The 110,395-nt window shown below is 45.8% G+C and overlaps 6 protein-coding genes across 8 annotated transcripts; 4 read left to right on the forward strand and 2 right to left on the reverse strand.

The window, feature by feature from the left end:
• Nucleotides 1-5,588: 5,588 nt before the first annotated feature.
• Nucleotides 5,589-13,897, reverse strand: REM1 (RRAD and GEM like GTPase 1). Of its 2 annotated transcripts, none has more exons than XM_007073536.2 (5): nucleotides 13,820-13,897; nucleotides 12,391-12,797; nucleotides 11,232-11,314; nucleotides 8,568-8,769; nucleotides 5,589-7,375 (listed from the first exon to the last, which is right to left on the reverse strand). In XM_007073536.2, exons 2-5 carry the CDS (start codon nucleotides 12,728-12,730, stop codon nucleotides 7,107-7,109), a joined length of 894 nt encoding a protein of 297 aa, XP_007073598.2. In that variant the 5' UTR covers nucleotides 12,731-12,797; nucleotides 13,820-13,897; the 3' UTR covers nucleotides 5,589-7,106. The 2 variants fall into 2 exon arrangements, with proteins under 2 accessions (XP_007073598.2, XP_042836625.1); XM_042980691.1 differs by having other exon boundaries at nucleotides 12,391-12,897.
• On the forward strand, nucleotides 8,727-19,014 carry DEFB124 (defensin beta 124). Of its 2 annotated transcripts, none has more exons than XR_006215536.1 (2): nucleotides 8,727-8,809; nucleotides 18,802-18,888. XR_006215536.1 is itself a non-coding variant. In XM_042980692.1 (2 exons), exons 1-2 carry the CDS (start codon nucleotides 16,547-16,549, stop codon nucleotides 18,936-18,938), a joined length of 195 nt encoding a protein of 64 aa, XP_042836626.1. In that variant the 3' UTR covers nucleotides 18,939-19,014. The 2 variants fall into 2 exon arrangements, 1 of the variants encoding a protein (XP_042836626.1); XM_042980692.1 differs by lacking the exon at nucleotides 8,727-8,809 and adding an exon at nucleotides 16,547-16,604 and having other exon boundaries at nucleotides 18,802-19,014.
• Nucleotides 19,015-30,943: 11,929 nt separating this feature from the next.
• DEFB123 (defensin beta 123) lies at nucleotides 30,944-40,229 on the reverse strand. Its single transcript, XM_007073535.2, has 3 exons — nucleotides 40,170-40,229; nucleotides 39,701-39,848; nucleotides 30,944-31,181 (listed from the first exon to the last, which is right to left on the reverse strand). The coding sequence occupies exons 2-3, from the start codon at nucleotides 39,756-39,758 to the stop codon at nucleotides 30,988-30,990; spliced, it is 252 nt and encodes an 83-aa protein (XP_007073597.1). The 5' UTR covers nucleotides 39,759-39,848; nucleotides 40,170-40,229; the 3' UTR covers nucleotides 30,944-30,987.
• Nucleotides 40,230-46,006: 5,777 nt separating this feature from the next.
• Nucleotides 46,007-54,199, forward strand: LOC122237107 (beta-defensin 25-like). Its single transcript, XM_042979828.1, has 4 exons — nucleotides 46,007-46,201; nucleotides 48,194-48,332; nucleotides 52,901-52,968; nucleotides 54,093-54,199. The coding sequence occupies exons 1-4, from the start codon at nucleotides 46,144-46,146 to the stop codon at nucleotides 54,197-54,199; spliced, it is 372 nt and encodes a 123-aa protein (XP_042835762.1). The 5' UTR covers nucleotides 46,007-46,143.
• A 9,541-nt stretch (nucleotides 54,200-63,740) lies between these two features.
• DEFB121 (defensin beta 121) lies at nucleotides 63,741-64,899 on the forward strand. The gene is made up of 2 exons (XM_007073662.2): nucleotides 63,741-63,798; nucleotides 64,718-64,899. Exons 1-2 carry the CDS (start codon nucleotides 63,741-63,743, stop codon nucleotides 64,873-64,875), a joined length of 216 nt encoding a protein of 71 aa, XP_007073724.1. The 3' UTR covers nucleotides 64,876-64,899.
• Nucleotides 64,900-73,287: 8,388 nt separating this feature from the next.
• Nucleotides 73,288-82,836, forward strand: LOC102948662 (beta-defensin 119). Its single transcript, XM_007073534.2, has 2 exons — nucleotides 73,288-73,511; nucleotides 82,581-82,836. Exons 1-2 carry the CDS (start codon nucleotides 73,457-73,459, stop codon nucleotides 82,772-82,774), a joined length of 249 nt encoding a protein of 82 aa, XP_007073596.1. The 5' UTR covers nucleotides 73,288-73,456; the 3' UTR covers nucleotides 82,775-82,836.
• The last annotated feature ends 27,559 nt before the right edge of the window (nucleotides 82,837-110,395 follow it).

Here is a 110,395-nt window from a genome sequence, read left to right on the forward strand (position 1 = left end):
ACAAACTGTCGGCCTCTGGTCAGAATTTGGTTGGACATGTTTTGCTTATCTTGTCCAGGCTTTTTATTATTTACTGATTTATTGATTTAGTTATTCAATATAATTTATTGTCAAATTGGTTTCCATACAACACCCGGTGCTCATCCCAACAGGTGCCCTCCTCAATGCCCATCACCCACTTTCCCCTCTCCCCCAGGGTTTTTAATAATTAAAATTAGCAAGGGCGTCTGGGTGGCTCAGTTGGTTAAGACTCCACCTCTTGATTTCGGCTCAGGTTATGATATAGAGGTTTGCGCGATCGAGCCCCGCGTCCAGCTCTGGGTTGACGGGCTCTGTGCTGACGGCATGAAGCCTGTTTGGGATTCTCTCTCTCCTTCTCTCTCTGCCCCTCCCCTGCTCGTTCTCTCCCTCTCTCTCTCTCTCTCTCTCTCTCTCAAAATAAATAAGCATTTAAAAAAATAAAAATAAAAATTAGCAACTAGTATTTAAGAATTGGGATACTTTGGGGCGCCTGGATGGTTCAGTCGGTTAAGCGATCAACTTTGGCTCAGGTCATGATCTCACAGTTCGTGAGTTCGAGCCCTGCGTCGAGCTCTGTGCTGACAGCTGGAGCCTGCTTCGGATTCTGTGTCTCCCTCTCTCTCTGCCCCTCCCCTGCTTGCACTCTGTGTCTCTCTCTCTCTCAAAAATAAATAAACAGTCAACACCATTTGTTGAAAAAAAAAAAACAAGAATTGGGATACTTCACATAAATATCTGCCTTGCTGGCTTTCTTGGAAAAACCTAAATTCAGGCAACACTGGATTCATTTCCTAACAGCAGTAATAGGCAGCTCTGATCTGTTGCTCCCCGTACACAAGGCAGGTGCTTCCAGTTGGCTGCAGACCTTGGTGCTCCCTAATGTCCTCCATTCAGTCTACTTCATGATTTATGTTACCTATCTGACTCTATGAGCATCTGTTAGTGACCCCTGGGTTTGGGGTTTAGAATTAATGCACATGCGGGTATGTAAGATTCAATGATCGCTTCCTAGACAATTGGCCGTCTACAAGGCATCTATCCTCATTCACACAGGTGGGCAGATCTCTCGAAGAACACTGGGTTTGGCGTGGGCTGTTCTCTAGGCTGTTCTGTAAGACCAGAAGAGCTCTAGCACCCTTGACTGCCCTGCTGGAGCAGCTGGGGGTCTTGATCCAGTCCCCATAACCCACTTCTGAGGATGCATTACTGCTGGGGGAGAGGGGTGATCCGGAAGCAAGACCTACATCTGTGGGTGAGGAGTAAGGTTTTCTGAAAGGTGGGTGGTGGGTATATTTGTCCAGTGGAGGTCTGAAGAAGCTGATGTTCCTGGAGAGAAACAGGAACCTGAGGAAGGCAGGCAAGGTCAGATTCTAGGAACAGTGTTCCAGTGCCTCTGACATTCCACTAGGAGGGAAGGCCTTCAGTTTAGGGTTTTCTCTAGTCATTAGAACAAGACTGTGTGTGTGTGTGTGTGTGTGTGTGTGTGCGTGTGCGCGTGTGTGTGTGTTGGGGGGAAAGTGAAGACCCAGTCACCACTTTCCCACACCCTTCATCCTACCCTGCTGTGGTAGGCAGAAAAACAGTTCCCCAAAATGTCCACGTCCCAATCCCTGGAACCTGTGAATATGTTACGTTACATGGCAACGTGGAATTAAGGTCACAGACGGCATTGTTTGCTAATCTGCTGACTTGAAAACGGGGAAGTTATCCTGGATTATCCGGTGTGCTGCACATAATCACAGGGGTGCAGAGGGAGGCAAAAGAGGGAGAACCAGAGCGATGGAGGCATGAGATGGACTTGGCCTGATGTTGTTGGCTTTGACGATGGAGGCAGGCAGGGGTCATGAGCCAAGGGAAGCGCTTGGCCCCTAGAAGCTGGGAAAGGCCGGAAACAGATTCTCCTCTAGAGCCTCCAGAAAAGAATTCAGCTTTGCTGACACCTTGATTTTAGCCCAGTGAGACCCACGTCGGACTTCTATACAGAACTGTGAGATAACAGACTTGCGCTGTTTTAAGCCCCTATGTTTGTGGTAACTCATTACAGTAAAAACAGGAAATAAAGACACCAGGCCACGTGTAAGTGAGATCCCTACACTGCCAGCTTCAACCTCCAGACTCATGAGATGATTCCAGTCACTCGAGTCTTCAAGTTTCCCAGCCGAGGCCCTAGAGAGGAGTTGTATCCACTCTGCCCTGCCTGAATTCCTGACTCACAAAGTCTAGAAGCATAATAAAATGCTTGTTTTTATGCCACTAAGCTTTGGGGTGGTTCCTTATGCAGCCTAGAAACCAGAACGGTGACCCATCCTAGCCTTGAACTTGAACCAGATGGAACTGGAGAAAATTGCACACATTGCTGAACCCAGAGCTCCCATCCCATCATCAGTATTATTTTTAACTGAACCCTGATGCGAACAGAAGGGAACGCTGCTGAAATTGAAACTGAACTTGTGTATTTTTTCAAGCTAAGGTACTAGAATATTCCAATATTCTTGAGTCAGAGACAACCACATAGAGAATTTTACCCTAACGCCTTCACTCTGTATGTTTTGATTTGCCTAAGGTTTTATGGTCGTGGCAGAACTGAGAGATTCTTGGTCTTTATGAAGCAGACAGCTGTGACGCTCTTTACCCTTCTTGCCCTCCTTCAGAACACACACCCTTGTCCAAGTTTGCTGAGTAAAGGGAGGCTTCAGCCACCCCTAGGGGACGGGAATTTCCCACCATCCGGGGACAGGCAGTTTCAGCCTGAACCTGATAACTCGGGAGGGGGGCTCCCTGAGTGGAAGCCTTGTGCCCTTGGCTGAGAAATTGTAACTTTCCATCGAGGCCAGTGATCCTCAGTATTCAGGGAGCCTGGCTGGGGTGTGTCAAGTTCCAGGTGGCCTTCGTCTCATCTGGATCAGGACGGCACAGTTTGTGGCCGTCTCCTACTAAGGAGGCTGGGGGGGACTGTGAAGAGACTTGGGGCCCTTTGGGAGACATTCATCTTTCCAGAGCTTTATCATTTTTTCCATAACAGTACTCTCCCTTCAAGGTGGAAAGTCCCAGCTGGCGGCTTAGAATACACTCAGTGTGCTTTTGTTTTCTGCCCCACCCCCCCCCCCCCCCGCCCCCAGTCCGGGAAGCAGGGTGCTGGTGCCCCTTCATTTACACCAGCCTGCTCTGGACTTGCCATACTGACAGATGGTGTAACAGAGGCAAGCCCTTAACAAACCGCAGGACTACACGTCCCTGGTTCGAATCTTAGCTCTGCTATTTGCTAATTGTGCAGACCTGGCAGGGCAGTGAACCTTTCTTTCTGTGATACAGTGTCTCTATCTGCAAACTGGCATGGGTGATAATATGACCGGTGTTGAGGACTGAATATACGCAAAGTACTTAGAACAGTGCCTGATACATAGTAAGAGTGATGTAGTTGCTTGCTATTATTATTACATGACTTTGGACAATTTGTCTCCTTTCTCTGGGCCTCGGTTTCCCCAACTCTACAATAAAGAAAGCAGCTCCTACCTGACCTGAGTGCAAATCCTGACTACGCTTTCTTGGACAAATTTCTTGGGTTTTCTTAGCCTCACTCTGCTAAATCTGCTCATCTGTTAAATGGTACTTATTAAGTAGATGGGTGTGGTGATAATTAGATAAGAAAATGCGTATCAAGCATATAACATGGGGCCTAGCACACAGAAAGAGCTAAAACAAAGTTAGCTTTTTTTTTTTTAATGGGTGAGAAAGACTTTTCTAAACTATCACGGGTCATGTCCCTGGGAGGAGTATTGTGGTTTTGTCACACGCTTTCCCAGCTATGCTTTATTCACAGACTCCTAGAGTTAGAGGGGTCAGGATTGGAAGGGCCATTTTGCAGATCAGTTAATCACTCCCTTCAACAGGTATTTATTGATCACCTATTATGAGCCAGGCACTGTTGTAGGTGGCTGGGGAAAGAGAAGTACTGGGGGCCCTAACCTCATGGGGCATTTATTCCCGGGGGGGGGTGGGCAGACAGTAAATGGGTTCGCACATGAATATATGGTACAAGTTCACATTCAATCTCTTTATTTTACAGATGGGAGAACTGAAGCCCAAGAGGGGAAGAGATTTTCCTAAAGTCCTCCAGTGTCACAGCAGGGCAAAGACTCCCAAGCAAATCTTTACAGTCCCAGAGTATCCCACCCTTAACAAGCCCTGGTCAGGGCGCCTGAGTGGCTCAGTCTGTTAGGTGACTGACTCTTGATTTCGGCTCAGGTCATGATCTCAGGGTTCCTGAGTTCGAGCCCTGCATTGGGCTCTGCACTGACAGCACGGTGCCTGCTTGGGATTCTCTCTCTTTCTTTCTCTGCTCCTTCCCCGCTCGCAATCTCTCTCTCCCCAAATAAATAAACATTTAAAGAAGATTTAAAAAAAAAAACAACAAGACCTGGTTTCCCCAAGGTCTTAAGATATGCTAGTGGGAACCAACAGTCACTGAATCTTCCCTGACACAGGGACTGTTTTTTTTTTTAATTTTTTTTTTTTTAACATTTTATTTATTTTTGAGACAGGGAGAGACAGAGCATGAACAGGGGAGGGTCAGAGAGAGGGAGACACAGAATCGGAAGCAGGCTCCAGGCTCCGAGCGGTCAGCACAGAGCCCGAGGCGGGGCTCGAACTCACGGACTGTGAGATCATGACCTGAGCTGAGGTTGGACGCTCAACCGACTGAGCCTCCCAGGCGCCCCAAGAAATTTACACATCTTAGGTCATTGAATCCTCACATCAATCCTGAGGAGGGAATTGTCGTGAATCCTATTTTATAGATGGGGAAACTGAGAAACAGAGAGATAGAGGATTGAACACAGACCCTCTGGTTCAGGACCTATGACCCACCTCAACCACTGCGCTGCCATGTTGGCCGCATAATTTTCCCCTTGACCCTGGTCTGCTCTTCCTCCCTCCCTCCCTCCCTCCCTCCTTCCCTCCCTCCCTTCCTTTCCTCCCCTTCCATCCCTAATCCTGGTCTCAATGACTTCTTCCACACTCTGAGTAGCCTGGGGTAAGCCCGCCCCCTCTCTCCGGTTCTCAGTTTCCCCATCTGTAAATTGGCAGGATTGCACTGGATTATCCTCAGGGCCTTCCACGAACACCCTCATTAGTCCCTTATCTGTTTGTAACCATTTTATTCACTTACTTGTGTTCTAGTTTGCTTTCCCCACCAGACGGGGGCTCCAGGGAGCAGCATCCTACTGCTTCGGTTTGCCTCTACCTCCCCAGAGCCTGGCACTGTGCCCCGCACTTAGTAGGCCCTCAATAAATATTTGTGGATGAAGAAAGGAAGAAATGACAGTGATTACCTTCAGTGTTCTCAAAACCAGCTCCTGTGCTCTCCCCCTGGCCCCTCTTCCTTTCTCAGCCTGTGGGGCCCCCTCCCTCCCTCCCTCCCTCCCTCTCACCTCCCAGGGCCGACTCAGGCCCTCCATCCGGCCTGCGTTTTTCCGGGTTTGATATCATTTTTTCCACTCTCCGGCTGCTGCCGGCTGCCTCTGCCAACTTTCCACAACTGGAGCCCCTCCCCCACAACCGCAGGCCAGAGACAGCTTGGGGTGGGGGAAGACCCCCCTCCTCCTCCCTTAACCCGAGCTGGAGTTAGGATGAGGAAATAAGTGCCATCAGTGCCCTGCTGGCAAGACTGGGGGCTTGAAGACGGAGAATATGGGGCTCGTCTGCCCCAAGCTCCAGCCTTCTTTGGCACCATGTTCCTGGTGGCCAAGGCATCTGGGCGGGCAGCTGGTTGGGGGCAGGGGTGTCAGGCGTCAGGGACATGATGGTCCCAACCATTTGCATCTTGTTCTCCTCTCAAAGTAGTGACACCCTTTCCCCTTCGGCTGGAAACTCCTGACCTGACCCCTAAGGTCCAGCCTCAGCCCCACAGCCCCAGCCAGGCTGGATGCCTCACTACCTCCTACTTCCTGTGCAGACATGAGAGGAGGCTGGGTCCTGGGGTCCAGTCCTCACCCTCCCTAGCTGGGTGACGCTGGGATGCTCACTTCCTCTCTCTGGACTTCAGTTCCCACACTCAGAAAAATGAATGAGTTGAACTAATCCTGGGGATTAATGGATGGGTTTCATGGAGGCAAGGATACCCCTCCAGGTTAAGTCATATGCAAACTTGTGTTTGAAAGTCCCCTTCCCCAGGACTCTATAGCTCTTTGTCACATTCTCCAAGAGGACTGCAGAAAAGGGCACAAACCCTAGCCTGACAAGCCTGGATTGGAATTTTGACAAGTTCACTTATAGTAGCTAAATGATCTTGACCGCGGACCTTCACCGTCTATTGGTCTATTTTCCTAATTAGTAAACAGGGTTTGTGAAGATCAATTCCTAGTTGTGACAGCTTAGAACACAGCTCCTAACAAACGATAGCTATTACATCGTGAGGATGAATGCTGAGATCCCTTCCAGATAAGATTTTATGAACCTACAATCTAAAACATGGGTTTATGAGAAAATAGGAGGTCAGCACACTGAACTGTGGTTGTTTATGCTCCACGGGGTCTCCCTCGAAGATGGGGGAGGGGGCGCGAGGGGTGCCGCACAGGGGCCATGCCCAGTGGTTCGGAGAAGGGGAGAAGGGCCTGAACACACAATTGATCCAATGATTTGACTGACTGACCTTGACCCAAGTCAGCAGGTTAACCCAATCTGCAACCAGTGTAGATGGGAGAGTGGGAGGTGGAGATGCCTGGAAGATTCCAAAAGAGGTCTGGGCATGCAGACAGGACATCCTTCTGGTCTGGTTTATTGTGAGTTGGCCAGAGCCAAGGGACAAGGAAGATTTTTACAAAAAGACACGCACCGCGTAAAAAAACAAAAACAAAACCCTACTCTGTGCCCAACTTGAGGCTTCGGTCCCATAGTCTGTCCACCCCTTCCTGGAGCGGAGGGGGTCCCTGAAGCTGCAGCTCTGGGAGATGCTGCGGCCCTCGGGGCAGCGGACAGGCACAGCCCAGTGTGCCGAGTCCAGGCAACTGCGTCGAGGACCCTCGGTGGCATCGGTGGAGCTCAGAATGCAGCCCAGTGTTCTGCCACCCCCAGGAGGCAGGGCGGCCTCAGAGCACCGCCAGGTTGTGGCAAGACTTAGAGCGGGCCTTGAGGGCCCGGCGGGCGCTGCGGGCCGTCAGCCGTGCCAGGAAGCGACGAGCCCGCTGACCCAGGCTGGCGCGCCGTCGGGGCGCGGGAGGCGCCGGGGCCGAGCTGTCCCGGCGGCGCAAGCGCAGTTGGCGCACCACGCCCTCGAAGAGCTCGGCCACGTTGTGCTGCAGCGTGGCCGACGTCTCGATGAACTTGCAGTCGAACACCACCGCGCAGGCGCGGCCCTCTGAGGGGCGGGGTCAGACGGGCCGGGTGGAGGGGGACATAAAGGTAGGAAGAGGTGCGTTGAGTCTCAAGCTGAGTCACTTTTTTCTTTGTGCCCTAACTTGCGTTGGGTGCCAGGGGATTCCGAGGACAACGAGACCCGGCTCTGAGGAGTTAGTGCCCAGGCTAGTGACTGATACTGATGCAAAGCGAGGCTGGGAAGGGTCTTGAATGCCAGGTAAAGGGTCTAAGCTGTGCATTAGAATTACCTGGGGGAGCTTGTTAAAATGCAGATTCCTGAAACCACCAGCCAAGAATCTGATTTGGGAGGTTTGGGATGAGATCTGGGACAGCATTTTCACAAAATCGCCTGGGGGTTTTGCTGCGGAATTTGGGGATGTTTGCTCACAAGGCATATATCGTCTTCCATCTCCAGGAAGCCACTGGGCTGGGAGACAGGGGCCTGGGTTCTAGCCCCCAGTGGCTGGTGACCCCGTGGAGCTGGCTTACCTTCTCTGGCTCTCAGTTTCCATATTTTTTAGATTTTTCCCCGTGAGGAAAGCCATTTTGAGATCTTTATGGGTCCCACATGTTATCACATGTATTGAAATTAATTCCCCATCCCACTTTAAATACAACTTATATATAACTAAACGTTTTGGTTTGCAGTTGTTGGCTGTCACAATATGAAGTTTTGTAGATGATTAAAGCTTTGTGAAATTGGAATTTACAAATTTCTCACTGTATTTGTTTTGGAGCTCATAATTGTTTCAGGTCTCGGGTATAAGCCCCTGAAAAGATTGTAGGCAGTGGACCTATCCCGTCCGGTGGATAAAGTGTCTCTGATTAAGGGCATGGGGGAGCCATAGGGGGATTTTTTACGCAAAGTAGTGACAAGGTCTGATCTGGTTTTGGAAAACTCTGGCAGCTGGCGAGGAGAACTGATTGAACGGGGAGAGAGAAGTAGGGGGGCTGGTCCAGACTAAGGTGGAGATGCCAGGATGGGGCAGAGGTTGTGGGCACGGGGGGGAAGGGAACGTGGGGTTAAGGGAGGTGGGCCTCACAGGATTTGGGGGACTGGTTTCCGGAAGTGAGAGAGGAGGCGAGAACAGTTCCTAGCTTTCAGGCTGAGGCAAGTAGATGCAAGATGGGGCCGGGGTTAGGGTTAGCGGCAGAGAGAAAGCTGGAGGAGGAGGGTGGAGTAGACGGCTCACCTTCCACGGAGACTTCCCGGCAGCGTGCCAGGTCAGCCTTGTTGCCCACCAGGATGATGGGCACGTGGTCGGCCTGATGCGTGCGCCGCAGCTGAATGCGGAGCTCAGAGGCACTCTCGAAGCTGCCTCTGTCTGCGATGGAATACACGATGACATAGGCGCTGCCCACCTGCAGGCATGAATCCTGGCTCCAGCTTTCATCCTGCAACAGAGGGATCCCAGGCCTGTCCTCAAACCGTAAGGTACCTACCTCTCTGCCAGAGGGGCGTCGCTGCGAAAGGTGGGGCTGGGATGGTCTGATGGGTGGACCCGGGCTGAGGCTGGGATGGATGGTCTGATGGGTGGACCGGGGCTGAGGCTTACAATCTAGACAGGTTTGAGGAACAAATTCTGCCGTTGTTCTCTGTATCGTCGCCGTGGGCAAACCACCAACCCTGTCTGAGCCCCAGTTTCTCTTTGCAAAATTGGGCTAGTGAACCCACCTGACTATATTTTCTCATTCCTGGATTCCTAGTGTGGGCTGGACACTGGAGACCAAAGATTTGTTTGGTTTCTCTTCCTGCTGAGAAGGGTTCAGCTCTTGTGTCTGGTTTCTGAGGAGGGCTTAGTCTTGCTAGACTGACAGCAAGGAGCCTGCTTAAGATTCCCTCCCTCCCTCTCAAATAAATAAGTAAGTAAGTAAATAAATACTCAATCCAATGACACTGCTACTGTGGACGCTTTTTGGAAATTGCCTCGACCCTCCACCGTCACCAACTGGTTCAAACTGAACCAGTTTCCCCATTTTACTTGTAGGAAAACCAAGGGCCAGAGGAGAGAGAAAACGTTCTCAAGGCCATACAGCCAGCCAGCTGGGCACAGAATTCCAGTTCCAGTACTCCTCCCCCCGCCTGCCTCCCAAATGGGACTTCCAGGCTGATCCTTTTTCTTAATTCACTGGACTCTGCCCCATAGGATTTTCAACTGCATTCAAAAGTAGCCCCTCCCTCACCAGCCTGTGAGCTCCATAAGGCCAGGGGACGCATCTATCTTATACGCTTCTGGGTCTCCAGTGTCCTGGCCCGTGATACATATCCCACTAGTGTTTTTTAATGAATGGGTAAAGGGGTGAAACCCCAGCTGAAGGCTCAGAAAGTGGTGTTCCCAGTGGCGATGGAGAGGGACAGTCCTCGTGCAGAAGAGTACAGACTCGGAGGGCACCTGAGTGGCTCAGTTGGTTAAGCAGCTGAATCTTGATTTTGGTTCGGGTCATGATCTCACAGTTCGTGAGTTTGAGCCCCACATTGGGCTCTGCGCTGACAGCACGGAGCCTGCTTGGGATTCTCTCTCTCTCCACCCCTCCCCTGCTCTCTCACTCTCTCTCTCTCAAAAAACAAAACAAAACAAAACAAAACAAAAAAACTTAAAAAAAAAAAGAATACAGGATCAGAGTCTTATAGATCTGGGTTTGAATTCCACTTGCTCTCTGACAACTTTGGACCCATTACTGAACCTCTCTGAGCTTTGGTTTACTCATCAGTAGAATGGGAATCAGAATACTCACTCACAGATTTTGCTTTGCCTGAACATCATAATATATATACAGAGCTTAGCATAGGGGCTGACACTTGGGAAAAGGGTGGGCTTCCACCCAGCTGCATAAATGCCAGCTGCAGTTAGGAAGACCGTCATCATCCTCATCACGCTCATTTGGACTTGGGTGTTCTTTTATTCTGCCGGAAAAGAATTGGCCACTTAGCTCCTTCGTCCCCATCCTTTCTGCCTATCGCTAGGGCTGTCAGCCATTCTGGCCAATCACCCAACCCTCCTAAGCCCCACCCCATGGGTGAGGCCTCTCTGCATGTTAGGGGCGGGGCCTACCCCTTACTGAGATAGGCTCCCGGTGATTTTTACATCCTTCTCTCTGGTTGTATTTCTTCAAAGTTCTACAGTGAGCATGTATTATCTGTATAGCAAGAAAAAAGAAAACTCAGACAAGGTGAGACAAGCATAACAGGGACATATCCCTGTCTGCTTTCTTCCCGCTCTGGAAGGGGGTAGGGAAGGACTTCCTTTGGTTTCTTTCTTTACTAGCTACCAAGTTACGAGTCATTAGAATGATCATTATTTACATCTCTTCACCTATTTTCAGCATTGTCTCATGCTGCACACCGCTTGCTCACCACTGTGAAATTGCATAAGAACTTAAAAAAACCAGCTGGTAAGGAAGGCAGGAACGATCAACCCATCTATCAGTTGAGAAAACTGAAGCTCAGGGTGACTGGTGAGTCACCTGCACAAAGCCACACAGCTGGTAGGCAAGAGAAAGGGGGTCGTTTACCCTCAGACATTTTGGTGCTAAATGCAGTGTTCCTCCTTCTGCACAGTGTGTGGGGGGTTGTGTGTGGGATGAGGGTGCTGAGGACAAGGTGGGGGGCGGCAGGGGAGAAGCACATCCTGGGACGGCTGTAGAGGGCATCAATGGAGTGAGAAAGGACTCACGGTCATGAGGTTCTTCAGTCTTTGGTTCCAAAGGCTGCTTGGGAGTTGTTGGCCTTGGGGGTTGCCGAGGATGGCCTCTGCCATGTCCCTGTTGTGTAGTGTCCGAGGAGGGGACAGGGGTCTGGTCCTAGGCTCAGCACCTCCCCCCCCCCGCCCCCCCAAGTCCTGCCTGCTGTGCCATACCCGTTTCTCAGCCTCCCAGGTGTCCATGACCACCAGCGTGGTATCCTCTCCATCCACCGTGAGGGTCCTCTCGTACACATCTTCTGCAACCAAGGGAAGAGCCAGATCTCAGGGAGGAGGAGCAGGCCTGGGGAGGGTGTGGCCTCCCCTAGTCCCCTTTCTGATCACAGCGCCCCCTCCACTTGTGTTGGAAGTGCTCCCGCACTTGCTTGATGTCTTGTCTCTCTTGACAGGTCAGGAAGCTCCATGAGGAGCCCATGTCTCCCCAGCTGCCAGCAAGATAGCTGACACATAGTAGGTGCTGAGAAAACTTTTGCTACTTTGGTTGGTTGTTGGTTGATGCGTGTGGGATGGTGGGGTTAAAGTTGGCTGGGAATTCTCTCATTCCTGTTCTGTCCCTGGCTTAGTGCATGCTTCAGGCAAGTCGTATGAACCCTCTTTGGGCCTCAATCTCCGCATTGGTCACGCCTATAGGTACACGTATGTACATGCCTCATATGGGTTCTCACACTCAGAGGGGTCAAGGCTAGAGAAGGGGCCTGGCCAGAGTGTCCCCACTTTCTCCTTGCTTTTAACCAACCTCCCTCTCCACTCATCCTGTGGACTCTCAGCTAGTCCTGTAAGGACCCCTCTTCATTTCCTCTGTCCTGTCCCTTCTCCCTTCATCCTGGGGCCCCCGGCTCTCTCTGCTCACTGCATCACTTGAGGATAAGGGAACCTGGGAAGTCTCCATGTGGGTCAAGATCTTAATTTTGCTGCTGGTCATGGTGGGCGTGGATGGTTGTCTGTGGAGGTAGGAGGATCTGAGAGGTGGAAGTTGGGGCTGGGAGTTTCTGAGCTGGCTGGAAGCCTACTTATTTCTTTCCCTTTGAGACTCATGGAGCTCAGAATTGCTTCCCTTATGACATGGAAATTAATCATCCTTGAGAAACTGGCAAAATTCTCACAATTCAACAAATTTCCCTCCTCTAGACCATTGTGTGGGCTGTGCCCTGCACAACTGTCAGGGGGCATCATTCACTTCACAGTCTATGTGAATGATGCCCTTTAGAGTTGAGCAGTGTGTGAGTTGCACAACTGTTCTTGGCAGCCTTGTGCCCCTGACTACAGGGCTTTTACTCCTGTGGCCACAACCCAGCCCAGCCCACAGAGTCCCTACCTCCAAGCTGTTCATGGAGGTCTCGCTCTTGCTTCCCTGCAAAGAGGCTGGCCAGGCTGGTCTTCCCTACGCCAGGATCTCCAAGCAGTACCACGCGGTAGAGGGCCTCCCAGGAGCCTTCAGAGTCGCTGGATTCAGAGGACCAACCATTGGGGGCAGGTGAAGGTTGCCGGGGGGGAGGATTGAGGGAGGCTGACTGGCCCAGCCGGGGATGCTGGGATTTTGTGGAAGGTGCTGTACACAGGAGGCCAGGTTGGTGGCCCCGGGCAGACAAGGGCAGTGGAGTGCTGGCTCGCCGACGCAGGGGGGTCTTTGCTTCTTGCTGGGTGTTTAGTGTCATCCTTGGGTGGGAGGGGCTTTGCGCCTTCCTTCCTTCCTTCCTTCCTTCCTTCCTTCCTTCCTTCCCTCTGTGAGCAAGAAGCAGGAATGGGCAGTGAGCCAGGTGCTGTCACCCCCTTCTGCAGGGTCCAGATGAGCTTCTGAGATGACTTCCTCCCAAACCTTCTCCTGTTCAAATGACAGGAGGAGGCACCTCAGCTCTTTGGGGTGGGGGCTTCCTGGCTTCAGGGCCAGAGTAAGCCTAGAGCGGGCTGGGAGGGGTGAGCGTGCAGGCTGTGAGCACACGCATGCACACCCAGAGGTCACTTCCTATGCCTTGAGGATGACCGAATACCCCAGGACACACAGGCAGAGACAGGCAGAGGGGGAGCAGGGAGGTGGGATCCATACAAGCATGCACACACCCTGTCCACAGACGTGTCCCTCCCATTCGGAACATGGGACCTACGTTCTGAAAGGCACCCGAATTGCCCCGGCCCTCCCCTACCCCACAGCTCACTTCCCCAAGGTTCAGATCGGGGTTGGGGGATACGGAGGAGGGTTGAGGGCCCCTGGGGGATTCACTTCCGCTGAGGGCTAAGAGGCAGCACGGGGTGGGTTGGTATTCCGAAGGGCGATGGGAATCTGGGGGTTCCCTGGGCTGTAACTCGAGAGCCCTGGTGCCATGGGAACGGCGTGTCCGGCCCGCCCCCTACGTGAAAAATTCAGGAGATGCTGGCGCGACAGCCTCCAGCGGCTGCTGGGGGGCAGGGGTTGCGAGGCAGCCGGGCCCCAGGTTTGGTGACAGGACAGGGTCCTGGCAGGGGGCGGGGAGGAGACCTCCAGGGCCCTGGGGCGCATGTGCCATTCCCGGGGTCTGAGTCCAGGCCTCCCCCGCCCAGGGTCCTGGATGTAAGTCCCCTGATTCCGGGAGGGTTCCTTGTCCGAGGCTATCCAACCCTCCGGGCCCCAGGTCGGAGGACCCTCACCCCGGGGACGCGGGTTCGAGGCCTCCCTCGCCCCTGCCTGCGCCGCAGAGCCCCCCGTGCAGGCGCCTGGCGAACTCCGCTCCAACTTGACTAAGTTGGCGGCGGGCTGCGCGGGCGTTTACCTCGCTTGAGGAGGGGTCCAGGGTCCCCGGCCGCCGCGGCTGCCGGGTGCTCCAGGCTGCACCACCGCCTCGGCGCGCAGCCCCTCGGGCCAGTCCCGCCCCGCCGCCCGGGCCGGGGGAGGAGCCGAGACCCCGCCCCGTCAGCCCCGCCCCATCAGGGCAGCCCCGGGGTCCCCGCCCCGAGGCCTCGGTCGCGGAACGACTTTTCACCGAGCTCAGTTGACCCACTGCCCCAAGTCCTTCGCCTGGGGTGGTAGTGGCGGTGTCAGGGTTGGGGGGGGGGGGGAGGGCGGGCAGCGAGAGAGGAAAGATGTGGTTTCTGAATTCCTGGGTCTGGATCCTCTTCTGCATTCACGCCAGCAACCGGGTGCACCAACTTTATTTCGCCCTCGCAGAAACCACCTGCGGAACTGGTTGAATGTTGATTCCCAGGGCCCACCCTCCAAGAGAGGCGGATTCAGCGGTTCTGGGAGAGGGGGTTGGGAATCTGCCTTTCAAACAAGTGCCCAAAGTGACCTTTATGCTGAGTTCATGGGCCCCCACTTTGAGAAACTCTCCTCTGGATGGTGAATGAATTTTGGAGGTGGGTCCAGGGGAGGAGGGAGCTTAGGTCTGCACTGAAGACTTCTGATACCTGATTTTGGCATCCCATTCATTCATTCACCAAATTCTGGGTTAAGCACTCTTTATGCAGGGGTCTGTCCCGTGTCTGGAAGAATGGCTGTTCCCTCTTTGATGAATATTTACTGAGCATTTGGGCTGTGGCTAGTATGATTTGAGCGCGTTGCCTAGATTATTAGCTCATTTAATCCCGACACAACACTGAAAGGATGTTTAACTGAAGCTTACCTGGCCCCGGGACTCAGGTTTCTGCCTCGCAACCCACTGTCCCTTTCTTTCACCGCCGTGGCTTAGAAAAAAAAATTCTTCCTAGGCACTTGAAGGAGAGAGACACTGTGATGCTGGTAGAGTAGAGCTATTGGCTATAGGGAACTGGTGATTTGGGCCATCCAGGGGGCTAGGATCCAGGCTCTTTGGGCAGGGTGCTTCCTTTGAGATCATGAGGGACTGGGGAGGGCAGGTTTGTGTGTGGGGCCATGCAGACCAGGCTGTACTTGTGGGTGGAGCTCATTGTCATGGCTGAGGGGGTCCAGGTGTCCAGCTCAGAGCAACTCCCACAGCAGCCTGTAGATTAGCTCAGCCCCGCAGGGCTCTGGGCAGGCGCTGAGCCCCCTCATGTCTGTGCTCTGTGCTCTGGCCTTCTGAGAGTCCCTTTCCCTACCTACAAGATGGGCTGTGACTGATGTCATGTCGCACATTGTCTGGGAGTGAGGCAACTTGGTTTCCAGTCCCAGCTCTGTGGCTCAATTGCTGTACGGCCTTGAGCAACACACCTCCTTTCTTGAGGTTTCAGTTTCTTTATTTCACAGTGATATCTGGACAGGTTACACAACGCTTACAGCCTGAGCTTGGCATTCAAGGCCCCTCATGCTCTGGCTCCTATCCTCTGCAGGGCCGTTTCCAGTCTCTCCTCCTAATGAACCCTTCTCTGGCCATGCCCCACTCTTTCAGGTACATTCTGTTCCTTCTGCCTGGAATTCTGTTTCTGCTATTCCTCTCTCAAGAGGCAACTCAGATGCCCGGGTAGGACACTGTTCTAAGCTATTTGCACATATGGTCCCAGTGGTCCTCAAATTTTAGCTGTGCGTTAGAATCATTTGGAGGCTTGTTAAACCACAGCTTGCTGGGACCTGCACCCAGAGCTTTTGATGCAGCAGGTTTGGGCAGAGCGCGAGGATTTGCATTTCTTTTTTTTTTTTTTCTTTAGAAATGTTTTTATTTGTTTTTGAGACAGAGAGAGACAGAGCGTGAGCAGGGGAGGGGCAGAGAGAGAGGGAGACACAGAATCCGAAGCGGGCTCCAGGCTCTGAGCTGTCAGCACAGAGCCCGACGCGGGGCTCGAACTCATGGAGTGTGAGATCATCGGAGTGTGAGATCATGACCTGAGCTGAAGTTGGCCACTCAACCGACTGAGCCACCCAGGTGCCCCAAGGATTTGCATTTCTAATAAGCCCAGGTATTGCTGCTGTATGCTGGTGTGGGTATCACACTTCGAGAACCGTTGTACTATTTTGTTTAATCTTCTAAATGAGCTAGGTAGCCATTCGTCTCTGTGAGGTAAGTACTGTTACTCTTTCCATTTTCCAAGTGGTCTAAATACATGCTTGTTTGAACAGGTTAGTGAGTTCTGGCCCCCTCTCCTTGGCATCAGGAAGGGAAATGTCCGTGTATTTAGCCTTGCATGGGGGGGCCTGTCATCATTTCCTTGATGACCGCCTGAGGCTCAGAGAGGTTGCATGATTTGTCCAAGGTAGCACAGCGATTAGAGGGAGACGCTGGCGTTGAACCAGGTTTCTCTGAAGCCCCACCTTTCCCCACCCTCTCAGGTGGAGAGGATGTCTAGTTTCTGACCTCAGACATCGCTTCAGGAAATCCTGTCCGTAGCTTCAGAGCTCAGCAATCTCTGGCAGGTATGGCTGACCAGGTTCCCACATAGCTGGCTGACATCCAGTTATATTCTCAGGACCACAGAGCCCCGGCCTCCCACTTGGGTCTCCTGCTGCCCACGCTCCTGCCTTGATCTGCAGCCTGATAAAGCCTGGGCCGCAGGCAGCAGGGCTCAGTAAGCCTGGCTCCTTTGGTGGCCTCCCCAGAAGCCCTGTGGCCATGACACAGCTGCTTCTGCTGATTGTGGCCCTCCTGGTCCTGGGTCATGTGCCACCAGGTAACATCACCTGTGTGTGTGTGTGTGTGTGTGTGTGTGTGTGCAGAAATGAGGGAGAGCCTCCCAGATTCTGGGGGACAGAGGAGGCCTAGACCAGCGATTGAGTTCTGGCCCCCCCCACTGAGTTGCTGGGCACCTTAGGGAAACTTTCTAAATCAGTCTGCACCTCAGTTTCCTAATCTTTAAAATGGGACTCGCTCGACAAATATGTATTTGAAAAACATTTACTGTGTCCCAGCACTATGACAACCGCTGGGGAGAGGAAAAAAACGTCCTTGCTTTCATGGGGCTGATAATTTTAGGCAGAAAAGAACCAAATAAACACATCATGTGTCAGGCGGTGGTAAGTGCTAAGCAGAATAGAAGCAGGACGAGGGGTTAGGGAGGTGTGTGCATGTTGGGGAGGATGGGAGAGCTGATGGGGAGGGTCATGGGAGGCCCCGCGTGGTTGTTTGTTTTTGTTTTTTGAAAAACTTGAAATTTACATGAAAGTAGAGAGACCAACACAAGAAACAAGGTGAGTTAACGAAAAACCATTTTATTACGGAAAAATGTAAACGTATGCAAAAATAGAGACTAATGTAATGACGTAAGTTTTCAAAAGAAACCTTATTTTAGAAAATGCCAAACACAAATAAAAGATAGTGTAAAAACCCTCTGTGTATCATCACCCAACCTCAGCAATTTATTTGTTTTTCTTTATTTGTTTTTTAATGTTTATTTATTTTTGAGAGAGAGAGAGAGAGCGAGAGGGCAGGGGAGGGGCAGAGAGAGAGGGAGACACAGAATCCGAAGCAGGCTCCAGGCTCTGAGCTGTCAGCACAGAGCCTGATATGGGGCTCGAACTCATGAGCCGTGAGATCATGACCTGAGCCGAAGTCGGACACTTAACCGACTGAGCCACCCAGACGCCCCTTTAACGATTTTGTATATAAGGTCGGCTTGAGTGGAGATCTGACTACAGTGAGAATATAAAGAAGATCTTTACAAGCAGCAGGAGACAGAAGAATGACAGGGGTGTCTGGAGAGCAGTGAGGGGGCCAGCGTGGCTGGAGTGGGGGGTACCAGGAGAGAAGTGGAGCAAGGGTGGCGGGGAATACAGACCATGTAGGAGGAAAGAGCACCTCTGGGTCTCAGGGTCACCGGAAGGTCAAGATGTGATGATGTGTCAAGAGTAGTTGCAGGAACCGCCCTCACCTGGGAGTCAGGGTCTCAGGTTCCTGTTCCAGACCCACCACTTACTGGCTGGGAAAAGTTGGGTGAGTCCCTTTCTTGGTCCATAAAATGAGAGGGTTGGCCTCCAATGAGTCCTGGTTGCGCCCCCCCCTCCCCCCCGCCGGAAGCTGTCATTCTGATAATCTCCCTTTCCATTTATTGAGTATTTACCGTGTGCCAGGCACTGTGCTAAAATGATTAAATCCCCTATAACTGCCCCCCTGAAAGGGAGTTATACTGCTGAGGAACCTGAGGCCTCCTAGAGGACCTTAGAGGGGGCACAGGACGCATTCCTCCAAAGCCCTACCTTTTCCATAGCCCATGGGTAGAAATTCCTCCACTAACATTAAATGGATCCATATGTGTGAGGCAGTTTGTGCTATGGTTATAAGCGGACTCTAGAGCCTTATTACCTGGGTTTGAATCTTGGCCCTGCTCCTTAATGACTCTCTAAACTTGGGCAAGGTTGTTAATCTTTCTGTGCCTCAGTTTCCCTACCCTGTATCAAAGGGATCATAATAAGACCAACCATAATTGTACAGTGTTGTCATGAAAAGCGCTTAGAGTGTACCTGGGGTGTGGGTTAACCTGGACAAGAAATTAGTTTCTAACTTGTAACCAGTGGTCTAACTTGTGATCTATAGGCTAACCTGGACTGAAATCTGTGGGCTCATTTGTAACTGGTTGTCTCATCCGTGACTAGTGGTCTGGTCTGTTGCCTCTAGTCTAACCTGTGGTCAGAGTTCATGTCCTGTGGCCTCAGTTATGACCTGTGGGATGTCGTATGACCAGTCACCTAACACAACGACCAGAGAGCTAAACGGTGACTTGTGATCTAACCTGGGTCCTGTGGCCTAACTCGTGGACAGTGGTCTGATCTGTGACCTGTGGCCGAACCCTTGATCTGTGGTCAAATCTGTGAACAGTGGTCTAACCTGCAACCCATGGGCTGCTCTGTGACCTGTGGTCTTCCTCTGCTTAGGGAGAAGTGAATTCAAGCGGTGCTGGAAAGGCCAAGGGGCCTGCGGAACTTACTGTACGAGGCATGAAACCTACATGCACATGTGCCCAGATGCCTCCCTGTGCTGTGTCGCCTATGGAATCAGGCCTCTGCCCTGACTGAATCTGAATCTGAAGACTGAATCTGTGTAGCTGGTTCTGGGCTGACACCCTTGCTCTCCAATAAACACCTGCTGCTGCCCGTCTCCTCTTGCTTGCTCACCACCCTGCCACCCTCATGCTGGGGATGTGGGGGTGGGCGAGGTCCCGTATGGGAGGGATAGAGGGTTGGTTGGTGGAGGGAGGGGAGGTGCCCGGGGAGAGTGGGCATTAATGACTGTTGTAAATGGTTCCGGTCCTGCCTGTATCCCTTCCACTCTGTCCAACTCGGGAAAGATTACTCAATCTCCGTAAGCCTCCTGGGTCTCCTCATCCATGAAATGGGGATAAATTATAATATCATGAGATTTGGAATTTATAGAAGGAATGCAAAAAAAAAGTAGAGTTAACAGTAATAATGTCAGCTAATAATAATAATGAGTTAATTATAGTAAGGATTAATAATGGTAGAGTTAATACACTTTGGCATTCACAGTGAGATGGTGCATTTGGCTTGAAAGGCAGGCCCCCCGAGAGAGCAAAAGAATTTTTCTACGTTCCTTGATCTCCTATTTTAGCACCTCAAGGGCCTGCCCAGGTGAAAAAGACCACGGATTTTATGAAAGCAGTTTTTGCATACACAGGGAAAGCTGAGCGAGGAGAAGTCAACCTCGGCCAGGCCCGGGGACCGGTGAGCACGGAAGGCAGGTAGAAAACAGGAGCAGAGGCAGGGCGGTGGTCCAGCAGACTTCGCCCTGCATCAGGATTGCCTCTGGCTGAAAAAACAGAGAGCTCAACTTGCATGGGCTTATCTGCCGTTAGGCAGCAACCACATCAGGGCAAGCATCTTGGGATCCTCTCTGGTCACATAAGGCTACCAAAACTTGAGGCACAACATCCTTGTTTAAAGCAGGAAGCAGGGTTGGATTGGGCTAGTTTCTCTTCTTTACCAGGAGAGCAAAAACTGTCTCTGGTCCCCCTCCCCAGCAGACTTCTGCTTCCTTCTCATGAGCCAGACCTGGGTCACATGGCTACTCCTGGTGTAAGGGAGGCTGGGATTTGAGTGCTTCAGCCTCTATAGTAGACGTCCTGGGGGTGGGGAAAGGAAGATGGGAATGACCCCCAGTGGTGACCCACCTTCCCCTGGGGCAGAGCCCAGAAAGGGCAGGCACGTTCAATAAGTTGAGGGGAACGCCAGTGACGGAGGGGGGCTCTTATCCACTGTCCTTTGAGACTTTCCAGAGAAGTTCAGGTAGTCTTGGAGTAAGGAAAGGACCCTGCTTGCCCTGGCTAAGAACACTGGTGACATCCAGAATACTTAATGTCATCAGGAGGGATGCTGAGCCTCAGGGCTGGAGCAGTCTTGGAGACTACCTGCCATGTTAACCCTTTAGTTTTTGGTATGACAGGGACCTGGGAATGTGCCAGAGGCAGCTGGAGCAGAGGAGGGGATACTGAAGGGTCTTGGGCAACAGCTCTTTACCAACCAGGAGGGAAGCACTGAATTATTTTAATAGCAAAGCCTACCACCTGAGTATCAGTCTTACCTCTGTAGCCGCTTAGTTTCTGGGTGATCTAGACATTGAACCGATGGCCAGGGACCTGTTTTAGGACCCAATGTGGTAGGGACGAGGTGGGCCTGGTGTCAGCCTAGAAAGAGAACAAGAACCCCAGAGCTGGCCACAGAACCACAGAGAGCTACTGTGAGGCGACCTTAGCCAGTATGATGAGTCAGCGGGAGGCCAGACCAGTTCACCAGCAACCAGCTGTAGCTGGAAAGCCAGTGGATGCTTTCAGTGACATCCAGATCCCAGCAGATGCCCGCCGGCCCCCGACCACTGAATCTCCTCACCCTTAGCCCAACCGTCATATATGGGAGGAGCAGGGGAGGAAAGGAGGAATCTGAGAGCCTGAGCAATTACACCAGAGAGACTGAGTCTCTCCGAATTCAAGAAACCTCAAGAGACTATTTAACTTGTTGAATGAGACCAAGTTTTAAACTGGGTTGAGCTAAATTTAGTTCCCCACTCTGACCCCTCCCCTCTCCGTTGTTCTACAAAGTAAAGAAGCTATGTTGGTTGTTTTTTGGTTTGTTTGTTTGTTTTTTTTCACAGTCCCAGACACGGTGTGAGGGAATTTGTGACCTTGTTGCAGTGTAGACGGCGATGATTTGGGGGAGTGAGGAGTCAGACAGATTCAAGTTCATACCCCAGCTCTGTCACGGACAGGCCACGGGGGCCGTGTGATCAGGGCAGGTCACTTCCTGTGTCTGATGTCAGAATTCTTCTCTGCAAAATGGGCATAATCACTCTTAAGGGGGCGGCTGGTAGGGGGGTTCAGGTGAGATCATCCGGTACTTTGTAAGTGCTCAGTAAATAAAATACTGCCGTTGCCATCACATCTACCGAGCCAGAGGCATGCCGCTGACCTTCTTGTCCACGGTATTTCAGACTTCAGAAGATGTGCAGGAACAGCACAAAGGATTCCCATAGATCCTTCACCTGGTCTTTCCAAATATTAACATTTTATCTTATCATTTCCTCTCTCTCTCTCTGTGTATATAAAAATATGTAATATTTATATATATTATTAAATATATATATAAATATATACATTTATATTTATATAAATTTTTATATTTATATATTTATATTTATATAAATTTATATTTATATATAATTATATATATAAATATAAATTTATATATAAAATTATATATTTTATCAGACATGATCCCCTTTAGGCCTAAATACTTCAGAGGGTTCTTCCTAAAAACAAAGGCATTTTCTTATATGACCGCAGTACAGTTTTAAAAATCAGCACGTTAACATCGACAAAGTTCTACTGTCTAATCTTCAGATCTTATTCAGTTTTTACCAGCTATTCCAAAAAAGTCCTTTAGAGCAACACAGAACCCCTGGATCACACATTACATTCAGCTGTCAGGTTTCTTGGATCTCCTTTAACCTGGAACAGCGCTTCAGTCTTTCATGACATTGACGTTTTTGAGGAGTCCAGGCCAGTCACTTTGGGGAATGTCCCTCCATTGGAGTTTGTCCGATGTTTGCTCACGATTGGATTCAGCTTCTGCATTTTTGAATGTTTATTTATTTTTGAGAGAGAGAGAGACAGAGCGTGAGCAGGGGACGGGCAGAGAGAGAGGGAGACACCGAATCCGAAGCAGGCTCCAGGCTCCGAGCCATCAGCACAGAGCCCGACACGGGGCTCGAACCCACGGACCGCGAGATCGTGACCTGAGCTGAAGTCGGATGCTTAACCGACTGAGCCACCCAGGCGCCCCTGTTTTAATTTTTTTTTTAATGTTTATTTATTTTTGAGACAGAGAGAGACAGAGCATGAACGGGGGAGGGGCAGAGAGAGAGGGAGACACAGAATCAGAAGCAGGCTCCAGGCTCCGAGCCATCAGCACAGAGCCCGACGCGGGGCTCGAACCCACAGACCGTGAGATCATGACCTGAGCTGAAGTCGGACGCTTAACCGACTGAGCCACCCAGGCGCCCCTCAGCTCCTGCATTCTTGCCAGGACTACTACAGAAGGGATGCTGTGTCCCTCTCAGAGCGTCGTGTCGGAGGCAGCCATCATCTTTCTGAGGGCTGAAGCAAGACGAAACAGACTAGTTTTCTGGAGCTCACACCTCACAGGCACATGGCTGATCCCCACCCAGCACCCTAACAGACCATCATCGAAGCCTACATCCCACCTCCAAAGTCATATAGATGCCTCTAACAGGCCAAGGAGACAAGGCAATTCTAGGGTGGAAGGTTCCTCAAGATACTTCACGGATGAGGCTCCCAAGCTCAGAGAGGGAAAGTGACTTGTCCGAAGCTACACAGCTCCTGAGGCGCAGAGAGAGGACTTGGACTTAAATCTTCGGACTGTAGGTCAAGGCTCTCTCTGAGACAGAACAGTCGCTGCACTTCGGTAGGATAGGCCATTGTGAAGGAGAAGCTTTGTAAGGAAGAGAGCTCCCTGGCCCTGGAGGGGTGTAAGGTGAGCCAGGTGAGTGGAGGATGCTGGAGAAGGGATTTTTGTGATGCAGTGGCCTTCAGAAGTACTGTTTCAGGGCACTCCCCAAAGAGTTGTTGACACAGAATCTGAAACAGGCTCCAGGCTCTGAGCTGTCAGCACAGAGCCCGACACGGGGCTCGAATTCACGGACCGCGAGATCTTGACCTCAGCCAAAGTCGGATGCTCAACCGACTGAGCCACCCAGGCGCCCCTCTTTTTCTTTTTTTTAATGTTTATTTATTTTGAGAGAGAGAGAGAGAATGGTGGGGGGTGTGGAGAACAGAGAGAGGGAGAGAGAGAATCCCGATCAGGCTCAGCGCTGTTAGCGCAGAGCCCGACCCGGGGCTCAATGCCGCGAGCCGCGAGATCATGACCTGAGCCAAAATCAAGAGTCAGATGCTTCACCAACTGAGCCACCCAGGCGCCCCAATAACTTTTTCTAACTGTAAGAGTGACATATGTTCATTGGAGAAAAGTTAGAGAACAGAGAAGTGCAAATAAGACAGTAAAAATCATCAGTATTTTCACTGGGCACAACTACCCACAAATAAAAAAAGCATGTGAAATGTGACTTGCAAATAAAATGGAATCAAACTGCACATATTTTTTGGTGTCTTTTTTTTTTTTTTACTTACCGAATTTATCACAATATATCATGAGCATTTCCATATGTGCTTAGTCTTGCAAAACAAGATTTTTAGCACTAAAATGCCTCCCAAAATATCTTAAAAATTTTCCAACTTTTACCACTTGAGTAGAATGGTTAGAACACATTGTGGGAAAATAAAACATAGATGAGCTTCAAAATATTTACCACTCTCATAATCCCTGTTAGCTTTTGCTACATATATTCTCAGGATGGAGATACCTCCATATTTTTTAAAAGTTACAAACCTGTGTGTGTGTGTGTGTGTGTGTGTGCATATATCATATATAGTGTATATACTATTCGTATATATAATATATATTATGTTATATATAATATATATACAATATATAACATTAGCGTATATATTATATGTGTATGTAATATATATAATATAATATATAATATATATAATATAACATAATATATATATTATGTTTACATATATTCATATATATATATATATATATGCATTTTCACGGAGATTCTTCTATTAGAGATTAGAAGAATCTCTTGTTCCGCTGACAGGTGGATTCCTTTGGGCTTACAAGAAAGGAAAAAATAAGAGAGTTACAATGATAGGTACTATAGGGGGTTCAGGGTAAGATTTGGTGACTCCCCACTCCCTTCCCCACCTGGATTTTCAATGTCGAGTGGAACTGCTTATTGTGCCAGGGCTACCTCGAAGTGGGAGAGCCAGGCAACAATCACATATGGCCCAAATTATCCTTGACAATGGCTCAGGAGGGCACTGTTTTGAAGACTGATATACATTGTGAACTTTCTTCCATCAATGGAACACATCATGTTTCTCTGGTGATACACCAAAGGAAATTATTGGTTATGTTTGGGGGATATTTTCTTTAAAAAAAAAAAAAGAAAAATAGACTTTATTTTTTTTAATGTTTATTTATTTTTGAGAGAGAGAGGGGAGTGGAGGGATAGAGAGAAGAAGACATAGAATCCAAAGCGGGCTCCAGACTGAGCTGTCAGCATGGAGCGTGATGTGCAGCTTGAACTCATGAACGAACTCACGAACGGTGAGATCGTGACTTGAGCCAAAGTCAGATGTCAGATGCCCAACCAACTGAGCCAGCCAGGTGCCCCCCAAATTAGACTTTATTTTTTTAAATGTTCGTTTTATTTATGGATTTATGTATTTATTTAGATTTCTTTAATTTTTTTAGAGAGAGAGAGCGTGAGTGGGGGAGAGGGGCAGAGAAAGAGAAAGAGAGAGAACCTCAGTGTGGCGCCTGATGCAGGGGCTCTATCCCACGACCCTGGGATCACGACCTGAGCCCAAATCAAGAGTCGGTTGCTTAACCGACTGAGCTACCCAGGTGCCCTTATTTATCTATTTTTATAAGATTTAATTTTTTTTTACATTAATCTCTACCCCCAACATGGGGTTCAAACCCACAACCCTGAGATCAAGAGTCACATGCTCTACCCATTGGAACAGACAGGTGCCGCTTATAATTTATGTTTTAATTGAAGTACTGTTGATACACAATGTTACATTAGTTTCAGGTATACAGCATAGTGATTGGACACCTCTATACGTTATGATGTGCTCACACGACTACCATCTGTCACCATGCAGCGCTGTTACAATACCATTGTACTCTACACCCTATAGAGTACCTGTTATCAATGGGCCATTTCTTTCTGTTGAAAAGAAGTATCTCTTCACAGTGGAATCACACGACACAGCGCGATGCCTTCATTACCACATGCTTTTCCTGCATGGGAGTTGAGACAATTCCCATGTCTCATTCACACAGCCACTGGCTCAAGGAGGGATTCTTCCGGTTTGTTTGGGCTGCTATTGCTCATATTTGCAATACATGTATTTGACAAAGGACCCGTTTCCAGAATAGATGAAGCGCTCCTACCAACCAGCAGGAAAAAGGCAATCTCATTATATAGTGGGCAAATATTGAAACGGGCATTTTCCAAAAGAAGGTATACAAATGGCCAATAAGCCCATGAAAAGATGCTCAAAATCATTGGGCATCAGGGAAATGCAAATTAAAATCACAATGGGATGCCGTTATACGCTCACCAGAATGATTTAAAAAAACCAAACAATGGACTATAGTGGGTGTTGGTGAAGATATGGAGTAACCGGAATGCTAATACCTTACTGATGGGAATGTAACACAGACAACCCCTTTGGAAAAACAGTTGCAGAGTTACTTATAAAATTAAATAGAAATATGTATCTATAAAGACTTCTCTATTAATGTTTATAGCAGCTTTATTTATAATGTCTCATAACTGGAAACAATCCAAATGTCCAGTAAGTGGATGGATAAATTGAATTACAGTCATACAGTACTACACTAACAATAAACAAAAATAATAACAATATACTGATACAACATGAATTAGTCTCAAAAACATTATGTTAAGCAAAAGAAGCCACATGCAAAGATGTACATACTGAATGACTCTTTATACAACGTTCAGAAAGGCAAAACTAGGTTGATTTAGAAAGTAAGAAAAAAAAAAGTAAGAAAAAAATTAAAAAAACCCCGGAAACAACGTACTTCTTCCTCTCTTTTATTCTGAGCACACTCAGTTAAATTTCTGTAATTGATCTGGGCTTATGATGTAGCTCTGTCTCACAAAGAACACACTCCAGAAAGAACTGTTAATGGCAGATCGATGATTCTCAATGGGAAGATACTGCCCTCTAGGGGTTATTTTTGGAATTTTCTGTTTTTTTGTTTTTGTTTTTGTTTTTGTTTTTGTTTTTGTTTTTGTTTTTGTTTTTTGATTGTAAAAATTAATGGAGTCCTTAGTATCTTGGAGACCCGGGATGCAAGGGGGCATGCAATATGTGTGAAGGTCTTGGAAAACGAAGTATTGACCCATTTCCCAAACAAAATTCAAATGTTCCGCTAGACATTTATGCAGGTGAGAAACCCATTTATAATTCTCCGAGCCCAGACTCTAAGGCTGTTTCACAAGTGTTTTCTGCACATTGAATTTTCCTGGAATGAAACTACTGTGTAAATCAAGGAATGACTATACTTTGCTCTGGTTAGAACTTTATCCAAGTTGTTTACCGTTTTTGGAAAGTCAGGATACAGATAGCAAACACTTGGGGTAGTATCTGAATTGTGCATATGGAGGCTGCATTTGTAGCTTTTGCACTCAGGCTGTGTATAGGTACAAGATCTGACATATTTCATTATGTCTTCAAGGGTATTTATACATCAAAATACATATTACTATAAAATAGTCTCTTTTCCCCTTTATATTATAGTTACAGGGCTTCATTTGATTTTTTTCTTGAAATTATGTGAGCAGATAGGTTACAATATTTCAGTATTTTTTTAGGGGGCACTACAAAATATTTATTATAAAAAGAAGCATTGGGTCTAGGAGGACGCGGTGAACGGTGAGCCCTCACCAATAGGTTAGTGCGACCTCATGAGGGGATAGAGGGAGGGGGCCCCGGCCCTACCCTTCTTCAAGAATTCCTCCAGGAAGACACGCATTTCATTGGTGTCTATTTCCCCCTAAGGCTAGGGGCTGGCTGTGCTTCACAAAGGAAAAGCAGACTATTCCTCCCTATAGAAGTTTCTAGCAAGAATACATGGAAATGTGAATACATGGAACGCTGCATGACCCATCCATTTACACTCTTGTAACCCTGCTCACAGCCTGGATGAAGTGACAGTCCTGTGCAGAACCGGGAGACTCCTCTCCTCCATGCCCTGGACACAGCCGATTGGACAAGAGGTGGGCACCTTCCCAAACCAACCTAATCCCCTAGGCTGGCCAGTGACCCTACGGGGTGGATTGGTACAAAGGGATTAACTGCATCAGTGAGATTCTGTTCCAGGAATTTTGGAACAGAATTGGGAAATACAGAGAATAAGCAGTTTATAACTGGAGCGGAAGCTGAAAGGGAGTGGGTGGTGGGAAGGGGGTGGGTTAGGCATAATCCGGGGAAGCAGAAGCTAAGAGTAAATAAAAGCGATTGGAAGAAAGGCAGACAAATCCTCTCCTTTAACACATAAATTGTTCCTGAACTTGTGTGTACTGTGCGTTTTAAGTTTATTTATTTTGAGGGAGAGAGAGAGAGAGAGAGAGAGAGAATCCCAAGCATGGTCCCTGCTTGAAAGTGCAAGCCTCAAGCTCATGAACCTTGAGATCATGACCTGAGCCGAAATCAAGAGTTGGAAGCTTAACTGTCTGAGCCACCCAGGCGCCCCACGAATTTGTGTTTTAAACACGAACATCGAAATATTGTGTGGCCTATCACATTGCCTCCCAAATCTCCTCTGGTATCTCGCTTCCCTTGCACACCAGGCTTTAGCCACATGGTCATTCTTTCAGCCTCTGGAACAAGCCACCTGCTGGCACAAAGGCCTAGGCGCATGCTGTTCTACCTGGAATCTTCTTAGGCAAACCCGCTCCCCACTCTTTGCAAGCATGGCTTGTCATCCTGCAGATCCCAGGTTAAATGTCACCTCCTCAGAGAGAGTCACTCCGACAGCTCGTGGAGGTCCACCTCCCTCGTGAGCCCCCCACCCCTTGTTCTCAATCACTGCCCTCTTCATAGCCCTTACTACCACATGCAATTATGAATTTATTTCTTGTTTCATGCCTTTTCCCTCTGCAGGTTGTAGACTCCACGACAACAAAGTTCACGTTTGTTTTATTTACTACCGTGTAACTAGACTAACCTGGAGCCCGACGCAGGGCTCGAACTCACGAACCGTGAAGTGAAGTCGGATGCTCAACCGACTGAGCCACCCAGGCGCCCCAGCAAATATTTATTATATGACTGAATGAACAAGTGAATATATGCTTTATGGGAATTATGGTTCAGTAGATCTAACATATGGTAAACAAAAAAAAACACACCAAAACCTTAGTTTCACAACAATTTAGATGCAATTTTCAATGGTACATTTCCAGCATCGCGTGCATGTTCATTAGTTTTGCTCTGTTTCTTCCTAATTTGAACCCACAGTCCAGTGAGCATGTGGTTGAGGCTCAGGCTTCACTGATCTGGCGTGCCTCATGATTTCCATTGCCTTCTCAACTATCGTCAGCTCAGGTGCCCGCTTCACTTCCCTGGTATCAACACTCTGCTTCCATGAATTCAACTAATATTTATTGCATACCTACTGTGTGCCAGGCATTATTCTAACTATTGAGGATTCAGCAGCCGACAAAACAGATAAATTCCTGCCCTGGGGAAAAACCCTTTTGTTGAGATGCCTTAGTGGAAAGTCATGGCTTCTCATTTACATTCATAGACCCAAAGGCCCTTGACCGAAATGGAGGCTGGGTCCCTTTGAGGAAGGACTCTGTAACAATGCCACAAGCACATACTGAAAATCTTTCTTCAGGCCAAGGGCACCTGTGGCCATTGGCCAGAGTGATTATGTATCTGGGAAAGGCAGTACCGTTTCTGAATTGACCCTAATAACTAGGGACCCAAAATGCCATCCATCAAAATTGGAGGATGTATGGAGGTCAGATGGTAGACTTTTTCGATCCAAGAATACCTTGTGGTTTGTCTGGTTTCTTTCATTCGGCATAATTATTTGGAGAACATCCATGTTGTAGCATGTATCAATAGTTCGTTGCTTTTTATTGCTGAGTAGTATTCCATTGTATGGATATACCACAACTTGTTGATCCATTCACCTGTTGCTGGACATTTAGAGTGTTTCCGGTTTGGGACTATTACAAATAAAGCTGCTGTGAACAATGGCATACAAGTCTTTGTGTGGACATATGCTTTCTTTTCTCCTGGGTAAATACCTAGGTGTTGAATGGTTGGATCATATGGTACATTAACCTTTTTGAGAAACGGTCCAGTGTTTTCAAAGTGGTTGCACTATTTTACATTCCCATGATATAATTTTCACATATTTTCTTCTCTAGGTCTTCATGACTGATTTCTCTTTTCCTTTTTTTTCTGGTCTTAAAAAATTAAAAAAAATTTTTTTTAATGTTTATGTATTTACTTTTGAGAGGGAGAGACAGAATGGGAGTGGGGGAGGGGCAGAGAAAGAGGGAGACACAGAATCCTAAGCGGGCTCCAGCCTTTGAGCTGTCAGCACAGAGCCCAATGCGGGGCTTGAACCCACAAACCGTGAGATCCTGACCTGAGCCAAGGTCGGACACTTAACTGACTGAGCCACCCAGGTGCCCCTCTGGTCTTAAAAATTTTAAGGTACTTAATGTTCACAGATTTTATTTCCTTTTTTAAAAACTTGATTCTTATTTGAGACTCAGAAATCAAAAGAATATTAAAAAATATATAAAGATATTATAAAAATAATAAGACAACAAACATCTCTATACCTACCATCCAGATAAAATAGTAGACTATTAGTATTACCCCTTCCAATTCTGGTATTCTTAGGGTTAACCATTATCCTCAATTTGTGCTTTATTGATTGTTTTACTATCAGTGTCTATGCCCCTAGCAAAACATTTGCTAATATGTGCACAATTTTAATCAAGTTCTAGAAAACGTTTTGTTAAAATTTTTATCAGACAGGACATCTGGGTGGCTCAGTTGGTTGAGTGACTGACTTTTGATTTTGGCTTGGGTCGTGATCCCAGGGTGGTGGGATTGAGCCTCTCGTTAGGCTCTGCACTGATCGTGGAGGCTGCTTGGGATTCTCTCTCTCCCTCTGCCCCATTCTCCGCTCGTGCTCTAAAATTAAAAAAAATTTTTTTTAATGTTTATTTTGAGAGAGAGAGAGAAAGCGAGCTGGTGAGAGGCAGAGAGAGAGAATCCCCAGCAGGCTCTGCACTCTGTCAGCACAGAGCCTGGCATGGGGGTAGATCTTATGAACTGTGAGATCACGACCTGAACAAAAATCAAGTTGGATGCTTAACTGACTGAGCCACCCAGGCACCCCTAAACGTTTTATTTTTAAATAATCTCTACGCCCAACTTGGGGCTGAACTTGCAACCCTGAGATCAAGAGTCACATGCCCTACCGACTGAGCCAGCCAGGTGCCCCAACTATTTTTATTCTTGATGATGGGTCCTAGTTTCCTTCTTCTGTGAATGTCTTTTAATTGCGTTTTTAAACATTTAGTGTTTATTTTTGAGACACACAGTGTGGGTGGGGGAGGGGCAGAGAGAGAGGGAGACACAGAATCCGAAGCAGGCTCCAGGCTCTGAGCTGTCAGCACAGAGCCCGACGCGGGGTTTGAACCCACGGACTGCAAGATCGTGACCTGAGCCGAAGTCGGATGCTCAACCGACTGAGCCACCCAGGCATCCCAATGATGAAAATATTTTGACGTCCTGGGCCACCTGTAAGGGGACTCTTGCAAACTAACAGGCAGACACAGAGATCAGCCACACATATTTATTGACAGAATTTAGGAATCTCCTGGGGTCAGACTGAGGGCAGCTTCATCTGCGTTTTCATGGCTTCAGGCTTCGAAGAACTTGACCACAGCTTTTCTCTTGGCTGGTACTTGGGCTTCACACAGCACAGTTTATTGTTTGTGCAGTAAACATAGATCCTTTCTTTCCTGGAGCATTTCTGGCGGCATCTGCCGTGAAGATTCCAGCATTTTTGGGTGCTGCCTGACACAAAAAAGAAAGAAGAATTGGGAGACAGCGTTAGTCCTGAGAAGCGCTATTAAAGCAGACGTGATAGAAGGTCCTCAGTTTCCCTTGCCTTTGACTTTGGCCTCCTTTTTTCTTTTTCTTTCCTTTTTTAAAAATGGTGCGGGGGCGCCTGGGTGGCTTGGTCGGTTAAGCGTCCGACTTCGGCTCAGGTCATGATCTCCCGGTCCGTGAGTTCGAGCCCCACGTCGGGCTCTGTGCTGACAGCTCAGAGCCTGGAGCCTGTTTCAGATTCTGTGTCTCCCTCTCTCTCTGCTCCTCCCCTGTTCATGCTCTGTCTCTCTCTGTCTCAAAAATGAATAAACGTTAAAAAAAAAAATTTAAAAAAAATGGTGCGAAAATACAAAGAACATATAAAACTTGCCAGTTTAAGCATTTTATTTTTATTTTTTTAAAGTTTGTTTATTTCTTTACATAATCTCCACACCCAACATGGGCTCGAACCCACGACCTTGAGATCAAGAGTCCTTGATCTGGCTCCTCTGACTGAGCCAGTCAGGTGCACCCTCCCCACATCCCCAGCATTTTAAAGTGTACAGTTCCAGGGGCATTAAGTACATTCGCAATGTCGTGCAAACATGACCACCATCTAGTTCCAGAACTTTCTAATCATCTCAAAGAGAAACTCTGCACCCCTCTCCTCAGTCCCAGGCAACCAACAATTTGCCCTCCTCTCTATAGATTTGCCTACGGTGGATATTTTATGCCAATGGAATCATATACAATGTGGCCTTTTGTGTCTGGCTTCTTTCACTCAGCATCATGTTTTCAGGATTCATCCATATTGGCTGTTTTTTTTGTTTTTGTTTTTATTTTTGGCTAACATTCCATCCCTCTCTTCATAATTCCATTCTTATTTTGTTTTGTTTTTGCCAAGTCCTATCATTAAGAAGGCAGTTATACTTAGGTTTTTTTCTTTGATGTAGTCGAGTACACATCACATAAAATGTACCCTCTTAACCATTTTTAAGTGTACAAGCTGTTACAGTCACCCCGTGTGCAGTCATCCCCACCATCCACCCCCGTAACTTTCCATCTTGTGAGACTGCAACTCTTACACTCATTAAACAGTAACTCCCATTCTCTCCTCCCCCGGTGCCCCTGGCAGCAACCCATCCATATTGTTTTCGGTGCCTTTCCTGGCCCAGAATCTTGACCAACCAACAAACTGCAAGGCTTACGAACACAGCTCTCGAAGTGTTCTGACAGTTTGGGGGGTAGGATGGCACCAGCAGCCTCAACTTAGAGGCACAAAAATCTGGAACAACTTTGCTATTCCAACCACAAGTTTTTGTTTCTTTGTTTTTAAGTTTTTATTTATATATTTTGAGAGAGAGAGAGAGAGCAAGCAGGGGAGGGGCAGAGAGAAAGGGAGACAGGGAATCCTAAGCAGGCTCCACACATCAGCACAGAGCCCCACGCAGGGCTCGAATTCACGAGATCATGATCTGAGCAGAAAGCAAGAGTCGGATGCTTAACCCAGTGAGCCACCCAGGTGCTCCTTTAATTATCTTTTAAAATTTCTTTTGAACCTTGAACAAACCGCCACCACAAGAACCGGGTTCTGAAAAAGTCTATTGAGAGAAATCTGTCGTGTTATGGAGACCCGAAGATGGGTAACTGGTGTTTCTAGACTATCTGAAATGGAGCTTGGGGGAAAATGGGACCCATCACAGGAAAGAAAACTTATAAACTATTCTAAGACAACATGTGGAGAAGTTTTAACTGATTATGAGGGTAGCTTTAGTGTATGTCCTACCTGCCAGCTTCATAACCCTGGAAAAACAGGAAAAGTGGGTCATGAAAAGGACCCACTGTCTCAGGGACTCTTTATACAGCCCCCTAGATCTCAAGGATTTGAATATGGACTCACTATTCTCCGCCTTTTCTGTGAAGGACTAGATGCTTTTTCTTGCCAGGAGGCAACAGCATTTCCTGTGACTAAAAACACTTGTAGTTTGTCTTTTCCTATTTGAGAAGCCCTATTTGCCTGTCTAATGACCAGAGTGCTCTTTTTACTGGGACTTTAATTAAGGAATGGTAATTTTGCCAAAAATCATGCTGCCCTTATCATTTCTCAACCCTCATAAGAAATAGAAAGGACTCAACATAAATTAAAATGAAAACCTGCTAAACTGACAGAAGACTTCATAAGGTCTTGAAGAGCCTAAGAGACTCATAATTTGTTCGTGGGTCTAAGGTTTATTGTTTCTTCCCCCAGAGAATTGTAAAGGGCCACAATGTGTTGCCCAGCTCTTTTCCCTTTCCTTGCTGCACAGCTGGATTAAGTTGGAACAATTTATTGCCTTTTTAAATGTTTATTTATTTTTGAGAAAGAGAGAGAGGGAGAGAGACAGAGAGACAGAGCATGAGCAGGGGAGGGGCAGAGAGAGAGAGAGGGAGACACAGAATCCGAAGCAGGCTCCAGGCTCCGAGCTGTTAACACAGAGCCCGATGTGGGGCTTGAACCCATAAATCGTGAGATCATGACCTGAGCTGAAGTCGGACGCTTAACCGACTGAACCACCCAAGCGCCCCTGATTTATTGCCTTTTTATCAGGAGTCAAACTCTCGCTCTTGACCTCAGTGGTTGGGGATGAGTACACTTGTCTGTAACACATCCCTTCTCATGTGGTGATGAAGAGAGAGCTGGACCACTTGGAACCAAGCTAACTTGGCTCACCGGCACTGGGGGTAGGTTTCATGCTATGGCAATTTCTAGAGCAACAGTCTACTGGAGAAGTTCAGTGGAGTGCCTGAGTCTTCCACATGCTCATTCGTGAAGTCACTTGAGCCGCTGACAATGTCACTAAAAATAATTCCATAGTCACTTGATGATCCTAGGAATTCCAGAAAACTGTTGTCCGCCATCAGCTGGCATTAGACATCATCCTTCCATGTGAGGAAGCCACATGCACATTTCCCAGAAACGTTTCTAGTGTGTGTGTGTGTGCGTGTGTGTGTATGTGTGTGTGTGTGTGTGTGTGTGTGTGTGTGTGTAAATGCATCCACGGAGGCAACCGACCAAAGCTGAACAATATAGTGTGTGTGTGTGTGTGTGTGTGTGTGTGTGTGTGTAAATGCATCCACGGAGGCAACCAACCAAAGCTGAACAATATAGTGTGACCTCTGGGACCCATGAATTTGCTTCTGGTGGCTTTTCCTGGGTATTACCAATAAGACTCTGGTCCTGGGTGCACTCTTCTGTTAGTGATGCGTTTTCTCCTGATAGGAACACCACTCAGTAAGTGTGCCCTATCATGTCTAAGCAAGACCCCTTTGAATAGGCGCTATTAATATGAACTCATGAGGTATTTTATATGTATTCAGTGTGTTGATTTTCCCACTTGGCTCTGTCTACTGAAAAGATGTGAAATGAAGGACCAATTTAATAGCATTGAATACCTCTAGCAACTAGATCATGGTTCTGAAATACCATTTTCCTACTAAAAAAAAAAAAAAAAAAAGTCCGAGCTTCTCAAAAAAATGGAGAATTCAAGATCTGGGGCAAGAGTTGTACAAGATGAGCCTAGAATATCTTGTCACGCCAGATAACCAGTTATGAGCCAGTGAAACTGCTTTTTGTCACCTAACAAAAGGACAAAGTCTCAAATCACATCTGTCTGAAACTTTGTATTTGAAATCATATCGGCAAGACTGGAACATTCCATACTTTTCTGAGGAGCCAGTCTTTCAACACAGAAAAGTAGCCTTGATTTCAGAGCCAAGGGCAGAGTGTCAGAGAAAGGGTTTCAGGATATGAAATTCCACATCTCTCTTAATTTTGTATTTCCCATGGAAATGGGACCCTGAATCCATTTCTCAGCCTCGGCCTGATGTAAACTGCTTTGCACAAGAAGTCTATCAAACACTCCTTCACAGAGAAAGACAAATACCATATGATTTCGCTCATATGTGGAATTTAAGAAACAAAATAGATGAATATAGGGAAGGGGAAAAAAAAAGAGGGAGGCAAACCATAAGAGATTCTTAACTATAGAGAACAAACTGAGGGGAGATGGGGGGTGGGCTAAATGGGTGATGGGCATTAAGGAGGGCACTTGTCGGGATGAGCACTGGGTGTTATACGTAAGTGACGAATCACTAAATTCTACTCGTGAAACCAACATTACCCTGTATGCTAACCAACGAGAGTTTGAATAAAAACTTGAAACAAAACAAAAACACAACTTCATTGACATTTTACCTCAACTCTGTCTTTCTCCTTAATCTTTAGAAACCCTAAACCTTTAGAAACCCAGAAAAACCGCCAAGCATTTATTCTTTCTTATATAAGCTGTACCACTGAGTAACCAAATAGTAGAGGATGAGTATCTTTATTATTTCAGCATAATAAATTTCCAGCTAACTAGTGACAGTCACATAATAGAATGCCACCATGTTGCAATGCCCAAAAAATTAACGTAACTGGGCTTTGAGCATCAACTCAAAGTTACGAGCATCAGCTACCGTTTGCCCATTAACCGTAAATGTCATTAAAAGAGAGACAACCAAGATATCATGTGCCTCCTGATGAAAGAACCTTATTAGCATCAAAAGTTTGCCAAAAATGATAGAACCTGAGCCTGGTCAAACCTCTGGACCCACGTACCAATTTTCAGGAAATACAGAGGTCATAGGAATACACTGAACTTCACCTTGAGTATGCCATCAGCAAAATCTGTGCCGTGGGAAACCGTAGGTCAAATGACCCAACAGATAAGTTATAAAGACAAGAAAGGGATCTCAAGAAACATTGGATTTTCAAAGTGGGCGTGTCAAAAATAGGGTCTCTAGGGATGCATCCTTAGCAAGGGAAGTATACAGAAATGGCAAAGAATTGTTTTAACTATTTTTTATTTATCTGTGTTTTTGAGAGACAGCGTGCATGTGCGGGGGCGGCGAGGGGGGATAAGGTAGAGAGAGAGGGAAGGAGAGAGAGAATCCCAAGCAGGTTCCGTGCTGTCAGCACAGAGCCTGACGCGGGGCTCGATCTCACAAACTTGAGGTCATGACCTGAGTCGAAATCAAGAGTCGGTTGCTTCACTGGCTGAGTCACCCAGGTGCCTCTGGTCGTTACAACTCCTGGCAAGGGTGAGGGGAAAGACGGCCTCATACACTCTATTTTGGCCTCTCTGGAGGCTACTTAGCAAAAAACTCAACAACATCTTAAAACTGTGCACAGTTTTTACCCAGCCATCTCCTTTCTAGATGTCTGTCCTAGGGAAATACTCACAGGTACAGACTGAGAAGCCGATTCGCTCGAGATGCCACTCTAAACAAGTGAGAGATAGGTGCCTGCCCTCAGAGGACTTCCGGTTTAGCCACCAGATGTTTGATTGCCCAGGGTTGTAATGACAGTTATAAAGGAGGTGCTCTGGCTGCCGTGAGGAGAGATAACGTGGGTATCACAGAGGAAGTGTAGGCGACATGTCCCCCCCGCCCCCACCCAAACCTAATTTCTGCTGGGTTCTTGGGCTTTATAGGTATGTCCTGAATTTCCACTGAATTTCCAATCTCCTGAATTTCTTTATATATATGTCCTGAGCCTAACTTTACTATTTTGAACATATTAAAGTGGTATATATTTCATTCCCCTTTAATCATGAGACCCCCCCCCCCACCTTGGTTGCCAAAAAGCAGAATCGGGCTGCTTCTGGGCTTTCGGGGAACGGGATGCAACAGAGATAGAATGACAGTCCTTGTTTCGCTGACATGAGATGAGTTGTTTTAGTTCATGGCAAGACAATGATCTCTAAAACCCAAATGTATCAGAAAGGGTCAGGGGGTTCCAATTTCAAAGAGCTCCTTTAGATATTAGGTGACCTGGTGGAGTCAGATAAAACCACCTGACCGTAAGCCATGAGAGGTAAAGGCTGAGGGTCCAGCTAAAGAAACTTCTACCCAGTCTCTATTACCAGTGGGAAGTAGAGGGAAGTGCTCTCCCCAGGGGAAACTGGGTGCTTAAATCGACGTCGTGTGTCTCCCTTTGCTCTGTTGTGGCATAAAATAGATCCAGAAGACCCCCAAGTTTCCTTGTGTCTGTCTGGTGGAGATGAGAAAACGAGGCTGAGAGCCTGAGGGACCTGCCAAGAGTAGCCCCTGATGCAGAAGGTGGTGTGTGCGAGGGGCGAACAGTCTAAACCTGGGGACCAGATCGAAGACAGCTGAGGTGAAGGGCTCAGTCGGTGGGGCTCCCCACAGGACCGAGAGCTTCCGTCAGCCATGGGATCCAGTACACTGCAAGTGCCAGAACATTCCCTGGCCACTCAATGAGGGACCTTGTCACCGAAGTCAATGAAGTCCTAGCACAGGGTTGCCTTGGTTCTTCATGCTCCTGCCCCAGGGCCTTTGCACTTGATATTCCCTTCAGCTTGAATGTTGTCCCCCACAAATCCACATAGCTCACACCTTGTCCTCCCTCAGATCGCAGTGAGGCATTTCGTGGGCACCCCTTTGAGATGGCAAACCTCCCTCCCCCTGGTACTCACTATCCCCTCCCAGCCCATGCTGCTCATATACTTAGCAGCTGCCCTTACGTCTATTTCGCTTATGTCTTTAAACCTTTTCTGCCTCCCTCAATGGAATGTAAGCTCAAGAGGACCAGAAATTTTGCTCACCTTGTTTTGTTCTGATTTGCTCACTGCTCCCCGCCCCCCGTCCCCCTCCCCCAACCTATCACCGTGCCCAGGACATGAAATCCATTCAACCATGTTTACTGAATAAACCGATTAATTCCTTCATGACCTATCGCACCACCTTCTCCTAAACCCAGATGCTGTCCGAGGAAGGGGAGGGGGGAGGGCGGGAGAGAAGAAGGAAGAAATGCTGGCAGACCGAGTAGCTGCTCCAAAGAGACTGCACTGACTTGGAAAGCCGATTTCACCCTGAAAAGACGAGAACGAGTTGTAAGTGCTGACGTTCGGCGCAGCCCCTGATGATGGGTCCTGCTCTTCGTGACTGTTTTGCCGGCGGGATGGGGGTTCCCGGGAAAACTCAGATGGGTTGTGGAAAATAAAGAAGCTGCACTGTGTCGCACGCCGACGTTTCGGCGTGTTCCATGCGTGCCATTGTTGTAGCAGTTTGAGAGAGGAGGAGGTTGAAATGCCGAGCAACCCATCCGCTTGCCGGAGGTCAGGGGGTTAGAAAGCGGTGGGCATTCTCCCCCCCCCCCGGGGCATTTTCCCCCCTTACCCTCCCCCGGGGCATTCCCCCCCCAAGGGCATTCTCCCCCCCCCCCCAAGGGCATTCTCCCCCCCAACCCCGGTTCTGAGGCTTTCCTCTTTGCCCTGTGCCGCGTGGTGTGACAGACATTTGCCACCGGCAGATACAAGGACTGAGGTCAGCTTGGCTGAGGAAATTCACATATTCTGGCCCTGCAGAAAGGTTAGGAGAAAGCCTGGGTGTGGGTAGAAGCTTCCGCGGGCTGGGCGGGCTGGGCGGGAGGGGCCCCATAGCCAGGCTGGGGGTGGTCGAATGGGCACATCTGACCATGGCCCCCCTCCCGTTAGCCTCCCCATGGCTCCCTCACCTGGCAGTCAAGGCCGGACCTGGACCTTGAATGCTTCCTCCGCTTTCCCCCCGGCCGGGCCCCTAACCCACTCAACCGTGTGCCAGTTGCCTGAAGGCGCCACGCTCTCTCCCACGGCTGGACCTTCCGCATAAGCTGATTTCTGCCTGAGATGCCCTTTCTGCATCCTTCTCCTCGCCTTTCCCTTCTAATCTCCGCATACGTTTCGGGACACAGGGTACCCCTTCAGGAGGACTCTCCTGGCCCTCAGACTGGGCTGGCCCCCCCATGTGCACCTCAGACCCTTAGAGCCCCTCTGTCTCATGTCACTTCGGGTTGTCAATTCTCTTGTCTCTTGTCTCCCCTGGGGACTGTTTTGTAAAACGTTGCCTTCTCCTCCTTCTCTTGCCCACCCTTTCCTTTTTTTTTCCCCCTATATATGAAATTTATTGTCAAATTGGTTTCCATACAACACCCAGTGCTCATCCCAAAAGGTGCCCTCCTCAATACCCATCACCCACCCTCCCCTCCCTCCCACCCCCCATCAACCCTCAGTTTGTTCTCAGTTTTCAAGAGTCTCTTATGCTTTGGCTCTCTTCCACTCTAACCTCTTTTTTTTTTCCCTTCCCCTCCCCCATGGGTTTCGGTTAACTTTCTCAGGATCCACATAAGAGTGAAACCATATGGTATCTGTCTTTCTCTGTATTCTTGCCCCCCCCCCTTCCATTCTTTCTCACATGCCAGGCCACCTGCACCTGCTCCTGGGGAGAGAGAGCAGGGATGGATAGGGTGGCTGAGCAAGAAACTCTGGATGTCTGGTTGGTACCTAAGATCTGGCACCTGCTGCCGGCCAGGGAGCCTCCTCCATGTGGTTCCAAAAGGGAAGGTCTTGAGGCCAGGAGCCTGGGGACGCCATGAGCCGGCCTCAGTCTCCACACCCTGCCCCTCCCCAAGAGGCCCAGGTTACCTGGAGTGAGCTGGGACAGGAGCAGCAGGGCGGCCAGAGTCAGCGAGAGGAGCTTCATGGCTGGAAGTGGCCCAAGGTGAGGCTGCGGGTCCGATGCGACAGCAAAGCTAATGGGGCAGGGCTCCGGCCTCTCTGGCGGTCGGTCCCTCTGTTCAACCGGAAGGATGTCACCCGCACGTGCCCTCAGCCACCCACGGGTTCGGCCCCCGCGCTGCCCGAGCCCAGGGTGTGCAGCCATATACTACGGGCTGGCAAGGTCAGCGGGGCGGGGGCGGGGAGGGGGGCAGGCAATCAGGTCCAAGGTCCTTCCAAGGGGCTCTAAACACCCCCCCCCCCCGCACCGAGGGCCAGCCAGGGGGCGCCACGCACGTGGAGCCCAGAGGGGCCGGGAAGGCCTCACAGAGAAGGTGGTGGCACCTGCAGAGGGGTGCACCCGTGTCCCGGGCGGAGAAGTCCGCCCAGGGCTTACCCTGGTGTGGAAAATGAGAAACGCGACCCAGCTGGAACGAAACCCGGACGACCGTGGGGAGAGACGAAGCCCCAGCACCAGCCTGGCGGTGCTCTCAGCTAACCCAGCGCTAACCCTGCAGTGGACCTCACCCCCAGGGCCACGTCGTCTGCACCCGGGGCTGAGCCCCTCCTCCAGAGGCCCAAGGACCAGCTGTTGGGGTCCCTACTCTGAACTCCCGGATCTGGAAAGCCCATCGTCTCCCTTCAGTTCCTGTAGTCACTCTTGTCTGTTTTCAGGGTCCTCCTGTTCTTTCAGCCTTCCAGCAACGTGTGACCAGTTCCCTCCCTTGAAAATCCCGCGTGGTTTCCATTTCCTAACTGGAGGCTACTTGATGTAGACCTCAAGGGTGTAAGAGCGTAGATAGGGTTTACGAGACAAAAATGACCTGAGAACCATTGACAAAGGGGCCACATAGGAGGTTGAAGACTGAAAATAGGCAAAAGAGTGAGGTCAGTAAGTGTAAACGACCCCTTCTAGAACCTTGATGAGGAAGAGGAGACAGTGGGGAGGAAGGGTCTCGGTGCCTAAAGCCTGGAAATCCACCACGGGGGTGTTCATTTCTGTTAAGGAGGGTTATCTATCTATCTATCTATCATCTGTGTATCTGCATTATCTATGTATCTATGTATCTGTCTATATTTTTGAGAGAGAGAGAGGGAGGGAGGGGGGCAGAGAGAGAGAAATTTAAGCAAGCCTCATGGTCAGCGCTGAGCCCTACCTGGGGCTGGATCTCACCACCCTGGGATCATGACCTGAGTGGAAATCAAGAGTCTGACACTCAACCGACTGGGCCACCCAAGCGCCCCCAAGGAGGCTCATCTTTTTATTTTATGTATTTATGTATTTATTTATTTATTTTTAATTTTTTTTAACGTTTATTTATTTTTGAGACAGAGAGAGACAGAGCATGAACGGGGGAGGGGCAGAGAGAGAGGGAGACACAGAATCGGAAGCAAGCTCCAGGCTCTGAGCCGTCAGCCCAGAGCCCGACGCGGGGCTCGAACTCGCGGACCGTGAGATCGTGACCTGAGCTGAAGTCGGACGCTTAACCGACTGAGCCACCCAGGCGCCCCGGAGGCTCATCTTTTTAAACATGTGTCAGTTGAGGTTCAATCTGGGAAGCAGAGCTACGATCAGTATTATGGTCCAATTGTAAGAATTGGACTCTATTCAATTGCAGAAAGACCTAGGAAAGTAAAGATCTGTTCAGGACATTGGTGGGGTCGCTAAGGGAGCTGGTGTAGAAGTCGTGAAAAATCATGGACAAAAATACGAATAGACCATTCACAAAAAAGATTTAGAAGGCTCTTGAGCGTGTGAAAAGATACTCAATTTCACTCATAGTTGGAATTTAAAGAAAATCTGTTGTTTTTTGTTGAAATATGTTCAAATCCTAACCCCAAGTACCTGTGAGTGCGGCTTATCTGGACTTATCTGGACTTACAGGGTCTTTGCAGATGTAATCCAGTTAATAAAGTGAAGTTTTCCCGGATCAGACTGGGCCTTCGAAGAAGAGAGAAAGGAGGGAAAGTTGGGCAGAGACACTCAGGGAGAAACCGCGTGACAAAGGAAGCAGGGATTGGAGGGGACACTGCTGCAGGCCGAGGGACACCAGCAGCCAGAAGTTAGGAGAGAAGCGTAGGACAGACTTCTCCTCTGAGCCCCCAAGGAGGAAGTGACCCTGCCAACACTTTGGTTTTAAAATTCTAGTCTCCAGAACTGTGAGAGAAGAAAATTTCTGTTAAGTCCCCCGGGTTGTGGTTCTTTGTTATCACAATCCTGGGAAACGGATACATCATCCTACCCAGGCACCAATGTATCTTTAGGTGTTTGCCACAGTGAACAACGAACATTGCGGTCTCTGCCCAAATGGAAACATCGGTGCCCTTGTTCCTCCTCCTTTCCTAAAGAAAAAAAATCTGCTACAGGCCACGTAGGCGAGCAAACTCTTAACGTATTCACTTGCTTTCTTTTGGACATCGAATTCACCTCTGGAGAAAGAAAAAAGAAGAAAAATGTATTGCACGTCCCATAGCCCACCTGCCCCCGTCTCCAACTCCGGCCAAAGAAATTATTGAAAAGAAGACATTTCTGCTGCATCTTTATTTTTTAAATTTTATTTCTTAAATGTTTATTTATTTTTGGGAGAGAGAGAGAGAGTGTGTGTGTGAGCAAGGAAGGGGCAGAGAGAGAGGGAGACACAGCATCTGAAGCAGGCTCCAGGCTCTGAGCTGTCAGCACAGAGCCTGATGCGGGGCTGGAACTCACGGACCGCGAGATCATGACCTGAGCCGAAGTCAGCCACTCAACCGACTGAGCCACCCAGGCGCCCTCTGCTGCATCTTTAAAATCTTGAATAAATATTGAAGTCACATACACTAGATGTTAATGTTGAGTAATGCCAGAAGTGGGACCCCGGTGCCCTCTGGACAACACAGAAACCTCTAAAGCTGAATGTCATCGTGGTCTGGCCGCCATCAAGAGTCTATGAAGCCAACTGTGAGAAGAGATTGTGGGCTGGTGTTGGTAGCGGTAATGAAGGGCAATTTATAGCTTTCCCAGAAAGATACCCAGGCTGGGGTGCCTTCCTTAAAACGTTTACCTGGGTCTCCACAACCTTGTTGGGGGTGCTGATGTTGTCAAAGGCAGTATCTGCCAGGGGCCACGTGGGCACTGTGGCCTGGGAGCCCATGTGGCACCTTGAGATGACAAGGAAACCAAGAGAGTCATGGGCAGGCAGCCTGGTCTTTACCGCCAACCCGGGAGTTCCAGAACTCCTCAAAACAAGACCCCTCTTCCCTCTCAGGATTCCATCGACCACCCGTACCGCTTGTTCCAGGCAAAAGGGAAAAGACAGGACCAGATATCTGTTGCGAAGTTAGGTAGATGGTTCCCTTGGACAACCCTGGCGGCTTCAGGCTGAAGAGACTTGCTTTCAGAACGCCTGGGCGCTGCTGAGGCTGTTGCCGAGCCGGGCTAGAAGGCTGGAGTCGGAGGGTGTCTTCTGTCTGGACCAGAAGGGACTTGCATGGGCGTTCCCTCCAGGGCAGTGAGGAGTTGAGGCTGGTCAGTTGCTGTTCGCTCCATTCTCAACTGTGACATTGCCCCAGGACCTCCCAGTTCCCCAAGGACAGATGAGAAATTCCTTCTCAATAGTGGTGGACATCCAGTGCTGGCTTATTTGTGGGGCCCCTTTGTGGGTCCTTTGGAGGCATGCTGAGGGATGCATATACCAGACTGTTCCCAAAAGTGAGTGATGAACTCTCTGGCTGACTTCGCATGACCTCTCCCAGCTCCTGCTTCTGGGGACTTTTTTTTTTTGCCTTGGCAGGAAATCCTCTTTGGTCAAGGGTGTCCCATCAGGAGGGTTTGAGTGTGACTTGGTCACCGACTTGTTCCATCTCCCTAACAAAGCACTTCGTATGAACAATGGTAACTAAACTCAGGGACTATGTGTTGGAATTCGCTTTCCTCAGGAAATGTCACGAACTCCTCTTTTGGCCCGTCTGGTACCAGATGGCTGCATCGCAGTTTACTTACCCAGGCCTCTCTCTGTGTGGACACCGTGGTTGTTTCTGATTGTCTGCATTGTAGACACCGCTGTGATAAACATTACTGTAATTCTAATCCCATTATTACTTGTGACAGTCAAGGTTAATTCAGGAAAACAAACTATGCCAGATATTTCCACGAAGGGGACGGATAGAAAGAATTGGTTAAACAGGTATTTGCGAATTGACAAAGGGAAAGGGGATGTTGCAGCGACACAAATATAGCAATTGCTGGATGCAGCTTCGGCCCCGAAGGCTGAGGGAATAAAAGAAGGAGGTTGGATGGGGCGCTTGGGTGGCTCAGTTGGTTAAGCGTCTGACTCTGGATTTGGGCTCAGGTCCTGATCTCATGGTTCGTGGGTTCGAGCCCCACGTCGGGCTCTGAGCTGGCAGTGTGGAGCCTGCTCTTCATTCTCTCTCTTCCCACCTCTCTCTGCCCCTCCATGCTCACGTATGTTCTCTCTCAAAATAAATAAGTAAACAAACTTTATTTAAAAAGAAGGAGGTTGGGAGTATTAGCTCGGAAAACCCCACAGGGTTGGGACCTAGACATTGAGGGAAAGGAATTTCCTAGTTTCCAGAGCTCAGAGGAGATGTTTTGCAGATCAGGGACTCTGACCTATGAGTAAGGGCACTAGCCGGTGCCGTGCCTCTAAGAGAACCTAGAGAGGCCTGTGTTAGGAGTGCACGTCACAAAATATGGAAAACTCAATAACGAGAAAGCAAACAACTTGATTAAAAAATAGGCCAAAGATCTTAACGGACACCTGACCAGAGGAGACGGACAGATGGCAAAGAATCGTACGAAAAGAAAATGTTCCGCATCATACGTCACTGAGGAAACGCAAGTTAAAACAACGGCGGGATGCCACTGCACGCCTAGTAGAATGCCCCACATCTGGACCACTGATATCACCAAGTGCTGGCCAGGCCGTGGAGCAACAGAAATTCTTACACGTTGCTGGCGGGAATGCAAAATGGTACAGCCACTTTGGAAGACCCTTGGGCGGTTTCCTACAAAACTAAGTACACTCTTTCCGTAAGACCCAGCAAACACACTCTTTGGTATTGACCCAGAGGAGCTGAAAATTTACGTCCACACAAACACCCGCTCATGATATTCAAGGTAGCTTTATTCACAATTGCCACAACTCGGGAGCCACCAAGATACCCTTCAGTAGGCGAATGGATACCTTAACTGTGGTGCATCCAGACAATGGAATATTATTCCGGGCTAAAAGGAAATGAGTTTGAAAAGACAGGGAGAAATCTTACCTGCATATTGCTGGGGGAGAGAAGCCGGTGTGAGAAGGCTTAGAATCATACCGTGTGATTCTAACTGTACGACATAGGCTAAGCTTTGGAGACAATAAAAAAGAAATCAGTGATTGACAGGATGGAGGGAGGAGGAGAAAGATGAATAGGCAGAACACGGAGAATTTTTTTTAAGGCGGTGAAAATAACCTGTACGATCTCATCATGATGGATGTGTCATACGTTTGTCCAAACCCGTAGAATGTAGGAGTGAACCCTAATGCAAACTATGGACTTTGACTGATTATGATGTGTCAATGGAGGCTCATTGGTTGTAAAAAATGTCCCCCTTTGGTAGAGGATGTTGAGAACGGGGGAGGCTATTTCTGAGTGTGAGCAGGGGCATATGGGAAACTTCTGTATTCTCTTAATTTTATTGCAAAACTGCTCTACAAAAATGAAGCCTTTAAACAAATATAAAAAAGAGGGGCACCTGGGTGGCTCAGTCGGTTAAGCGTCCGACTTCGGCTCAGGTCATGATCTCGCGGCCCGTGAGTTCGAGCCCCGCGTCGGGCTCTGTGCTGACAGCTCGGAGCCTGGAGCCTGTTTCGGATTCTGTGTTTCCCTCTCCCACTCGCGCTCTGTCTCTCTCTCTCTCTCAAAAATAAATAAACACTTAAAAACATTAAAGAGAAGAAAAAAGGAGCTTACTTAACTTTCATTACCTTGTAGCACATAGAAAAGACGATGCCTTGTTTTCTGAGTATGACGTGGGGTCTTGGAGGGTATCAAGGTGAGTCATAAAAAGGGCTGACATATAGGAAAAAACAAACCTCTCTGGCTGTCGTGTGACTTCTTCCCGCTGGGCCCTAACAGGTGAAAGTGGATAAAGGCAGGTGTGTCAGCTCAGGGGTGCTGGTCCGGCTGTGGGCGGGCCGTAGTCAGGGCAGTGACCGAGAAGTCCGAGGCAGGCAGGCTGTTCCAGGGCTGCGTGTAACTGTGGGACGCTGAGGCACGTGTAAGTGACGTGTGCTCCATGTGATGAGAGGGGGCAGAGAGTCCAGACCTGTCCTCCTTTGCTTGTCACCTCCTCAGGCCAGACACCAGCCCGTGAGCCACCTGAAGTCATGAAGCGCTTTTTGCTAACTTTGGCTGTGCTGCTGCTCTTGTCCTGGGTCATTCCAGGTAACCTAGACCTCTTCGGGGGAGGGTCGGGGGTGGGTCTCAGCTGGGGACCCCCAGCGCCTGGGAGGACGGGCTGCTGGGCGGCAGAGCGGAACACCGCTCATCCGGGGAAGAGAGAGGAGCCCCCACATCCTGGGAGAGACCCTGCCCCACCACTTACCAGCTCTGTGACGTCCCCGGGGAACTACCTGGCCCCTCCGAGTTGCAATGTCTCGTTCTTCCGTTTAGAATAAATCAGGTTCGAGAGATCCACATGGAACACAAAGAAATTTTATGCAACCGATGTAGCTTTTTAAATTTATTTTTTATTTTTTAATGTTTATTGCTGAGAGAGAGAGACAGAGAGATGGGGCATGAGCAGGGGAGGAGCAGAGAGAGAGGGAGACACAGAACCCGAAGCGGGCTCCAGGCTCCCAGCTGTCAGCACGGAGCCCGACACGGCGCTCGAACCCACAAGCCGCGAGGTCATGACCTGAGCCGAAGTCGGACACTTAACCAACTGAGTGGCCCAGGCGCCCCCGAATGCAGCTTCTTTATTTTCTAAACCCACGTAAGAGGAGGGCTGGCGCTCAGCCAGTCTCCTTTTCCCGTGGCAGGTGCCAGTTCTTAGGCACCGAATGTCACCTGCCGATTTTTCTGCCGGCTCCCCCTGACCTCCACTCCTCGGTCAGCTCCAGGGGCCAAGGGCAGGAGGTCAGGTGTGGGAGGAGGAGTGGGGGAAGGCTGGGAAAGCAGGAAGGAGGCAAGGCAATAGTGACCTCTTCTCACACGAGTCCCTGAAATCACTTGGCTTTTGCCCCACTTACAGCTGCCCGAAGAGAGACAGAATCTCCTAACTCCCATTGCCCGTCTGTGCCAGGCCCTGTACTGGAGCCTTGGAAAGGTTTTAAGTAGAGAAGAGCCCATGGCAAACTTGCCCAGCCCAAGGTGCTAGTGCGGTCCCCTCTTTGTGATCTGACAGAAGCTTCTACCCCTGTCACCCTCGGCGTCTCTGACTTTCTATTTAATCATGTTCATTACTAGTCCTGTGTCGATAAATGTGGTTTATTTTGGAGAGAGAGAGACAGAGACAGAGAGTGGGGCTCGAACTCACGAACCAAAGGAGCGATCATGACCCGAGCCAAAGTCGAACGCTTAACTGACTGAGCCACCCGTATCTTCCTTTCTTTTTAAACACAGCCTCTTTTTCACTCTGTATTTCTCTTATGCCATTATCTGCTAATTACTTGATCATGTATTCCTTCTAGTTTAGTCTGTACTAATAAAGTGATTTTTTTAAATGTACAATTTTTGGGGCGCCTGGGTGGCTCAGTCGGTTGAGCGTCTGACTTCGGCTCAGGTCATGATCTCACGGTCCGTGAGTTCAAGCCCCGCATCAAGCTCTGTGCTGACAGCTCAGAGCCTGGAGCCTGTTTCAGAGTCTGTGTCTCCCTCTCTCTCTGCCCCTCCCCCACTCATGCTCTGTCTCAGAAATAAACATTAAAAAAAATTTTTTTAATGTACAATTCTTTCCGAGATACCACCGTGTCATATCTGAAGGTTTTTTCATGCTAATGGCTTTTATACGCTCTTCATTTGATCCCCACCACAACTGTCTGAGGCAGGTTCTGTATCTTCTTTTTAGAAAAGAGGAAATCGGTGCTCCGAGGAAGGAAGTAACCTGCTTGAGTTCTTCTAGTTGGCTGCGGTATAGACAGATTTCAAAACCCAGGTGGATGGGTTCCGAGAGTCCGTGTTCCTAAGTGTTATGACCGGACCCCACTGACCCTTAATTATTATGACCCGCTGTACCCATGAGACGGAACATTCAGGAAGAGCAGTGAGTGGCATGAGTGTCCAGAAAGGATGTGAGACTTTACCACCGCCCTATAAATCATGGGAGGTGACTCCATGTTCTAGGGTCTTCTGTGTGGCTATTAGCCCTCTCAAGCCAGGACCTAGCGCCCCTCAGGACTGATGTCGGCTTCTCTTCCTTTCTCCCCTTTGTATCAGGCAGCACTGAAAAATGCTGGAATCTTCGTGGCTCCTGCCGTGAGAAATGCATCAAGAATGAAAAGGTTTACGTTTTCTGCATGAGTGGTAAACTGTGCTGCGTGAAGCCCAAGTTTCAGCCAAAGTCGTTACAGTCGTGAATTAGTGCTCTGAGCCCGAGGGCACAGAAATGAAGAGAACCCTGCCCCGAGTCTGACCTCAGCAGATTCCTGAGCTTGATTAAAATACCTTTGGATGTTTTCTGTGTTCGTCTCTTGGCACACCTAATCAAAGTCGAGTAGAAGGAAGGCTTGGGTAAGGAAGTATATATAGGAGAGGAAACCAGATCTACTGTATGTTAGATGCATCTATGATCTCATTGTCCCTTTAGACCTACCTGAGAGGTAGTTACGGTTATCAGTTTTATTTTATGGATAGGGAACCTGAGGATCAGAGTAGTGAAGTGATTTACTCAGTGCCATTCACATTACTATCATGGGGAGATGCTGGGATTACATACCCGTCCGCGTACAGGCTTAGAAACAGCTCCTCGCCTCTTGGACCATGGCAAATATAAACAGAGATGCGTATCGTATTTATTTGAACCTCTGAGATAGGAAGCTGGGGCAGGCAGTGTTACAAGGGGTCTTATGTTCTGGGATTGCTGTAGAAGCTGAAGAGTTAAGCTGAAGTTATATTCACTCCCAGGCCTGATTCTTAATCCATTGTTTCTTTCTATGTGTATTAGTTTAATTTTTTATACTTAGTTTGGATTTTCATCAAAGCCAAACATAGTTTTAGGACTCAGCTTTGAATAAGGGGCTATAATAACATATAGCCCACACATCTCCCTTTCTCCATTTCTTGGGTTCCAAAGAGAACCACTTTCATATCTTTTAAATCTTTTATTTATTTTGAGAGAGAGAGAGAGTACAAGCAGGGGAAGTCCAGAGAGAGAGGGAGAGAAAGAGAGAATCCCAAGCAGGCTCCGCACTGACTGCACAGAGCCCGATGCGGGGCTCGAACCCATGAACCGTGAGATCATGACCTGAGCCAAAACCAAGAGTCGGACGCTTAACCGACCGAGCCACCCAGGTGCCCCTCATATCTTTTAGTTGTTTCTTTGGATTTCACTCCATATCTCTAAATAATATGCTTACTTACTATTGTTATTTCCTTTTTTTTTTCATTTTTACGTATTCCCCATTGAATTCCTGATATGAAAAATGAGAATTTAACTGTCTGTTATCTCCTCTGAATAAGGTCAGAACCATTAGGTAGCTTATCAATTTTATCTGCCTGGAGTTGGACTTGCTCCAGACTGAACTGGGTGCCTCCAGACCCGCTGCCATCCTGGGTCTCCGTTGACATCATTCTGGGGATTCTCTTTGATTTTCTCCTGTGATAAATGCCCTGCTTCCTGGATCCTAGACCTTTCTTGATCTGCCCCTTTACTTTTGGCAGAGTACCTCCTGATGGCCTCTGGAAAACATCTGGCCTCCGTGTAGTAACCTCACACTCGGTTAGTAGTTTGGTTGCTCGTTCCATATTGGAAATGATTTCCTCTCAACATTCTGAAGGCATTGTTGCATTGCCTTTCAACATCTAGTGTCACCATGGAGAAATCCGAGACCATTCCGAAACTCGTCTCGGTATTATAAACTGTTCTTTCTCTCTGAAAGCTTTTACGATTTTCTCTCTACTGCGGGGTGTTGAAATTTCATCATGATGTGCCTAAATTTTTTGTAGGATTATTTTACTCAATTCTACTCAGCACTCAATGGACCCCATCAGTTTGGAAATGCATGCCCTTCAATTCTAGAACATTTTTTTCCTTGACTTATTTCTTTGATGATTTCCTGCCTTTTGTGTTTCTTGCTTCCTATTTATGTAACTCTTTTCTTCCTTCCTTCCTTCCTACCTTCTTTCTCTCCTTCCTTCCTTCCTTTTCTAGAATTCTTATTTTGCAAATGTGGGATTCCCTAATTTTCTCATTTTCTTTTTTTTTTTTTTAATTGAGAGAGAGAGGGTGCAAGTATGGGAGGGCAGAGAGAGAGAGAGAGAGATTGAGAGAGAAGTGGGGCTCACCCGCAGCAGGGCTTAAGCTCATCTGATGTGGGTGGGACTCGAACTCACCAACTGTGAGATCGTGACCTGAGCTGAAGTCAGAAGCTTAGCTGACTGAACTATCCAGGCACCCTCATTTTCTCATTTTCTTATATTTTCTCTACTGCTTTTATCTCATTTAATCTAATTTCTAGAAATTTTATCTTTGTACTTTTATTCACTAAAATTTTTTTCTTATTCTTTTTTCTTTTTATTGATTTATTTTTTTAATGTTTGTTTTTTAAGAGAGAGAGAGAGAGAGAGCACAAATGGGGAAGGGGCAGAGAGGGAGGGAGACACAGAATCTGAAGCAGGCTCCAGGCTCTGAGCTGTCAGCACAGAGCCCGACCCGGGGCTCAAACTCATGAACTTCGAGATCATGACCTAAGCTGAAGTTGGATGCTTAACCGACTAAGACACCTAGGCGCCCCTTTTTCCTTTTGTAAATTAATTAATTACTTAATTTTTGAGAGGGAGAGAACTCGAGTGAGCAAGGGGCAGAGAGAGAGGGAGAGAGAGAGAGAGAGAGTATGGAGCCTGGGGCGGGGCTTGAACTCATGAACCGTGAGATCATGACCTGAGCTGAAGTCAGATGCTCAGTCGACTGTGCCACCCAGGTGTCCCTTTTTTCTTTCTTTTTAAAAATAATCCTGTCCTAGTTTCATGGTATTAATAGCTTCTCTCATTTTGATGATTTTTCCGATGACGATGACGTTGTCTCCTGCATAATCTACTTCTTTTCAGTTGCTGTTATTATTATTATTATTTTGTTGCCACCCATCCCTCTCTTCCTCCTCCTCCTCCTCCTCCTCCTTCTTTTTCCGGTATGTTAGAAGCTTTCCTCATCTGGTTAGTAGTTCTTGGTTATTTGCTTATATTGTGAGTGGGCCATGACCAACTGGCTTCATTTATCAAAGAACACACAGTACCCGTGTCTTCAAGTCTTTTTTTCCTCTTGGACTGGTCAAATCTCCCCTGGAAGAATCCTCTGCAATCTTTATGACCTGAAAGTGTGCGTTCCTCTTGAATTCGTATGCTGAAATCCCAACCCCCAGTGGGATGGCGTCAGGAGGTGGGGCCTTTGGGCGGTGCTTAGAGTCCTCATGAATGGGATTCATGTCTCTATAAGAAAAGACCCCAGAGAGCTGTCTCACCCTATCTGCCCTGTGAAGACAGTGAGAAGAGCCTATGAATAAACCAGGAGGCAGGGCCTCACCAGACACTGAATCTGCTGGTGCCTTGATCTTGGACTTGCCAGGATCCAGAACTGGGAGGAAAAAAAAAAAATGCTTATTGTGTAAGCCACCCAGTCAATGGTAGTCTGTTATAGCAGTTGAAACAGAAGCAAACACAGTGTCTGTATCTTCAGGGTTTTTTTCCTCTGGGATTGGTCAGATTTCCCTGGACACTGTCCTCCAAAATCCTGCTCAACATGTACAAATCTGCCTGTCAGCGTCTTCAAAGCGGAGATGGGAAAGAAGGCCAGATCTTACCCTTAAATAGGTAAAACTTCACTTAACTCTCTTCCTGTGTTCAATACGATCCCCCTGCTCTCAGAGGGCGCCTTGTTGCCTCCCCCCATCCAGAGACCACGTGTTAGCCTCTTCAGATAAGAAAGCTCTCGTTTTCTGCTCAGATAAGAGGAGGATTGTCAGTGTGACACGGGAGAGGAGATCTGGGCTGTGCAGATTTTCAGCAACTGGGCAAGGCTGTAGGGCAAGGATGTGGGCTGGTGTCCACCTCTGGGAAGTACCACAGGCCGGTTCTGAGGCTGCCCAGCACAGAGCCTAACGTGGGGCTCCGACTCACGAACCGCGAGATCATGACCTGAGTGGAAATCGAGAGTCAGACGCGTAACTGGCTTTGTTTTTTATAACACGGTCTGTATCACTTACAAACCTTCCCTCCTCCAGACAGTGGAAATCTGATTGCCATCCAATCAGGGCCCCCTGATGCCCTGAGTTCCTCGGGGGACTGAGAGGGGAAAGTGATGTTATCAAGATGGTGGCATAGGTTGTTCTAAACTTCAGTCCCCTTTACGGAAAGACCAACTAGCCACTATCCATAGACAGGACGGCACTGTGGAAATCTGAGAACTTGGGGGTAAGATTGAAGCACCCCCGGACCTCAGAAAAGGAGAAAAAACATACACTCTGATGGTACCCTGCCCCCCACCCCCCGCCCAAGGCCAGCACAGTGTTGCAACAAGAGGGATACCCGGGGTCTATGGTTTCTCCAGGGGGAGAAAGCGAACCTAAGCTGGGCATCCAGCTCGGCCTTGTGGGCTGCTTCCAGAGGGGCTCGCTAGGGTCTTGCTTCACGGGGATCTTTGGGAGGAATCTGTACGGCTTGAGTACTGGGGATCAGGTAGAGATGGAGAAGGGAGCAGGGCTTACAGCAGCCAGTACCCGCTCTCGGACTGCATTCCTGCTTGCAGCAGACCCAAGCAGAGATCTCAGCCAGCATTTCTGTCCCTCTGCAGAGCCAGTGATTCCAAACGGCTAGGGAGCTCAGCTGCCAGCTCCCTGGCCAATGATGCACACTCTATGGCCTGCTCCGGCCGGGAAGCAAATTTGCAGCCCTCGCCAACTGCTGAGTATAGCCTTCGGTCCTGCTGACCAGGAGCCTGGCCGGAGACCCTGGCAGCCTGCTGCAGCCCGGCCTGAACACGGAATCCAGCCAGCGGCACCGTGTGGCCCCAGGAGATAGCCTGAGATCCCAGCGGGGCTAATTATGGAGCCCCATTCCCCACCCCCAGCCTGTAGCTGGGCCCAAGTGTGGAGAACACTCAGTGGCACCACCCCGTCAGGAAACGCAGCCTGAGATCTCATCCAACCAGAGGGGACTGCAGAGCCCTTGTAGTGGTTCCTCTCGACCAGGGGCCACAGCCAGCAGCCCCACTCGACCACAGAGTCCAGCCGGCCACAGCATCCCTACCTCCTGACCTCAGAGAGGGTCATACTCAGCTGTGGAAGGTTGCAGGCTCTTCCTCTGAGGTCAGCAACAAGACAAAGGTGCCCGCTCTTGCTACTTACCTTTAATATAGTCCTACAAGTCTTCACCAGAGCAATCTGGCAAGAAAAAGAAATGAAACGTATCCAAACTGGAAAGGAAGAAATGAAGCTTTCTCTGCAGATGACATGATTGTGTATCTAAACACGTCCTTAAAGCCTCCACCAGAAAGCTTAGGACTAATCGACAAATTTAGCAAGGTTGTAGGACACAAAACCAACAGACAAAAATCAGTTGTGTTTCTGTACCCTCACAATGAATTATCTGAAAAGGAAAGAAAGAAAGACAATCCCATTTAGGGGCGCCTGGAGGGGGGCTCAGTCGGTTAAGCGTCTGACTTTGGCTCAGGTCATGATCCCACAGTTCGTGGGCTCGAGCCCCGTGTCGGGCTCTGTGCTGACAGCTCAGAGCCTGGGGCCTGCTTTGGATTCTGTGTCTCCCTCTCTCTCCGCCCCTCCGCTGCTCGCGCTCCGTCTCTCTCTCTCTCTCTCTCTCTCAAAAATATAAATAAAAACACTAAAAAAAAAAAACAAAACAAAACCCAATCCCATTTACAATAGCATCAAAAGCAATAAGATACTGCAGAAGAAATTTAACCAAGAAGGTGAAAGATCTGTATATGAAAGTCACAAGACTTTGATACAAGAAATTGAAGAAAATGCAAAGAAATGGAAAGGTATTCTCGTGTTCATGGATCAGAAGACTTAGTATCGTAACTGTGTCTATACTACCCAAAGCCACCTTGGATTCTGTGCAATCCCTATCAAGATTCCAACAACATTTTTTTTTTTTATAGGAACAGAAAAAAAAAAAAAAACCAGTCCTAAAATTTGCACGGAACCACAAAAGATCCTGAATATCCAGAGCAATCCTGAGAAAGAACAAAGCTGGAAGCATCATGCTTCCTGATTTCAAACTATATTGCAAAGCGATCTTTGGTCATCAAAATAGTATCATACTGGCCTACAGACATGTGCCAAACATGCTGCTCAGGGCTGCTGAGCCAGTCCCGGCAGAGAGCCTCCCCTGCTCGGCCCGGCCGTGAACCCCAGAGACCCCTGTGCACAGCAGCCTTCCCTGCAGAGACCCCAATCTTGCCTCTGCTTCTGTTCCTCATCAGGAAAAGGAGGAGCATAATCATCCCTATCTTGCAGGGTTGCAGGGAAGATGAAGTGAATTAACATGTATAAACCACTCAGAATAGTTTCTGGCATGAGGAAGGACACCGTAAGTGGTAACTCTTATTGTAAGTGCTTTTGGCCTGTGTACCTGGCTCTCTCTCCCTCTGAAGTTAAGTCTTCACAAACAGGGGCTGATCTCACTTTCTCGGCACCCCCAGCAGGATTGTTATTTTCTTGTATCTGCTATCGTGGAAGCTCTGGTTCTCTCGAGGCTGGCTTGTACGTTGTCAAAATTCAAAGACGCGGTCCTGAGTGTTTTTTTGTTTTGTTTTGGACTCATTCTCGGTAGCTGTTGGAGGGCAGAAATCAGGATGCTGGGTAAAGGTTACAGGAGGGTAAATTCTGGTTCGATAGAAATAGACTCCTAAAATGACAGGAGTCCAAGCATGGAATGTGCTATCTTGACATGTACTAATTTTTCCATCACTGAAAGTGTTTTAAAAGAAAGGGGGAGGATTGGTTAGAGTGAACTTTTGCTTTCGATAACATAAGACATAAGACAGCCTCTTAGTTCTGAATTCTAAGAATCTATGCTCAAAAACTAAAAAAAAAAAAAAAAAAAAAAAGCTCCATATTGTTGACACTAAGGATTTTCAAGCTTCTTTTTAAAGCAGCAGAACATATTTTTCAAAAGTTGATTTATTTTGATAGATAGAGAACGTGAGCAGGGGAGATGCAGAGAGAGAGGGAGAGAGACAGAATCCCAAGCAGGCTCCGCACTGTGAGTGCAGAGCCCAACGCGGGGTTTGATCTCAGGAGCTATGAGATCATGACCTCAACTAAAATCAAGAGTTGGACGCTTAACTGACTGAGCCATCCAGGTGCCCCAGCAGAAAACTTAAAAAACAAACCCTTAAATGGAAGTCAATATATCAAACAGATCAACAGAAAGATGCTCATGCTAAAATGGGAAGAGAGAAGGGAAGGACCAGATTCCTACCTTCTTAGTCTCCCTTGATTTTCTGATTTTGACCCCCAGAGCCAAGTCTAAGTTTCTTATATTTGCATTCAAGAATTTAAAGGTCTCATGGCTCTCCAATCCTGCAACATTATATGGTGCATGAACTCTCAGCTATAGCCATGCAGTATTTTCCTTGCTTCCAAATGGCTCACAAGCCTGGAAGCCACCATCGCTCTGTCCACACTGCTCCCTTACCTGGAATACCCCGTCACACCCTCCCCTCTGCCATTTCTCTGGAACCTGCCTCCCTTCAAGGCTCTGACAAGGCCCTCCATGAAACTTTGCTGACCTCCCTGGCCTTTGTTAATTGTCCCTTTTTTTGTGCTGTTCCACCCGAATATGTTTTTCTATTTTGATTCAGCACAGAGTACTTTGTATTGTTTTTATTCGTGTGGCCGTCCTGCCTGGCCACGATGATGATACGTGTGGCTGTTGACGCTATTCAAATACTTCCGGCTCTCGGCATTCTAGGCGTGCAGTGGAGTGCATTTCTTGGCCCTCTGGTGCTTGGCCGGGGCCGTGTCGCTGTTGTAGCCAGTGAGTTAGATCATACACATTATTTCCAAGGTCAGGGCATGTAAAAGGCAGTTCTTTTTTTTTTTTTTTTTTTTAATTTTTTTTTTAACGTTTATTTATTTTTGAGACAGAGAGAGACAGAGCATGAACGGGGGAGGGGCAGAGAGAGGGAGACACAGAATCGGAAGCAGGCTCCAGGCTCTGGGCCATCAGCCCAGAGCCCGGCACGGGGCTCGAACTCACAGACCGTGAGATCGTGACCTGAGCTGAAGTCGGACGTTTAACCGACTGAGCCACCCAGGCACCCCGTAAAAGGCAGTTCTAAGACCCACCAGGGCTCTCTTTTTCCTCTGCCATGGTGATCAGCAGCGGTTGAGTGGCTACCAATCGGTTTGGGTTCCCAAGTGAGAAGACAGAGCAGTGTCTCCGGCCAACCCGCAAAGAACGTGCAGCGTGAGCGAAAAGTAAACCTTTGTTCTCACAAGCCACCAAGAGTCTTTTGATGTTGTTGTTGTTGTTACTACATTGTAATCTAGTTTATCCTAATACAGTTGGTTATTAGGGGCCACGATCCTAAACTGTTTTGTATTTCTGGTGCCCAACAGAGTTGAACTGTTCATAGCAGCTGCTTCATCAAGGTTTGATTTATTTAGCAAACATTTCTTAAGCGTCTTTGGAAGTTCGTTTAAAAATGCTTGCTTTCCATTTTCCTGAAGAAGCTGTAAGCATTTTAGGGACCAGAACCCTCTTAGTTCCTCTGCCACTATGTCCAGAGGACCTTAGACTTTGGTCCATAGGAACCTTAAAATGACCTGCGTAGGGGGGCAGGGAGGGGGGCAGTTAGAGAAAGACATTCTAGGAGGGATGAAAACACCACCTGACACAGAGACAGCAGTGGTTGGTGCCTGGGAAAGAAGACAAAATTATATGACGCCTTGAGAGAAAGAGCAACTTCTGGAAAGGTTTGGGCAACACTAAGAAGTCATCCCGAGGGGCCCAAGAGAGCTAGAAACAGGGATAAACTTGGCAACATGCTCTGATATGTCTTTCATCAGAGCTCGAACAGAGATACATTGTATACACTCCAGACACAGAAGAGAGATCTGGCCTTGAGCCTGGATTCTGGGTAAACACTCTGGATCTTAGACCCAGACCCAAAGTTTTGAAACTTACAACCTTGATTTGAAAAACCACAGTGGGCAGAGAGGTCTCTGAATCACTGACAATCTGCTGAATACTGACTAGGTTAATGACGGAGGGGAGCCAGGAGAGCTTCAGGGAGGAAAGAGGTCATGAGTCAAATGCTCCAAGAAGGCAAGGTAGGTGAGAATTCACGGTAAATAACAACAGCTACCAGTCACCAGGGCTTTCCTGTGTGTCAGACATTGCTCTATGTGCTTCGCAAGTAGTACCTTATTTAATCTTCCCAGCTAACCTCTGAGGTCCGCGGTGTTGTCTCCATATGAGAAATGCCAAACTGAGGTTCAAAGCCACTAATGGGCTTGTTCAAAGCCACGTGGCTGGTGGTGTCTATAAACAACGGACTATTACTCAGCCATCAAAAAGAACAAAATCTTGCCATTTCCAACCACATGGATGGAGCTGGAAGAGTACAATGCTAAGTGAAATAAATCAGTCCGAGAATGACAAATACCATGAGATTTCACGCGTAGGTGGAATTTAAGAGACAAAACAAATGAGCAAAGGAGAAAAAAGCGAGAGAGAGAGAGAGACAAACCAAGAGACAGACTCTTAACTCTAGAGAACAAATTGATGGTTACCAGAGGGGAGGTGGGGAGGGGATGGGTAAAATAGGTGATGGGGATTAAGAGTACACTTACCACGATGAGCACCGTGTGTTGTATGGACGTGTTGAATCACTGTATCGTATACCTGAGCCTGATCTGACACTGTATGTTAACTAACTGGAATTTAAATAAAAACTTCAAAGTCCCGTGGATGATAAATGGTAAAGTGAGGATTTACACCTGGATTTGTTTGGTTCCAAAGCTTTTTTTTTTTTTTTTTTTTAATTCCCCCACACTGGCCCTACATCCTTTCAAGTAACTTGAAGAAGAAATACCAGCATATCCACTGCCATTGCTAATTACACACGGCACCAGGAGCCAGAGAGCTGGAATGTAATAGAAAGAAAGCCAGAAAGTCTCCAAGCCTCCTGTGGCCAGTAGCTTCATCCTCTTTCCCCACCTCCCTCCAATGTCCCCACCCCCAGAGACTGCAAAGAAGCAAAAATGTGGAGGGGACGCAGTCTTTCATGAGAGTCTCCTTGACTGCTGAAAACCAGTGCTGACTCTGCTCAATAATTCGTATAATAGGTTCCGGTCATTCCTTTTTAGGCCACTTATTCTGCGAATCGGCATCCACGAGAACAAACATGCAGGGTTATGGTGAAGTTCTTAATTTACATCCAAGTTGGTTAGCATACAGGGCAAGAATGATTTCAGGAATAGAATGTAGTGATTCATCCCCTACGTCTAACGCCCAGGGCTCATCCCAACAACTGTCTTAATGCCCCTTGCCCATTTAGCCCATTCCCCCCCCACCCTCAGTTTGTTCTCTATATTTAAGAGTCTCTTATGTTCTGTCCCCCTCCCCGTTTTTTATATTACTTTTGCTTCCCTTCCCTTATGTTCATCTGTTTTGTATCTTAAATTCCTCATATGAGTGAAGACATATGATATTCGTCTTTTTCTGAGTAATTTTGCTTAGCATAATACACTCTAGTTCCATCCATGTTGTTGCAAATGACAAGATTTCATTCTTTTTTTTTTTTTTAACGTTTATTTATTTTTGAGACCGAGAGAGACAGAGCATGAACGGGGGAGGGGCAGAGAGAGAGGGAGACACAGAATCGGAAGCAGGCTCCAGGCTCTGGGCCATCAGCCCAGAGCCCGACGCGGGGCTCGAACTCGCGGACTGCGAGATTGTGACCTGAGCTGAAGTCGGACGCTTAACCGACTGAGCCACCCAGGCGCCCCAAGATTTCATTCTTTTAAAAAAGTTTTTTTTAATGTTTGTTTATTTTTGAGAGAGAGAGAGAGAGACAGAGAAAGAGAGCATGAGTGGGGCAGGGGAAGAGAGAGAGGGGGACACAGCATCCAAAGCAGGCTCCAGGCTCTGAGCTGTCAGCACAGAGCCTGATGAGGGGCTCAAACCCACGAACCATGAGATCATGACTTGAGCCGAAGTCAGATGCTTAACCAACTGAGCCACACAGGTGCCCCAATTCCATTCTTTTTGATGGCCAAGTAATACTCCATTTTGTATATTATGATAAAGTTCTTTACTGCAGGAGAGGTAGATCTCGAAACAGTTTAGTGTAGGAGAAACTCTGTGTCTTTTAAAAGTTCTTTTGATGTACAAATGAAGTTCCTTCTAAACTCAGGTTTCTGCAAGAATGGGGCTCCCACGAGTTGCTCTCTACTTTCTCTCCAGTCTTTCAAGACTCTAGAAACAACCTCTCTCCTCAAGAATGGAGGGAGTTGTGCCTTTGTTTTTGCCCTGGGCCTTAGCTACCTTTTCTGGAAGGAAAGGAAATGAGTTCCAGTCCAGAGGGCTGATTTCCTCACTAGTGATCCTTAGAAGAAAGCCTCTTATCAAATAGCCCCCTTTTTTTCTTTCTTTTAGCCAGTTAATTATTCACAGCAAATTTGGCATTGTTGATTTTTTCTTTTTTAAATTCTAAAGACAGTGAGAGAGAACAACTGGGGGAGAGGGGTGGGGCAGGGAGAGAGAGAATCTTAAGCAGGCCCCATGCTCAGTGTAGAGCCCCACATGGGGGTCCATCCCACAATCCTGGGATCATGACCTGAGCCGAAATCAAGAGTTGGACACTTAACCGACTGAGCCACCCAGGCTCCTCTCAGCGTTGCTGTTAGGCTGATGCTTTTACTGATGAATTGATTTCTATCCCTACAATCAATTCCTATCCGTGTCCTGCACAAGCAACTCTTTCCATGTTTGAATATGTACCTATTTAAAGCGTTTGTATTTTGGGGGCACCTGAGTGGCTCAGTTGGTTAAGTGTCCGACTTCAGCTCAGGTCATGATCTCATGGTTTGTGAGTTCGAGCCTTGCGTTGGGTTCTGTGCTGACCGCTTGGAGCCTGGAGCCTGCTTCGGATTCTGCGTCTACCTCTCTCTCTGTCCCTCCCCTGCTCTCACTCTGTCTCTCAAAAATAAAGAAAGATTAAAAATTAAAAAAAAAAAAGATTAAAAAACAGTGTATGTATTTTTATTTTACATAGTGGTTTTAGGTCATATATTTCGTTCTGTTGCTTACTTTTTAAAATTAGCACTAGTTTTTAGAGAAGTCAACTTTACTGCAATTTTAAGCATAATTGATGTATAAAATGGGCCCATTTTGGGGCGCCTGGATGGCTCAGTCGGTTAAGCGGCCGACTTCGGCTTAGGTCATGATCTCACAGTCCGTGAGTTCGAGCCCCTCGTCGGGCTCTGTGCTGACAGCTCAGAGCCTGGAACCTGTTTCGGATTCTGTGTCTCCCTCTCTCTGACCCTCCCCCGTTCATGCTCTGTCTCTCTCTGTCTCAAAAATAAATAAACGTTAAAAAAAAAAATTTTTTTTTTTAAAAAACGGGCCCATTTTAAGTGTATACATTTTGATGAGTTTTGACACCTGTGTATAGAATGTTTTCATCTTCCTAAAAGTTCCCTATTGTCCCATCTCAGTCAATGCCCACCCCCTCCCAACAGCCCTGGGCAACTACTGATATTTTTTGCTGTTGTTGTTGTTGGTTTTTTTTTTTTTTTTTTTTGGTCACTGTAGATTAATCTTTTCTAGAGTTTCATACAAATAGATTTATTCAGTATGGTCTCTTTTTATCTGGCTTCTTTCACTCACTTTTTAGAGTCCTGTATACTGTGTGTAGTAACCATTAATTCTTTACTTCTGAGTAGTATTCTATTATATGGACATACTGCCTTTTATTTCTTTGCTACTTGATGGATATTTCAGTTGTTTCTACTCGTGAATAAATAAAACCGCTATGAAAATGTGTTGCACACTATTTGGTGTAGACATAGCCCTTTCTTTATCTTGGATAAATATGTAGGAATGAAATCACCGGATTGTATGGTAAGTGTGTGTCTAAATGTTTAAGAAACCATCACACTAAAAACAAAACAAAACAAAACAAACACCCCATCAAACTCGTTTCCAAAGTGGCGATGCAGTTATAGTGAGCACTGGTTTTCAACACTCATCCATATTTATTTGTGCACACCAAACTCTCCAGCATATGATATCCCCACGCATATTCCTTTTGGAAAAGGAGGATTTCTTTGGAACATGTACCCGGGATTGGGATTTCTGGGTCACAACAAATGCCTACACTTAATTGGACTAAGTGTCATTAGATTCCTCCCCAGAATGACTGTTTCCATCTCAAGAGTAGGAGCCAGCTTTTTAGAATTTTGGGATTCTGTTTACAAAGAGCACAAAATTACAAATTCAAAACCAGGTCCCAAAGTGAATATGGATTTAAAGTTTTTTAAATGTTTATTTACTTTTGAGAAAGAGAGAGAGCGCAAGTAGGGGAGGGGCAGAGAGAGAGGGAGACACAGAATCCAAAGCAGGCTCCAGGCTCTGAGTTGTCAGCTCAGAGCCCCATGCAGGACTTGAACGCATAGACTGCAAGATCATGACCTGAGCCAAAGTCGGACACTTAATTGACTGCAACACCCAGGCGCCCCTGACTGTGTATTTAGAATGAGCTACAAAATTACAATAGATTACTGGGATCTTTTAAGATAATCAGCCTGAAATGCTTATTTATTGACGTTTCCTAATTGCAACCTTGTTTCCCCTCCTTAGCTAGAACATTCTAGAATTCTCAGCACTCACAAGGGTCCAAGCTAGTGAGGGGCCCTGAACCTTTGAGATTCATAGTCATTCAGCCTCTGATCCACACCCCACCAGCAGTACGTGAATATTCCTCTATTCTCATTTCCCTGTCATTATTTGGCGTTATTTAGCTTTCTAACATTTGCCAGTCTGGATCCAGCCTGCTGCCTGATTTTGTATGACCCGTGAGCTAAGATTGGATTTTAAATTTTTGAACAGTTGAAAAAAAAAATAAAAAAAATATTTAGTGACCTGTGTGAAAATTATATGAAATTCACATGTCAGTGCCTGTAAATAAAGCTTGCTTGGAACACAGCCACACCCATTTGTTTACACACTGTGGTCACTTGTTGTGCTACAAAGGCAGAGTTGAGTAGTTGCAACAGAGACTGCATGGCCCGAGAACCCGGAAATATTTACTATCTGGGCCTTTACAGAAAAGGTCTGATGGTCCCTTGTCTAGAGCATTCGTTTTTCTTGGAGACAGCTGTCTTATTCCATATCAGAAAGGAGACATGCCTCCTGTTCGTGTGCCCTTGTGTCTGCCCATTTTGAAATGATAGACCTTTCCATCACTGTGCTAAAAAGCATTTGATTTGGCTGTTTTCTGATCTGTCTGCCGGCTTTATGTATCTCTAAGCCATTACTGTCTTCTCCCACTCCCAAACTCAGGGTCTTAACATGGCGTTCTTGATCATGGCTCACGAGTCAGCGGGGAAGCTGGACTTTGGCTGGGTTGCTCTGTTTGGGGTTGGAGTAGCAGGCACAGCTTAATTTCTCACTGCAGCTCCGTGGGCAAGCCGGGGTGGCTCTGCTCCGTGCATGTCTCATTGTCTTTGGACCACTGGGGCGCGTGCTTCTCACGGTGATGGCCGAGGCGCTAAAGGGCAGTACAAACGGTCATCGCCTCTTAAAGTCTGGGCTCAAAACTGGCACGCTGTCACTCCTGGCCATGTGCCATTGGCTAAAAAGCGAGTCTCACAGCCCAGACAAAAGTGAAAGGACAGGGAAGTGCATTCCTCCCGGGATGAGACCTTCGAAATGGATTCAGATAGGGGTGTAAAATTGGGGTCGGTAACGCAGTCTACCATAGATTATAGGAAACACCGCGATGGGAGAAAGTGGCCTTTCCTTTGCCACCTAGGAGGACGCCACTTGTTCTCAAACACACGCTGTTAAAAGTCAGGGCTGTGGCCTTCCTCCTCATCCCACTCCACAAAGCCTGACATTTTAGTTTCCAGTATTGATGGCCAGGAGAGAGAGAGAGAGAGAGAGAGACAGACAGAATCTGAAGCAGGCTCCAGGCTCCGAGCTGTCAGCGCAGAGGCTGACTCGGGGCTTGAACTCACGAATCGAGAGGTCATGACCTGAGCCAAAGTCGGACGCTTAACCGACTGAGCCACCCAGGCGCCCCATGCCTTTCTTTTACCATTAAAACGAATCCCCAACATATGAGACATCCTAAGATGTTCTTATTGCTGGAGAGAACCCAAGGGACACAGAAGTATCACTCCTTTTCGGTCTCACTGCCCTTTCTTTTCTTTTACCAGAACTGAATGACTAGCGAAAACATTTTTTCCCCTTCTTGGCTCCCCAGTTATATTGCAAACCTCCTCAAAGGTAAGGCTGTGTCTTCTCTTTGTTAACGTCTCTTCCCCCTGTCCCAGCCTCCCCTGGAGGTTTAGACAAGGGTGGGGTATCCGGTGGCCATTCAACCAGTGTGGTTGATGACTTGTCTGCTTGTCTAATCTTAAGGGACTGTTCCCTTTCTGGTTCACTGATCATGGCTCTGCCATGCTCCTCGGGGCAATAAATACCCGTCTGGACTGCCCAGAATGCAGACCTCTGCGTGTCTTGCCAGCCCAGAAGCCTCTAAGCCTCCTAATCTCCCCCTGAGCCCTCAGCGTTCATGAAGCGTATTCTCCTGGTTTTGACTGTTAGCCTGCTCCTGGCCCAGGTTACCCAAGGTAAATAGGATCTCTCCCAAGCGGGAGTGGGTCATGTTCAGGGAATTCTGAGGGCTCTAACAGCCTGGACTAGGAGAATGGCAGCCTCCTTGGAGGCCTCTGGGTGATCTCTGTAGCCAGGGGAAAATTTGAGTTCTCTCGTACCAGCTGATCTTTCCAGTGTTATTATTTGACTACTCTGATCTTCTCTGGTGTGCTTTGGAGAAGTGGAACATGATGATCTGGGAGGAGGGTACATGGAGGAGAGAGATTCGGGTGCGGAATATGGAGGAAATGGGTACTTTTCTAAGAACATCGGGGGGATTTGAATTTCGAGCTATTGTTGCCTCCATGAAAATGGTTCCTGAATTTCTGATTGAGGATTCTGATACCGTTCTCAGGCAATTTTAATTTATCTGGGCCACTCTAGGCTGTGGGTCCCCCAGAGCAGCTAATTATCTAGGCTGGTTAAGACGCACAAAAAGGCCCAGGATGTTGTGGAGGAGGGAGTGTTACATTCTTGGGAGTTTTGCAGATGCCCTAGAAAACTTGCAGATGTCTAGATGGGTGTATTTCAGACTCCTGTCCTGTTTCATTGATAGGGTCAGAGAGGGGACTGAGGGCAAAGGGAAAAAGTAACTGATACTGGGTACCTGGTTACATTGTATTATGAGGGAGACAAAACCTAGTGTGGGGCGGGGGAAGGCTCCTGCCTCCCCCAAAGGAGTTGGCCAGGGAGGGGAAGCTGCCTCCTGGGGAGGACTTCCGGGTTGTGACGGATGACACAAATGGGAGAAGAAAGGAAAATGGCCAATACTCCTCCCCGCACATCTCCTTATTTCCTTACTACTGTCTTCTCTGCTGGGGTGCCTTCCCCCTTGCCCAGCCCTCTGCTTTATTTCAGGACTGACCCCGTCCTCTCCTTCCCTTTTAATTTCAGCCAGGCACTGCTGGAAAAAGTTGGGAAGGTGCAGAACAACGTGTAAAGACAGCGAAGTATTCTACCTGTTATGCAATGATGAGACTAAGTGTTGTGTCAACCCCAAGCGTGTACCTGTCAAAACTAGATCCTTGAAGCCAACCGGAAGCCTGGAGTAACTTCTGCAGTCTGGCCCATCTCGCCCGACTTTGAGCCCAACGTCATCGGAGCCCACAGCTCTACTAAATCATTCTCGACTGTCCCATTTGTGTCTGGTAGGTCCGCCTCATTGAACTTACAAATCAAGAACAAAGGGAGGTGTGCGTGCAGGTGAGACAGAACAGGGAAGACCAGTAGGTTAGTCTGTTTGGCACCTAGCGCCTAGCCTGCTGGCCCACAGTTCATCCCAGATGATGCAAATAAGGAGTGTTCATTCTACCCATTTGACTCCTGTTTTCTAGAGTCAGCACTGCCAGGAGAATTTTCTATAATGATGGAAACATCCCAGCTCTGCGGTGTCCAATATGGTAGCTACTAGCCACGTGTGGCTATTGACCATTTGAGATGTGGCGAGTGAGTGGCTGGAGGCGCCTGTTGCATCCTTGTTTGTAATGCAAAAGGAAAGCCCCAGAACATTCTAAATGCCCATTAGCCCGGAAACGAAGTATGCATACCAATGACCACTACGTATCACTTAAAAAAGAGGATGTCAGTCTACCTAACGCTGCAAGACATATTGTGGGGTGAAAAAAAGAAAGACGTCCCCTGAAATAGAAACCAAAACATCAACCAATGCTATGTTTTCTAAAGGTACGTGAGTACGTATAAAGTCAACGCGGTGGGGGGGTAGGGTGGGGAGGTGGGGGTGGGGGGGAGGGGGACAGTAATGCAAACAGAGAGCATTTGATTTTTAAATCATTCCACAAGTACGTATTACGTGATTTGTTATTTATATCCTCCCCCCCACCCCCCACAATCAGTAAGCTCGATGAGGACATGAAAAAAAAATGTGGCTAGTGTAACTGGGGAACTGAATACTGAATCCAATCTAATCTAATCTATATAGCTAAATGTGGGTAGTGGTTATCGTGCTGGACAGTGTAGCTTTAGAGTCGAGATACAGGCTACGGCTGCTTTGGGGGCCGAATCTCGGGGTGTTTCAGGGTAAGTCGAGGAGGCAGGCAAGAATCTGTGATGAACATGAGAACCCATTCTTTAAATTTTTTTTTTTAACGTTTATTTATTTTTGAGACAGAGGGAGACAGAGCATGAACGGGGGAGGGGCAGAGAGAGAGGGAGACACAGAATCAGAAGCAGGCTCCGGGCTCCGAGCCATCAGCCCAGAGCCCGACGCGGGGTTCGAACTCGTGGACCGCGAGATCGTGACCTGAGCCGAAGTCGGACGCTCAACTGACTGAGCCACCCAGGCGCCCCATGAGAACCCATTCTTAGCCCGCTGCTTCGTTTTCTCTACTTTCAGCCCAAAAGGCTGTGACTGCTCTCCCCTGATGACACCCCCAGTTCTACCCCGTTAGGGAGTCCTGGATTGTGTCTCATAGTTTTCTTCCACCTGCAGAGAGCAGGTATCAGGCCCCACATGGGTTCCCATTTCATCTTTTTCCTTTCCTCCCAGTGGGGGCCACATGATCTTGAACTGTGGGCTAGTCTTTTTCTAAGACTGATCCCGAACTGAGACAGTGGGGATTTTCCCATTACCAGCCCCATGATTTGGGTCACGGTCTCAAGTGTTCCCAGCCCTTGCTACTTATCTGATTAATCAAAAAGGATTTGATTCTTTATTCTGACCTGGGAAGCTCTGTTCAGCATCACCTACTTACCATCCAGTCCCTTCATACACTAAAATTGGCCTCAGCCTTATGGCTTGACTCAGTCATCCCCAGTACACCTTTTTTTTTTCATGAAAACCTCCAGCCTCAGTGTCTAAGTATCACCAGACGTGTCAAACAGTTTGGAACACTGGATTCAGGATCCGAAGATCTGGGTTCAAGTCCTTGAGTCACATATCTGCTGCATGACGCTGGGCAGGCCATTTAACCCTCTCTGTTTTATTTTCTCATCTCTAAAGTGAGGATCCATCCCACCCAAGGCACAGGGGTGTCATTAGATTAAATGAAATCACAGGTAGGAAGCACCCAGGACAGAATCTAGCACACGTTCGATTCCCAGGAAGACTTGGGATGCCCTCCCACTCTTTGGAATGAGCACTGGGTGTCATATGTAAGAGATGAATCACTGGGTTCTACTCCTGAGGCCAAGAGTACACTGTATGTTAACTAACTTGAATTAAAAAAAAAAAAAAAAAAGACAGGATGCCCTCCTGTTCACTTCTCATGACAGGTCTGCCATCATCGCCCCTTGGGTCTTTGGAGGGGGAGGGGCCCTGTAAGTCAAGCATATATCTCATTAAGTCAAAATTGTTCAACTAATATTGATTGAATACTCGATTAGTGTTCAATCTGTTTTCAGGGCTACCCCCTCGGCTCAGTCCCTCCTTGGCATCCTCCCTCTTTCTTCCACCCCAAACCTCCTACCTTGAGTTTTGCCACTGATCTTTTCATCTCTCTGCCATGTCCGATTGTCCCACATCCTGGCGCCCAATGTCACAAGGGTTCTTTATGGAATACAGCAACGTTCCTCAACATATTTGATGATGACGCACCTTAAATTTGTCACTGGATGTAATGGCTTGAGTTCATCAGGGACCGACTTAAGCAGAAAGGACATTTCTTGTCAGGATGCCATGTAGCTCATAGAACTGATTAGAAGTCCCGACAATTGAACTGGGCTTGGAAGGACCAAGGGACAGTGGGCAGCAGAAATAATCTTCCAGGATCTTACCAGCAGCATAGCCGTCCTGGCACTGGACATCTGGAGCCTTGCCTGGACTTCTCCTACAGTGGCTTCAGACCTGCCAGGGCCACGACTAGGGGGAGGAGGGGGAGGTGCCTAAGGTGCAAGCCGTCAGGGGCCCTCAGTCTTAGGGTCATATGAGTGCCTCCTGGGCACCTCCCTCACCTCCCCCTAGTCCTGGCCTTGCCACCTGGATCCTGCACCCACCACACCTGTACTTATATTTGCTCAGAGTGTGTGTTCATAATAGACTGTCAGCCCCATGAAGACCGCGGCTGATTTATTTTCTGTATCTCAGAGCAGAATCTAGCACAAATCGAGTATTCAAGCAATATTAGTTGAACAGTTTTGACTTAATGAGATCTCTGTTTGGCTTAAAATAGCGGGAATGGTACACGAGCATTTCCTCTTTAGGGCATAGCTTCACATTGGAATAGTATCAATGTTTGATACTCAATAACCACGGAATATTACTAGAGATACGTATTGAGATTATAAGATGAGACACTTAGCAGGGGTGGCTACAGTTACATCACCCATCGCTGTGATGGTCATTGGTGGATGCTTCCATTATGGCCGAGCAAACTGAAATATACACTTGCGTGAGTCAGGGGGTGTCTTCTCTGAATGTCTGGAGGCCTTGTGGACGTCATGCTTTGCCTTAAAAGCAAAATCATTACATATTAATGAGATCAGTTATACAAATGTACTTAATATTTTTGGAACAGACATTGTGGCAGGGTGATATATTAAGAATTCAATGTAGCAATTGCCTGATAATTTTTTTTTCCTCCATTTTACTTGACCAGGCATCAGCATAGAGAGTGAAAAGATCATTTTTTTTCTGCCTAGTTATTAGAAGGGGAGCCAGGATTTTGTGTTCTAAATCTTGGCCTTCTTTTGCTACTGGGGAACTGAAGAAAGTATGTGTGTGTGTGTGCGTGTGTGTGTGTGTGTGTGTGTGAGAGAGAGAGAGAGAGAGAGAGAGAGAGAGATTCAGGGGCTGCCCTGAAGATTGCTCTCCACTCCCCCCATCTTTATTAGAGAGGCCCAGGCACAAGGAGGGCGGCTAGATTGGATGGTCTCAGGAGGAATGGGATGAAGAGTTTAGCTTCAAGTTCAGGAGAGGAGTTGCCTGCCATTTGGAGGTGTTGAATCTCCACACAACCAGGAGAAAAGATGGGGGTTCGGCTCCAAGGGTGTTTGATAAAACACCCTGAGGTGATAAGTGTTTGGACAGGATTGCCAGCATGGAGGTCATCACTGTGGAGACAGCCACCATGGCTGTGGTCCTGGGACCAGCAGCCTTTGCCTCCATGTTGGGTATGACAGCCCAGGTGAGGAACAGTTCTCCAGTGCCCAGAGCCGCTCAATGAACGGTTAGCGGAATTCATCAGCAATACCTTGAGCACGAGAAGCAAGAGAAATGAAGATCATCATCATCGAGTAAGGATCAAGTTCCTCCTCATTTACCAAAATCATGGGGTCCTAGTAGGATCAAGTGGAGGAAGGCAGGAAACCCCAACGACAACTGCCATTGGACATCTCACCAGCTTCGCAAGTGGTATCTTGGAGCTGAATTTAAAATGCATACACCGATGGGGCACCTGGGTGGCTCAATCGGTTAAGTGTCTGGCTTTGGCTCCGGTCATGATCTCACAGTTTGTGAGTTCGAGCCCCGCATAGGGCTCTGTGCTCAGAGCCTGGAGCCTGGAGCCTGCTTCAGATTCTGTGTCTCCCTCTCTCTCTGCCCCTCCCCTGCTTGTGCGTGTTCTCTCTCTCTCTCTCTCTCTCTCAAAAATAACATTAAAAAAATAAAATAACATACGTATACAGAAATAAAGCATTTCCTGAGGCTTGAGTGTCGTGGAGTATTCAGAACTGGTATGTGACTATGAACGCATTAAAGAATTTTAGAAGAAACACGCTCACTAGCATCTGTTTCATGGAACACGGCTTGAAGCAGGATGCAGTTGGGGGATATACCAGAGACGTGAATCCATGGAAGTCAAAGAAGCCTGTAAAAGGCTGTGATTTTATTGGTTCTCATTTTTTCTACCTTCTTGTCGTATGATTAACCTCACAGGTTCGAGGGAGGACCAGCTGAGCTCAAGTAAAAGTACCTAGGCTGTGTGGGACCCTCTGGGAACTTGGTCCCTAGCACTTCCTGCCCCCTGCCCCACTGTGGCTTCGGGGACTGGGTGGCCTTTCAGGAGCTGAGAAATGCAACTTTGCAGATTTCAGGGGGTGGGTGGTACAGGTCTTAGAGAACTGGTCAGGCCAGCCTGTACTGTGTGGGAGGCATTACAAAGGCCCAGGCTACAGTCTGTTCTCTTCGGGGCGGTTCCGGAAGCTACCACACAGTTCCCAGGGGCCACGTTGGCTCTCTGACCAAGGCCTGCCTCTTCCCCTGTCTCTTGGCCTCTTCTCCCACAGTGGCTTCTGCTTGCTGGCCGCACTTACAGCCCCTGCCCCTTGCTTCCCACTTCCCTTAGCCTCGGCCTGGTTTCCCACCTTAACAGAGAAGATCACCATACAACAGTCACGTTCCGGAGCCAGAGAATGTAGGGGTTCAAGGGGAAAATGGAGCTTAACTGACAGAGCTCTAGGTCCTGGCACTTGATGATCTGAGAACAAATCCACATGCACGCACGTACTCAAAAATACACAAACACCCACTCACCCACCAATTACACATCTGTGCACAAACAGCATCCGACTATAAACATTCTCACACATAGAACATTCAAGCACTCACATACACAGAACACACACAAAGAACTCAGGCACGCAAATTATACACAAAATACACAAAATCTGAGCATGCACAGCTATGCACAAATTTACACATACGCACAAGTACATATGAACAAAATGCAGTGCAGATATAAACTCAGATGCCCAAGTATAGATGTGCTGTAGCAATGAACCTATCTCTTTCCATTTCTCCTTAGCTCAGTCAAGGCTGTTTCTCTGAACGGTCCCAGTGCTTCTTGCCAATCTGTCTAGGAGGCTTCATAAAGGGGCTTATGAAATATTGCAAAGAACTGTACTAAGAAGGGGCCTGGAATCTCCAGGGTGGACCTTGTGGTCTGTTACAATAATGACAGCAGATACTTCTATTGTGGTGGGTAAGTGTCAGGGGTCTTACGTGTATTCACCAAATGCTTTGTGCCTGTTCACTCATTTGGTCCTCGCTAACAACCTACAGAACAAGCGCCATTGTTACCTGCATCGTATAGCCAAGGGCACAGGTTCAGAGTTAATTACTTTTCCCGAGGCACTACAGTCAGGAGATTAACTTCAGGATACAGGCTTGTCAACATCCTGCAAGGCCGTCTCGTCCCCCGTGCTGAGTCCTGTAGCGGCTGAATAACATTCTCAAGGACACGCAGGCTGCCCAGTTCCCAGCCCCGGACCAGGAGGGACGCCTGGGTCCCCGCTGCACTTGCTGGATGTTCTCTCCTTTTACACCCTTTGTTGTTTATGCTTTTCTGGCTACAATGAGGCCTTGTAATTTCTCCCCGGAGGGAGAAAGAGCCTCCTTGGTAGTCTTCGCTTGCTTGACTCTACCCTGGCAATTATCTTCAATATGGGCTGCTGGAGTGATTCTTCGAGGCAAAAAAAAAAAAAAAAAAAAAAAAGAAAAAAAAAATCTGACCATGCCCCCACAGTCGTCTCTAAAAGATCTATTCCCTGTTGTGCACAGGCTGGATTCCCAAGCCCTGAGCATGACATCGAAGGCCCCGCATGGGGGTGCCTGGGAGGCCCAGTCGGTTAAGCATCCAACTCTTGACGTCAGCTCAGGTCATGATCTCACGTGAGTCTGAGCCCCGCGTCGGGCTCTGTGCTGACAGCTCAGAGCCTGGAGCCTGCTTCGGATTCTGTGTGTCTCTCTCACTCTCTGTCCCTCCCCCCCACTTTCTCTCTCTCAAAAATAAATAAACATTAAAAACAATTAATGAAGGCCCCCACGTGATGATGTGGTGCCTGCCTGTTTCCATCCGGGTCTCCCCTTCTGTCTCAAACGTTCACAACCGCGACTGTCGACTGACTTTTCTCCTACCTTCCTCTGTGGAAATTGGCTTTCAGTTGTCCATCCTTCTTTCCATCCAGGAAGCGCCTGAGCAGTTCCCGTCACCGGACCAAGTCTCAATTTTGTCGGACGTGAGTTGGAGGCTTATGATTTCCAGTTTGGAGGAAAAGAAATATAATAAATACGAGGATGCAAGAATAATGATAATGAAAACCGACATAATAATAGTTAATGATTATTCAGCACCTACGAGGTGTCAGGTACTTGGTTAAGCAATTTACGCAAGTTATCCCACTTAATTAAACCAGGTGTAGTTACGATTTGTATTTGATCATAGGATACTCAGGAAATTTACCTTGCTCAAGGCCAACAGGTACCGAATGTCAGGGCCAATCCTCAATTTCAAATCTGTGTGAAATCAAAACCTGTTCTCCAATCCTGGTATTCTTGGATTCTAGAATTCTCTTCGTTCTTCTTCTCCTGTCATAGTTTCTGAAGTTCTGCCCGAGGTCCAGTCCTTATTCAGCTTCCTGAGATGCTGGGCTGAAGGGATACAGTCCACGCACTTTCTCTACACCCTGGAAGGACTTGGGTTGCTTCCCCATTAGATCACTTCTTATAGGTCAAGGTATGTTATTTATTCGGACCACAGGTATTTATGAAGTTCCTGCGATGTGTTGGGTGTGTCAGAGGTTGCTAGCTCCTCCCCCAATATCTGTCCTTCCCTTTTTCTTAGTAAGACTACCCCCGAATGTTAGCTAGCCATGGTTGCCCTAGAATAAGGAAAGTATTTCCATTCTACCCTGCAGGTAGGTGTGCCCCTGTGAGTAAGTTCTGGCCAATGTACTGGAGTGGAAGCCGTGTGTGCAGATTCTGAGTGGTGTCCCTTAAAGGCAAAGGTATGCACTTCATTTCCTTCTTTCTCCTCCCCCGGATGGCTGCAGCGGGGACTGGAGCAGCCCTCTCAGGTCATCAAATGAAGCTGCCTGTGGAGGATGGCAGAACATCAAGCCAGGGGGACCCTTGCTCTCTGCTGAATCAGGAAGCTGCTACACTGAACTCCTTGCCCAGACTTTTCCATGAGAAAGAAGTCAATGTCTGTCTTTTGGAATCCTTGTTCCGGGAGAATACCTGTTAAAACAGTTGAATTAATATTCTAGTCCAGGGGAGGTTATGAGCGGTGGGGTTACAAGGCACATTTCTGACATTCGAATGGAAGAGACAAAGATAAAGCATGTAAAACAGAATTGAAAAGAACGGATACATCCGTGCAGGTGGTGCACCAAGGGCTGACGATCCAGAGCCACTGTAGGTGGGAGTGCCGATATCTAGGGTGACTAGGAAAGGCCTGTCCAGGAGGTGACCTTCCAGATGAGGCTGAATGATAAACAGGAGCCAGCCATGGAAGGTCTCAAGGGAGAACAAATAACAAAGCTAAAGCCCTGAACTGGGAACCAGATTGGCGAGGTCAAGGCTTGGAAAGATACGCCTATGTATCCTTTTGTTAGAAAGCTGAGAATAAGTACTTTTTTTAATTAGGAATTTCTTGATGTATATTTATGCATTCATTAATTAGTTCTTTTGGTCTTGAAAGGCTTAAGAGGCTCTAATTTGCCCGTCTCCTCCCACTATTGGCACGGGTGCTGGCCAGTTTCCCACACTCTCATCTCGTGCTTTGCCACGAAATCTGCTACACACTGTCCTTTGGCCTGGCTGATCTCATATAAATCCTCTCCTGCTAGAATTCACTGCCCACAACCCTGCCAAAAAAAGCGAGGCTCATCCCTGCTGCACAGAACTCTATTTCTATCCCCTGCAGCACAGCCACCTCCTTCTCCTGTGACCTGCCAGCCATGAAGTTACTTCTGTTTCTTCTCATCCTTCTGGCCATGGAACCAGTGGTCTCAGGTAACTTGGGTCCCTCTCAAGTGTCTGGGATCGTGGTCATGAACTTTTCACTTTCCTCTCCTCTTCACTGCGGGCAGCACGAAGCTTTTCCTCATCTGATGCGGCTTTGGGAGGTTTCCCCATGATCAGCTCACATCCACATTTTTCCCTGATTCTTTTTTTTGCCAAGGTGGTGGGATGGTAGCTATTTGGAGCATCTGACACTTAAGGGCAGGGTAGTATTCTGGTGGGACCTGGGAGACGGCTTAGGGGTGATGGGTTGGGTGCAGACTGGGGACTTGTTGGGGGCTTTAGGACATTAGATTAGAAGCTGATGACGAGTTGTGATGGGGAGAAAGACCTTGGGGTTGGAGTGGTAGGGGGAAGATTAGGACGAGCTGGAGGTGAGGTATTGGGCTTCCCTGATGGTTTGGAGAGGGCTGGGGAGGAGATGGGATTTGGGGTTGAGTGGAGGTGGTGCTGGGGGTAGACTGGGGCTTGGGCGGAAGCTGGGAGTTGGTAATGAATAGTGCAGGGTGTCTGATGACTGCTGCTCAGAATTGAGGCTGGTGACTTGATTAAATTTGGGTCTGGCTTGGAGTTCAGGCTCAAGGGGCATTGAGTTGGGTAGGGCTCAGCATCCTACTTCAAATTGGACGGGGTTTTGAATTTGAATTGGGTGAATATGGTCAAGGAGGACTGGAGACTGCATTGTGGCTGGACCCAGGGCTAGTTGAGCTGAAGTTATGGCCAGGCTGTTGATAAAGAGCTGAGTCTGTTGAAGTGTGGATGAATCCCTTCCATCTCCTAATCTTATAGTTGTTTATTTCCTTTCTCGTCATTCCCAAGCTCCATTAAGGAAGGATCTTCATTGGCAGCAAGTGATCCCAAAGTTAGGAGTAGCAGGTTGGGGGATAGGAAGACAGAGGGTGGGATGTCTGAAAGCCTTGGATCCCCCAAGGTTGAAACAATTGTCTTGGTTCCCTCCCCTCTCAAGATCGTTTCTCTCCTTTCCTGGGACTGTGTCCAGTGTTACTTCCTCAACTGTCTCCCCTTCTCCCCTGTCCTGTTCCTCCTCTTGTCTTACCACTTGAGGGATACTAACATCTGCTTAATGGTTGTTCCTGGGCCCAACAGCAGAGTGTTGGATGAATGGACATTGCCGGTTGGTGTGCAAAAGTGATGAAGACAGTCTCATTCGTTGCTCAAATCGTAAACGGTGCTGTGTCCTTAGTCGTTACTTAACTGTCCAACCAATGACAGTTGAAAGAATACAGCCCTGGACCGTTCCTCCGATGTCCAAGCAAGTAGAACATAAAGCCAAACCTGGCAAAAGAGGGAATATAAATGGATATCGTGGATAGAAATGGCTTTGTTTCAGGTTCCTTAGCTCCCACATTCCGTTAAAAGTCACAAATCTGTTTCTTGTGGCCGTCAATCATGAGGAATGATGCTCCAAATGGATTGAGGGTGGAGGGATGGCAGGATGGGCGTTAAGAGGTAGCAGAGGGACATCTCTGGGGCTTGGACGCAGCAGTGGGGTGATGGTTCCTCATCTACCAGCTGCAGGAAAGGCTACTGGGTCGGGAGTGGACTGAGAAGTACATCTGGGAAGCCAAGAGACTTAAAGGCACAGCAGGTCCTGAGAGGGGGAGAACCCTTGGGCGGGAGAGTTGGTCCATCCTGGAGGTGAAAGGCTGGGGGTTGACATGGGCTGATTAGAGCCCAAATCCTTGGGTTTCTAGGGAAATTGGCTGAGATGACTTTTGATCTTGGAGATCCCACAGCGCCAAGGATCAGAGGGTTTCCAAGTGCTAAAAACAGATAAAGCACATGATTTTACCCATTTATAAATGAGTTTGTTTACTATCCAGTTCGTCTGTTCTGTCATGGATTCAGTTGTTCAGTCCCCTCAGCCTTGCCACTTACCGCTGTCAGACTCTGTTCATATCCCCCTCCAGGCTTCAGCTTTCCCATCTGCGAAGTTGGAACCATAGACAATCTCAAAGCTCAGGATTGTGGGAAGAAGGAAGTGAAATAATGTAGCTCACAGTGCCCAGTATATCGTAAGCCCTAATTAATGTTAGCTATTACTATTATTGCTCCTTGATTTCTTCAAGCATTTAAGGAATATGTGCTGTGTGCCTTCCAGCTGTGTTAGACTCTGAGGGAGACAGAAACCTGCCTCATTTAATTTAGCCTGGGAGAAGACCAACCCATGGGGAACATTCAAGAATTCTGATCGGTACCTAGAGGACTTGGGTGTCTTCCCGGCTTTGTGGTCTCAAATCCTATTCTCTGGGCCCCATGTATCCAATACAGTTGTTCATCCCTGAACTGTGTTCCCTGTAGTGAGGTCAGAGACCAGGAATGTTCTGTAAAGCATGGTTCATGACATGAAGACAGAATAAGTTCATCCTGACTCTTGGAGATAATTTGCTCTCAGTTCAATATTTCTGCTCTTAGACTCTGGGAAGAGAGACACCTCTTCCTCTGATCCTGGTCCTACTCTGGGTGTCCTCTGATTAAGTCACTCCCTATGGGGCTGAGAGTTGATGGGGGCAAGTGGGATGTATCCATTTAGAGACCGTGTCCTCCTCTCCTTCCAAGACCGTGCTTTGAGCACCTGGGGCGTGGAATTCCCTCCCAAAGAACCCCCGTGCTGTTTCCAAGGACCACATGGGCTTTCCCCAGCTCCACCCCTGGAAGGTGGGGCCCACTGTGTGTGCAACTTAGGCAGAAGGAGGATCAAGGACACTCTTGTTTGCAGGGGCAGTGGGCCATTGGGGATGTTCAGGCTGCACTGTCCATGTCTTGCATGAAAGAGTCCTCACAGTGTGGGGCAGAGTTGGGGATGGGAGAGAGGAGAGCTGGGGTGTGGACTGAGCCAGCTCCCCTCAGGCCGCCATCTTCCTGCACAGAACTCTGAAGAATCCAAGAATCACAAATTCAAATCTGCCCTTTCAGGTCATTATGAAGGGCTATTTCAAAGATCTTTTTTTTTTTTTTTTTAATTTTTAAAATGTTTATCTTTGGCGGGGGGAGGGGCAGAGAGAGAGAGGGAGACACAGAATCCAAAGCAGGCTCCAGGCTCCGAGCTGTCAGCACAGAGCCTGACGCGGGGCTCAACCCCACAAACTGTGAGATCATGACCTGAGCCAAAGTCAGACACTTTGACCGACTGAGCCACCCAGACACCCCATGAAGGGCTATTTCACAAAGGGCCATAGGATAGATTTTGTTTATCTCACTTGTTAGCTTTATTCATAACTGTTAAATATGCAGACATATGATAGATGAGCTTCCATTTGCATTCCTGCCCCGGGACCCACACACATTAGGGTTGTGTCTGGAATCTGGATCGTGCTCTGGTGCACAGCCCATCTCCAAGCTCACTTCAGAGGCAGGGGTTGCGTAATGTGTGCGTCCACATGCTCGACGCCTGTGTGATCTGGGGAGACTCTTAGGCTGCCCACCAGAGCTCCCTGGGCCCTGGGTGAGACCATCCAAAATACTTCCTCACTGGCTTCTCTGCCTCCAGATTCTCTTTGCTGCAGTAAACATGGGAATGCAGATACCTTTTTGAGATCCTGTTTTCATTTCCTTTGGATGTATACCCAGAACTGGGATTGCTGGATCATAGGATAGTTCTGTTTGTAACGCTTTGAGGAAAATATTGTTTTCCATTGTGGCTGCACCAATTATATTCCCACCAACAAGTGCACAAGGGTTCCCTTTTCTCCCCACCCTCATCAACTTTTTATTTGAACTTATTTGAACTTTTTATTTTGAAATACTTATTGGTTCATAGGAGGTTGCAAAGGTAGTACAAAGAGAGGTCCTACGGACCTTTCATACAGTTTCCTACCGAAGATTATATTTTATGTAACCATAATACAATACACAAACCAGGAGACTGGTATTGTTGCAATGTGTGTGCATACTTCTATGGCATTTTCTTGCAACTGCAGCGTTGTGTAACTACCACTGTTATCAAGATACAGACCCATGCTATCAGCATAGAGATCTTTCTCCTGCTACTCTTTCACAGTGGCACAGACTCTTCCCTGCCTCCACCGTCTGTCGCTAACCTTAACCTTTGGCAACCACTAATCCGCTTCTTATCTCCCTAATTTTTATCATTTAGAAAGTGTTATATAAATGGGATCATACGTCATCTTTTGAGATTGGCTTTTTTCTTTTTAAGACAGCATTATGCTCTTGAGATCTATCCAAGTTGTATGGATCAATTTCTCTTAATCTTTAAAAAAGGTCATTTCTTTTAAAATCTGAGTAGTTCTAGCCAATGCATCAAGGCAAGAAAAAGAAATAAAGGCATACAAGTTAGAAAGGAAAAAAATAAAAGCTGTCTGTATTTGCAGATATCATAATGGCTTCTGTAGAAAATCCCAAGGAATCTACAAAAAAAAAATCTAGAACTAATAATTCAGTTCAGTAAGGTCCTAGGATACAAGATAATGGATTAATGAGACATCTGTAAGAAAAGAAAGAAAAGAGAAAGAGACGGGGGGGCGGGGAAAGAACCTCAATCTAAACCTCACATCTTATACGAAATTTAACTCAAAATGGCTCATAGATTTAAACATAAGATGTAGAGGCGCCTGGGTGGCTCAGTTGGTTAAGTGTCTGACTTCAGCTCAGGTCATAATCTCACGGTTCGTGGGTTCGAGCCCCACATCAGGCTCTGTGCTGACAGCTCAGAGCCTGGACCTTGCTTCAGATTCTGTGTCTCCCTCTCTCTCTGCTCCTCCCCAACTCGCGCTCTGTCTCTGTCTCTCAAAAATGAATAAACATTTCAAAAAGTTAAAAAGAAATAAATAAAAATAAACAAAAGACGTAAAAGTATAAAACTTCTGGCAGAAAACATTGGAATAATCTTTCAGGCCTAGGGCTAGGTGAAAATCTCTGAGATATGAAAAGCACAATCCACAAGGGAAAAAAAAGTTAGCAAGTTGGACTTCATCAAAACTCAAAACGTTCACTCTGCAAGAGGGCCTGTGAATAGGATATACTGAAAGGCAAATTGCAGAAATATTTGCAAGCCACGTATCTGACAAAGGACCTGTACCTAGAATACAGAAACAACTCTCAAAACTCAACAGTAAAAACCAAGCCATCAAATTAGGAGAAAGACAATTCATCAAAGAGGGCATACAGATGTCAAATAGGCACACGGAAAGATGTTCAACATCGTTAGCCATCAGGGATATGCATATAAGATGATATGATATGGGAATGCAAGCTGGTGCAGCCACTCTGGAAAACAGTATGGAGGTTCCTCAAAAAACTAAAAATAGAACTACCCTACGACCCAGCAATTGCACTACTAGGCATTTATCCACGGGATACAGGTGTGCTGTTTTGAAGGGACACATGCACCCCCATGTTTATAGCAGCACTACTGACAATAGCCAAAGTATGGAAAGAGCCCAAATGTCCATCGATGGATGAATGGATAAAGAAGATGTGATATATATATATATATACAATGGAGTATTACTCGGCAATCAAAAAGAATGAAATCTTGCCATTTGCAACGACATGGATGGAACTGGAGGGTATTACGCTAAGTGAAATCAGTCAGCCAGAGAAAGACAAAAACCATGTGACTTCACTCATATGAGGACTTTAAGAGACAAAACAGATGAACATGAGGTAAGGGAAACAAAAATAATATAAAAACCGGGAGGGGGACAAAACAGAAGAGACTCATAAATCTGGAGAACAAACTGAGGGTTACTGGACAGGTTGTGGGAGGGGGGATGAGCTACATGGGTAAGGGGCACCAGGAATCTACTCCTGAAATCATTGTCTAACTAATTTGGATGTAAATTTAAAAAAATAAAAAATAAAACAAGTTAAAAAAAAAGATGATATGGTATTCCACTACATAATTATTAGAACCGCTGAATTTAAATGCAGTGACATTACCAAACACTGGCAAGGATGCAGAGAACATGGACCTTTTATACATTGCCACTGAGAAGGTTAAGTGGTATGGCAACTCTGGAAAACAGTTTTCCAGTTTCCTTTTAAAAAACAAAATATACACTGTGTTACCCAGCAAATGCACCCCTGGGCATTTAATCTAAAGACATGAAAATTTAGTTTCAAAAACTTGTAGATGAATGTCCATAACAGCTTTGTTTGCCTTTAAGGGATTCTTTAAAAAAATTTTTTTTTACGTTTATTTATTTTTGAGAGAGAAAGAGACAGAGTGCAAGCAGGGGAGGGGCAGAGAGAGAGGGAGACACAGAATCTGAAACACGCTCCAGGCTCTGAGCTGTCAGCACAGAGCCCAACGCGGGGCTTGAGCTCACGAGCCATGAGATCATGACCTGAGCTGAAGTCAGATGCTTAACAGACTGAGCTACCCAGGCGCCCCTTAAGGGATTCTTTTTTTTTTTTTTTTCAACGTTTTTTATTTATTTTTTTTGGGGACAGAGAGAGACAGAGCATGAACAGGGGAGGGACAGAGAGAGAGGGAGACACAGAATCCGAAGCTGGCTCCAGGCTCTGAGCTGTCAGCCCAGAGCCCGACGCGGGGCTCGAACTCACGGACCGCAAGATCGTGACCTGGCTGAAGTCGGACGCTTAACCGACTGCGCCACCCAGGCGCCCCTAGGGATTCTTTAAAAAAAAAAAAAAAGACTTTATGCTTTTAGACCGGTTTTAGGTTCATAGGAAATTTGAGAAGAAGGTACAGAGATTTCCCACATATCCTCTACCCTCACTCATGCACAGCCTTCCCTATTATCAAGGTCCCTCACAGAGTGGTACATTTGTTACAACTGATAAACTCTATTGACACATCATTATCACCCAAAGTCCATATTTAAAAAAAATTTTTTTTAATGGTCATTTATTTTTGAGACAGAGAGAGACAGAGCATGAGCAGGGGAGGGGCAGAGAGAGAGGGAGACGCAGAATCCGAAGCAGGCTCCAGGCTGTCAGCTGTCAGCACAGAGCCTGACATGGGGCTCAAACCCATGAACTTGGAGATCATGACCTGAGCCGAAGTCAGACGCTCAACTGACTGAGCCACCCAGGCACCCCACCCAAAGGCCATATTTTACCTTGGGGTTCACCCTGGGTACTGTACTGTGGGTTTGGACAAATGTATAATGATATGAATAGATCATTCCAGGATCATATGGAGTAACTTCACTGTAAATCCTCCAAATCCTCTGTGCTTTGCCTCTTCATCTGCCTCCTACCCCAACCTCTGGTAACCACTGATCTTTTTATTACCCCCGTTATTTTGCCTTTTCCGAAATGTCATACAGTTGAAATCATACACTATGGAGCCTTCTCAGATTGGCTTCTTTCACTCACTGATGTGCATTTAAGAGTCCTCCGTGTCTGTTCGTGACTTCATAGCTCATTTCTTTTTATCACTGAATAATAATCTCTTGTCTGGACAGACCACAGTTTATTTGTCCATTCACCTACTGAAGGGAATCTTGGTTGTTTCTAATTTGGGGCAGTTATAAATAAAACTACAAACATCATGTGCAGATTTTTTTTTTCATGGTGAAGACTGGTTTATTGGTGGTAGTTAGTATAAGTCAATAAATATTGATCCTCAAAGAAGAACCTAGTTATTTATTGATTACTGGTCCATAGAGATCTGAATGAAATTGAACCAGCTGCCTGCTGAGATGATACATGGAAGTCAATGCTGCTTCTTGGGAAATGGAGCCACAGCTAGCTGATATATAGCATAGGCTGTTCCACCAACTGTAAGCATCACAGTGGCTCTATACGGGAAGACATCAGCTCTCTCTCTACAGGGAGACATCAGCTCTCTCTCTACAGGAAGACCTCAGCTCGCTCTCTCTACAGGAAGACATCAGCTATCTATACAGGGAGACATCAGCTCTCTCTCTACCGGAAGACATCAGCTCTCTCTCTCTCTATAGGAAGATATCAGCTCTTTCTCTACAGGGAGACATCAGCCCTCTCTCTACAGGAAGACCTCAGCTCTCTCTCTCTACAGGAAGACATCAGCTATCTATACAGGGAGACATCAGCTCTCTCTCTACCGGAAGACATCAGCTCGCTCTCTCTCTACAGGAAGATATCAGCTCTTTCTCTACAGGGAGACATCAGCCCTCTCTCTACAGGAAGACCTCAGCTCTCTCTCTCTACAGGAAGACATCAGCTATCTATATAGGGAGACATCAGCTCTCTCTCTACAGGAAGACATCAGCTATCTATACAGGGAGACATCAGCTCTCTCTCTACCGGAAGACATCAGCTCTCTCTCTCTCTACAGGAAGACATCAACTCTTTCTCTACAGGGAGACATCAGCTCTCTCTCTACAGGAAGATATCAGCTCTCTCCCTCTGCAGGAAAACATCAGCTCCGCTACCCTATGGATGCACTGGAATTCCATTATCCTCCTGAAACTTTTGTTTCTCTGAGCTTGATTTTCAAACTGCCTGTGTGAAGCACAGTGAAGCAGTTCATGTGCAGATTTCTGTGTAGACATAAGTTTTCAAGTTCTGGTAAATACTAAGAAGCACAACCGCTGGATTGTGTGGTAAGTGTATGTTTCGTTTCATAAGAAACTGACAAACTGTCTTTCAAAGTGGCCGTATCGTTTCGCATTCCCATCAGCAGCATAGGAGAGTTTCTGTTGCTTTACATTCTTCCCAGCATTTGGTGTCAGTGTTCCAGATTTTGGTCATTCTAATAGGTGGGCAGTGGTGGCACATAAGTATTTCAAAAAAAAATTTGTTTTTTACATTTATTTCTGAGAGACAGAGAGAGACACAGCACAGGTGGGGGAGGAGCAGAGAGAGAATGAGACACAGAATCCGAAGCAGGCTTTGGTCTCCGAGCCGTTAGCACAGAGCCCCATGAGGGGCTCGAACCCACAAACGGTGAGATCTTGACCTGAGCCGAAGTTGGACACTCAACCGACTGAGCCACCCAGGCACCCCACACATAATTATTTCAGCCCTTTAGGTTTTGACTGTGCTCCTTGACTCCTCAGATCTATGTTAGTATTGCCAGTATTAAATGGAAATTAACTATCTGTATTTTTTTTTTTTTTTGGCCAGGCAGACATCACACTCTTCGATGCATGGGAAACATGGGAATCTGTAGACCCTCTTGCAGAAAGTCTGAACAACCCTACCTCTACTGCTTAAATTATCAGTCATGCTGCCTCCAGTCCTACATGAGGATAAGCATTTCTGGCAGAGAGACGAAAAATGACTGGAGCCAACAGAATCGCTGGCCAAAAATACCTTGAGTGCTGGTGATCAGCATCTTCAGGCTGCTATCAAGACCCCTTATTAAAATTCATGCACCTGCCACCCTTGTCTGTCTTTTGTCCATTGGAAATCACAGCGAGAGATTGGGTTTTGCGTGATGAGGTATCTGTGCCATTCTGGATCCAGCTCTGTGGGAGAGAAAACTGGAGTGACAAGAAGAATCTAGAAAAACCACGGACGATGGGGAGAGAAGGTCCTGAGGCCACTGAGGGAGAGTTGAAGCGTTTGGGCAGAGCCAGGACTTCAGCTGTGCCGCGGAGGGCTCAGAGGGGGATCAGAGTTAGTGGGATGGATGCACAGGGCAGTGGGTGGGCGTCTTGTAGACAAGCATGCCTTCGTTTATGGAAGAATTTCCTAACCAGCTGCTGTAGTGTGAATAAGTTGTTTCTGCCAAGGCTTCAAGTCGTGAGGCTGGAGGTCTGTCCGGTGATTATTGAGGAAGGAATTTGAATGTTACATGCTGTTGTTCTTTTGGATGATTGTCAGGGACCTTTTATTTTTTAGAGAGCACGAGCAAGTGGGGGAGGGGCAGAGAGGCAGAAAGAGAATCTTAAGCAGGCTCCACACCCAGCAAAGGGGCCGCCTACGCCACCACGGGGCTCAATCCCCCGAACCATGAGATCGTGACCTGAGCCAAAATTAAGAGTCAGACACTCAACCGGCTGAGCCACCCAGGCGCCCCAGTTAAGGACTTTTAATCCCTGAAAGTCTACGAGGCGTGTGCCCCCAATGACAACCAACATGAGCTTTTTGAGGTAAAATTCTAATTTTACTTTTTCTGTCTTCCTTCCACTCATATCTCCTTTCTTTCTCCACCTTTACTTCCAAATGTTGTCAAAAGGAGAGTAGCTACATTTACCAGGGATCTTTCTCTAGTCTCTGTCTCAACTTGTTACAGTTTGCTTTTGGGCTTATGGTACCATTGAACTGGCTTGGGCCAAGGTCACTGGCGCACTTCCTTTCTGAAAGGTCCCTGGATGTTGCTCAACTTGCATCTCACTCTGCCTCTCGGTAGCGGTAGCGTTTCCAACCACAATTCATCCTCTCCCTGGAAACTGGGTTGGCTGCTGTGACTTCACTCTTTCTTTGTTTCCCTCCTAACCTCTGGGCTGCTCCTCCCCCATTGCCTCTCGGGGTTCCTCCGCTGGCATTTGTCACCTTGCATCCCTCTGGTTCTCTCTCCTTTTGTGAGAATCAGTACTGTCCACATTCCTAGGAGAAGGCTGACAGTTCTCCAGCCGTGTTAACAAGTAAATACCTCGAAAGGTTTTTAACCTTTCTCGTCTATCAGGGACAACTTGCATCCGTGAAGACACCTTGGAAAGCCAAATCATCAGTGACAGCATTATGCTTTGAAAGTCAGACAGTCAGCGCTGGGTTCGCTTCAGGGTCTACACTTCTAGGTGGTCATCAACCCATCTCCACGTCTGTAACCAACACGACTCCCCCAGGACGCTCCCCGCAAATGCTATAGAAGTTCAGCACTTTGTTCTGCTTAAGAGAGCCATGCATGACCAGCACGGCTCTCTTTTATTTAAGAAAACAATCATTTCAGCATTTTGGCTTCAGACACTGAGTGTTAATCTCCTCTTTTGACAATTCTCTTCTCTTCTCTTCTTCCTTCTGTGTTTCTGCCCAGCCTCTCATAACAACAAACCTTATGATCTGGACAAAATTGGTGGTTCTGGACCTCTGTTTCTGTCAGAGTAATGGTCTAAGAACCCGGATGAGCCCTCCCATTGAGAATATCTAAAACACTTTACTTAAAGTATACAAAAGAACTTCTTACGCATCCTTGACCTTGCCACAAAAGCATAAAGAATATTAAGGCTGACTGAAACCTGGTGTTTTTCTGAAGGCAGTAACTGAAACTGGCTTCTGTCTTGAAAGCATTTGCTGAATCAGGTGAACTTGAACTTGATTTCCATGGCTTTGGCCAGGGTCAGGCGTAGGCAGGGGAGAGGAGCCAGCGCCCAGGGTCTGAAAAAATGGGAGTCCAGGAGAAGACTCCTACATAAGTCTCGGTCCTGAAAGTGTTACACATGCTGTGTAAGGATAAAACATACAACTCGGGTGCCTGGGTGGCTCAGTTGGTTGAGCGTCTGACTTTGGCTCAGGTCATGATCTCACATTTCATGTTCGAGCTGTACATCGAGCTTGCTGCTCTCAGCTTGGAGCCCGCTTTGTATCCTCTGTCCCTTTCTCTCTCTGTGCCCATCCCCACTCGTGCTCTCTCAAAAATAAATAGACAAAACAAAAAAGAATAGCCGTTCTTTTAAACAACAAAAAACAAAAAAAGCCCAAAACAAAAAGATACAACTTTCCTTCTCCTCTATCAAGTCTTTTTTTGAGGAAAATTGTCTGGTCTTGAACCTTGATACTCAGTACACAGAAAAAAAAAAAATCTCTACTGGGAATTTACAACCTCAAGCTGGCTCTCACATATCACATATTTCTTAGCCAGAATTCATGGCATATGGATGGTCTGAAAAAAAAAAAAAATCAAGCTGATGATTCAGTTAAAGTTGCCCCAAAGTAGTAGTGACAAAGATGTGTGACAGAAACAAATGAAGTAGACCTTTAAGTCATGACTCAACTAATTTATTCAGATGAAGCGCCAAGGAAAATGCATAAATCAGAGCCCCAAATCACAAAAGCACAAGGAAATAAGGCACCATGAATTAAGGCCAGGAGAAACTACAGACCAGAGATTCAGGACTTCACGGACTCCAAATATCAGAATTACTAGTAATAATAATTTTAAGGATAATTTGAAAAAAAATAAATTCGTGCGATTTGAATTTTCCATCATCACGGGGGTATCACCTGACCTTGTGGAGGGGCATTTTAATGCTGGGTGGAAACGGAAAGTCTGAGTGGAGACTCAGTAGATCTGGAAGGCATAAATAAACCGTAGGAGCAGGTGGCTCAGATGGCTGTGTTTTACTGCCTCTCCTACATCGCACACTAATGGTGCCACAGAGAATTCCTATGTTTAGCTAACAAGGAGGAAAAAGGTAAGCCAAGTTTGTGAGTGGCTTACATGATGTGCTATCACCAGCCAGAAGCGCTGCAAAATAGCCCGATTTAGAAGTGCCCGAAATTCAACAGTGAGCAAGAGAAATCCTTCCTGTAGAAGGAGGGATGGTCTAAGGTATGGATCTAAAGTAATTCATGGCCAGTGGTAACGGGTTGACTGGTGGGCTGGTCAGGGTCTTAGAAAGAGCAAGATTAGAAGTCTGGGGGAAAATGAAGTGGGAGGTGGTTGTGTGGGTTGGCCTCTCTGAAATGAGATGGGGTGCATGGCTATTTTTATGCCATCAGAGGGAGATAAATAAAGCTCTCGGTAACCAAGTGGACAAAATGACCCATCTTTTTACCCACAATTAGGAGGCCATCCCTACCCTTGGGTGTCCATGTGTGATCAAGGCTTGGTCGAGGAAATGGGTTTATGAAGCCAGCCTTTCAACAGCTCCTATTCCAACCTTGAAGCAACTGGGGCAAAAAGGAGTCCTTATAGCTTATACCTGGGCCAGCCAATTTCCTACAGTGAGTGATGATACAGGGCTTTAGGGTCAAAGTTAGTGAGTAGTAAAATAGATGCTTTCACCTGAGACGCCCGCCGTTGTAAAGCAAGGCTTTAGTATCTTAGGAGCTACTCTTATAAATCCAAGGATTTGGAATCTTGATTGTGACAATTTTTGCTGCCACCAAGAGACAGGATGAACACAAGGGCTGCCTCTGGTATACCAAATCACTTGTTGAGAAGACAGGACAATGGAAAGATGAGCTTTGGAATACTTAACTAAGAGGTTAAAGCTGTGCATAGGTCGCCAGCAAATAAGGGTCACTAGAAACGGGTTAATACCTAAGAATTTGAAATTTTGAGAAAAGCGCTGAGGACTTTATTGTTGGAAGTACTGAAAAATTTCAGACTTCTTTACACAGCTGTTTTTATCTAGAATTACACATTGATGGAGGGCGGAGGTGGGGTGATCACTGTGGTATTTTCAGTGCTTTATCCATATGACTTAGTCCATCCCCCTGAGGACAGGGTGAGTGACAGCCAAGAAGAAGTCATGAGCTTTGATGAACCTCTCAGAAAAAGATCTGAATTTTTAGTTCCAAGTCAGACTTTTCACCTTCTTTATTCTTGGTGCTTATTTCAAAGCAGGGTGTAGTGGAACCTGCTACAATTGTATCAGTAATATCTGATTGAAAATTATATATGGTTGCGGTAGAAACGATAGGGACTTTCTGGCCTGGAACGTAGCAGACTGTTTTTATCACTGTCAACTTTGCAGGTTTCCCGCAGTGTCCCATTTGTGCCAGCATTTTTCCCCACCACTATAGGCTAAATAACGAAAGGAGAGACTATTGATTTTAGCTTACTGATGTGCTCAGTTTTACAAACATGACTGTATATTGGCAATCCCATAACAACATCATGGGTCATAATTAGATTCTGGCTTTAAGACTTCCAGCTCACGCCTGGTAAATACCACGTTTCTAAAAGTCTCTTTTCCCAACCTGTTTTCTGCCATTTTTTTAACTTTTCTGAAAGTGAGGTGAATACCTTGCCATAAACGAACAGAAACTTGCTAGTCACAAGGAACTATATATTATATATCCGTGGGCCTGTTTGACACTATCCACGTAAAGAAAGTTCGTCTGGTTATCACTGTTGATTGAGTTTCTTGCATTGGTTGTGGCCCATGTGGTTAATTTCTTTAAATATATATTCAAATGAGTATATAAAATATACCAGTAACAATAAAGTGAATACTCACATGTCTGTATTCTCATTAAGGAACAGAACATTACCGCATACTTAGAATAGTGTAGGTATTCCTATGTGAGATGCTTTGTTCGCTCAGGTATTAGGGAAGTGCTTCTTCGACTTTGTAATGTGCATAGAAATTATGTAGAGATCTTGTTAAAATGTAGACTCTGGGGGCGCCTGGGTGGCTCAGTCGGTTAAGCATCCAACTTCAGCTCAGGTCATGATTTCACGGTTCATGGGTTCAAGCCCCGCATCGGGCTCTGTACTAACAGCTCAGAGCCTGGAGCCTGCTTCGGATTCTGTGGCTCCCTCTTTCTCTGCTCCTCCCCTGCTCGTACTCTGTCTCTCTCTCAAAAATAAACATAAATTTAAAAAAAAAATGTAGATTCTGATTCAGTTGGTAGGGCAGGGTCTGAATTTCTGCTTTTCTAACAGTCCTCTAGATGATGCTGGCACTGGTCCATTTTACGTCGCAAGATTTCAGGCCATAGAAAAACCTCAGTGAGTTCCATGCACTTCATGTCATACATTCTGCGTTTTCCAACCAAATGTCATATTGGAGTTGAAAATCTCATGTATTCAGAAATTAAATAATATAGTAAAAAATAAAATTTAGATTAGAAGAATCGTAAACTAAAGTCAGAAATAATGAAGGCAGAAATAATGAGAGATGTCTAGAAAATTTCTAGAGAGACTGATGAGGGGAAAAAAAAGGAGACAGTAAAAATAATAGCTATAGTGAAATGGTGAAATCAAAACACCATATTAAAAATAACAGAAGAGAATTCTGTTCTTAACAACTCCACACCAATAATACTGAGAACCCAGAGGAAATGTGTAAATCCTTAACGATATTCCAGGGATGGCCCAGGAAGGAAATATAAACTTGATTAGATGAATGAATGTTAAGAAACTGAAATAGCGGTGAAAAAAAAACTCTTCTTCCCCAAAGCCTCAACCCTGGATGGTTTTTAAAATTTTGGTAAAATACGTGTCACATAAAATTTGCCATCTTAGCCCTTGTTAAGTGTATAGTTCAGGGGCATTAGGCACATTCGTATCATCGGGTCACCATCCCAGAACTCTTTTTCACTGCAGCGCTGAAACTCTGTACCCATGTGGGGCGTCTGTATCTCCCTCTCTCTCTGACCCTCCCCCGTTCATGCTCTGTCTCTCTCTGTCTCAAAAATAATAAATGTTAAAAAAAAAAAAGAAAAAAAAAAAAAGAAACTCTGTACCCATTCAAAGTGACCTCCCCATCCCCCTCACAGCCACCAGGCTACTTTGTCTCCATCTGACCCGTCTGGTAACCTCATACAAGTGGACTCACAGTATTTGTCCTTGTCGCTGGCTAGCTCAGCATTATGACTTTAATGTTCACCCATATTGTAGCATGGGTCAGAATTTCACTTTATTTTTTATTTTTTTTAAGTTTATTTCTATATTTTGGGAGAGACAGAGAGAGAGCACAAGACAGGGAGAGGCAGAGAGAGAGGGAAAGAGGGAGGGAGAGAGAATCCCAAGCACACTCCACGGTGTCAGCATGGAGCCTGACGCAGGGCTTGATCTCACAAACTGTGAGATCGTGACCTGAGCCAAAATCGGGAGTCAGAACCCTCGACTGACTGGGCCATCTGGGTGCCTCTGCTTCTGTTTCAAGGCTCAGGAATATTCCATTTCATGTGCACACCACATTTTGTTTGTCCGTTCATCTGTCAGTGGACATTTGAGCTGCTTCCACCTTTTGGCTCTTGTGAATCACACAGCCCTCCTGATTTTAAAGGTGAGTTCTTCTAATTTCGTGGAAAATCAATCGAAGTATTATCTTATATAAAATGTTCCAGGGGCACCTGAGTGGCTCAGTTGGTTGAGCGTCTGACTCCAGCTCGGGTCACGATCTCGCGGTCTGTGATTTCGAGCCCTGTGTCGGGCTCTGTGCCGACAGCTTGGAGCCTGGAGCCTGCTTTGGATTCTGTGTCTCCCTTTCTCTCTGCCCCTCCCCTACTCGTGCTCTGTCTCTCTCTCACTCTGTCAAAAATAAATAAACATTAAACATTTTTTTAAATGTTCCAGAAAATAGGAGGGAAAAAGAATTATAGGTCAATTTTGTTTATAAATATAAACTCAAAAATATCCTAATTACAGTATTAGCCAACTGAATTCAATTGTCTATTAAGATACATCATAACCAAGTAGGGCTTAATTCCAACTGCAAAGCATCATCCAGCCTAGAAAATCTATCAATCTATCAATGAAACTTCCTACCTTTATAGAATTAAATAGATAAGTAATAGAATTACTCTTATTTGATGCAGAAAAATGATTTGATAGAGTTCAGTGCTTACTTATAATGAAAACTCTCGGCAAAGCAGGAACAGAGAGGATTTCTTTGATTTGGTGAAGGTTATGTATCAAAATCTAGAGCTAACATTATCTAATGGAGAAATTCATTCTTGTTGAGGTCAGGAAAACAGACATACTCTTATTGCTATTGTTTATTTTTTTTTAATTTTTTTTAACGTTTATTTATTTTTGAGAGAGAGAGAGACAGAGCATGAACGGGGGAGGGTCAGAGAGAGAGGGAGACACAGAATCCGAAACAGGCTCCAGGTTCTGAGCCGTCAGCACAGAGCCCGACGTGGGGCTCGAACTCACGGACCGTGAGATCATGACCTGAGCCGAAGTCAGACGCTTAACCGACTGAGCCACCCAGGCGCCCCTTATTGCTATTGTTTAAAATAATAGTGGTAGACATGGTCAGGGCTTAAAGGAAAAGCAACAACAACAATAGCAACAAGCAAAAGCCAAATCAAAACAAAAGCATAAGTATTGGAAGGAAAGGGATAAAATTGTCATTTATTCCAACAGGCATGATTATCACATAAAAAAAAAAGAATCAACAAACTTTGTAATTAATGGGTATATCAATTTACAAGAATCAATAGTACTTGTCTACACTAACAATAACTAACTAGAATGTATAATAAAATATACAGCATGGCTATGAAGTATCTTGGGGTTTTTTTCTTGTTTGTTTAGTTTATTTGTTTATTTGGAGAGAGAGAGAGAGAGAGAGAGAGAGAGAGAGAGAGAGAAAGAGTAAGCAAACGCAGGGGAGGGGCAGAGAGAAGGAGAGACAGAATCCCAAGCAGGCTCTGAGCTATCAGCACAGAGCCCAATGCAGGGCTCGAACTCACACTGTGAGATCATGACCTGAGCTGAGATCAAGAGTCGGATACTTAACCAGCTGTGCCACCCAGGTGCGCCTGAAGTATCTTGTTTTAAATGAAGAATATCCAAAACCTCAATGGGATATATTTTAAAACTCAAATAGCAGATGTGATTTTAAATGGAATGACTTAATTATTGCAAAGATTCACTTTCCTCTAAATTAATCCATAAATTTAATGCACTTCTAGTTAAAATCTCAGTGGCATTTTTGGAAGACTTGATTATACTAGTTTAAAGTTTATAGTGAAAAATAAAGGCCACCACCAAGAGGTAAGATTTCTTAAATAAATAAAAAGCAAGACAAAAGCTTGCCCTTCTAGACACTCACAGAATATAAAGCTATGGCATTATAAAAAATATAGTACTATCACAAGAATAAATACATCACTAGAACAGAATAGGCAGCTGAAATAGATCCATGCTTAAATGGGGAACTTAATATGCAGTAACAATGACACTATGACTCAATGGAGAAATTGATTTTTCCATTTCCCAGCATACAGTGCTGGGAAAACTGGCTCATTCCATGAGAAAAATAAAAATGGATTTATACATTTCATCTTGTGAATGTGAAAGGCATAGTAAAAAAGTTGTTAGAAAATAATGTCGAAGATTCCCTTTGAGACAGAAGAATGAGGGAAAACTTTTTATTTTTTTTATTTTATTTATTTTTTTATTTTTTATTCTTTTCAATATATGAAGTTTATTGTCAAATTGGTTTCCATACAACACCCAGTGCTCATCCCAAAAGGTGCCCTCCTCAATACCCATCACCCACCCTCCCCTCCCTCCCACCCCCCATCAACCCTCAGTTTGTTCTCAGTTTTTAAGAGTCTCTTATGCTTTGGCTCTCTTCCACTCTAACCTCTTTTTTTTTTTCCTTCCCCTCCCCCATGGGTTTCTGTTAAGTTTCATAGGATCCACATAAGAGTGAAACCATATGGTATCTGTCTTTCTCTGTATGGCTTATTTCACTTAGCATAACACTCTCCAGTTCCATCCACGTTGTTACAAAGGGCCAGATTTCATTCTTTCTCATTGCCACATAGTACTCCATTGTGTATATAAACCACAATTTCTTTATCCATTCATCAGTTGATGGACATTTAGGCTCTTTCCACAATTTGGCTATTATTGAGAGTGCTGCTATAAACATTGGGGTACAAGTGCCCCTATGCATCAGTACTCCTGTATCCCTTGGGTAAATTCCTAGCAGTGCTATTGCTGGGTCATAGGGTAGGTCTATTTTTAATTTTTGGAGGAACCTCCACACTGTTTTCCAGAGCGGCTGCACCAGTTTGCATTCCCACCAACAGTGCAAGTGGGTTTCTGTTTCTCCACATCCTCTCCAGCATCTATAGTCTCCTGATTTGTTCATTTTGGCCACTCTGACTGGCATGAGGTAATATCTGAGTGTGGTTTTGATTTGTATTTCCCTGATGAGGAGTGACGTTGAGCATCTTTTCATGTGCCTGTTGGCCATCCAGATGTCTTCTTTAGATAAGTGTCTATTCATGTTTTCTGCCCATTTCTTCACTGGGTTATTTGTTTTTCAGGTGTGGAGTTTGGTGAGCTCTTTATAGATTTTGGATACTAGCCCTTTGTCCGATATGTCATTTGCAAATATCTTTTCCCATTCCGTTGGTTGCCTTTTAGTTTTGTTGGTTGTTTCCTTTGCTGTGCAGAAGCTTTTTATCTTCATAAGGTCCCAGTAGTTCATTTTTGCTTTTAAGAGGGAAAACTTTTTTAACAAAATCACCAAGCAGAGCCCATAAGACAAAAACAACAACAAAGAACACAAAAACACACACACACAAAACCCCAAACAGATTGGATTTGATTAGATCAGAATTAAGTATTTTTGTTCAATGAATGACGTATCATGGGCAAAGGTCATACATAGGTATGTGATAGATTGGGGGATAATATACCCAGTGACTAAAGCCAGTGACTAGGGAATAATATCAAAGACAAAGAACTTCACATCAACAAGAAAGCATCACCTGCCCAGAAGAAATAATGGGCAAATGCTATGAACAGGCAATTAACAGACGTGGAAAGAGTCACTTGTTCATTTAGTCAACAAATGTTTGTTAAGTGTTGATTACATACAGGCACTGTTCAAGATACAGCAGGATACATCCACTAACAAAATAAACTAAATGTCCTGCTCTCAAGGAGATGTCAGTTTTTCAGGAGACAGTAAGTAAGACAGCGAATGAGAGAAGAATGTGATATATTCTTTATTTTAGATACAGTTGAATACAGATGATAAGCATTATGAAGAGTAAGAAAGCAGGGAAGAGTGGATAGGGAGTGAGTGATTGGAAGAGATAGCAAAAGATCTCACTGAGAAGAACATGAAGGAGGGAGCTGTGAGACTAACTGTGAGAAAAGTATACCAGGCAGAGGAAGCAGCAGGTACAAAGGCCCAGGGGCAGCATCTATCCTGAAGTTTTGGAAAAACCATAAGGTGGTGACCCTGTCTACAGAATAAGTTAGGTGAAGAGTAATTGGAGAAATATAATTGGAGGTTGAGATCACGAGGGTCTTGCAGCTAATTGAAAGGAAGCCGTTCTTGTATTTTAATCATAGGATAAGAGAAATGCTAATTAAGACAACAGTGCACTATTACTAACCCATGAGACTGGTAAAAATGGTATTGGGTGTTGGCAGGACGACGGTAATATGGTGGCCCTGGTGCGCTGCTGCTGGGAGGTATGGAAATTTCCTTGTTCTTATAAAATATCTTAAGTTTATTGTTGAGAAAGATAGAGACAGCTTGAGTGGGGGAGAGGCAGAGAGACAGAGGGAGACTGAGAATCTCAAGCAGGCTCTATCCTGTCAGCACAGAGCCTGATGCAGGGCTCGAACTCATGAAACCGTGAGATCATGACCTGAGCTGAAACCAAGAGTCAGATGCTTAACTGGCTGAACCACCCAGGCACCCCTCCTTGTTCTTATAAATGTCACTGGGTTTTACTCTCGTTCCTTAAACATAAGGGTTGGCCAAGATAAAACACAAAGACGTTATGCTTCCTTCATCTTCTCAACTCTTCCGTGTAAGGGGCTGGCTCCAAATTTGTACCTCCTTTCCAGAACCCTCAGCCTTGAAACTCCAGAACGTGCAGTATTTCCTTCACTCCCCTCATGCTCTGAGTTCCCATGATTCATGCATTGCTTTTATCAGTCTTTCACATCTGTCTCTTTCCTAGTCTCACCCCACTTCCCACCAGAACTCAAAGCTGACCCAGTTGGTTCCATGTGGACCACATGGAATTGTCCCGATTGTGCCTGGAATTGCAATTGGAGAATTACTCAAATCCTGATCACCAGAAACTTTTACAGGCCGTGTCCTAAGAGGCATATGAAGGAGGAATTCATGGAATAAAATACTTTACACTGACCTTTAACCTGGCCATTTGACTTCCAGGAATCTATTCTGTATAAATCCTTGTCCAAATATGTAAAGATACTTATACAAGGATGATCACTGGTGAGTTGTTAGAAAATTGGGACATTCCCAAATGACTGTACCTAAATTACAGCTTATCTTATAGTGAGATTTCACAACTCTACAAAGAATGAGGTAGATCTTTCGGTGATGACATAGAAAGGTAATCCCAAAATACTACTAAGTGAACAAAAGGCTGCTGCATACCCATGTATACAGTATGTTTACTTTTTTCTTTTTTTAAAACATTTTTTAATTCATTTTTTAATTCAAGTATAATAATGCTAATAAGTAGTCAGTCAGAGAAAGACAAATACCATATGTTTTCATTTATATGTGGAATTTAAGAGACAAAACAAATGAACAAAGATAATAAGAGACAAATAAAAAACAGACTCTTAACTACAGAGCGCAAACTGATGGTCACCAATGGGGAGGTTGGTGGGGGATGGGTGAAACACATGAAAGGGATTCAGAGTCTACTGATCATGATGAACACTGAGAAATGTATAGAATCGTGGAATCACTACACTGCACACGCTATGTTTACTTTTTTCTCATAAAGCAGAAGTATTTAGATTCCTTTTTATATGACTCTGCTCATACGTTGAAATGTACCTTGAGAGAGATATAACAAAGGAGAAAGCGGGATGCTTTGAATAAGAAACTTCAAGTCCTCTCCAGTAGCAATCGCCAAGTTCTGGTCATGCCTTCAGGGGACTTTAAGAAGCAGCGATTACTAAAAGCCTAAACTTTCACTACTGAAGGGAGAAGGAAAATCAATTCTATTTTTCACACAGCAGCTCTGCAGATATCTTCTGACCTGTTTGCCAAATTCCAGGATATGAGAAAAAAGAAGGGGCCACATTCAACGCGATCCCTGGACTTTTAGGGCTAAGAAAACACAGGAAAGAGGGTTTTGGAGGCATTTTTAAGCTGGCACCAACTGAAAAGAGAACTGATGTCCATCAAGCTCTCATCTGGTCCTTAGATGACAACATGGAATACAGAACCAAAGACAATTCTCGATGTTGGGTTGCCCCTGTCTGTTGAGGACATCTTGTCCCACCCTTAGGTTCTACCCTACAAGGGACATGGGCCCAATGTGGGGGCCATGGAGCTGCCCAGGTTGGGGGTGGTACTATAACACGTTGGACATTCTGTGGGCCGGAGACCATCCTACCTCCATTTTTGCAACTTCCTTGGGTTCTGATTACCTGGGATCACTTGTGGTAGGAACACAAGGATAGCAAAAGCCAGTTCCTTGGTCCAAGGACCAAAAGCCAGGTCTCATGGTCCTTGGGAAGTTAGGAGGCAGTGAACTCAGGAGTCCAGACCACTTGGTGCAGTTCAAATCTGAGCTAGAGTTTTATTGACCTCTGTGGGATGGGGGCAGAGGGATGAGGCACTGAACTGGCCAGATACGGACAAATGTGTAAAAGCTAATCCACACGGAACATCAGTCTATTGACTAGTGCACTGATAGGGCATCTGTTACAGGCACTGGGAGAGTGTGGAGAGGCTTATAGGTCACAAGCTTTTGGGAAGTGACTGAGGATATGGAGGGAGAGGGCTTGCGCACCAGGGCAACTTCCCTGGCTTCCCTAGGCCTTTCCTCGGGGTCCTGCCTTCTCTGTTCACAGTCCTGCCCACGCTGGCATAAGCCTGCATTCAAACTGTTTCTTTGTATGTCTTCCCGCGCCGGGCTGCGAGATTCCTGAGAATAAGGGACTGTGTCTCTCATTTTTGAACCTCCCAAGGCACAAAGCATATTCTCCGGGAAGGTGGGTGGAAATAAGAGGTAACAAACACAATCTATAGTCCACATTTCTCATTTACATATGTGCCCACCAGGGGAAGCGACTTGCCCAAGAAAACAGAGCTGGCTTGCTGCAGAGTTTAGGGGAGACAATTTGTAATAGGACTCAAAGGAGGATGTCACCCAATGTCATCAGAAAGCCTCCCTACCCAAGGCAGTTCCAACAGTAAGTTGGGATGTTACTTTTGACAAGGACACTCTGGAGGCCATTGGAGGTCTGGGAGTCATCTGTGAAGGCCATGGCATTCATATCTGCCTTTGGGGTGCAGAACCCTGATGTAACCCCTGCAGTCGGCTTCGTCCTGCCTCCTTATGGTCGTATTTTTACACCGCATCCATCAACTCTTGCTTTCTCTTGTTTACTTGGCTCTAAAAGTCCCTGTGAAGCTTTAGGTTCCCGATTCTTCTGGGATCGTGGACCATACCTGTGAGAACAGTCTGCAGAAATTTACAGGGCTATCATGTGGATGAAGAAACCTTTCTCTTTTTGGATGACCCCATGTGGAGTGCCCAGGATGGTGATGGACTCTTGCCAAATTAACTTTCGTTTAATATGTTCTAACCGTAAGAACACCGTTACTAGGAAATGGCTGCTCAGAGAGGTCGAGGGTATTTTGTAACTGACTTTGTCAAGCCAAGGCTAAGTGATAGAATAGGAGAAATTTCTACATAGGATGAAGAATAGCTTTTCTGGAGCGCGTGGGTGGCTCAGTTGGTTAAGTGTCCGACTCTTGATTTCGGTTCAGGTCGTGATCTCACGGTTAGTGGGTTTGAGCCCCACACTGGGCTCTGTGCTGAGACCGCAGAGCCTGCTTCAGATTCTCTCTCTCTCTCTCTCTCTCTCTCTCTCTCTGCCCCTCCCCTGCTCATGCTCTCTCATTCTCTCTCAGAATAAACTGAAAAAAATTTTTTTTAAAAGGATAGTTTTTCTGATTCTATCCAAGCAGAAAAACTTGTTTTAAATTTTATGAATGGCGGGTCTCCATGTCCCAACTCTTTCCAAATGGAAGGCTTTGAGAAAACCATTGTTTGTCATGTTATAGAAAAGAAGGAACATCTGAGTGTACCCCACCCCAGTTCATAGTCTGCCCTAATGTCTGAGGTGACAGTGGTGGCAGTGTAGAAGGGTAATTCCTAAAAAAGGGAAGAGTCTATTACAGGGGAGAAGGTGCATGGATGCAGCCCATGGTATCATAGTCCTGGGTCCTGGGCCCACATTCAGCCATTTTTTTGGGGGGATAAGTTGAGATCTTATCCATCAATAAATATACCTGGAGGCTATTATTTAGTAATTGTTTACTTGTCTATTGGACTTGTCTATTGGACTAGTCTATTGGACTAGTCTATTGGACTAATTAACAAACAATGGGTTGTACATATGTAAAGCATACAATTTGATAATTTTGACACATATTTACTCATGACACCTTCACCACCATCAAGATAAGGAACATATCTACTACTCCCCAAAGATTCTTCATGCCTCTTTGGACTCCCTCCTCCTTGCCTTTCCCTGCCCTCTTCCTCCATCCCCGGGCAGCCTCTGATCTGGTTTTTGTGATCATACTTTAGTTTGTTCCAGAATTTTTATAAATGTAACCGCACAGTATGTACTCCTTCAAAAAAATCTGGCTTCTATACTTCAGTGTAATTATTTTGATTCATCTCTATTGCAGCATGTTTCAACAGTTTACTCCTTTGTGTGTGTGTGTGTGTGTGTGTGTGTGTGTGTGTGTGTTCTTTTTATCCATTTTTTTGAGTCTAGTTGACGCACAATGTTATAGTAGTTTTGGGTATAGAATATAGTGATTCCATAAGGTTATACAGTTTACTCCTTTTTAAAAGAAAAATTTTTTTTGAGAGAGAGAGTGAGAGAGTGTGTCCGCATGCAAGGGGGGAAGCGTGGAGAGGGAGAGAAATCCCAGTAGGCTCTGCTCTGTCTGCACAGAGCCCAACGTAGGGCTCAATCTCATGATTGATTGATATCATGACCTGAGCTGAAATCCAGATTTGGTTTCTTAACCAAATGAGCAACCCAGGGCACCCCACAACATACGCCTTTTTATTGCTAAGTAGTGTTCCACAGCACGAAAATACCACCATTTAACCACTGAGACATTGGGATTGTTTCTAGTTTTGGCTATCACAAATAAAGATACTACGAACACAGAGAGTCCAGAAACTGATGGCCTTACAGGGTTAGAAAACAAGACTGATCCTAGGTCTCAAATAACAAGAGATGAGCTTTAAAAGGCATTGAGCCACTAAATTCCAGCAACATATTTTGGGTGTGTGGAAGTGAGAGAAGAGATTAGAGTAATGATGTGGACTTCAGGGGCACCTGGGTGGCTCATGGGTTAAGTGTCTGACTCTGGATTTTGGTTTGGGTCATGATCTCCCGGTTCGTGAGTTCAAGCCCCGCATTGGTCTCTGAGCTGACAGTGTGGAGCCTGCTTGGGATCCTCTCTCCCTCTCTCTCTGCCTCACACCCCATTCATGCTCTCTGTCTCTCTCTCTCTCAAAATAAATAAATAAACTTTTAAAAAATGATGTGGACTTCCAATTTCAGTCTGAGAGCCTCAAGGTAGCTACTACTCATGAGAAAGAGAAAGGGGTAGAGAAAGAGAGAGAGAGAGAGAGAGAGGAAGGGGGAGGGAGGAAGAGGGAGAGAGAACAGTACAAAGAAGCATAAAAATAATTTGAGAAGTAAGTGCAGGAAGGAACATTGGGTTTGTGAGTTGCAGATGGAACCGACTGGAAGCAAATAGATTAGGAGCCTATTAAGTCTTCAAAAGTACCACATTGCCAAACAAACCATGAACCCTAGCCCGACAGTCTTTGACTGTGAGATAATGCAATTTTGGTTCTCCAGTCTTCCATAAGGGCGGCAGGCTTCAAAAGCAAATTCCCACAATTCAGATATGGCCAAGAAGAATTACGCATAAGGAGGAAGCTCCAAGGGGGGTGGATTTAGGGGTCACGGAGAATAAAGGGCAAGGGAGCTCATCTCAGAAAGCAGAATCGGGGCCTCAGCAAGGACTCTCCCCGAGGCACAGGGTGAGAGCTTCATAATTTGGCCCTAATAGCATTTCAGCACCGCTATGGAATAATGGCTGCTGGGCTCTTTTAAATGAGAGTATTTATTGTAGTTACTTTACTCCTGGCCCAGCATTTTATATGACGTGGATGAGCAGATAACTTGTCTTTTCAGTTCATAGGTTGTCAGATTGAGGAGATCCCCATCTGGACCAGAGGTGAGGGCCATGCATCACTCAGCACTCCGGGCTTTGCGCGGGGTTGGATTTTGAATTGTATGTCTCGGGAAGGAATTGAAGGTGTGTTACATTTGAGGAAGAAGAGATTAAGAGGATATAACCACTTCAGCTGGGTTGGTGTCCTGTGACTGGGCTCCGGCCAATGGGAATAAGTGGAGAAATGATGTGAGTCTTCCTGCCTTGGCTTTTCAGGACACTTCCCATCATTATCCAGCCATCTCTTCCCATAATGTGATAATCTTAGATGCTGCATGTTTCAGATGCTGTAACTAAATGACAAGACAGAGAACGAGACCATCCCTGGACTTTTCATAAGCAAATATAAACCACTGCTGTGAGGCCACTGAGATTTTAGGGCTCATTTGCTAAGGTGGCATAATCTATCCTTTCGTGACTACATATCACTTAACGCATATTCTTTGTTTCCTCTTCTTAGAACACTGTTCCTAGAGGTTTTTGTTCGTTCGTTTGTCTTTTGTTTTGAAGAAATATTTTCATATTTTTATCTTTTAACATAATTTATTGCCAAATTGGCTTCCATACAACACCCAGTGCTCATCCCAACAGGTGCCCTCCTCCCTGCCCATCACCCACTTTCCCCTCTCCCCCACCCCCCATCAACCCTCAGTTTGTTCTCTGTATTTAAGAGTCTCTTATGATTTGCCTTCCTCCCTCTCCGTTTGTAACTATTTTTATTCCCCCTTCCCTTCCCCCATGGTCTTCTGTTAAGTTTCTCAGGATCCACATGTGAGTGAAAACATATGGCATCTGTCTTTCTCTGACTGACTTACTTCACTTAGCATAATACCTTCCAGTTGCATCCATGTTGCTGCAAATGGCATGATTTCATTCTTTCTCATTGTCAAGTAGTGTTCCATTGTACATATAAACCACATCTTTATCCATTCATCAGTTGATGGACATTTAGGCTCTTTCCATAATTTGGCTATGGTTGAAAGTACTGCTATAAACATTGGGGTACAAGTGTCCTTATGCATCAGCACTCCTGTATCCCTTGGGTAAATTCCTAGCAGTGCTATTGCTGGGTCATAGGGTAGGTCTATTTTTAATTTTTGGAGGAACCTCCACACTGTTTTCCAGAACAGCTGCACCAGTTTGCATTCCCACTGACAGGGCAAGAGGGTTCCCATTTCTCCACATCCTTGCCAGCATCTATAGTTTCCTGATTTGTTCATTTTAGCCATGTAGAGGTTTTTCCTTTTCTTTTTTTTCATGGCTATTTGCTTCAGGCTTTAGCTTGAATGTCATATTCTCAGAAGGGATTTCTCTGACTACTCTGAATTGAATAGGAGAGGTCCTTCTGTTGAAGTTGTCATTCAGTCAGAGTACCTTCCTTGTTTCATTTGTACCAGTAATCACAAATTATTTATATTTCCACTTGTTTATTTTCTTTTCTTTTCTTTTTTTTTAAATTTTTTTAATGTTTATTTATTTTTGAGACAGAGAGAGACAAAGCATGAATGGGGGAGGGTCAGGGAGAGATGGAGACACAGAATCCAAAGCAGGCTCCAGGCTCCGAGCTGTCAGCACAGAGCCCAATGCGGGACTCGAACCCACGGACTCTGATATCATGACCTGAGCCGGTCAGACGCTTAACTGACTGAGCCACCCAGGCGCCCCACCACTTGTTTATTTTCTACTTTCTTTGCTAGACCATAAGCTTCATCAGATCAGGTATCAAGCCTGTCATGTTCAGGTTTGTAGCTTCAATGTCAACCATGGGTCTTTCAATAAAATAGATGTTTAGAAAATATTTGTTGAATAAATTCGTGACATTGGCCCTTTCTGACCTCAGTTTTCTCATCTGTCAAAATGTGACAGAACTAGTATCTATGTCACAGGGATTTTGTTTTATTTTGTTTTGTTTTGTTTTAGTGCTGCTATGTTTGAGTAGTGATTTATTCTTAGAATTCAAATTTAGTTGTTAAATTCCCAAGAAGGGAAATAGAGCTCCTGATATGGTAACATGTGAAGTTTAGAGAGAATCGTATCAGCAGGGAGCCCATAAGTATTTAGTAACAAAAATTGATTGGATAACTGATACTGGGATGGGAACCTTCTGCAAGACTGTGGCCAATAGCCTGGGTTTCACTGTACTTGCTGTTATAAGCCCTTCTTACTCAGGATAAGAGTTTCTTCCAAGTTCCCATAAGAATGTGAGGTTATCACACAATTGAACCATGAAGGGGGGCCCAAGGCTTCTCACGCTGCTGAGTCTCCAAGAAGATGGAGTTGTACAAAGATCAAAACCAATATGGAGTCCTTGAGGACTTCTATTTTTTTAAAAATTTTTTAGTGCTTATTTATTTTTGAGAGAGAGAGAGAAAGTAAGAGACTGCACGTGAGCAGGGGTGGGGCAGAGAGAGAAGGAGACATAGAATCCGAAGCAGGGTCCTGGCTCTGAGCTATCAGCACAGAGCCTGATGTGGGGCTCGAACCCACAAACCGTGAGATCATGACCTGAACCAAAGTTGGATGCTTAACCAACTGAGCCACCCAAACACCCCTCCTTAAGGACTTCTAATTAGTCGTTTGGAATGGACCTTTTAATGGAGGTAACAAAAAGGTATGAAATGGGACTGATATTGACCTCTCTCCTCTCCATGGTGCTTATGCCGGAGCATTGAAGCATTTATTTGAGCTTTTTTTTTTTTTTCTTGTTCTTTTCTGGGTACTCCTCTGCTCACACACACATCCTCAGAAAAGCAAGTATTATCATGTAGGGTTCAGCTACCTCCTGTATAGGCCTTTGGATTGGCAAATATGATCAGAGCTTGGGTCAAGAAAATAAGCCCATGGAGTCTGCAAATCAACAGTGTTGTCTTTGTTGTCTAGTCCTTAAGCAAAGGAGACAGGAGATTCCTCAGGGCATTCCTCTGGCCCAGCCCCATTCTAAAGCAGAAGGTTTTTTAAAGGTTTTTTAAAGGTTTTTAAAGCATAAGATCAGACAGAAGGTTTTTTTGTTTGTTTATTTATTTATTTAGAGTTTATTTTATTTTTAATTGAACAACTTGACGTATAAATTGTATGAATTTAATGTGTACAACGTGTTGATTTGATACATTTATACAATGTAAAATGATTTGTCATTTTAGTGATAGTGCCTCTATCATGTCACATAATTACCTTGTGTGTGTGTGTGTGTGTGTGTGTGTGTGTGTGGTGGGAATAGCTATGAGCTGGTCTCTTATCAAGTTTGATGGCTATAATACAATATTGTTTATATTCACTGTACTATGCATTAAATCTCCAGGACTTAATATTTATCTACTTGTTGTAAATTTATGCCCTTAAACAACATCTCTCCTAAACCTCCAACCCCCAGCCCTGGAAAACCACTATTTTACTTTCTGTTTTTATGAGTTTGGTTTTTCGTTAGATTCCACATGTAGGTGGTATCATAACACTATTTGTCTTTTTTTATCTGACTTATCTCACTTAGCATCATGTCCTCAAGGTCCATCCATGTTTTGTAAAAGGTAGGATTTCCTTCTTTCTCATGGCTGAATAATATTCCATTATATCTATATCACCTATATCTATATCTATATATTTCACCTCTTCTTTATCCGTTTGTCCATTGATGGATACTTAGATTGTTTCCATATGCTGGCTATTGTCCAAAATGCTGCAATAAACATGGAAATGCATGTATCTCTTTGGTAGCCTGTTTTCATTTCCTTTCAATATATACCCAGAATTGGAATTGCTGGATCATATGGTGGTTCTATTTCAGATTTTTCGAAGAACCTCAATATTGTTTTCCATAGTGGCTTCACTCATTTATATTCCTACTAACTGCACGAGGGTTCCCTTTTCTTCACATCCTCGCCAACTCTTGTTAACTCTTAATCTTCTTGGTGATAGCCATTTTAGTGTGAGGTGATATCATATTGTGATTTTGAACTGAATTTCCCTGACAATTGGTGATGTTGAGCACCTTTTCATGTACATGGTGGCCATTCATATATCTTCTTTGGAGAAATGTTTTTATTCAGGTCCTTTGCCCATTTTTAATCTGATTGTTTGTTTGTTTTTGCTACAGAATTGTATACATTCCTTATATATTTTGGATGTTAACCCCTTGACAGATAAATGATTTGCAAATATTCTCTCCTATTCCATAGGTTTCCTTTTTACTTTGCTGTACAGAAGATTTTTAGTTTGCTGTAGTCCTGTTTGTTGATTTATGCTTTTGTTGCTTGGATTTTGGCATCACATCCAAAAAACCATTGCCAAGATCACTGTCAAGAGGGTTTCCCTTTAGTTTCCTTCTAGGAGTTGTATAGTTTCACGCCTTTGATTTCAGTCTTTAATCCATTTTGAGCTCACTTTTGTGTGTGGTGTAAATTCGGGGTCCAGTTTCATTTTTTTCTGCATAAAGTTATCCAGTTTCCCCAGCGCCATTTAATGAAGACACTTTCCTTTCTCCATTGGATATTCTCCACTGAGGTTCTCTTGTTGAATATCAGTTGGTCATATATGTAGGGGTTTAATCCTGGGCTCTCAATTCTATTCCATTGGTCTATGTCTGACAGACATTTACAACCAAAGGTGAGTTAGTAGTAAATGGGATGCATTTACCTGAGATAGCTTCTATTTTTATTTTTTTAAATGTTTTTATTTATTTTTGAGACAGAGAGAGACAGAGCATGAGCAGGGGAGGGGCAGAGAGAGAGGGAGACACAGAATCCAAAGCAGGCTCCAGGCTCCGAGCTGTCAGCACAGAGCCTGACGTGGGGCTCGAACTCACAGACCATGAGATCATGACCCGAGCTGAAGACGGATGCTTAACCAACTGAGCCACCCAGGCACCCCATGAAGTAGCTTCTATATTATAAAGAAATTCTTAGTGTTCTGGTAGCTATTAGTCAAAAAATTATGGAGTTACTTATTTTGAACCAAAAGGCTAGTATAAAACAAGGAATTCCACAGACACTTCTCAAACTCTTTGGCTAGGTGAAGAGAATAGTACCTTTGACATGGGACACTAGCAGAGCAGGTGCAAAACAAATGGAAAAATGTTTTTCTTGTTATTTTTTTAAAGTTTACTTATTTATTTGGAAAGAGAGTGAGTGAGAGAGAGAGTGAGTGGGGGAGGGGCAGAGAGAGCGGGAGAGAGAATCTCAAGCAGGCTCTATGCTGTCAGCTCAGAGCCCAACACGGGGCTCGATCCCACGAACCATGAGATCATGACCTGAGCTGAAATCAAGAGTGAGTTGCTTAACTGACTGAGCCACCCAGGTGCCCCAGAAAAATGTTTTTCTTGGATGAAGTAGTTTAATACTTGATATTCCAAAAAATTATTTGAGAAAAGTTTCATGAGAAACACTGGAAGTTTCCTAAATTTTCTTCTGTTATATTGATCTATTATTGGTTTTTTTTAGAATTACATATTCTTGGGGGTGGGACACCATTTCAGTGAGTACTGTGGGCACCTCAAGGTCTTAATCCAGCCTTGTGAGGACAGAGATGAATGACAGCAGAGAGGAGGTCATGTGGGTCTTAATGGACCCATGGAAGAGAGACTGGAATTAACCATCCCTGGCCCGACAAGTAGCAAATTTCTTCTGCTTCCCTCTAAATTTTGGCTTGCCTCATGATGGCTATGGGTACATGTTCCCAAACATTTCCTTCCAAGTCAGTGCTTAAAATTTGGGACTTCTTAGTAGGTGCTTGGGTTGGTCTGTGTGGTTGAGAATCTGTCTTGCTTGGAGTGCAGCGATAGTCACCATTTTTACATGGCTTTTTCATCATGTAAGATTTGCGGTCTTTCCTGCAGTGTCCTTTCATGATCCAGCAAGATTTTTGGCCCCCACAGACTGAAAAGAGTAAACGATGTCAATTACCTCAAAGTATTATTGTTTATAGTTGTAGCTATTACAGTGACTTCACAACAACCCTGTTTTCATTAGGAAGGATTATGTAGGCAAAGGAAGGTTTGGTACATATCATATTTTTAAGTATCTTATCATCAATATCAAAGGAGCTTTCTAGCCAGCAGGAACTGCAGCTATTTGGTAAGAAGTTGTGTGATTATGTAACATTAGCTTCTGATTCAGCTGGGTTATTTGCACTGACCATACCAAAGGTACAGAAATTTCTGCTTGAGCTGGATCCACAAATGACACAAAAATAATTGCTCTAAGAGGCAACAATGAAACAAAATCCGTGTTATCAGTGTTTTAGTTGGACATCTCAGAAATACAGCTATAGGAGATTATGACTGATTCTCACACTTGAGCACAACCCCCCCAGAGGGCTTGTTAAGACACAGACTATAGGCCTCTTCCCCAGAATTTCTTTTTTTTTTTATGTTTTTATTTATTTTTGAAACAAAGAGAGACAGAGCACAAGCAGGGGAGGGGAAGAGAGAGAGGGAGACACAGAATCTGAAGCAGGCTCCAGGCTCTGAGCTGTCAGCACAGAGCCCAATGCGGGGCTCGAACTCACGGACTGTGAGATCATGACATGAGCTGAAGTCAGATGCCCAACCAACTGAGCCACCCAGGCGCCCCTAGAATTTCTGATTTAGTATGTCTGAGATGGGGCTTGAAACTTTGCGTTTCTAGAAAGCTATACGACTTTGATGAAAGAAATTAAAGAAGACACAAATAAATAGAAAGATGTCCTGTGTTCAGAGATTGGAAGAATCAATACTGTTAAAAATATCCACACTACCCAAAACCATTTACAGATTTAATGCAATCTCTAGAAAAATTCCAATGGCATTTTTCACAGAAACAGAAAAAGCAATTCTAAGATTCATATGGAACCACACACACACGCGCGCACACACGCACACACACACACACACACACACACACACACACACCCTAAATAGCCAAAGCAAAGCAATCCTGAGAAATAACAAAGTTGGAAGCATCAGGCTTCCTGATTTCAAACTATATTATAAAGCTATAGTATTCAAAAGAGTATGATACTGGCATGAAAACAGAAACACAGACCAATGGAACAGAATTGAGAGCCCAGAAATAAATCCCTGCTTATACGGTCAACTACTGTTTGACAAGGGAGGCAAGAACATTCAGCGAAGACAGGATAGTTTCTTTAGAAAATGGTGCTGGGAAAACTGGATGTCTACATGCATAAAAATGAAATTGGTCCCTTATCTTATTCCACTCACAAAAATGAACTCAAAATGGATTAAAAACTAAAACTAAAGACCTGCAACTGAAAATCCTAGAATAAGACCTAGAGAAACATCTCCTTGACATTGGTCTTGGCAATGATTTTTTGGATATGATTTCAAAAGCCCAAGCAACAAAAGCAAAAATCAACACACAGGACTACATCAAATGAAAAGTTTTCTGCACAGCATAAGAAACTACCAACAAAATGAAAAGGCAACCTATGGGGTGGGAGAAGATATTTGCAGATCATATGTATGGTAACAGGTTAATATCCAAAATATATAAAGAACTCATACAACTCAGTAGCAAAAAAACCCGAAAACCAAACCAAACAAAAACCGAACAAACATGAACAAACACAAAACAACAATTCAATTAAAAAATGGGCAAAGGATCTGAATAGACAGTCTTCTAAAGAAGACAACCAAATGGTCAACAGGTATCTGAGAAATTGCTCAAATTCACTAATTATCAGGAAAATGCAAATTAAAACCAAAATGAAATATCACTTCACACCTGTTAGAATGGATGCTGTAAAAAAAAAAAAAAAAAGATAACAAGTGTTACAGAAGATGTGAAGAAAAGGGAATCCTTGTGCACTGTTGGTGGGGATATAAATTGGTACTGCCATTATGGAAAACAGTATGGGGTTTCCCTCCAAAATTAAAAACAGAACTACCATATGATCCAGCAGTTCCAATTCTGGGTATATATCTGAAGAGGAGATACCACTATTGCAAAGAAATGTCTGCACTCCTATGTTCATTGCATCGCTACTCGCAACAGTCAAGATGCAGAAATAATAGCCAAAATACAGAACTACCCATCAACAGATGAATGGATAAAGATCACACACACACACACACACACACACACACACACACACACAGAGACAGAGAGAGAAATATATTCAGCCGTGAGAAAGAGGGAAATCCTGGCATTTGCTACAACATAGATGGATCTTGAGAGCATAATGCTAAGTAAGTCAGACAGAGAAAGACAAATACTGTATGATCTTACTTATAGGTGGAATAAAAAAGCATCAAACTCATAGAAAGAGAGATTAGAATGATGTTTACCAGGCGGTGGGGGAAATGAGATGTTGGTCAAAGGGTATATACTTCCAATTACAAGATAAATAAGTTCCAGGGATCTAATATACAGCATGGTGATTATAGTTAACAATACTGTATTAAATACTTGAAAGTTGCTAAGAGAGTAGATCTTAAACGTTCTTACCACAAAAAAGAAATGGAAATTATGTGACATGATGGAGGTGTTGGCTAACTCCGTGGTGGTATCAGTTTTGCTGTATATAAGTGTATCAGGTCAACACATTGTACACTTTAAACTTACACAACATCATATGTCAATTATATCTCAACAAAACTGGAAAAATTTGCATTTCTAACAAGTTCCCAGGTGATGCTGATGATGGTGGTTGGGAAAACCAGCATCCTATAGACAAAGGCTATAGCATATCTGGAGGGAAGTCCACACATTAATAAATTCTGGAAGGGCAACAACAAAGAATTGTACAGATCCCTGAGGATGGAATATTCCTAGTTAGATAAAAATACAGTTCCTTTTAATTTTGAGATGTTTGTGAAAATCCTATTGGTCACTTCACAGAAAACGTATGGGTAATAGGATTTTCCAAGTTTAATGGGATAGAGTACACTTAGTTGACAAGTTTTACCTGTTGAGGCATTATCACTAGGTATCTCCAAACTGTCAAAATTTGGTTGTTAATTGTTAAGTAAATCTAAATGGATTTTCTAATGACACATACTTTACTTAAGAAAAATAAAATTTAAAAATTGGGAAATGCAAATATCATCTATATTTCATTATGTCTTGATATAGTATTATTAATCTTAAAAGTCCCCAAAGGGTCATAAACAGTTGTAAAAAATGCATTTTTGAACTTGATCCAATGCTTAACTAACAATGGCTGAAATTTGCTACTTTATACACTTCAGTGATACCACATATCATTTCAAATGAAAGAAGATATTCAGGAATCAGGTTGAATATTGAAAAAAAAAGTATAGAAGGAGGAGACATAGAAGGAAATCTAGATAAAAATTACAGAAAGCATAAATCTAGAAGCTATACATAACACAATTATGCTTGAGTTTTTAAAGCAAAATTTTAACCCAAGCATAACATACTCCAGAAACTGCACTAATTACTGATGTGCATCATAAAACTACTCATGAAATCAGCACTAGAAAGCCCCTTCGTGTCCTCCTGCATCCATTAGTGTTCCTCTTCTCATCCCACCCCCACCACCCAAGGTAATCCTGCTCTGTCTTCTAATATCATGTGGTAGGCTGACTGTGAAAAAGGACCCAAATTTTCACCCTCTTTTGGATCCACACCCTTTGCTGTATAATATTATGATTTATGGTTGGGGGGATCTGCCCCCTCATTTGACTCTGGGCATATCCATGTGACTTAGTTGTTCGTAAATATAATTTCTTATACAGGTCAAAGTTTATCTAGCAATGTGTTATTTGGTTTCCAAATAAATGAGTCATTTGCTTTTCTTTTATTATTAATTTCTAATTTCATTGATTACATTGGAGGATGTGATCTTTATGATATTATTTGGTTTAATGTAGCTTTCTTTGTGGTCTTATATGTGAGATATTTTTGTAAATTTTGTAAAGTTTTTGTGTTCTCAGAAGAATGCTTACTCTCCATCAGGCATAGAAATGTCCTTATGTAAACATATGTATCGCATAGCTTAAGTTTATTCAATACCTTGGTCAGATATTCAGTGTATTGTTTTCGATTAACTTTAAAATTCGGTTAAAGATCTCCAAATGCCATTCACTTAACTATTCCTCTCTGAAGTACTGTCATTTGTTGTTTTCAAATCTGGAAGCTGAAATTGTAAGTGCCAAAGGTTCTTAAGTGCCAATTATTTCTTTTACGAGTATATAACCTGCCTCTTTGTCAAATATATGTTTTGCCTTAAATTTTTCTTTGCCACAAATTAGATTGCTACTTTTGCTCTCTTTTAGTTTATATTTTCCTGGTATGGCACTTCATTATTTTAATCTGCATCTTTTTATATCAAGCACGTCTGTGCCTTTTAGATTACATGTTGCTTGAGCTTTCTTTCTCATTTGAAAGCCTAAGCCTTTATCTAGTGAGTTTAATTCATTTACATTTATTGTAATTAAAATTACATTTGGACTTATATCTGCTATGTTATTTTATGTTTTCTACTTGTAGTTTTTTTTCTTATTTACTACTTTTTATTAGGTAGATAAGGGTTTTTTTTTCCAGATGGTTTAAAATATACTCATTTTATTTTTATTCTTATGCTATTAGCAATAACGTAAAGCCCATGTCTATGATAACCTATCTTTATTGATTATTGAAACTTATCTATAATTATAACTTACTTTTAACAAGGCAAGCACCTCAGCAATGTTCTCATATTCCTGGTCTTCCTCTTCAGTGAGCTTTGGCCATCCCCTCCCTAATCATGTTATTATCTAAAATTTACAGGAATTATGGGATATATTTTTCTTTGTCTATAACTCTCCCGGTCCAGTTTTTTTTTAAGTCAACTAAAAACTTACAAACTAATTGACAATTCATATCTGTCATATCATTTCCAACATTCTCTTGGATCATTTCTCTTTTTATTTGAGTTCTTCCTCCAAGAGTGTTTTCAAAATGTGTCTTTGTGTGGCAAACATTCATAGGCCCTCTATGCTTGAGCATATTTTTTGTTATATTTCTATATTTAAATAGCAGTGTAAATGGATATAAGATTTCTAGGTTCATGGTTCTTTTCCTTCACTATCTAAAGTATTTATTTTCCTTTCATATCAGTGTTACA

The sequence above is a fragment of the Panthera tigris genome, chromosome A3, assembly GCF_018350195.1.
Source record: "Panthera tigris isolate Pti1 chromosome A3, P.tigris_Pti1_mat1.1, whole genome shotgun sequence".
Taxonomy (NCBI): Eukaryota; Metazoa; Chordata; class Mammalia; order Carnivora; family Felidae; genus Panthera; species Panthera tigris.

What these genes read in the sequence shown, in the direction of transcription:
- DEFB123 (XM_007073535.2), bottom strand. Translation starts at nt 39,758, where the DNA reads ATGAAGCTCCTCTCGCTGACTCTGGCCGCCCTGCTGCTCCTGTCCCAG. An exon ending in CCTGTCCCAGCTCACTCCAG is followed by an intron (nt 31,182 to 39,700) that starts GTAACCTGGGCC and finishes TTTTTGTGTCAG; the next exon opens with GCAGCACCCAAAAATGCTGG.
- REM1 (XM_007073536.2), bottom strand. Translation starts at nt 12,730, where the DNA reads ATGACACTAAACACCCAGCAAGAAGCAAAGACCCCCCTGCGTCGGCGA. An exon ending in CCTCCATGAACAGCTTGGAG is followed by an intron (nt 11,315 to 12,390) that starts GTAGGGACTCTG and finishes CCTTGGTTGCAG; the next exon opens with AAGATGTGTACGAGAGGACC. An exon ending in CCTGGGAGGCTGAGAAACGG is followed by an intron (nt 8,770 to 11,231) that starts GTATGGCACAGC and finishes CCTCTGTTGCAG; the next exon opens with GATGAAAGCTGGAGCCAGGA.
- DEFB121 (XM_007073662.2), top strand. Translation starts at nt 63,741, where the DNA reads ATGAAGCGTATTCTCCTGGTTTTGACTGTTAGCCTGCTCCTGGCCCAG. An exon ending in CCTGGCCCAGGTTACCCAAG is followed by an intron (nt 63,799 to 64,717) that starts GTAAATAGGATC and finishes TTTTAATTTCAG; the next exon opens with CCAGGCACTGCTGGAAAAAG.
- LOC122237107 (XM_042979828.1), top strand. Translation starts at nt 46,144, where the DNA reads ATGAAGCGCTTTTTGCTAACTTTGGCTGTGCTGCTGCTCTTGTCCTGG. An exon ending in CTTGTCCTGGGTCATTCCAG is followed by an intron (nt 46,202 to 48,193) that starts GTAACCTAGACC and finishes CCTTTGTATCAG; the next exon opens with GCAGCACTGAAAAATGCTGG. An exon ending in GGAATCCAGCCAGCGGCACC is followed by an intron (nt 52,969 to 54,092) that starts GTGTGGCCCCAG and finishes TTATAGGAACAG; the next exon opens with AAAAAAAAAAAAAAACCAGT.
- DEFB124 (XM_042980692.1), top strand. Translation starts at nt 16,547, where the DNA reads ATGACACAGCTGCTTCTGCTGATTGTGGCCCTCCTGGTCCTGGGTCAT. An exon ending in CCTGGGTCATGTGCCACCAG is followed by an intron (nt 16,605 to 18,801) that starts GTAACATCACCT and finishes TCCTCTGCTTAG; the next exon opens with GGAGAAGTGAATTCAAGCGG.
- LOC102948662 (XM_007073534.2), top strand. Translation starts at nt 73,457, where the DNA reads ATGAAGTTACTTCTGTTTCTTCTCATCCTTCTGGCCATGGAACCAGTG. An exon ending in CATGGAACCAGTGGTCTCAG is followed by an intron (nt 73,512 to 82,580) that starts GTAACTTGGGTC and finishes TTTTTTGGCCAG; the next exon opens with GCAGACATCACACTCTTCGA.